Raw genomic sequence first — 117043 nt, 5'->3', positions numbered from 1 at the left:
AAGATAATCTTAACTAAAATTCCTCCATGTTACTCTAATTCCGACTTAAATACTTCTATTCATGAAGCTCTAATCCAGATGTGTTGAATGTGAAAACAGATCCCCTAAGGTTTAGAATGGAGTTTTGATGCACTACCAAAACCCAGGCTGCCTGACTCCCAAATCAGCACTATTAGACATTTTCGTTTAATGACTCTAAGGCACGTTTGGCCTACTTAAAATTCTCTGCAGTTAGATTCTGATCTTTAAAAAAAAAAAAAAAAAAAAAAGCCAAGTGTAAGCATCGTGAAGTTCCCAGAGATAGCAGCTCTTCTGCTGGTTTTCTACCACAGACTCCAAAATTTAATGGATTCCACAGCTGCAGGAGTTCCCCACAGTGGGTGGGGTATACATTTTAAAGGGATTTTTTGGTGTGTTGAGGATACAATTGCTGCATTGTGGGAGATGGGATGGGGGGGTAGAGGTGTGCATGGAATGGACTAGATTAGGGATTCCCAAAGGTCTGTGTATGAACAGGGGCAAGTCTAACAGTTTTCCATAAAGATATTAGAAAAATAAGAGCAGTAGGGCGCCTGGGTGGCTCAGTTGGTTAAGCGACTGCTTTCGGCTCAGGTCATGATCCTGGAGTCCCTGGATCGAGTCTCGCATCGGGCTCCCTGCACAGCAGGGAGTCTGCTTCTCCCTCTGACCCTCCCCCCATCTCATGTGCTTTCTCTCTCATTCTCTCTGTCCCTCAAATAAATAAATAAAATCTTTAAAAAAAAAAAAAGAAAGAAAAATAAGAGCAGTATAATGCATTTTTCTTCATTAATTTCTCTTTTTTTTGAGATTTTATTTATTTATTTGACAGAGAGTACAAGCAGAGGGAGGGGCAGAGGGAGAGGCAGAGAGAGAGGCAGAGAGAGGCAGAAGCAGGCTCCCAGATGAGCAGCGAGCTCGATGTGGGGCTTGATCCCAGGACCCTAGGAACATGGCCTGAGGCGAAGGCAGATGCTTAACAACTGAGCCACCCCCGTGCCCCTTCATTTATTTAATTTCAAATTGTACTTTATTCTGAGATTTTTATCGTCCTACACATGTCATTAAAGTGACCTTTTTTATAAAATGGTGCTGATGGAAGATGGTTGTTTTGTTCTTTTGTTGGTATCCTTATTTGTCAAAGTTAAAAACTGACATTTTTACATTTGCCCTCTTTTGTTGTTGCTGTTTATTTTGAACTTTTATAAGCTTTTGAAATCAAACACGCTGGGACCCACCAGTCTAAATGAGTTTTAGAAGTCCTTCCAACTCTGAGACTTGATGATGATTTTATGTGTATATGTGATGAGCCTCCTCATTTGTTTCCTGCCTGTTGTAGTTACTATTCCAACACTGACAATATCCAGCAAAATGCTCCAAAATGCTGTATGAGGGGGCGCCTGGGTGGCTCAGTCATTAAGCGCCTGCCTTTGGCTCAGGTAATGATCTCAGGGTCCTGGGATGGAACCCCACATCGGGCTCTCTGCTCCGTGAGAAGCCTGCTTCTCCCTCTCCCACTCCCCTGCTTATGTTCCTTCTCTCACTGTGTCTCTCCCTGTCAAATAAATAAAAATCTTTTTTAAAAAAGTGCTGTGTGAGTAGCATACCATGTGATTTCAGTTGCTTCCATCTTAAGATTTAAATTTGTTGGGTACCTGGGTGGCTCAGTTGGTTAAGCAACTGCCTTCAGCTCAGGTCATGATCCTGGAGTCCTGGGATCAAGTCCCGCATTGGGCTCCCTGCTCGGCAAGGAGTCTGCTTCTCCCTCTCACCCTACCCCCTCTTGTGCTCTCTCTCTCTCTCTCTCTCTCTCTCTTTCAAATAAATAAAATAAAATAAAAAAATCTTTAAAAAAATATTTAAATTTGTCAGATTTTAGAAGGGCAAAAGTTAGGGGGTGGTTAACATAGAAAATAAAGTTTTTAGGTGTTGACTATGACTCAGCCTTTTCCTTGACATCATGCATCATTTCTGGTAATTTTCAACTTCAGCAACTGAAGAATTACCTGTTTTTGGTGCTACTATTAAATATCATTCTGTACTTATTGAATCAGCAAGAGCTTTGGTGTAATGGAAGGAGTCTTCTAAAATGTGCCAAAATGCAATTCTTGGATCACATGAATTCCCTAAAAATATAACCAAAAATATAAACTAAAAATTTTAGACCTTGAGGGAAATTTAGAGATCATCTACTTCAATAATCATATTTTTAAATGCTTTGCAATGTACAGAGTGGCTTCACACATATCAGTTGTAGGACACAAGAGGCTTGTCCAAGATCACAGCAGTCTTAGTGGCAAAAAAAGGACTAGAACCCCAACCTCTAACCAAAGGAATTAGAAAAAGGAGCAGAATGAAAATTGGGACAATCATGCCCTAGTGATTACTTCTATGTTCATAGAGAGGTCAAGATGAATTGAAAACATTTTTGTAAAGCCACAGTATTCACCCAAGGAAAGATCAATGGTAACCAGCGTGCATTTTGAGTAAAATGATAAAGACAAGCACAACTATAGACAGATGCTGTAAGGAGGAAAATGAAAACAATGGTGGTCTGCCCATTTCAGAGTTGTTTAGTACAAATAAATAGAAAAAATGGAATGTCTTAGAAGATGTCAAACACTGTCTTACGTGTTGTTCAATTGTTATACTGTCTTGTGCACTATCAGTATCAGATAAGTGAGTTAGTGGAGTAATTGAAAAGAAGACCATCAGAAATGTCCTGTTGGATCAGAGTGATAGCCCATTTAGTGTCTTTTCCAGTCTTTGACAATGACAGCAAATTTTGTGTCCCTTTCTTGTCTCAGTTCTTCTTTTCTCCCTCGGAATTGTTCGTGAGGTTTTGTAAAAGTGGGTTGCTGCACTTATGATAGAATTGTTCATGAGGTTTTGTAAAAGTGGGTTGCTGCACTTATGATACCTATGAAGTAGCTGTCTGTGATAGCTACCTACGATAGCTACTTCAACCACATTTGAGACATTCTGTGAACACTTTTTACTTTTGATGGAGTCATTAGCCATAAATTTATTTCAGTTAATTTCATTCTTTGAACTTATTTATGCTTTTCACCCATGTAGCTTCAAGATCCTGAAGATTGATAAGTTCCATTGTATGCTACCCAATGACTTTTTTTTTTTAAGATTTTTATTTACTGGGGCACCTGGGTGGCTCAGTCATTAAGTGTCTGCCTTCGGCTCAGGTCATGATCCCGGGGTCCTGGGATAGAGCCCTGCATCAGGCTCCCTGCTCCGCGGGAAGCCTGCCTCTCCCTCTCCCACTCCACCTGCTTGTGTTCCCGCTCTCACTGTGTCTCTCTCTGTCAAATAAATAAAAATCTTTTTTTAAAAGATTGTATTTAAAAATATTTTTTTAAAGATTGTATTTAAAAGTCTTTTTTTAAAAGATTGTATTTAAACATCTTTTTTTAAAGATTGTATTTAAACATCTTTTTTTAAAGATTTTATTTAAACATCTTTTTTTTAAGATTTTATTTAAAAATCTTTTTTTTTAAGATTTTATTTATTTATTTGACAGAGACAGACACAGTGAGAACAGGGACACAAGCAGCGGGAGTGGGAAAGGGAGAAGCAGGCTTCCCATGGAGCAGGGAGCCTGATGCAGGGCTCCATCCCAGGACCCGGGATCATGACCTGAGCCGAAGGCAGACACTTAACAACTGAGCCACCCAGTTGCCCCTACCCAATGACCTTTTAATAATCATATATACATATAAAACGTTTACTGTTCTTTTTCTTATAAGTGACGAATGTTTGGGGCATCTGGGTGGCTCAGTTGGTTAAACCTCTGGCTCTCGGTTTCAGGTCAGGTCATGATCTCAGGTTCATAAGATCAGCCCTGCATCAGGCCTACCCCTACATGTGCTCTCTAAATAAATAAATTTTAAAAACTTTATTTTTTAAAAAGATTTTATTTATTTACTTGAGAGAGAGAGAGAGAGAGTGCACAGGCCAGGGGAGGGGCAGAGGGAGAAGCAGGCTCCCTGCTGAGCAGTCCCGATGTGGGACTTGATCCCAAGATCCTGGGATCATGACTGGAGCCAAAGGCAGATGCTTAACTGACTGAGCCACCCAGGCACCCAAAAGAAAACTTTAATAAGTGACAAATATTCATTTGAAACATTTAGAAAATTTAGATAAATCAGAAAAAAAAGAAAACAAAATAATAACCAAATATTAACATTTTGCTTTGTATAAATACCCAGTCCTTTTCTATGCATATTGTATGTGTGTGTTAGATGTATATATATCTATCAAATATGTGTATACATATATTTAATTTTATTCCTTAAAATTTACAAGTAGTCATAATGCACATTCAGTTTTGAGACCTGTTTTTTTTTCCAATTAACGATAATTTGTTGGACACATTTCCATAGGTTAAAAGGAAAACTGCAGGCCCAAAATAGCCTCTCTTGAGTTAAGTCACCAAGTCAGTAGACCAGGGCTTAATACCTAATCTAATTGTAATTTCAACCTCCCTCAGAAATGTAAGTCTTAACCTGTCAGTCAGAAATTTTATGACCAGCACCAAGGAGATAAGCTGTCTCTTGGACCTCCTCTATCTCCCAAAGGACCATGAGGTAATCTGTATAATAAGACCCTTCGCACTACCCTCTAAGGGAAGGTGATACCTCCTGAAACAATCTTTTCTTTTGCTTGTAATTTTCTTGCCCCACCCTCGTTCCTATAAAAGCCTTCTTTTGTGCAACTGCTCAGAGCTGCCCTCTGCTTCGTAGATGAGATGCTGCACAATTCATGAGTCATTTAATAAAGCCAATTAGATCTTCAAATTTACTGGGTTGAATTTTGTTTTTTAACACATATAACTAAATAATCTTCCAAAGAATCATTTTTTAAAATTTATTTATTTATTTATTTATTTATTATTTTTTAAGTAGGCTCCATGCCCAGGGTGGAGTCCAACATAGGGCTTGAACTCACAACCCTGAGATAAAGAATCTGGACACCTAACCCACTGAGCCACCCAGTTTCCCCCCAAAGAATCCTTTTTATTTATTTATTTTTATTTTTTTTATTTAAAGACTTTATTTATTTGACAGAGAAAGACACAGCGAGAAAGGGAACACAAGCAGGGGGAGTGGGAGAGGGAGAAGGAGACTTCCCGCAGAGCAGGGAGCCCGACGTGGGTCTCGATCCCAGGACCCTGGGATCATGACCCCAGCCGAAGGCAGACGCTTAATGCCTGAGCCACCCAGGGGCCCCAAAGAATCATTTTAAATGTAAACCTGTAAGTATGTATTGTTTTGATGGACCAACATTTAACCAATCCCAATTGAGTATTCTGGTTATTTCCAAACTTTTCCCGGTATAAACAATGCTTAATGAATATTTGTGTAGCTAAATCTTTGCTCACAAACAAAATTAATTGGTTACGATATATTTCTAGAAATGCTATGAGTCTTAAAACCCCTTGCATCATAAAATCTTCTGTTTTGGTACAGTTTGTGATGGTTAAACCCATAATCGTGAGCTATCCTCTCATTTCTTATATTTATCTTTACAAATTTAAATCTTTATTTTTTCAGTCTATCCTTGAAAGAGGTTGTTAGGTTTTCTTTTCTGACCACCTGTTGTTGTAAAACCTAATAAATTTAATTAGGAGATACCTTTTCTTTGCAGCTCTCTAATTCTTTCCCCATCCATTTCAAAAATCTCAAGAATTCAAGTCTGTGGGGTACAAGGATGTGTTTATACAATTGAACGTGGCCCTATTATGGACACAGCTAACAAGACACATTTTTTGGCCATTAGTGAAGCAATTCTATTCTACAGATATTTAGATTTAGTTGAAGAGAGGGAAGATTAGTTTCTAGTAAGAGAGAATGAGGTCAAAGGCCTCTCAAAATCAAGACTGCAGTTAACGAAATCGGAAAACCAGAATAATCTCGTATGTTTTCACATCTCCCATATTTTGCGTGAGCTCAAGTATTCCCACAAAAATAAGTGTGCGAGGTTTTAGAGATGGGGAAGAATTCCCCAACACTGCTCTCATCAGTGTTCTAAAACTTAGATTAACCTGGAATTTACTACAGAAATCTTTTAAATGCTTAAATTAGGCATTTCAGTGTACTTGGTTAAATGAGAATGTGTCCTTCTTCACCTGTGTAAATCATTGCCATCTACCTTTAGAGTAGTAGAAGACCTGGAAGTTTCCCTAACTTTAAGCAAAAGCCCATGGAAACAATAACAGAGTAACGGAAAATAATTTTATTCTTAAAAAAATGGGAGAGGAGAAACAAAAGTAGGTTGTTTAAGGACTAGGTTAAATGATATCAGGAAACGTATCCTGACCTATGTAGTCAGAGAAATCTGAATTTTAGTTGTAACTCTACCTTAAATATTTTCCTAGGCTTCAATGTTATAATCTTTTAAAGAAAAGTCAGATTCTAGGGTTCCTTCTAGCTTTAAATATATTGTGCTATTTACTGAAAATGACTCCTATATTTTGAAAGAGAAGGAAATGTGCATGCTCTTTTTCGTTTACAGCTTCTTAAAATTCAGATAATACATAAAATTTGGATGGGTAGGTCCTTACCTGTGCTCCTTAACACTTGTCAGGAAAATCAGATTCTCTAACAGTGAAACAGCAATAGATACATGGTTGGAAATTAGAGGAGGCTCCCAAATCAGAGACTGGGAAATAATCTTCTAAAGTATTTAAGAAAGGCAAGAATTGAATCTTAGTTTTAGGAATAGCGCTCCCTAGTGGTGGGGGAAGGGCCTCAGTGAAATGACCTCTGTTAGGTGTTGGGTTTTGCTTGTTTGGCCTAAAAAAATCCTTATTTCACATTCTCATAGAAGGAAATCATGAAATGATTTTACTCTTCAACACAGTCTTATTCTTGGCAAGGAATGAGATTCAACAGTGAAAATCAAGCAAAGCTTGTTTCCTGTCTTCTTAAAATACTGTTTCCACTGGCACCACCCCTTCCTCCCCTAGTTGCTTTGAAATAATGCCTGAGGCTGTAACTCATTTGTCTGCAAAGAACATTCTGCAGTGTCTTATTTAAATGCCAGGGATATGTCCTGACAGGGAGGAAGTTCAAATCACTGATGTTCCCTGTACTCATTGGAAACCATACTAAGGGCAGGACTTGAAGAGATGAAATGCCTGAGTTTCCCCCAAGTTCCCCATTCCACCCGAGCTATCTCATTCTGGTCCAGTGGGTCTGACCTGGCAATATTTTCGTAATCAAATTAATTTCAAAATTTCTCTTTTAATCACACAAGCCATTAATTCCTGGAAATGTGCTGTCACATTTGGGGATATTTGTGTTGGCTATTTTTATTTGGAAGAATTTTGTGTTTTGGAGTTTCTGCCATTTCTATGTCCCTTCCTTTTCTCAGCCCCTGCTCTCTTCCTCTGCATTGTTCATTGGCAAGGGCATGAAACTGTGCTCCCAGTGACTCATTATTACTCACTATAGTAATCTACTCTCCTTTGTGAGACTAAATGTGGAAGATGCTTGAGTTGCCATTCCTGAGGAGAGTGGGTCCTAAAACACATCCTGTTAACTCTCAACTCTCCATGCTAATGCCAGGAAGTACTGATACTGATCATAGAAAATAGCATAGCTGCTCCATTTGATCCTGGCCCAGCCCAAGGCCACAAAAAGACTTCCTGCAGTGAGCAGAGCCAGAGGCCTGATTGGACAAAAAAAGAACTCTGGATTGTAGGGCAAAGGAAGTCAAATTGTATTTATATAGCCCATTACAGTTTATAAAGTATTTTGTGATGCACTAACTTTTGCTTTTCATGACCTGTATCAGAGCATCTATTGTTACTTTTATCTTGTGTGTGAGGAAGGTGAAGCTCTGGTGATTTACCCAACACCACCAGTCTTTGAGAACTCCCCACAATCAAACCCCTGTTCTATGATGAGTGCCAGTTCACTTTCACAGTTAGCATGTCTGGTCCAAAACCCAGAGCCTGCTCTGCATCTGAATCGGCAGCAATTAGCAATAGGTCTACCTCCGTAGACCCACATTTGGCTGCAATCATCCCTCCAGCAGGTGGGCCCAGCCCATCAGCAGCTCAGTTGACCTCTCAGTGTTGAAGTTCTGCAACTGGGTGCTCTATCAGGGTCTGGTTTCTGACTTTCAGCTGAGCCGGAACTCCCACACTTTTGAAGACTGACACCCATCTCCTCCATGCCCGGTAGTCCCTGGCTCTCTAGCTGGTTCCTTGATCCTGTGGCTACCTGATTTCAGTTATTAACTCCATCCTTCAGTCCCCATCAGCCATCCCTCTTAAACAACAGTTTATTCCTGCCTAATTCCTGTGTGAATTTCTTCTGCCTCTTTCCCTTTCAGATTCTTAAGCCAATTGACTTATTTAAATCTTAGCTATCTACCAGACTTTCCAGCCTCTCCTTAATTCCTGTTGCACCCTGAACCTGATCTGAACTCCCATGACTGTTTCTTTTCTGTGTTCTCTATGCTAGGCGAATGATATACATACATCCTTTCTACTTACCTTTTGGTTCCTTTTAACCTACATGAGATATATAGATATATATAGATATATATCTACATATCTAAATATGTATGTACATATACATATATGTACATATATATATATAGTTTATTTAAGTAATCTCTACATCCAACATGGGGCTTGAACTCACGACCCCAAGAATCAAGTGCCACATGCTCTTTTGACTGAGCCAGCCAGGTGCCCCAGACTCAATTATTTTTATATTTTCTTTTGCTGCCAGGTGCCCCCAGACTCAATTATTTTTATATTTTCTTTTGCCGCTTAAAATTTCAAATCGTATTGACCTTCTTAGCCTATATTCTCTTGTCTCACACTGTATCATTGACTGCCATAGCTTCTGCCCTAGTTGAAATAGGATATGTAGAAGCACTTCGTTTAAGCCATAAACCTCATACAAATATACCCTGCTGCTGTTATTATTAGGTAATTCAAGCCAGAGGTGACTTTTGCTAACCTTCCCGGTGGAAGGAGATAGGCTGTCAGCTGAAACAGGAACGTCACAATTCTTGTCCAAAGCCAAAAATAAGAGAAGTGTAATAACTACGACAGTACCACAACTGATCTCTTTATGTAGATGATTACTTTTGACAAGGTCACGGCAGGCTAAGATGTGTCACAGGAAACAGAAATGAAATATTCGAGGCTAATCTAAAGGCCTCAGAACCTGTCTTTGAATCAACTTGAAGATACTGAGTTTTCAGATGACATCTACCCTGATTGATTTTTCCAATGCTAAGATAATAATTACTTTTAACATTTATATGGCATTTTATATAGTAGTATTCTTACCTATATTATCTTATGTCATAAAAAAGATTTCATGGAGGAAGTAATTTTATTGTTTTATTTTAAAAAAAGATTTATTTATTTGAGGGGGTGGAGGGGCAGAGGGAGAGGGAGAGAGAGAATCTCAAGCAGACTGACTCCCTGTGAGGCATGGAGCCTGATACAAGGCTCAATCACATGACCCTGGAGATCATGACCCTGAGATCAGGACCTGAGCCGATAACAAGAGTCAGACGCTTGACCAACTGAGCCACCTAGGCGCCCCTTCATTGTTTTACATTTTTTTAAAAATAAGCTCTCACCCAGCATGGGGCTTGAACTAAGGACCCCGAGATCAAGAGTCGCATGCTCTACCGACTCTGCCAGTCAGTTGCCCCCAATTGTTCTGAATTTTTAGATAGGGCAGCTGAGGCAGATTTGTAAATCTGAGCTCTCAGTTAACTTGCCCAAGTGCATTAAATAAGCCAGGGGTGCATGTTGCACTTGAACTCAGACTTTTCTGATTCCAAAAAACCCTGCTTTTTTATTTCTCCAGTCCATGCATCTCAGAACTGTAAAACACCCTGGGAAGGAAACTGCTCATTTATTTCAAGATTAAGTGAAGATATAAAAACAGACATTCACTTAATAGATCACAGAATATGCCACAGAAGGGGATGTTCAAGAGCCCATGCTGCGTCATGGTTTTCAATACTTATACAATACTGCCACCTTGTGGACATAGTCATTTTCTATTACTTAGCCGACTTCCGTAGCCTAGCATAATGCATGACCAGAATTACCCAGCGGAATCTGAACAATTAAACGTAAAATGCCCAGGAAAGGGCTGGAATCAGGTAACTTAGAATAACATTTGAGGGGCTAGGCAAGTGTCAAGAGTTTGAGCGAACCTATGGTGTTTTCTGAACAAGATCAAACACTGCATTTTATTAACTTTGGATCCTCTTCTAGAGAGTATGTTTTCATTTTGTACACAAGATAGTTGTGTCCTGTTAGATGGAAGTATGACCTTGTTATTGTGTATTCAGAGACTCAGTATGGTTTAAGGAGATGCAGATGGGTGCCAAGTTGACAAGGGATGGACTTGTGTTGGTTAATTTTAGGTGCCAATTCAGCTGGGCCATGGTGCCCAGAGATTTAGTCAAACGTTGTGTTATTCTGAATATTTCTGTGAAGGTGTTTTTTGGATAAGATTAACATTTAAATGGGTGAACTTTGAGTAAAGCAGAATACCTTCCACAACGTAGGTGGGCCTCATCCAAAGAACCAAAGGCCTTACCAGAACAAAGACTGATCTCCCCCAAGCAAGAAGGAATTCTGCCAGGACAGCCTTCAGTCTCAAACTGCAACTCTTCCCTGGGTCCCCAGCTTGTGACCTGACCTACCCTACAGATTTTAGACTTACTAAGCTTCCACAATCACATAAGTCAATTCCTTAAAATAAATCTCTCTCTCTCTCTCTCCCACTGTCTCCACACACATACACACATCCTTGTTGGTTCTGTTTCTCTGGAGAACTCTAGTACACTCCCATACTTCATTCAGATCACGGCTAAGATGTTCTCTCCTGAGAAACACTCTTCTTGACTAAATTATTTAAAATAACCCCTTACCCACATCTCCTCACCATACCCCGCGACTCTTCAGGTCTATAACCTACTTTATTTTTCTTCATAGCACTTATTAGTGTGTAAATCTATATATTTATTGTTTTACTCTTTTTGACTTAACTTCAGTAGAACATTCATTCCCTGAGACAGGAACTTTTTCTGTCTTGTTCACTAATGAATCCCCAGAATAGTGCCTGACTCAAAAGTATCTGTCGAATGACTAATGGGTTATATATATGCATTATATAGATTTACCTATGTACATGTTAAGCATATGGCTCTGAAACCTGTTTCTTTTTCCAGTTCATATACAACATCTATAACAATATCTGTAACATGGACATCTTTACATACCTGTGCCTATAGATAAACCTTATTCTTTTTCTTGGCTGCATGGTAGTCCACGGTGTAGACACAGTGGAACTTATTTAACTATCTCCTCTGACAATTATTTGGGCTATTTCTAGCTCTTTACTTTGATTTTTTAAAAAGTCACAATAAACAATCTTATGCATGTGTCTTTGTGCACTTGTGTATGGATTTTTTTTTAAGATTCTATTTATTTATTCATGAGAGACAGAGAGAGAGAGAGAGAGGCAGAGGGAGAAGCAGGCTCCCAAGAAGCAGGGAGCCCGATGCGGGACTCAATCCCAGGACCCCGGGATCATGACCCGAGCTGAAGGCAGATGCTTAACCATCTGAGCCACCCAGGCACTCTTCTGTGTGGATTTCTATAAGATAAATGAACAGAAGTGAAGTTGCTGAGTCACAAAGGTTTTATCAACTTACAGTCAGTCTTACAAGTCATTTATACACTTGTGCACACAATCGCAGATCCTTAAATGTACAGCAACAAGCCCTGAGGCTGTGTTCCAGGGCAGGAAATCACATCACAGGAGAAGGACTTTCCCTTTCTCACCAGACTTTTTTTTTCTCATGAAGTTTCCAGGAAAGCATCGCACTGACCAAGGGGACTTCCTACTAGGAACCAATAAATAAAAATCAGATATTAAAATAATTCAAACAGTACCTGAATGAAAGGGTACTAGCCAAATATTTGACCTGCGGTTTGACTTAGTGGGGTGGGGCCAGACTGAAGCACAAGAGTCGAAAGAAGCTGTTCACAAGGAAGTTTAATAAGAGGCCGGCTCACCTCCCCACTCTCACTGCCCCTGCCCCGTCTTTTTGGCCAGCTCCCCTTCCTTTGCCGGCCCCTTGCTTGTGCTCACAAGTCTTTTTCCTTGGCCTTCTTCTCTTCATGTCCCTCCTGTTTTCCCAGGCCAACCTCATTCACTCTTATAGCTTCATGTAAAACAGTTTTGCCAGTGACTTCCAAATCTGGGTTACCCGTCCCAACTTCCCTCTCCCAGAACCTTACTTACATCCGTCTCCCCACCGGACACCTTCATTTGGATCTGCTCCAGGTCTCAGCTAGTTTAAAAGTGCTCTCATTACTTTCCCCCAAACCTTTGCCCCAAACATGTTCCTTCTCTAGAATGCTCTTTCTTTAGTGAAGATCCCACCATGCATCTAGTGGCCCAAGACAAAAACCTCCAAGTTGGCCGAGGCCCTCCATCCCCTTACATCCTGTAGGTCATCAGATATCCCTTCAACATTTTATTCTTATCCTTTCCTCTTCTACTTCGCTATTACTGCATCTTCAACCTGAGGGCTTTTTATCTCTCCCCTGGCTGAATACTACAACTTTCTAACTAGTCTCCGAGCCTTCAGCCTTATATTGTTCTGCAACTTGGTGCTCTATCAGGGTCTGGTTTCTAACTTTCAGCTGAGCCTGAACTCCCACACTTTTGAAGGCTGACACCATTTTAAAAACATTTTAAAATTCAAATAATATCACACGGTCCCCATTCCTCAGTGACTTCCCCATTGCCTACAGAAATAGTTTAAATTCCTTAGCATGGCCTACGTGCCTTTCCAAATGTGGTGCTTGCCAACAGCTGTCACAGCACCGCCCAACATATAGCATTCAATCCGGCTATAATGAAGTGATTGCATTTTCTAAAAACGCAAGGGAGTTGCGTATTGATGTGCATGCTATGCACATGTTATGCAGTCCTTTCTACCTGGCATAACTTTTGATGCCTATCTGCTTGGTAGGGATTCTCTCTTTAAAGACTCAGCAAGAAGGGTCATCTTATCTTTGGCTCCCCATCTTCCCTGTAGATTGCCCACTCCCTCCTGTGGCAGACACTTTTGGCTGCCTAGCCAACAGCATTCCACCTTGTCCTTCCCCTTCCCCAAAAGTCTCCAATTTTGTTCAGGATACATGACTATGTATCCTGAGGGGGGCTGGCCCCGTGTTGGGTCCTGGTCCATCTAAGCCAGTCAGTGACTGGTTTAGGTATGCTTTGGTATGGACATGCTGTTCTACTCAATGAGATAGGAGGAAAGGTCTGCTGGAGAGGTTTTGGAGGGCTTGTTCTCTTGAAGAGACACTTGGGCAGAGATGGTCTTGTCTTCTAATGGACATTATAATTTCTAGATGAATTGTGACTTCTGGCACTGGAACCAAAGGACTACTGACTGATACAAGGAGTGTGGTATAGTAAAAGCAAAACAAATTTCCTGAAACCAGGCTAAAAAATCATGATGGTAATGTGTTAAGGTCAATTTCTAGAACTGAGGCATTTATTTTATGATGGAATTCCAGCAAAGTAGACGAGAGGGTATCTCCTAAACTTCGAAGCTAAGTTTCCACATCTTTCTACAGATTAAGAACAGGACTGTTGCAGAGCTCAGGGCTGCGTCTGTGTGAGAAGGCTGTGGCCTTGTCTGGGGGAAAAGGGAGCTGGGAAACCTGGAAGGGAAGAGAAAATAGTCCTGTCTTAAAGAAGGGTGATGATGCCTGTGACAAGCCAGAAACACAGGTGGGAGCCACTGGAAACCAGGAAGAGAAAGAAACAGAAGAGATGCTAAGTGGTGTTGCTCAGTACAAACGATAGAACTGGCCCAGAGATGGTGTGACATGCTGGACGACGGAAGGAGGCCAGCAGTCCCAGTTCTGCCCCTTCCTTGCAGCAAGGACCGTGGCGAGTTTCTGTCTCTGAAAATCCCAGGTTTCTCATTGACAGAGCATGGTGAACTTATCTTTTAGAGCTAACTAGCATAGTAACTGGCTTATAATATGGGCTCAATAAAGCAGACACTCTTGTTATAAAATTTTTTATACATTAGTAACGAGGTTATTAAACTAGCCTGTTAATGCGATAAAGGTTAATTCTGCTAAAGACACAGCAACTAACAACTTCTTGACTTGTCTTTCTGATGATTTAGTATCTTCGAAGACAAAATAAATAATGACATTCAGACTTAGTAGAATTTTTAAAATAGATTTTGTTTTTTTTTATTTATTTGAGAGAGCGAGTGAGCACAAGTGGGGGGAGGGGCAGAGAGGGAGAAGCAGACTCCCCGCTGAGCAGGGAGCCTGACTGGGGGCTCCACTCAGGGCTCCATCCCAGCACTCTGAGATCATGACCTGAGCTGAAGTGAGACCCTTAACTGACTGGGCCACCAGGTGCCCCAGTAGAACTTTTTTTTGAATGGTGATGAGAAACTTTGGAGAAAGCAACCATGTGAGAGACAGAATGGTATAGTGGTAGACTTGGCTATAGACTTGTGATCTATGAGCCATGTAACCTTGCATGGGTTACTTAATCTCTCTGAGCCTCAGTTTCTGCAACTATAAAATGCAAATAATATCTATCACATGGGGTGATTGTCAGGATTAGAGATCATCTGTGAGAAATTTCTGACATGTATTAGGCATTCAGTAAGGGGCACCTATTTTTATTATTACTGTAGAAATCAGATGGGTAGATTTCATAAAGTTGAATGAAAAAATAGGTATGATCTTAAGACTGACTCTCTAAAAGAGGTAAGTAGTTTTTAAAAAAAACTTATCAGAAAAGCAAATTGGGGGGCTCCTGGGCAGCTCGATTAAGCATCTGACTCTTGATTTTGGCTCAGGTCATGGTCTCAGGGTTGTGAGATGGAGCCTGTGTTGGACTCCACGCCCAGCATGGAGTCTGCTTAAGGTTCTGTCTCTCTCCCTCTGCCCCTCCCCCGCCTCCCTCCCTTAAAAAAAAAAAAAAGAAAGAAAGAAAGAAAGAAAAGAAAGGTAAACCAAATCGCATTTATTAGGCTCATGGCACTGCCGTTATTGTGCTGCTAAGTACAAATATGGCACAAATTTAATTCTTTTCAACCTTTCTTTGCTCAACTGTGCAATTATAAGTGATTCCAGAGAGAAAGAAAAGGAAAGGCTTGGGAAGAAAATACTGGCGCCGTAAAGAAGTTCTCTGAGTAGCTGAAATTTTAAAAGGTTGGGTAAGGGGCGCCTGGCAGGCTTGGTCAGTAGGGTATGCGACTGTTGCTCTCAGGGTTGAAAATTCAAACCCCATGTTGGGCATAGAGCTTAGTCTAAAAAAAATTTTTAAAAATAGAAGGTTGAGTAACAAGTATAATAGCTACCTCTTCTGGTTTTGAGAGTTCAGCTCAGATGCTGTATTATACAGCACTTTATACAGATTCTGCTCTTTAATTCTTTCTGTTTGGGGCCTACAAATGATTAGTAGACAACTACATAGTGGGTAGTTATCATTTTCCTGATTGCTCAGCCTCTAAATTGCCTTTATAAGTTTGGAATACAGTCCACTGTGTGAGGCGGGCCTGCATCTCACTCATGGAAGCCAAAAGGCACATGTATCAGTTTTCCCTGATCACTGACTACTTGGAACTCAGTCAATCCCACCTGGATCGTGATTCAGGAGATAGGAGCCCAGAGAAGCAGGCAACGTGCAAAACTTACCCCGGGATCGGAAGCACGCGGCATGTGGTGGCAGCTGGTGCAACTAGGACCCCCATCCTCCATGTGTTGCCAGTGTCCGCCAGCAGTGTTCTTCCTGCGGTGTGTTTCCTCTGTGGGTCCGGCCCCCCAGCCTCCCTTCACGCCTGCCTGTATTCCCAGCCTGCTTCTCCAGCCTGTCTATTGATTCTTTGAGCTCAATACTGTTTTGATAAATTCCTTTTTTTGCTTCAGTCAACCAGAATTAGTTTTTATTGCTTACAACCAAAAGACTCAGGCTGGTACATAATCTTTTTTTGGGGGGGGGAGCACATAGTCTTTAAGTAATGCTTAACTCAAGAGTCTGATGCTGCTGCTTTTTTATTCTTTTAAGATTTTTTGTTTTCAGTTTTTATTTATTGACATAATCTCTATACCCAACATGGAGCTCGAACTCACGAACCCAAAGATCAAGAGTCGCAAGCTCTTCCAACAGAGCCAGTCAGGTGCCCCTGATGTCACTGCTTTTAGTGCAGATCTTTGGATAAAGTCATGGTCAAATTTGCAACTGGCCTGGGAGTTCTATCTGGGCTCCCTTGAAGTCCATGCATCTCAGGCACAATGTCTCCTGTCCCATCTTAAGCCAACTTCTTCCTCTGTCTCTCACAACTTCTTAATTCACACTCATTCATCCACCCAGTCAATAAAAACTTATTCAGCACCTACTGTATACAAGGCAAATGCCAGGCACTGAGAGGAGCCCAAAGATCAATAAGCTGTAGACCTTACAGTATACTTTAGGATTCTGAACCAGGTAAATGTATTTTCTTTTCAAAAAAGAAATTTAAAAATTGATCACTCTGTGGAGGGTAGAAGTGAAGAGGAACTCTATCTTTGAGTTGTGTCACTGGGGGCAAAGGTGATGTCCACTTCTTTGTAAATGTTCTAGAAACCAATCCCCCCCAAAATAATTGGTTCCTTTGTTAGAGTTTTCCAGTTGAAAACAAACAAGTCGTTCTCTGGAGCACTGAGAAAAGAATGACTTTTCTGAAGTTGGCCATTAGATTGTCACCCATTAAAGTATCTGTGACTAGGATAAGAGTTGGGGCACTACTGTTAGTACTTTAGGAATTTAATTCAGGATAACCCGGAGTTCTCAAATAGAATCTAAGAAACATCTGTTTCAAGTGAAAATACTAGACAGCTTGTCTCCTTTTCCTTAAGTTACCAAATAAATACTTCTTGGGGACGTGGAACTCTGCTACCTCTGGAACTCCAGTAACATAGCAATTGCCCAGGGAGTATTGGCACTTGTGCCTGAAATCACAGAACACTCAACACAAGCAAGGAAGAAGGGCACACATTAATAATGTAAAGTGAAACAGGCAGAGCAGATGATTCCATACTCCCAAGAAAAGACTGATCCCACCCCCCCCCCCCGACACACACACACACACTTTACAGGAGCAGAACCGAGGTGCTGAGCACTCAAGATCCTTCCCACAAACAGGAAGTCCATTTAGAAGTCAGCCTTGCTTTGGGGTCAGGTCTTCACTCCCTAGGGGGCTTTGGATAGGTCACATAACCACTCTAGGATTCCATTTCCCTCTGGAATCCCTACAGAATGGGAAGGAAACCTAGAGATCCTTAAACCAGTCTTTTATGGGACTCTTCTTTGAAGTATTCCTTTTTTTTTAAGATTTTATGTATTTATTTGAGAGAGAGAGCGCGAGTGTGAGCATGAGTGGGGGGGGGCAGGAGGAGAAGCAGACTCCCTGCTGAGCAGGGAGCCGCTGTGGGACCCTGAGATCGTGACTGGAGCTGAAGGCAGATGCTTAACCAACTGAGCCACCCAGGCGCCCTCATGTGTTCATTTGATGAGGGTCTACCACACACCTCTGGTATCCCTCTTTGAAGCATTCCTGATAAGCCTCTCTGCTTGAATGCTGACTTAAAAAAAATTTTTTTAAGATTATTTATTTATTTGTCAGAGAGAGAGAGAGAGAGGGAGCACAAGCTGGGGGAGGAGCAGGCACATGGGTAAGCAGGCTCCCCGCTGAGCAAGTTGCTTAACCCACTGAGCCACCCAGGCATCCCTTGAATGCAGACTTTAAAAAAAACTTTTTTATGATTATTGTATAGTTGACATGCAATGTTATATTTTGGGTCTTGGTGTTGTTGTTGTTTTAAAGTTTATTTATTTTTTGGTAATCTCTACACCCAGCGTGGGGCTCAAACTCACAACCCCACAAGGTCAAGAGTCACATGCTCTTCCAACAGAGCCAGCCAGGCACCCTGCAGTGTTATATTTTGAATGTCGACCTTTAGAGGTAAGATGCTCGCTCTCTCCAGGCACTGATGTCACTTTTGAAATGTTCTGTTAGAGAAGTTCTTCCTTACATGTTGCAATGTGTGCCTTCTAGATTTCCTCATGCTAGTGACTTCTCAGGTCATACGCATGAAGTCTGTTCCATGGATCAGAAAGCTCTCAACTTCCTTTGCTTTTCTTGTCTACCGACTAAACCAATGCTCTCCCCTTCTATTGTTTTCATCCATCACATTCAAGACACAGCCCATTTTGGTCTTCATATTTTTTGGTTTTGGGGGGTTTTTTAAAAAGATTTTTTTTTATTTATGAGAGAGAGCACACACATGAGAGATCACAAGCGGTAGGGAGGGGCAGAGGGAGAAGCAGACTCCCCACTCTGAGCAGGGAGCTGGAGTGTGGGGCTTGATCCCAGGACCCTGAGATCATGACTTGACCCCAAGGCAGAGGCTTAACAGACTGAGCCACCCAGGCGTCCCTGGTCTTCATGTTTTTATGGGTGTAGACTAGTGGTTAAGCAAGGGAGGAGACAGAGGCCTCCAACTGTCTGAATTTGAATAGTGGTCCCATCGCTTAGTAGCTACTTAAGAGTGGGCAAGTTACTTTCATTTTTCTGGCCTCAGTTTTTCTAAAATGAGGATAATGGTAACAGTAATGCTAAGAAACATGCCTATTTTATAGAGAAGTTGTGAATGAGATAAATGAGAAAACACAAAATGTTTAGTATAGTCCTGGCACTTGGGAAGTAATATTACTATTGCTATCACTAATAATAATAAATATTAAGCCCTAATAATGAGAATAAGAATTAGAACTGAGAAGATTTAGGGAAGTTAATCTAGTCGATTCCTGACACCACAAACAAGGTTTGCGTTCCCTGATACAAAACTTTTTCATAGCAATTTTCACTTTTCAATGTCAATGTTCAATGTCTGACCACCCTCACCCCCCCCACACCCCCCCCAAGGGGGCGGGGACCTTGTCTGCCATGGTACTTAGGGCCTAGAACATTGTCCCATTTCACAGCAGGGGGAGAGTGGGCGAATATTTTATATCACAGGAAAGGAGACTGAGGTGCAGGGAGACTGGCAGATTTGTCTTAAGACTGTGCTCGTGGGAGAGCTGGGTAAGAACCCGTAAGTCCTAGGCAGCGGACCCTGGGAATGAAATCGAGGTCCCGCCCTAAAATCTGGTGCTTCGAGCCGGGTCACGTATATACAGATTTTCAGTGACCCAGAGGTCAACACTCCCACCGGGTGGCCTAAGCACTGGCCGGTGTTTTGGGGGTGCCGAGCCCAAGCGAGAAGGCGGCTGAACGAGAAGGCACGGGTAGGTGCCCCCCGCCCTCCCCGGCTGCGCGGCGCTCAGAGCCGCCGCCGCTCTCGGCGCTGGCGGCGGGCCAGGGCCACCCCCGGCCGGGCCCGGGCCGGGGAGCAGCGAGTGGAAAACAACCTGGCCGCAGACAATTGACAAAGGCGGGCGAGCGGGCCGCCCCTTCGCGGCGCACGCACGCACGCAGCGTGGGCAGAACCGCGCCCGCCCGCGTCCGCCGTGGGACCCGCGGCGCCGAGGCCCAGGTGCGGCGCTTGTCGGGAGCGGGGCGCCCCTCCCGCCCCGGCGGCGGGTCCCGGGCGCCCGAGCTCCGCGCGGGGAGTGTGCCCGGCGATAGGGGCGGGATCGACCGGCAGGGCGCCGAGGGGCGCGGGGAAGCCGCCGCCGCCCCCGGGCCGAGCGGGGAGGTGGGGTGGGGGGTCGCGGGGGCCGCAACGCCCCGGTCCCAGGAGGCGCGGTCGAGCTTTGTGTCCTGGGCCTGAGGGAAATGCGAGCAACCTGATCCACGTGACCTTTTACAGGTGGGGAGCTAAGGCCCAGAGAGGTAAGGTGGTCTAGAAAAAACTATTATTTCTTGCGTCGGTTTGTTTATCCCTGCCCGCTGCGGCGTAGGATTTGGGGTGACTTTTAATAAGAATTCATAGGTTAAAACAATGGGAAAATAAATACAAACAATATTAAAGAATCCTTGCCAAGGAAAATATAATTATGACTACAGGCCAGGGGGAAAGAGAAAGGAAATTTGCAGTCCCTATGTTGAGCCGCCTTGGCCAAGGACCCCCGGGCAAAGTAGTGTCAAAGCTGGGACCAGAAGCCTGACTGTCGGGCTCCCCCGGGGGTACAGTGAGCTTGTATCCCCTCCCCCAGAACTTGGAGGGGGATAGAGAAACAGCAGCCTGCCCACGGGCTTCACCTTCTTGGGATCCTGGACCCCTTAGAAATCTGGGACCCTCCCCACAGAGGGGTTCACACATAGCCTTGCACACAGTTTCAGATTTGACGTGAAGCATTCTGCTGTAAGAAATGACGGAAGGCTGGCACTCGGGCTGTGCTGTTTAGAGCAATTTTTTGCTCTTTTAAAGGAAGGCAGGCGGGAAAGAAGCGAGTACCAGCTGTCAGTCCAGACAGTATCCTGACCCCGCTAGCTGTGTGATCTTGGACACATCGTTTAACCTCTCCAAGACCCAGTTTTTTGTTTTTTGGGGTTTTTTTCTTTCAAGATTTTATTTAAATTCAAGTTAGTTCACTTATATAGTGTAGTATTCATTTCAGTCCAAGGCCTGGTTTCATCTGTAAAATAGAGATAAGATTGTTTGCTTCATCCTTCAAGTTATTTATTTTTTTTAAAGATCTTATTTATTTGACAGAGAGAGGCACAGCGAGAGAGGGAACACAAGCAGGGGGAGTGGGAGAGGGAGAAGCAGGCTTCCCACGGAGCAGAGAGCCAGATCCCAGGACCCTGGGATCATGACCTGAGCCAAAGGCAGATGCTTGAGACTGAGCCACCCAGGCGCTCCCATCCTTCAGGTTATTGTCAGACTTAGGAATGAATGCTGAGCCCAGTGTCTGGCACGTAGGGAGTGCTCAGTGAACGTGCTGGTGCACAGAACCCAGGGGCTCACAGTTGTGCCAGTTAGGAAAGATGATGACCCGGAAGAAATTGGTCTGTCTCTGAAATAAAACACAAAATTTTAAAGATTACAAACATGAAACTATAAAGTGAACCCTATAATGCCTTACAGGCGACGGCACAGATGTTGGTGATGATCATCTAAATAAAAGTGCAACAGTGCACCACGTCAGTATTTGGCCTAAGGTGAAATGCTGACAGTAGAAGCGACCAAACATTCTAACAGGACTGTTTATTGGGCCTTGCTTGCCTCTTTTGAATGGAACCAGCACCTGTATAGCTTGTTTTTAAATAAAAGGAAAGAGGAGGGCGTATGTGGGGACCTGGGCAACACCCAGTCTTGCCAGGTGATGGGGGCTCAGCTGACTTTCTGCCAGGGTACAGGAGTTGATAGCAGTTGGCTCTCATCCCTCGGGGATCAGCAGCTTGTCGTGGTAAACAGAGCCTTGGTTGATTGTGTTCTAGATCAAATAAATGGCTTTTTATTTAACCGATGGGGGTGTGTGTGTGTGTGTTTGTGTGAGTGCTATAACTGAAGCAAAATGGCATTTGTTGAGCTTGATTGTTCAAAGCCTATTCCTTGTTTATTGACAAGCTTAGGAGGTTTTGTGTTTGTTTTTTTAAGATTTTATTTGATTTATGTATAGAGAGAGAGAGAGCGAGCGCACAAGGGGGGGAGGGGCAGAGGGAGAGGGAGAAGCAGACTCCCCACTGAGTGTGGAGCCCTCGCTGGGTCCCAGGACCCTGGGACCACAACCCGAGCCCAAGGCAGACACTTAACCGACTGAGCCACCCAGGCGCCCCAGGCTTAAGAGTTTTAAAATCTGCTGATCCAAAATTGTGAGGACAGGGCCTGGGCAGGCCTACTTGCCTATAAAAAGAACTGCTCTTACAAAATACCGTGTTGTTTCCTTTCTCTGCCATTTTAGGCCTTGCAAATAGAGTCAGGGAAATATGGCTTAGGGCAAACAGCTGCTATTTAATTTGGGTTAAGACACACATTACCTGTCTGGTGGGTTATATTCCTCTCCAGGTGTTTATAAAGGAGTTTTTCCTCAGAAACAGAGAATGTGTATGTGTGTGATGTCTCTTGCCCCCTCTTTGCCTCCCCTTGACCCAGTCATTTCTCAACCCAGAGAAGTCCTTTTTCTGCAAGCCCAGTGACTTTGGCAAGTTCCTTCCCTTTCCTGGCTCTGTGGCCTGATTTTGTTTCACAGTAACTCTATTAGAAAGTTGTGGGGTTTTTTTGTTGGTTTTGTTTGTTTGTTTGTTTTTTTAAGTAGGCTCCATGCCCAATGTGGAGCCCAACATGGGCTTGAACTCACGATCCTGAGATCAGACCTGAGCTAAGATCAAGAGTCAGTCACTTAACTGACTGAGCCACCCAGGCATCCCTGTTTTGTTTTTTATTTATTTATTCTTAAAATTTTTAATAAAGATTTTATTTATTTGAGAAAGAGAGAGCACAGAAGGAGAGTGTGAGGGAGAAGCAGACTCCCCGCCAAGCAGAGCACCCAATGTGGGGCTTGATCCCAGGACCCTGAGAGCATGACCTGAGCCGAAGTCAGACACCCAACCAACTGAGCCACCCAGGTGCCCCTGTTTTGTTTTTTTAAAGTAAGCTCTATACCCATCATGGGGCTTAAACTCAGGACCCCAAGATTAAGAGTCGCATGCTCTACCAACTGAGCCAGCCAGGTATTCCTAAAAAGTTTTCTCTAATTTGACCTTTAGATTCTAAACATTTGGTGCTCCATAGGATGACATAGAGCAAACATACTCTCTTAGGCCAAGGCTCTTCCTTATTTGAATGCAGCCCATGGACGCCTTTCATGTTTGTCCCTCCAGACTCGCTGCCTTCATTCCTTCAACATTTCTTAGTAGGATGAGATTAAAAGCAGAATTTCCCAAGAAATGATCTACAGACTACTTGCATCAGAATCACCTAGTGACAGGGGTGCCTGGGTGGTTTGGTCGGTTGAGCGTTTGCCTTCGGCTCAGGTCATGATCCCAGCGTCCTGGGATCGAGTCCTACATCAGGCTCCCTGCTCGGTGGGGAGTCTGCTTCTCCCTTCCCTGTGCTGCTCCCCCCTGCTTGTGCTCACTCTCTTTCTCTCTCTTTGTCCAATAAATAAATAAATAAATAAATAAATAAAATCTTAAAAAAGAATCACCTAGGGGCTTGTGGAAATATGCCCCATCCCTGACCACCTGAATCAGAATCTTCAAATGTGGAGGCAAGAATTTGCATGCCTGACAAGTGCTCCCAGTGATTCTTATGCACCTTTGGTTATCTGTGTGGGTGTTGGGGGTGGGGATTGGTAGTGGGGGACTATATACTCCTTATAAATTCCTTATTGTTTGTCTAAATTATGTAATGAGTGAGAGCCTCTTTTGTAACTGAAACAAGCCATGATGTCCAGGGAAAACATATGGGTGCAAGTAAGCACTTGAAAAGATGCTCGAGATGGGAAATGCACATCAAAACCACATTGAGATGTCACTTCCTACCTATGAGGACGGCTAAAATTAGAAAGACTGACTATAGCAAGCGTTGATAAGGATGTGGAGGAACTAGAACTTGTATGCACTATTGGTGGAAATGTAAAATGGTACAACCACTTCTTTAAAGTTTGACATCTTAAAAAGTTAAGTATACACCTGTCATGTGATCCAGACATTTCATCCCTAGGTCTGGCTTTATTGAATTAGAGAAGTAGAAAACAACCAATTGTTTATCCAGTGCATAGGTAAACAAACTGTGCTATGTCCCTGCAATTGAATATTGCTCAGCATTAAAAAATAATGAACTGCTACAACATGGATAGATCTCAAAATAATCTTGCTGAAAAGAAAAGGAGAAGAAGCCAGACCAAAAAGAGTACATACTCTATAATTCCACTTATTTAAAATTCAAGGGGAGTTGCTATCTCTCCCCGATCTTAAACTTTTTGGTGGCTCTTAAGAGTTGTGTATGATTGTATTAGTCCACCTCCTCTTGTTACAGTGTCATTGGCAGTTTGATCTGCCAGTGTTTATCCATGTCATTCATTCAATTAATTGAGCACCTACCATGTGCTTGATCTAGAGTAGACACTAGGTAATGTGTTGGTGAATAAAGTAGACATGATCCAGAGGGACACCTGGGTGGCTCAGTCAGTTAAGCGTCTGGCTTTGGCTCGGGTCATGATCCCCGGGGTCCTGGGATTGAGTCCCGCATCGGGCTCCCTGCTTCTTGGGAGCCTGCTTCTCCCTCTGCCTCTCTCTCTCTCTCTGTCTCTCATGAATAAATAAATAGAATCTTAAAAAAAAAATCCATACACAAGTGCACAAAGACACATGCATAAGATTGTTTATTGTGACTTTTTAAAAAATCAAAGTAAAGGGTGCCTGGGTGGCTCAGTTGGTTAAGCGACTGCCTTCGGCTCAGGTCATGATCCTGGAGTCCCAGGATCGAGTCCCGCATGGGGCTCCCTGCTCAGCAGGGAGTCTGCTTCTCCCTCTGACCCTCTTCCCTCTCGTGCTCTCTCTCTCTCTCTATCTCATTCTCTCTCTCAAATAAATAAAAAAAAAAATGTTAAAAAAAAATAAAAAAAATAAATAAAAAATCAAAGTAAAGAGCTAGAAATAGCCCAAATAATTGTCAGAGGAGATAGTTAAATAAGTTCCACTGTGTCTACACTGTGGACTACCATGCAGCCAAGAAAAAGAATAAGGTTTATCTATAGGCACAGGTATGTAAAGATGTCCATGTTACAGATATTGTTATAGATGTTGTATATGAACTGGAAAAAGAAACAGGTTTCAGAGCCATATGCTTAACATGTACATAGGTAAATCTATATAATGCATCCATCTCCATCACCCAAGTCTTGCTCCTTAGAGAGACTCCTTAGAAAGACCTCAGCACCTGGTTGCTGAGCCAGTTACACTAGCATACAGCATTCTTTTGATCTACTGGCCTAGTTGCCTTTCAGTAAGGGAATGAGGATAGTCTGGTATACGACCTGTTACTCTGTTTTTGTTTTTTGCTAACCTATGCTGACTCCCAATGATGTCTCTTTCCCTTTCTAAAGGCTGAGGGACCATCTGTTTTACTCAAATGGCAGAAACCCAGCTCAGAATGGCTAAGGCCAAAGAGGGGTGGGGAAACACAATGTATTAGCTCCTAAAAAAATCCAAAGGCAGGGACGCCTGGGTGGCTCAGTCGGTTAAGTGTCTGACTCTTGATTTTGGCTCAGGTCGTGATCACAGGGTTGTGAGATTGAGCCCTGTGTCAGAGTCAGCTTAAGAGTCTCTCTCTCCCTCTCCCCCCACTCTAAAAAATCCAAAGACAGTCAGTCTCCATCATGGCTGGACTGAGTAATGTCATCAGGACTCAGTCTCATGGCTCCACCCTTAGCTCCATTTCTTTGGTGTTAGCTGCATTCTGAGTCAGGCTCTGGTGTGTCATTCCTATTACTTATTATTATCATCATGATCAGCTGTTCTCACCATCTGCTTGAATATGATCAGCCATGTGTCCTTAGACAATTTCTTGATCCATTGGATCCATGGTAATGCTATCCTTTACAGTTTAATAGTAGTAGTAACAAAAGCAACTGCTACAATTACTGAGAACTTATCTTGTACCAGGTACTCTGTTAGATATTTTACATGGATTATCTTATAAAATTTTATAACCACCCTGTAAAGAAGGTTAATAATTATCCCAGGAAAGCCAGCCAATTGATTGTAGAATGAGAATTTGAAATCAGGTTTTCTGGCTCTGGGGTATGGACTCCAAGACTTCACAATGCCTCTTGAAGTCCCTGTGTAGGGCTAAGAAGAGGAAAGCAAAGCCATCAAATAGTAAATAGTTCTTACTTTTTCTGAACATCAATCTTAAAATATACATGGCAATCATAGTCGGGGCAGAGCTTTGGAAGCTATTCTTATAATTTTGTCAATCTCAGATCCTTCTGGGTTTTTAGAGTTTTGGAAGCTCTTTGTTTGGGACCCTTCTCCTTGACTATTGTATATGGCTTTATAAACCAGGCACATCAGGCAGGACCCCAGTGTGGCCACTCTTCTTTCTTTTTTTCCTTTAATTTTTTATTGTTATGTTAATCACCATACATTACATCATTAGTTCTTGATGTAGTGTTCCATGATTCATTGTTTGTGCATAAGACCCAGTGCTCCGTGCCCTCTTTAATGCCCATCACCAAGCTAACCCATCCCCCATCCCCCTCCCCTCTAGAAACCTCAGTTTGTTTTTCAGAGTCCATCGTCTCCCATGGTTCGTCTCCCCCTCCGATTTCCCCCTCTTCATTCCTCCCCTCCTGCTATCTTCTTCTTCTTTTTTTTTCTTACCATATATTGCAGTATTTGTTTCTGAGGTACAGATCTGTGATTCAACAGTCTTGCACAATTCACAGCACTCACCATAGCACATACCCTCCCCAATGTCTATCACCCAGCCACCCCGTCCCTCCCACCCACTACCACTCCAGCAACCCTCAGTTTGTTTCCTGAGATTAAGAATTTCTCATATCAGTGAGGTCATATGATACATGTCTTTCTCTGATTGACTTATTTCACTCAGCATAACACCCTCCAGTTCCATCCACATTGTTGCAAATGGCAAGATCTCATACCTTTCGATGGCTGCATAATATTCCATTGTGTATATATACCACATCTTCTTTATCCATTCATCTGTCGATGGACATCTTGGCTCTTCCCATAGTTTGGCGATTGTGGACATTGCTGCTATAAACATTGGGGTGCACGTACCCCTTCGGATCCCTACATTTGTATCTTTGTGGTAAATACCCAGTAGTGCAATTGCTGGATCGTAGGGTAGCTCTATTTTCAACTGTTTGAGGAACCTCCATACTGTTTTCCAGAGTGGTTGCACCAGCTTGCATTCCCACCAACAGTGTAGGAGGGTTCCCCTTTCTCCGCATCCCCGCCAACATCTGTCGTTTCCTGACTTGTTCATTTTAGCCATTCTGACTGGTGTGAGGTGGTATCTCATTGAGGTTTTGATTTGGATTTCCCTGATGCCGAGCAATGTTGAGCACTTTTTCATGTGTCTGTTGGCCATTTGGATGTCTTCTTTGGAAAAATATCTGTTCATGTCTTCTGCCCATTTCTAGAGTGGATCATTTGTTCCTTGGGTGTTGAGTTTGATAACTTTTTGGAGATTTTGGATACTAGCCCTTTATCTGATATGTCATTTGGAAATCTCTTCTGCCATTCTGTCAGTTGTCTTTTGGTTTTGTGGACTGTTTCTTTTGCTGTGCAAAAGCTTTTTATCTTGATGAAATCCCAATAGTTCATTTTTGCCCTTGCTTCCCTTGCCTTTGGCGATGTTTCTAGGAAGAAGTTGCTGCGGCTGAGGTCGAAGAGGTTGCTGCTTGTGTTCTCCTTTAGGATTTTGATGGACTCCTGTCTCACATTTATGTCTTTCAACCATTTGGAGTCTATTTTTGTGTGTGGTGTAAGGAAATGGTCCAGTTTCATTCTTCTGCATGTGGCTGTCCAATTTTCCCAACACCATTTGTTGAAGAGACTGTCTTTTTGCCATTGGACATTCTTTCCTGCTTTGTCAAAGATAAGTTGACCTTAGAGTTGAGGGTCCATTTATGGGCTTTCTCTTCTGTTCCATTGATCTATGTGTCTGTTTTTGTGCCAGTACCACACTGTCTTGATGATGACAGCTTTGTAATAGAGCTGGAAGTCCCGAATTGTGATGCCGCCAGCTTTGCTTTTCTTTTTCAACATTCCTCTGGCTATTCAGGGTCTCTTCTGGTTCCATACAAATTTTAGGATTATTTGTTCCATTTCTTTGAAAAAAGTGGATGGTATTTTGATGGGGATTGCATTGAATGTGTAGATTGCTCTAGGTAGCATTGACATCTTCACAATGTTTGTTCTTCCAATCCATGAGCATGGAACATTTTTCCATTTCTTTGTGTCTTCCTCAATTTCTTTCACTAGTATTCTATAGTTTTCTGAGTACAGATCCTTTGCCTCTTTGGTTAGATTTATTCCTAGGTATCTTATGGTTTTGGGTGCAATTGTAAATGGGATCGACTCCTTAATTTGTTTCTCTTCTGTCTTGTTGTTGGTGTATAGGAATGCCACTGATTTCTGTGCATTGATTTTATATCCTGCCACTTTACTGAGTTCCTGTATGAGTTCTAGCAGTTTTGGGGTGGAGTCTTTTGGGTTTTCCACATAAAGTATCATATCATCTGCAAAGAGTGAGAGTTTGACTTCCTCTTTGCCGATTTGGATGCCTTTGATTTCTTTTTGTTGTCTGATTGCTGTGGCTAGGACTTCTAATACTATGTTGAATAGCAGTGGTGATAGTGGACATCCCTGCCGCGTTCCTGACCTTAGGGGGAAAGCTCTCAGCTTTTCCCCATTAAGAATGATATTCGCTGTAGGTTTTTCATAGATGGCTTTTATGATATTGAGGTATGTACTCTCTATCCCTATACTCTGAAGAGTTTTGATCAAGAAAGGATGTTGTATTTTGTCAAATGCTTTTTCTGCATCTATTGAGAGGATCATATGATTCTTGTTCTTTCTTTTGTTAATATATTGTATCACATTGATTGATTTGCGGATGTAGAACCAAACTTGCAGCCCAGGGATAAATCCCACTTGGTGATGGTGAATAATCCTTTTAATGTACTGTTGGATCCCATTGGCTAGTATTTTGGTGAGAATTTTTGCATCCATGCTCATCAAGGATATTGGTCTGTAATTCTCCTTTTTGATGGGGTTTTTGTCTGGTTTGGGGATCAAGGTAATGGTGGCCTCATAAAATGACTTTGGAAGTTTTCCTTCCATTTCTATTTTTTGGAACAGTTTCAGGAGAATAGGTATTAATTCTTCTTGAAATGTTTGGTAGAATTCCCCTGGGAAGCCATCTGGCCCTGGGCTTTTGTTTGTTGGGAGATTTTTGATGACTGCTTCAATTTCCTTAGTGGTTATAGGTCTGTTTAGGTTTTCTATTGCTTCCTGGTTCAATTTTGGTAGTTGATACATCTCTAGGAATGCATCCATTTCTTCTGGGTTATCTAATTTGCTGGCATATAGTTGCTCATAATCACTTCTTTCTATAGGCATTTCCTCCCTTTGTTTTTCTTTTCTTCTTCTTTTTTTTTTTTTTAAATATTCCTTTGTTTTTATTTGAGAGGGGGGCCGAGGGAGAGGGAAGGAAGAGAATCCCAAGCAGACTCCATACCACACGGCTTGATTCCACCACCCTGAGATCATGACCTGAGCCAAAATCAAGAGCTGGACACTTAGCCAACTGAGCCACCCAGGTGCCCCTAGTTTTGTGTCTTAATTGAGGTGGTGATTACACAAATCTAAAATGTGATAAAATGGCATAAAGCAATCATTCACAAAAGTATACTGATGCCAATTTCCTGGTTTTGTTATTGTGCTATATTTAAATAATAGGTAACCATTAGAGGACCCTGGTAAAGGGTGCACAGAAATTCTGGTACTGTCCTTGATACTTCCTATTGAATAAGTCTATAAGTCTTATACCTGTCTGTAAGTATTTCAAAATAAAAAGTTAAAATATCACATAGCTTAACTTATCCACTATCTTTGCAGCTCCCTCTGGACAAGTACCGCTCAAAAGCCTGGGAGAGCAGTCTGGGTGTCCCTGTTCCATTTCCTGGTCTGGCCTGATAAGGAGGCTTGTCTCAGAGGACAAGCTTGGGAAGTGTGGCTTTCCTTGTAGTCCAGTCATGCGCAGTCCTGGGATCTCTTTCATGTCCCATGATGGGCAATTTATTTATTTATTTTAAAAATTTTATTTATTTGTCAGAGACAGCACAAGCAGGGGGAGTGGCAAGCAGAGGAAGAAGCAGGCTCCCTGCTGAGCAGGGAGCCTGATGCGGGACTCGATCCCAGGACCCTGGGATCATGACCTAAGCAGAAGGCAGACACTTAACTGACTGAGGCACCCAGGCGTCCCCATGATAGGAAATTTAGAACTAAAATCAGTTTAGCCCTCCACTCTCTCTTGCTCTCTCTCAAATAAATAAAATCTTAAAAAAAAAAAAAAGACACAGGACTATTTCATGACCACAAAGTTCTCCCTGGTGTTCTTTCTTTCTTTCTTTTTTTTTTTAAGATTTTATTTATTTATTTGACAGAGAGAGACACAGCAAGAGAGGAAACACAAGCAGGGGGTGTGGGAGAGGGAGAAGCATGCTTCTCACAGAGCAGGGAGCCTGATGCGGGGCTCGCTCCCAGGACCCCGAGATCACAACCTGAGCTGAAGGCAGATGCTTAACGACTGAGCCACCCAGGCAACCCTCCCTGGTGTTCTTTCTTTATAGTCACACGACCTGCTCTTCCCCCTCATCCCTAATTAGGTGACCACTAATCTGTTCCCTGTCTCTATAATTTTGTACAGGACATAAATGGAATCACAGTGCGTGACCTTTGAGATTAGTTTTTTTTCAGGCAGTATAATACCCTCAAGAGCCATCCAGGTTATTGCAGTTTATCAATAGTTCATTCCCTGTTCTTTCTGGGTATTCAGTTGTATTGGATCTACCAGTTGTTGTTGTTTTTTTTTTTAATATTTGCCTGTTTTTAATTTTTTTTTTTAAGTAGGCTCCACACCTAACATGGGGCTTGAACTCATGGCCCTGAGGTTAAGAGTCATATGCTCTACTGAATAAGCCAGCCGGTGCCCCTAAAACATTCACCTGTTAAACTCACCTATTAAAACAACATTTGATTGTTTCCAGTTTGGCTATTACAAATAAAGCTTCTGTGAGCATTTGTGGACAGGTTTTCATATGGACATAAGTTTTCTTTCTCTGGAATAGATGCCCTTGAAGTATGATTGCTGGTAAGTGTATGTTTCTTTTTTAAAGAAACTGACAAACTGTTTTCCGGAGTGGCTGTACCACTTTGCATTCCTACCAGTAATGTATGAGCAATCTAGTTTCTCCTGCATCCTTGCCAGCAGTTAATGCTATATAATATTTTCCTGGTTAATGGCTTTATTGAGCTATAATTCATATCATATACTTCACCTGCTGAAAGTAGACGAATCAGTGGTTTTAGTATATTCACTCAGTTGTGCAAGCATCACCACAATAAATTTAGAACATTCTTGTCACCCCCAAAAGAAACCTGTACCCAGTAGCCACCACACTCCATACCCTATCCCTTCAGCCTAGGAAACCAGTGATCTACTTTTCTACAGATTTGCCTGTTCTGGACATTTAATGTGAATCAAATCATAAAACATGTGGTCCTTTGTGACTGACTGCTTTGACCTAGCATAATGTTCTCAAGATTCATCCACATTGGAGCACATATCCATAGTACTTCATTCCTTTTCATTGCCAAATAATGTATAGTGTTTTTAAAGAAATAAAAGTGTGTTTATTTCCATTATACAGACTATAAACTAAGATAACAAAATGCTGTTACAGAGAGGTTTTGCCGGGCCTGCTTGGAGGTCTAGCTTGCAATTAACCTAAGGGCAAATTAATGCTATTTTAAATATTTAGCAGTTCTCTATAAAGTATGCTTTTTGTTTATTTAGCAACAGTTCTGAGTAGCTCTCCTGAAAGCCTACTGGGATCTTTCTAGAGAACCTATGCACAGGGTGGTGAGTGTCAGCGACTCAGGCCAGGGACAGGTCAGCAGGCCACAGTGTTCGAGAGCTGGAATAGAGCGGTGCACCAGACAGATGCATTCCGGGATCTTTCTAGGCCCTTTGCTCTCCCTGCTCAGTTTATAGATCATCTGATCCACAGTGCTTATGGCCCAGGACAGAAACTTCTGCTGCTACTAGTCCTTCCCAAAGGACCGTTGATATATGCAAGTATCATCAGTATTGTGAGGAATAGTGAAGGAACCAGGTGAATGGGTGGTCATCTTGTCTCTAAGCGCTTAGTGTCTGGCAAGGAATCTGAGGCCTGGTCCTAAATTACCCTAAATAACCAAGTACACATTTGAACAGGATGTGTGCCACTTTAAATATTAGGAAATATTTTACCCATCCAGAAAAGAACAAAGAACAATGAAACAAATACCATGTTCTTACCACCTATCTTTGTTTAATTTTAACATTTTTGCCCTATGTGCTTCATTATTTTTAAGCAAATAAAACCTCTCCTATATTCAGCAATAAAAAGGAAGGAACTATTGATACATGCAACAATTTACAGCAATCTCCAGGGCATTATGCTGATTGAATAAAGTCAGTCCTCAAAAGGTTACACACTGTAATGATTCCGTTCACATACATTCTTGAAATGACCAGATTATAGAAATGGAGAACAGATTCCTGGTGGCCAGGGGTTAGGGATGGGGTGGGGATGGAGGGAAGTGGGTGAAAAGGCAACATGAGGGATCCTTGTGATGGAAATGATCCCTATCTTGCTTGTATCAGTGCCAGTATCCTGGCTGTGAGATTGTGTTAGAGTTTTGCAAGATGTTACCATTGAGGAAATTGGGTAAAGGGTACATGGAACCAGTGTATTATTTATTATAACTGCATGTGACTCTCTATCTCAAAATTAAAAATGTAACTCAAAACAAAACAAAACACCTTCAGATGCCATTAAATCCCTTTTTAAAAAAAGATTTTATTTATTTATTTGAGGGAGAGAGAGAGAGAGCGAGAGAGAGCACATGAGGGGGGAGGGTCAGAGGGAGAAGCAGACTTCCTGCTGAGCAAGGAGCCCGATATGGGACTCGATTCTGGGACTCCAGGATCATGACCTGAGCCGAAGGCAGTTGCTTAACCAACTGAGCCACCCAGGCGCCCTAAATCCCTTTTGATATGTCCTCAATTCCATTTCTCTGCTTCCCTTTCCAGAGGTTGCTACCATCCTGAATTTATTGTTAATCACGTCCACAAAATTTTTAATACTGGTGCTCCATATGTATGTATCTCAATACTACCTAGCATTGTTTTACATATTTTAAATTAAAAAAAATAGTATTCTACTCTATCTACCTTTCTGGAACTTCCCTTTTTTCTCTTTACAGTGTTTGTGAGGCTACCCATGTTGATATATGATTTTGTAGTTTGTTCATTTTCACTGTTGTTGAGAATTCCATGGTATGGATATATTACAAGTTAATGACCCACTCTCCTGTCATGGACATCTAACTTGTTTCTAATTTCCTGTCGTTATCAGCAGTGCTACAGTGAACATTCTTGTTTCCATTCCTCGTGTATAGGTGAAGTTTCTTAAAGGTAGGATACATCTAGGAGTAGAACTGATTGGCTTGACACTGTGAGCATTTTTAACTTTTCTAGTTACTGCCAAATTGTTCTTTGGAGTGGTTGCAACAGGTTACATTACATGAGACTTCCTGTTCGTTACAGTCTCAGCAACATTTTTATATTTTGTCAATTTGATGGGCATGAAATGGCATCTCACTGTGGTTTTTTTGTTTTTGGTTTTTTAAAAAGATTTATTTGAGAGAGAGCGCACGCGCGAATGCAGGGTAGAGGGGAAGAGAGAGGAGAGAGAGTCCCGAGCAGACTCCATGCTGAGCATGGAGCCCAATGCTGGGCTTGATCCCATAATCCTGAGATCACAACTTGAGCCGAAACCAAGAGTCCGACTCTTAACCAAGTGAGCCACCCAGGTGCCCCCATTGTGGTTTTACTTATTCACATTTGCCTAGTTACTAGTGAACTAAGCGTCTTTTCATTTGTGTATTAGCCATTTAAATTTCTTCCTTTGTCAATTACCTGTATCAGCTAGAGTTTAGTTGGAGAGAACACAAGTCATTCTGTTTTAACCAGAGTTGGAGGCTCAGCTGACAGCACCATGCAGGTGTCCCTCCATGTCTTTAAAGAGCATGCAGGTACCATTGTTTGTTGAGCTTTTGGTTTAGGTATTGTTCTTTGACTTTCTACTGTGGAAGATGAGGATTTAGTGGGTTTTTTACTCCCTCTCTACCACACATATATGCCCCTCCCATTACCCTGTTCTCCCAGTGTAGTTATACATAATACTGTTTAGATCACTTGCATTATAATGTATGTAAATCGTATTTATAACTGAACCAGGCAGTAATATACAATTACTTTTATTTTTTCTACACAATTTTTTAACAATTGTTTTGTGTTTGTTCGATGGTTTGTCTCTTAGTTTTGTGTGTATGATCTGTGTGATTATCTCTAAAGATGTACCATATTCTTTACCAATTCAATAAATCTGTTCTCAAGACATTCTAGCACCTTCTGAAATACTGTAGACTGTTTGCCATCTGCCTGTAGCCAACGATCAATCCTAGGATTTTCCTTCCCCTGTCTGGGGATTTCCTTGGCCCCTCTCACATTAAATCACCAGTCCCCGGTACCCTATGTCTTCCTCTTTCCTATTTCTTTATTTTGGTGGAGCACATTCTCCCATAGTTTCCTGAGAAGAGGAACATACAAAGATAAATTCTCTAGGCCTTCAAGGTTCTGCAATTTCTCCTCAATGTGTCTAGGTGTGGATTTTTAAAAAACTTATCCTGCTAAGGACTTGTACTTCCTGGATCTAAGAATGCATATTTGTTATAAATTCTGGACAATTCTTACTCTTATCTCTTTGAATATTGCCTCTCCTCACTTTCTTTATTCTTGCCTTCTAGAACTCAGATTTGATGCATGAACCTTCTTGTTTCAATATCCAGATCCCTTAAACTCTCTTTCATATTTTCCATGCTTTTCTCTCTGTTTAGCAGTCTGGATAATTTCTTCAGATCTGTATGCCCTTTTGCTATTTCTCTTTTCTAGATGTCTGTTTAATCTGCCTATTCAGTGTTTAATTTCAAAGGCTTAATTTTTAATTTCTGTAAGTTCTGTTTTGTGCTTTAAAAAATCAAAATCATACAGGTCTTTATTTTTTTTTATAATATGGTTTTTTTTTTCCCCCGCTTATTTTAGTTTTTACCTGATAGTTTGACTCTCTGATGTTCTTGGGGTCTAATCCTGCTCATTGCTGTGGAGTTCTTGTAATTTTGGAGTGCAGACTCATCTTCAGGACAGGGTTAGCTGCTGGAGACATTTTATTTCTATGAGCACTCAGAGTAGCATTAGTCCAGAGCTGTTCTTGTTGATTTCTCAGCTTTGGGTTACCTGGGCCACATGTATAGTTACCAGTTTGAACCTAAAACCCAGCGAAGGCCGGCCTGTTTTTATGAATTTTCAGAGGGTACTTTTTGTCCTCATGTAGGACCCAAGCCAAGAGGACTTCATCTTCTGTGTGAGTGGGGGACATTTTTTTTTGATTCACCATTTCACTGGAGTCTTTGGGGGTCCCAGTTCTGTAAAGAAGCTTGTCTCCTGTTCCTGCCTGAACACCTGCACCCAAGTCCCTGGTTGCCTGAACTTGGCGATGCCCTTGTCCCTGCCCACCCCTCTGCTTAGGGCCCCAGGCACATCTGCTCAGCTGCTCCTGCTCTGCTTTCCAGTTCTCTCTGTTTGGGGACCCTGCTGTTTCCTTTCCTCTCTTGCAAGCCCTGCCGGGCCATGAAGAAGAAGTTGGTTATACCTGACCCAGCATGTCTAGGATGTTTTGTAGCAGGGAGGGTTTTCAGGCCATGTTGTCCACAGTACTGTCACTTGTACTTTTAGGCCTAGAGATAAAGAGGTTGTGGGAGTTTCAGGGACAGAAAGTCCATCTGGCTGGAAGTATCAGGAAAAGGAAGGGAAGATGAATATCCAAGGGTAGAGACATGGGAGGGGGCCCAGCAGGTGCAAAAGCACAGAGGCAAGAAATGACCATGCAGGCCTGGAGGAAAACATGTAGCTCTCTTTGACTGGAGGATGGTCTGTGAAGGGAAAATGAGCTTGGAGCCAGACCACAGAGCAGCAGGGAGCCGTTCAAGCCTCACAGCACGGAATGCCAAGATCAAAAGCTTTATTTCAGGGGGGGCCTGGGTGTCTCAGTCTGTTGAGTGTCTGCCTTCGGCTCAGGTCATGATCCCAAGGTCCTGGGGCCAAGCCCCACATCGGGCTCCCTGCTCAGCGGAGAGCCTGCTTCTCCCTCTCCCTCTGCCAGCCGCTCTGCCTATCTGTGCTCTCTCTCTATCTCTCTGTCAAATAAATAAATAAAATCTAAAAAAAAAAAAAAAGCTTTATTTCAGGAAGTTTAAGCTGGAAGCACCTCCAGGATGCATGGGTGTGGGTGGCAGCAAAAGGGAGAGGGCTTTAGACTTGGAAAGGTGCTCCTGGAGGCTGTGGAAAGAGCCCAGGGGGGTCGTGAGGCCTGAGTGGGGTAGTGGGGGTAGAGAGGAGGGAACCCCTGGGAGAGAGGGTGGGAGAGACTTGGCTGAACCAAATAAATCTGGGTCAAGAGCTGGGGGAAAAATAGAAGAAAAGCTAGGCAAGCACATTATCTGAATCCTGGAAAATGTCAACAATTATGAGCCATGTTCTACCTTTTAAGATTGTTCAGATAATGCCCACAAATGCTAATACACGGTTCATTTTTGCAGTGTGCAAGCTAGAGATGTTTTTAGGCCGCTTGATGAATAGTTGTCTTTGGATTAGAGACAGCGTGTTCCAGTAGAGCTCCCGGAAGTGAATTGGCATGTGTTTGCCTTTCCTAGAACCTGCTGACATGGCTGACCATGAGACTGATGAGCCATCCTCCAGAACAGGGAGTCCCGATGGAGAAGGCCGGGTCTCTGGGGAGAGACTGTTGCTGCATCAGAGGCTGGCTGTCAGGGAGCTCATTGACACTGAGCTCTCCTACCTGCACATGCTCCGCCTCTGTGCTTCCGACATCAGGAGCTGCCTGCAGCAGGTACTGGGGCTGCACATAGCCTCCCGTAATAGGGGCAGACACGGGTGCTGGCTTCTGAGACCCCACACCTCTTCCAGGGGCAGGCTTGATAGAGGGGAAGGTGTGGTGGCTGTGAAGTCACCTGGATGTAAGCTGGGGTATTTCCATTTATTGGCCATGCAGCCTTCAGCAGGGCCTTTAACACATCGGCGCCTTAGTGTATTCACCTGGTAAATGGAGAGAGGAATAGTCACCTCAGAGAATTAAGTGAGCTAATGGATAAAATAGCCCTTTATCAAATTTAGAACAGATTGCTTAAACTGACCTATATTCTAATTGTCTCCTTTAGGAGATGGCAACAGGAAGAAGTTATCACTATGATGGGTTTTTACATCTTTTTTTTTCCTCCTGATTTCAGAAATAATACAGGCTCTCTCTATAAAATGTAAAGTATCCCTTAGCATGTAAGCACCATTAGGGCAAAGACTGTTTAGTTCAATATAACCCCAGTTCTGGACGCATAAATCAGAGACTTCCATTAGTGTTTCTTGAATGAATGAAGGAAATACTAAAGTAAGAAATGTGGAAGGTGAAAGTCCTCTCATATTTTACCCTCCAGAAATTAGGATTTTTCTCTCTAGGCATTAAACAAACAACTACAGATTGTTACGTATTCTAATAAAAATAAGAGCATACTCTAGAGATTTTTCTAGTTAGGTTTTCCTACTTGATTGTGCATCCAGGATAATCACACACACACACAGACACACACGATCTCCTGTACACACCCATGCACATATATAGATGTCCTGCAGTGGTATTGCCAGTGTATAGTAGCTGGGGTTCAGAATACATCTCAAGGTAATGGTGGTGGGTGCCAAGTATGTCAGAGCTGGAAGGAAGTCCAGCTTTACACCCTAATATGACAGATAGGGAAACTGAGGCAAGAAACATGATGGCTACCAGCAGATCTAGGCTAAAACCTCAATTCAGCTTTCATTCCATGCTGAGCCCTCCGTCTCTTCCTCTCTTCTTGTAGAGTAATGAGAACACCTAATTTATACCTAATTTATAAGGTTTATCAAAGCCTTGCAAACATTCCACTGGAGCAATCTTCCCAGGAGTAATAGGACCCTGAAGGTGTGAATGTTCTGGACGGATCTCCAAAGCTTGCAAATAAAGTCACTCTTCTCAATTTCCAGAGACTCCTATGGTTTCTTTGTTCCTTCTAGCTGCCCCAGGGAGATTTGGATGTCCTGTTCTCAAACATCGATGATGTCATCAAGGTGAACAGCAGATTTCTTCATGATCTGCAAGAGACAGCATCCAGGAAGGAGGAACAAGTGCACTTGATTGGTGAGCAAAGACAAGGCCATCGTCAGCCCTAGATTCCTGTGGAATTGTCCTCAGCATGTGGGCATTGCAGAACTGTCTCCAGAGTTCCAGGGAAATGCAGCTCAATGGGAGTTTCTTTTGGGGAATCCCTGAAACACAGCATGTCAGAGCCGGTAGGACCCTCAAATAATATCCAGCCCCATCCCATCACTTTACAGAAGAGGAGACCGGGGTCCAGAGACAAGGAGGGACTAACTGGTCAGTGACCCAGCTGAACCTTTACTTATTTACTAAGCTTAGTTATATACTGAGCATTGCCAGTCACTATGCTGTGTGCTGGGGTCACAGCATCAACAAGTGAGTCCAAGTTCCCATTCTTAAGGCTTGACAAGTTAGTGAGAGACAATAAACAGATAAACAAGAGAATTTTAGGTAATAATTTAGAATTTGAAGAAAAGAAACAAATGTAGTAACCTTTGGGCATGAGAGTAGTCCTCCTAAGAAGGGGACATTTGAATTGAGACCTGAATATTAGGAAGGAGACAGCTATAAGATGTGGAGGGAGAGCAGAGAGAATGGCTGTGCAAAGGCCCTGAGGCAGGGATAAGCCTAGAATGTTTGAAGGACAGACAGAAAGAAGTCTAGCGTCACTCCAGGGGAGTTTGTGAGGGGATTGTGTTAGGAGATAAGATGGAAGAGGCAGAGAAGGACCAGATCATGTAGGGCCTTCTAGGCCATGGTAAGGAGTTCAGATTTTATGCAGAATGTGATGAAAAACTATTGGATGGTTTTGAGCAGGAAAGCGATATGGTCCCATTTATGTTTTTGATGACCTCTTTGGCTGTTGTGGACAGTGGGTTGTGATGGAATGGCAAGCGTGGAAGCATGAGACCTGCAGGGGCCTCACTGTCACCCTGGTGAGTGATGGTGGGAGTGTCCTCATTCTGGAATGGTCAGGAGGACCCTCTAGAGCATAAAGGAGGAGGGACGCGTCGGTATAAACCTCACACCTGTGTCCCTCAGTCTCTTCTCACTTGTTGCCCTGGGTCACATGACAGAACCTCAGGGTCAGGGGTTTTTGAGTGGAGTCAGGCAGGTAAGGTGTAGGGGTGCCGGGTAGAGAAGAGCTGTGAAGCTCTGTACAAATATGAGAATTATGAATATTATTGCCGTAAATATCACTACACTTTATTAAGACTCCCAGGGCAGCAGCCCGAGCTCTGCATCATTCTGTCCCATAATTCTTACGGCAGCCTTTTGAAATGAGATGAAAACATGGAAACTCAGGAAGAAGAGGTAACTTGCCCAGAGTGACAGAACTGGTTAGGCCTATCAGTCTCCCTCCCAAGCTGAGGATTTAGCTGTCTCACTCACCACTTCCATTTCCCAAGTGAGGGGACATGCAGATATGCCTTTGAGGGCTCCTTGTTGCTTTTGCACCATCAGGTAACTTATTCCTGGAATGCCATGAGGAGTTGGAGCGAGTCTACAAGGTGTACTGCGCTAGCTATGACCAGGCCTTGCTGCTGCTTGACACCTACCGGAGGGAGCCAGAGCTGCAGCGAGAGATTCAGAGCATCATTGAGGCTGTGGTGTGAGTAGCAGACCAGTGAGCATGCCCCTCTGCTGCCATTAACCCTGGAGTCAGGAGCTGTCCAGGTCTCACCCCTCCTTGGTGAGGCTCATGCTGCTGCAGGAGGGTCTCAGTCAGGTCAGGCTTCAGAGACACACAATTCCTGACTTTCGGTGGCTTCCAGTAACAGGGTTTATACCTTCCTATGCTCCACTGCAGGTGACCTGAGGCTCTTCTCTGTGCCATCCTCACTCCAGAGAGCAGCCACTCTCTGGATTATTGCCAGTAACGGTGGTGAAGGGCAAGAGAACTCTTGGGGTGGGGAGGGGCGGCCCTGGGTGGCTCAGTCGGTTAGGCGACTGCCTTCAGCTCAGGTCATGATCCCGGAGTCCCTGGATCAAGTCCCACATTGGGCTCCCTGCTCAATGGGGAGTCTGCTTCTCCCTCTGACCCTCTCTCCTCTCATGCTCTCTCTCACTCTCTCTCAAATAATAAATAAAACCTTTTAAAAAAGAGAGAGCTCTGGGAGGTCTGATGCTGGTAATCAAGTGCTCCAGACCAGAAAGGATGTTCATCACTTCTCATAATTCAGAGGCCAGAACAAATCCCATGACTTTGTCCAGGTGTGCCACCCTGCCTGGGTGTCCAGAGGTGGAAAAGCAGAAACATCCGGTGGACAGCACTCATGTCTCCCATGGGAAGGGTGGTGAGCTGTGGGGGAACCACGTGCTGTAGGCAGCAGTGGCATGAAGCAGGTTCGGATCACCTCGGAAGGCCTCTCCACAGAGAGCTGAAAACTGCCCCATGAAACGGGAACAAAGCTGCCCTGGCTGACCTCACCACCCAGAGCTAGCACCAGTGGGTGGAAACTCTAGATAGAGATATGTAGAGAACAGATATTTTTTAAATTAAAATTTTGAATGGAGAAGAGTTACGTGGTTCAGAAGCTTTAAAACATCCAAATTTATGCAGCACAATTCTGTCCTGTCTAATCCTGTCCCTTCCTCTACCCAAATACTACCCCCAGCCCCAAAGTCAAGCCAACCACTTGTAAATTGCTTGTGAATCTTTGCAGACTTCCTTTATGCATATAGAAGGAAATACAAATACATGCTCTCATTTTACTGCCTTTTTGAAGAAAGTTTGTATCTTTTTTCACTTACCATATATCTTGGACGTCTTCCTATTTCAATACATACATGTATGAGCCTTTGAACAGCACGTTCTTCTACCACATGGCTGCTCCCCAGTTTATTTAACTGGTCTCTATTAACGGACATTGATTTGCTTCTTTTCTTTGGAGATTACAGATAGTGTTGAGTGATTATTCATGAGCATATGTCATTTTACTCAAGTGCAAGTATTTTTTTAAGGTTTTATTTATTTAGAGAGAGTGTGCATGAGTGGGGGGAGTGTGCACAAAGGGAGAGGGAGAGAGAATCTCAAGCAGACTCTGTGCTTACTGTGGTGCTCAATGCACGGCTTGATCTCATGACCCTGAGACCATGACCTGAGCCAAAATCAAGAGCTGGATGCTCAACAAACTGAGCCACCCAGGTTCCCCACAGATGCAAGTGTTTTTGTAAGGTGAATGTCCAGTCATGGACTTGCTAGGTCAAAGAAAGTATGTATGGATAATTTTGCTAATATAGCAAAATTTCCTTCTATAAAAGCTATACCATGAGCAAGGTGTGCGTGTCTGTTTCCTCATAGCCTCACCAGAGTGTGTCATTAAACTTTAGAATATTTGCAACTGAAAGAGGTGACAAATGGTGTCTCAGCGTGGTTTCATTTCGCATTTACTTCTCATGATTAAAGTTGGTCATTTCTTTGTATATTTAAGAGTCGTTTATATTTCCTTGCCTGGGATTGTTCTGCTGCTTTTCTGTTTCAAAAAGGCTTCTATCTTCCCCAGGACTAGCTCCCCAAATGGAGATAGATGAAGGTCATTTTCTGGAAATCAGAATAGTGTAGGAGGATGAGAGGCTACTATTATTTGATCTTATTTAGACATTCCCTTTACACCCAAGAGAAAGACTGTGTAGATTTCGATCTTTGAAGATGATGTTATCGCCTGTGGGAGCTCCTGCTGTCTCCCCTCCCCTTCTCCCTTGCCTATCCCCTCAACCCCTTAAAGCCTCCTTTTCAGTTACCCATGTCCTTGCCCCTTCTACCCCACAAAAAACTACATTCACTTCCCCCTTTGATTCATCCTTCCAAGAGTCTTACAAATTTAGGCTTTTGCAAGGGTCACTAAATACATTTCAATATGAGAGAGGCAGGTAACGAAAATGAGGGAAGCAGGGTGGCAGGTATGGTGCAAAAGGGAGCAGGGGAGACTATGGCCAACCAGAGCCAACAGACCCCATGTAGAGGGCAGCTGCAGCCCTGCTTCTGCTGATGTTTGCTCTATCGAGTAGCTTTCGTTATATAACAGACTGCCCCAAAACAGAACGGCTTAAGACAGACATCTGTTTGGCTCACTCTGCTGCACATTAGCAATATAGCCGGGCTCAGTAAAAGATTCTTCTAGCCCTGGCTGAGCACCTTCACATGCCTGTGATCAGTTGTAGGTCAGCTTTGCTGATCTTGGCTGGGCTCTCTCATGTATCTGAGATGCGTGAGCTGACTCAGCTCTGGCCATACAGCCTCTCATCATCTGGCAGGTGGCCCAGGCTTGCTCACATGGCGGTCACAGGGTTGAGACAGGGAGAGGGCAGGAGGGAGGGAAAAGGGAGGTGGAGGGCAGGGGAAGGCCTTTGGAGGTCTTGGCATTCTGTGACAGACCGAAGGGGTGGAAAAATAGACCCTACTTCTCAAGCGGAGGGGCTCTGGGGTCCTATTCAAAGTGGATACAGCAGCCATCACAACAAAGGGTGTGCATACTGTGAGTAGAGTAATTACAGCCTATTTTACAAACCATCCGCCTCAGTTGCCATGTAGGAATATGAGTCCACTGTGGCCAGATCCTCTGATATTTGAAAAGAAGTCAGAAACTTTGATATAACATCTCCCAGGTACCAAATACTGGCATCTAGCTCAGACATGTTAGAAGCACTGTTGGGGGGCCCTAGCTGGCACAGAGGCTGCGGTTTGTCATGCCTTCCACACACTGGTCTTTCCCAGCCAGACCAGTCTGGACTCTATGGCACCTGGTGCCACACTGCCCAGTGGCAGATCTGGCTCTGCCCCTAACTTACCTTAGCAGAGCCGTTTCATGTCTCAGAACCTGGTTTCCTTATGTGTAAAGGGGGAGTGATAACTATACCTCATGGGGGTTTGGACTCATTTGTACCCAAGTGACACTCTGTAAACCCCAGCTATGATCCTTGTCTTGACTAGGCAGGGATTGTATTTCTCTGAAACCACACTGTGGCTCTCAGCTCTGGTGGTTTCAATGCTCCTTTTTTTCCTTTTTTTTTTTCTTTTTTAAGAATTTATTTATTTGAAAGAGAGAGAGCACAAGCAGGGGGAGCAGCAGAGGGAGAGGCAGGCTCCCCGCTGAGCAGGGAGCCCAATCCCAGGACTCCAGGATCATGACCTGAGCCAAAGGCAGACGTTTAACTGACTGAGCCACCCAGGCACCCCCACCCCTTGTTTTTTAAGAGAGGGGGAGAGGGACAGAATGAGAGGGAGAGAGAAAATCTTAAGGAGGCTCCACGCCCATCACGGAGTCCGATGCAGGGCTCAATCTCATGACCTGAGATCCATGACCTGAGCCAAAATCAAGAGCCTGCCATTCAACCGAGCCACCCAGGTGCTCCTTAATGCTCCTTTTTTATAACAAACATTAAATTATTATCCTGACATATATTCTCGAAATACATATAAATATTCTACCTGTATACGGAACTGGAAAGAAAATTTAATGGCTTAACTGTAATAAAAAGGAGAAGTAAAAGGAAAATAATGTCTAATAAAGTAATACGTATTTCAGTGTGCCGATGGTTGGGCACCACTACCCTAGAAAATCTAATGAAGGAATCAGATGGTGGCACCTACATACAATAAATAATAAATGAGTTTGGATTCAAGGAAAGAAAAGTCAGAAGCCATTCCATGTAAGACATATCGAAAAAGGAAAGAGCAGAGAATGTGTGTGCCCTAGAATGACAAGTAGCAATGAGAGCAAATTTGACCTACTTGTGTATGATAAGAAGCAAACCTCAACATAAATGACATAGGGATAACATTACGCTCTGAGGGGCAGAGGAGGTAGGACGTATGATGTTCTAGCAGATGATCTGCTTGGGTCTTGTTTATGAAAGGTAGCATCATAATAATTTGCATTGCTATGGTAAGTGACCGGATGGAGTCGAAGTGTCACAAAAACATCTCTGCTCTTGAAATTGCGGCACATTTTGAGGCATTCATTCAGCCTGTGCACGTCCAGAGGGATCTAGGAGACTTCTCACTCTTCACAGAGCAGGGTTGTCCTTGCAGATGGCCGCTGCCCTGGTCCCTGCCCACCAAGTGCCTGGAGCAGCCCTGTGCCTGCAAGTTTCCACCGTGCCCTCGATGAGAGCCCCTGGTCTAATGTTGCCCCAGGAATGTCATTCTTCCTGCCAGCATTGCTTTCCATCTCCTCTCTCTTGAAACAGTAATCCTGGCCTTCTTGTGCTTATGATCATGGGACTGTTTCTGGAGCTTAGCCGACTAGAATCACCAGACCAACCAGTAGTAAGTGGTTCTCGTAAGTGGTTCTTCTTATCCAGTTAGGATGGATGAGACTAATCAGGTTCTTTGTGATTCCAAAATGCATGCTGCCTGCTACCCTTTTATTTGGGTGGGTGAGTGGGTAGAGTGTTCAGTTTATCCTGTCTCTTAATTCAGCTCCCACCTGAGGCCCAAGGGGATCAAAGGCTTGCTCTTGCAGTAGGCAGGAAGCTCTGCAGCTATCAGCAGGGAAGAGGCTGCCCCGCAGAGGCCAATCGGTCCAGCACAAAGCACCCACTATCTCAGAATGACGGCTGAGGCAGTGTTTGGGGAAGGCAAATAATCTTTGTTTTCCTTTATTGGCAATCTTCGTTCATTTTATTTTTTTTTTAAGTTTTCTAAAAGTTTATTTGAGGGGGGACACAAGCAGGGGAGAAGGGCAGAGGAAGGAGAAGCAGACTCCCCACTGAGCAGGAGCCTGACGGGCTCGATCCCAGGACCCTGAGATCATGACCTGAGCTGAAGTCAAGAGTCGGACGCTTAACTGACTGAGCCACCCAGGTGCCCCAGCAACTTTTTCACTTAACTATGGCTATGAATATCTTTTCACAACACTAGGAATAGTTCTACCATGTTCTTGTTAATGGCTGCACAGAGTTCCTTTCCAAGGCAGCTCACAGACTATGGTGGTTTAACCAACCCTCTGCTGATGGGTATCTGGCTTGTTTGTAGCTTTTCACTGTGATAAGTAGAGTTGCTGGTAACTTCTGCCTTTATCTTTGCTCGCTTGAGTTGACATTTCTGGAGTGGGACTGATGGAACAAAGGATTTGTACGTTTCACAAATTGCCAAACAGCTCTTTAAAAAGATCTTACCAATCACGGCTCCCACTGAGAAAATGTAAGGGGGCCTGTCTCCCCATATCCACCCAGCTCTGGGGATTATCTGTCTTTGCTTTGGTCTTTCATCTCCTCCCCTCTGCTCCCCTCCCCTCTCCTCTCCTTTTTTTGTGTGTGGGGGGATTATCTTTCAATTTTTGTTGCCTGTTTGAAAGGCCACTTAAAAAATTTTCTCCAGGGGTGCCTACGTGGCTCGGTCAGTTAAGCATCTGACTCTTGATCTCAGCTCAGGTCTTGAATTCAGGGTTGTGAGTTCTAGCCCCCTGTTGGGCCTACTTTAAAAAAAAATATATATATATATATTTTTTTCCTTCAGATTACCTTAGAAAAGCTGTAATCGTAAAAAGCTGCTGTAATTCTATCATGACTCCTTGATAATTGTGGAGAAGAGCTGTGATCCTCTCTTTGAAGACGCGCTGTGCTCTTATTTGTGGACAGATGTCCCCATGAGGCAGTTGGCCCTCTCCCGTGGAAAGTAAGCCCAGAGGACAGAGTTTTGCAAATATCTGGTGACTTTTTCCATCTCCCCTGCCTGTGGTCAGCCAAGTGCTAGGAAACCCGTGGTGAGAGCAGATGGTCAACGTAGGCATGTCCTGACAGGTAATCCTGCCTTTGCCTCCCCCACAGCCCCCTGCAGCTAATGAGGGCACACCCACCTGCTCTACCTATTCTTAGCCTCATGACTGATCTTTCCTGGACATTTGGTCTGGAAATATTTCCTTAGGAGGAAGAGCAAGAGGCAAGGGTACCATGGAGAGGGGGCCAGAGAAGGGCTGTGAGCAGCATCTATGAGTCTTCTTGGATGAGGCATGCTTAGACACAGGTTTGAAACCCTCGTGGGCCTCTTGAAAGGCAGGTCTGAGGGCTTCTGGTGTTGATCAAGGGAAAACTGTGGGAGCCTCTTCCTAGATGCCATTGATTTGGGTAGTTTTTCTGCAAATCCCTGATATCAGCAAGAAAGGGACTAGAAAAAGTCATCCATTCATCGAATAGTGCATCTGGAGGGGATCTTGACACTACTCCTTCTTGTGTTTTGTTTTATTTTTTATTTTTTTTAGTGAAAATTTTCACACCTGTAGAAAAATAGAATGTAACAAACATATACCACTACCTAAAATTAACCAGTATTAATATTTTGCCTCATCTATTTTTATGCTGAACTGTTTAAAGACAAATAATAGACATCATGACTTTTTACCATTAACTGAGTTTTTAAAAAAATACTTTTTTTTTAAAGATTTTATTTATTTGAGAGAGAGATTGAGAGAACAAGTGGGAGGAGGAGCAGAGGGAAAGCAAACTCCCTGGAGAGCAGGGAGCCTGACACAGGACTTGATCCCAGGACCCTGGGATCATGACCTGAGCCGAAGGCCGATGCTTAACCGACTGAGCCACCCAGGCACCCTACCCTTAAATAATTTAAATGCATCTCTATAAACATATAAAGTTCCTGTGATTATTTTTTTTAAACTTTCAACTTTTAAAGCCACAGAACCATTTTACTGAATGAAATCTCAAATGGATGTCCAGCATACAGAGTTGTGCTTGGGACATAGCCAGGTGGACATGTCATGCAGGCAGTTGACTGTGTGAGTCTGGAGCTCGGGACAGAAGCTGGGAACAGAGGTCTGGGTTGGGGCTGTGTTTAAAGCCATCAGACTAAATGAAGTCAGTAAGAGAGTGAGTGGAGGGGAGGGAAGGCCCCAGGGCGCTCTGGCATTGGAGCGAGGCCAGCAGAGGAGACGAAGAGAATGGCCCATGGAGCAGGAAAAGCAGGATGAAGGGCATCTCTGGGGCCAAAAGAAGAAAGTGTTTCAAGAGCAGGGACTGGTCAGCTCTGTCTGCTGCTGAGAGGCCAAGGAAGCAGAGGACAGAGAACTGACCGTTGCATTTAGTACAGATGGGAAACCAGGGCCCAGAAAAGGATACAGTGAGAACTAGCTGTGCCTGTCTAGCATCTAGACCTCATGCATTACAGATGAGGAAACTGAGAACCACGTAAGGAGGGTGACTTAGGCCTGAGAGCACACAGCAAGTTAAAAGGCAGAGCTGGGCCTAGAGCCCTGGACTCCTGTTGCCCAAAATGGTGGGCTTTCCCTACCTAACGCCAGCCTTCTCCCTCAGGCCACAAGCTGGGCCCTCTGGCCTCAGTTTCTTACTGGTAATCCCTCTGCAGAGGATTACCAAGTACCCATTGCTGCTGCAGAAAATCCTGGAGAACACCGTCCCTGATGCCAGTGCCTACCCTGTGCTTCAGAGGGCTGTCTCTGCCCTCCAGGACGTGAACACCAACATCAATGAATACAAGAGGCGCAAGGAAGTGGGTAAGGACTTGGGGAATTTAGGGGCTATGTCAGTGAGAATGCTTCCAGCTACAAAAACACTCATTTCAAACTATCTTCATTAATAAAGGAAATGTAGTGGCTCATGTAACCACAAGTCCAGAGGTCATATGGACTTTAGGTAGAGTTTGATCAGGGTGATGGCTCCATTTCCCAATAATTCTCTTATCTCTGCTCTTTACTGTGTGTCAGCTTCATCTTCAGGCTTACTTCCCTCATAGTAGTAAATGGCTATTGCCATTCCAAGATTCACATCTGCATACCATACCCTCTAGGATAAGACAGGGCCTTTCTCCCCTTAGTCATAAATTAGATTGGTGCATCATTCTGAAAGGACCCATTTGGGTTATGTGCTCACCCTGAACCAGTTACCATGGTTAGGGGAATGCCATGAGCTAATTGGCTTGGGCCTGGCTTATGTATCGATCACTGTGGCCAGGGGTTTAGGACTCTATGAATTTGCTTATCTCAGCTAGCACCCACCTTTTGAACCAAAGTGAGATCAGTCCCATGCAAACCACATGGCTGCTATACTGTGGAGGAGAAATGAATATGGAGGAGGCCAAGTATATATAAATATACCTTGGGAAGGACAGCTAGTGGGTGGGGAACTCTCAGGTTGTTAAAACAGGAAGGTTTGGAAAATGAAGCAGCGTCCCAAGTAGAGAGCAAAGTCAACTGCACGATCCAGATGGTATAATAGTGATAATTTAGTTCCTGTGACACATCTTTCATTCATTATCTGGTTTGATCCTTACAGTCACACTCAGAGGCTGGCCCCGGTAGCGCCATCTCACAGTCAGGTCAAATGAAAGCTTAAATCGTTTGCTGTAGATCCCAGAGCTGGTGAGAGGCAGAGCTGGCTTTCAGACTCAGGTCCGGGGTGACAGATCAGTGGAAAGCCCTGCACCCGAGTGGGGAGTGTGGTTCCCAGCCTGGCCTGGCTGACACTGGCCCAGGAGCCTCACGCAACTCACCTCTCACTGAGTTCTTTAGAAAGTACATTCAGACTCACTATCTTATGTGATCCTCCCAGCAACCATATAAGGTGGCTGGTCTCACTTATGAATGAGGAAACAGGCCCAACAAGTGGCACCTTGCCAAAGTTGGGCAGGCGGGCAGCTGTGTAGCCAGGGCTCACACCTTGCAGCAAGGCCTGGGCTCTCCCTCTTGCGAGTGGCCGTTCGAACAGGCGTACTGCTGATGTTTGAGAAAAGGGTCCAAGTGGGCTCCTAGCCAGGTGTGTCCGGGATGCCTGCTTTCCTGGGTCAGCTTTGGTTCCTGTGCCTTCCCTCTCCTCTGTTGGTGCAGCCTCCAAGTACACCAAAGTGGAGCAGCTGACCCTCCGGGAGCGGCTGGCCCGCCTCAACACGCACACCCTCTCCAAGAAGACCACCCGGCTGAGCCAGCTGCTGAAGCAGGAGGCGGGGCTCGTGCCCAGGGTGAGCGCAGGCGGAGGACGGGTGGCATCCTAGCCGTTCCACGGGGCAGGTGGCATAGAGTCCTCTCAGAGATGAGGAGGCGGGGGCCAAGGGACCGAAGTGACCTCTTAGCACTGCGTTGCCAGGAGGAGGCCAAGTTGGCACCCTCACATGATTCTGAAGGGCCAGGTAGGGCTCTCTCCACTGCATCCCGTGTGCTCTTTCTCTGAGTATCCTTGTATGCAGATAGGAGAGCTAATCTCTGGGTCTGAGCGAAGAACCAGCTTGGAATAGCCACTAGGAGCAGCTCAGGTTGATAGAGTACTTACTCTGAACCAGGCATTATTTGATCGACACAATAAAGTAGGTGTTTTTATTACCCCATCTGCACCTGAAAAAACAGGCTCAGGGAGGGTAAAACACTTGCCCAAGGTCACACAGCTAGGGAGCCAGAACTCGGATGCTTGTGTATCTGATTCCGTGATCTGAGTACAAAACCATTAAGCAGCACTCACTGCCTCTAACCGTCCCACTCAGCTTTGGGGATGAAGAACTGGCTCTGATGGGCAGGGCTGTGGTAAAGGTGGTCCCCAGTGAGAGCGTGGGACGAGGATGTTGGCGTACACTAGTCCCCTCTCTCCCTGGGCATGGATATTCTCAGCTCTCACAAACGTCACTCTCCTCTCAGACAGAAGATAAGGAATTTGATGATTTAGAAGAGAGGTTCCACTGGGTGTCGCTGTGTGTGACCGAGATGAAGAACAATGTGGCTGTTTACCTGGATAATCTGGAGGTGAGGATCCTGCCCGTAATAATCGTTGGGCTGGGCTGGGTCCCCCAGGCAGGAGGCATGTGGGGCCCATCCGACAAGCTGGCAAACGCATCAGCTGCAGGAACCCAAAGGGAAGAGGTCACCGGGTCACTGGCTGCGGGTCAGAAGAAGGGCCACAGGCAAGCACTCCCCAGACCACAGCCTCTGAGCCCACTGAGCTCTCAGGGGGTGAGGTTCCCACTGAGAGGGGTTAAAATTCACTGGGGTCCGAGCCCTCCAGAGGGACCGTGCCAGTCTGGCACCCGGAGCAGGTGACACACTCAGGTGCCTGAGAAAGTCAAGCAGGTAATATTACTGAGTGAAATGTGCAAGTGTCGGAGGCTTAATGCCTAACAGGCTGTTCATGAAACTTTTCGGTAGAGTTAAATACATACTGATATTTAGAATTTGACTGAATGCATGGATGAATAAAATCTAAAGGGGCAGCTGTTACTTGGCTTGGAAAAGCTGTTGCTGTTTGGAAATGTGGACCCAGCATAGCCAGTTCTGATTTTAGGGGGGGGGGAACCTTTCAGATGAAATCTCGTGGTATGTCCACGTGAGCAACAAATTTAATGAAAACCTAAATGCTATGCAGGCCCAAGAAAATACATTTCTACAGGCTGAATTCAGCCCACAGGAACACCAGTTTGCATGCCATCCGGCACATCGTTTTCCTTATGCCGATACCCTTCACTGTTTCATCGATGCTGACTCATTCCATCCACTCCGTCCCTTTTCTGTGGTTTTGTCCTCCGTCATGTCCATTTGTGCAAAGCAGCTTGGTCAGATGATAACAGGCTCTTTGGATAATGGGATTTGGGGTGGCCTTAGGGGAATTGTGGAAAACGCAGGAGGCTGTAGTTGCAGACCCCTCTGTGTGGGGCAGATGCCCCTGCTTGTTCTGGCTCCTTCCTGCTCCCCCCCCCCCCCCCCCCGGCAGAAGGCAGCAGGATCCTGTCACAGTGCAGCGAGATGGAAGGGGCAGCTCCCTGAGCCCGCGCGAGAGAGGATGGAGAAGCCATGAGAGAGAAAGCAGAGGCACGTGGAAGCCCCATCTGGCTTTGTGGGGTAGGACAGATATTTGGAAGCATTAGGTTATGTTCCCCCAGATGCAGGCTTTCATGACAACACAGTTGTTGACATGGAATCCCACAGCAAGCACGTGACTCCCTCTTTTAATCCTCTGAGTGCAGGAGAAGCTGCTTTTGCTGGTATGTCTTTAACACAGGCAGAGCAAGTCTTGGGCTGGGCGCCTTCTGCAGGCAGGGATGTCCGGACAGAACTTAATGACATTGTTTGTTTTTATCACAGTTATTCTTGCATGGCTATGTGTGGCAGTTATTGCTGGTTTTCCCATTATGGTAGTGTCATAAGGTGATTTTTAAAAATACATTGATATAAATAGGAATGGTTTGTTGATTTCAAGTATTAATAGAATATGTGGAATATAGACATGGCAGTAAAATCACAGAGGTGCTATGCAAACACGAAGTTTGAGCAGCACTGGAATAGGGAGAAAAATGTTGGTTTAGTCTAAGGAAGAACTTTTTAATCACCCAAGTTGTGCAAGGATGGAATAGGCTGTGTGCTTCCCTGTCATGGTGGGTGTGCAGAGAACCCGGACAGCCTCTTCGGGGGGGCGGGGGAGGGACGGGCGTGAGAGGGCTATGATGGGTCCTGATTGGCTGTCTCTCCTTTGCTCTGGGTCCAGGCTTTCCTCCGCTTCAGGCCCCAGGAGTACGATCTGGACATCCCTGGGGGGCCTGTGGTACAGCACTGCAGCCTGATGAGAGACCTCCAGCTCCAGGCCTTCCCACACTTTGTGAGTGGAGCTTTTCCTTTCTCCTTTCTTTGTGAGGCAGGTGGCAGAGCCTGGGAAGAATAATATTTAGGAGAAAAAAAGAGTAATATTTAGGGGCCTCCTGGCTGGCTCAGTCAGTAGAGCATGCAATTCTTGATCTCAGTGTGAGTTCGAGCCCCACTATGGGTGTAGAGATTACTTAAAAATAAAATCTTAAAAAAAAAAAGGAATAATATTTAGAAGCCAGGCCCTTTATATGATTGTCATATCCATAACTGCCCAGAGTAGCCAGCAGAGCAGAGATTATTATTAATGCATTTTACTGATTAAAAATAGCCCCAGCTGATGTTTGCTGTGCCTCACTATCTGCCAGGCAGATAAGCTGCTCAGCCCTTTACATTCTTCATCTCCATTAATCCTCACAACCAGCTTATGGGGTAGATGCTGTTAAGAGTCCCATTCTGCAGGTGAGAGGTGGAGGCTCAGAGAGGGTGACTTCCCAGGTAATTCAGATGGTCGGTGGCAAGATGGGATCTGAGCCCCAAAGACTGTGTTTGTGGTCACTCCTCTCTACAAAATCTTTTAAGAGCTGTGCACAGATGTTAGGAAGTGCCAGGCCCTCTGCTAAGCTCATACATGCACTGTCCCCATTGTTCAGATGGGCACATTGAGGCCCAGAAAGTTTAGATAACATGCAAGAAGTCACAGCGAGTCGGTGGGGGTGGGACTACAGCCCGGTCCTAGCTCCCTCCAAAACCCCTTCTCCTGGTGCCTGGCCTCTGCCGCTTCCTTCCCCAACCCCAAGCTCCCCTCTCCCCGCAGAAGCAGAGGCTGAAAGGCCTGGTGTGGCAGCCGTTGTGCAGCCTGGCTAAAGCCCTGGCTGGCCCTCAGAACCTGATCAAGAAGCGTCTGGACAAACTACTGGACTTCGAGAGGGTGGAAGAGAAGCTGTTGGAGGTGGGCAGCGTGACGTACGAGGAGCAGGAGGCCCGACACACGTACCAGGCCCTCAACTCCCTGCTAGTGGCCGAGCTCCCACAGCTGAACCAGCTGGCCACGCGCTGGCTGGGCCAGATCCTGCGCACATTCATGGGCCTCCAGAGGGAGCTTGCTCAACAAGTTCTGCAGAGGGCAGAGGGCAGCTTGGCCCAGGTAAGGCCTCTGGGACCCAGGGTGCCTCTGCGGAACAGCCAGGCGGGGCCTCAGGGCGCCTGCAGCTAGCTGTTCGCGGGGGGTTGAGATGGAGGGACATTAGGCCATCAGGTGTGCAGCAGGCGGCCCCGGGCACCTTCTGGACCTCTCTTGTGCTTGTCCCTCCAGTAATGGGACCCGATCATGCAAACAAGGATAGAACTGGGACTCCAGGCAATTCCTGGGCTCTGGGACTCAGAAGCCGAAGAGGCTTTGCTGGGAAAATAGCAGACCTTGGGGCCCCTCCTTGGAATGTATGAGAAGTCGGTGACAGAGGCCAGGCCCCTTCTGCGCGGTCGGGAGTCAGTGTCTCCAGTTGGCGTTCCCGCTGCTGTTACTACTTCTAGCCGCTGCGTCCTCATGAGCGCGTACGGTGTACTTCCTTGTGTTATCCCAGTTTTCCTCGCACTGACCCTACAGAGTAGTTATCATCGGCAAGCTCACTGCAAAAGGAAGCCGAACCCAGAGGGGTTAGACAGCGTGCCCAAGGCCACACAGCCGACAGCAGGATTTGAACCCTGGCAGTTCAAGTCCCGCAGCCTGGGCTCTGAAGAGTGCTTGGCAGCCTATTAGAAGAGCTATCTGCTGAAAGCAGAAATAGATTGCAAAGAAGTTTGGACAAACTTCCAAGTGCAAACTTTGAATTCAGAGCTTTGAAGACGGGGGTTGACACAGGGAAAAAGACCGGGGTTGATGCGGGGAAGAAGACCAAGCTGCTTTCAGATCTGTCTCTGATGTCAGCGTCAGAGCTGAGGGGCTTGTGCGCCTGGCCCCCAGGGCAGGCCAGCACTCCTCATACCACACGCTGTCTCCTGGGCTTCATGGTCCCCAGCGCAGCCACGCCTGTGCAGTGTGTTGCATGAAACTTCCTCTGAAATGCACATGCCCCACTGCCCTGGTGGCTCCTGGTCCCGGTCCGCCCTGTGCTCCCACTTGCAGCACACTGCTTCTGAGTGGGACCACGTCCTTTTGCACAGACTGCTTCTTTGGCCTGAAATACCCCCCAGCCCAGTGCCCTCCCCATGCCTTTCACAGTGCCTGGTGCATGGTAGGAACTCCCCAAATATGTGACAGATGAATGAATCTCTCCGTGAAGCTCTCAGAAGCCCCCTCCTTGCAGCTGGGAGAGCCCGTCTCCCCATCGTGTGTACTCCAACAGCCTTTAGGAGGTGCTGTGCTAAGCACTTCGCAGAGCCTGCCTTCAGCTGGGGTGCTGGATGAAGCTGTTTCTCCTTATTCAGGAGGGCTGGAACTATAGGCTTTTATTCTTTTTGGCCTTCAAAGCATTTAGTACAGAGTTCTGTCTCAGACACGCTTTTTGAATTTAATTAAGCCTGAACCATCTGCAAAAAGAAGCATTTCTCTTTCCTGAAGGCAGAGGGTCAATCTGATTAGATGATCTTGTCATTCTCTTCCCGCCCTCTAGTTCTGTCTCCAGGGCTGCCAGGCCCCTTGTGTTCAGACTGGGATGCGCGGGCTGCGGAGTGTTGCAGGATGCCAGTAGCAGGAAGATCAACTTTATAAAAGCAGAAAGAGGGCCTTTCCTGGTTGGGCCTGTCATTTAGAATGCTAGAGCCTGCCGGTGATTGGTGCCAGCTTCCTTGTCTGTGTCCCATGGCCCATCCCCCTGGACCAGTCCTGTGGACCCCGGGAAAGGCCTGCATGGTAGAACCTCAATCTGTCTGCATCCTGGGGGCAGGGGGAAAGGCTCTAAGTCAGACCCAAGAGCAGCGAGCTTGGTGACAAGCAGAGAGGACATGTCTCTCTTAGCTGTGGGTCTTACTCATTCCTAGGTTGTGTGGGAAGAATGCAGGAGATGGCTAACAGGGCCAGGGTCTCAGGATGGAACATTACTCAGAACTTCTTGGATTCCAAACCAGCTGAGGCATAAAGAAGGACGTCTTGACTTGCATAACTGGGAGGCCCAGGAGGGGATCGAGCCCCGGGCAGGGTGCATTCAGTACAAACAATGTTGTCAGGGCTCCGGCTTTCGCTCCACCTCCTAGCTCTGTTTCCCTGTCTGGGCTGGCTTCATTGTCAGGCCAACCTTTTTCTGCACAGTGGGAGAGACTGATTTTATGCCTCAGCATCTAAAGGAAAAGTTTTCCTCTCATTCTCAGCCTTCATATACTAACTCTGACGGGAGGCTTGTGCTTGGCCTTGCTTAGGTTCATTGTCTAGTCTGTGGGCTGCTCGCAGTGGATGGGAGAAGGGAGGCCGTGCCTGCCAGCCCTGGGGCTGGTGCCCCACGGCGGGCAATACTCCTCGACCCCCACGGAGGGATGCTTTTTTGAAGGACACCAAGTGGGGCAGTCAGCAGACAAAAACTACAGCTGACAAAGACGTAAAGACCCATCTTCACACATCTGGGGCTAGGATGTAGGCTGCTAGAGTCTTTCTGTCCCCTTTCTCCTGGAGATGGCTCTGACGACAGTGTCTGTCCCACCCAGCTGCCCCACTACCACCTCTCGGAGCCAGCCTTCAGGAAGCTGGTGGAGGACGCACTGGGCCAGACTGGTCACCAGCTTCGCTCCTTTCAAGAGAACTTTGAGAAAGTGCTGCCACCTCCCACCATGCAAGTAAGTCTCCTTACCCCGCAGACTGAAATATACTCCCGGGGGGAGGCCAAAGAACGCAGACTGTCCAGTCCTTCACCTGCCAGTAGGGTCAGGCCCAATCCTGTTTCCGTTTCCTTTTCCTTTTCCTCCCCCAGGGTTCCCTGTACCCTTTCCCTCTCTTCTTTCTGTCTGTAAGCTGGAGGGGGTGTTGGGATTCACACCACCTACACACATGCTCTTCATGGCCAATAAGCATAAGAGCAGAACAGTAGAATATTAAGTGAAATTAGACATAATCACAGACAAGTGGCATTAGCATCCCCAAACCTGGAACTTCACATTCTTTTAATCAAAGCCCCTGTTTCCTCACCATCTGACTGAACTGGCTTCAGATACCAGCATTCAGGATGAATAAAAAGTTGGAATAACAAATCATTTAAATTTTCTTTTTGCTATGGAATTTTTAATTGCAAAAGACAGTATTTCAGCTGCGTTATGGTTTACAGACTTTGACTGGCCAAATGCTTTTTTGGGGTAAAGTATTTTTCCCTAAAATAGAAGGAAAGGGTATCTTTCAGTGCACTTGAAGGATGTCCCCAGGGAGTATATTTCAGAAGTGGAACTGAAGTAGCTGAAGGGAGGAGGGTGCTCCACATGGGGACAGACCTGGATGAGAGGATCCTGAAACTGTGTGTTCAGTCACATGTGAAATGTGAAGTGAAGGACCGGGAGACAGCCAGGATTCCCCAGAAGGGAGAAGGGGGCTCCAGAAACCCAGAGAGACAAGGAAAGGAGCCCAGCGGAGCTGGCCCATAGAGGTGGCCTGCACACCTGACTGGAATGCAGAGAAGGCCAAAGGCCATCAGGGATGCAGGAGGAGAGTGGACTCTTCCTTGGGCCACAGCCACCGCCTTTCCTCCCCCACACCGAGGCTGTCCCAGCCAGAAGTCCCATGGGGGGGGGGCATGGGCCCTGCAGCGTGGGGCGAGGATGGGACAGAAAGTAAAGAGCACTCATTCACTCTTTCTCTCAAATAAATAAAATCTTAAAAAAAAATTAAAAAAAAAAAGAAAGTAAAGAGCAGAGCAGCTGCTGGGATGAGTCCTGGGAAGCTCCTCTCTCTTGCTACTTGAGACACAATAACATTTGTCTTATTGGAAAAGCATTCCATGCTGATTGTAGAAAAAAGAGAAGACACAGAGAAACAAAAAAGAGAAACAAATGGGAACAGCATAATCCCAATGTGTGTTGCAAATTGGTAGGAAGAGAAGAGATGCCCCCTCCTTTCCACCTTTGTTTCCGCCCCACCCCCCCACACCCCTCTTATAAATTCCTGACTTCTTTGGCTAAGGGTTCAGAACCCACAGAAGTGAGGTGGTCACCTAGACAGAAGCAGTCCTCCTGATATTTTCCCATGTCTCCCCTTGGTCCCTCCAGGGAATACTGCTGTTCTCTGCGGGGGCCTCTCAGACTTGAGAAAGAAGGCAAATGTTTCTACACTGCTGGCTTTCATACTCAGGGTAACACCTCTATTCTGAAAAAAAGCTACGCTGTCTCCACTTCCACCTAAGGGCCCGTTTAGAAACATCAGGTTCTCCTAGTTCTTGATCCTGACTAGTGAACCCCACTAGAGTAGGCAGAGTCTGTGCCGAGACGTCCCTGAAGGGCACTTCTGTCTGCTTTTCCTACACCAAGCACCACCTCCCCACAGAAATAACCACATAGAATATGATTTCTATACACACATACACACGCACACACACACACACACACATATAGTCAAGAGTATATAGTGAATCTATATGCAACATTTTTAGTTTGTTTTACAAAAAGGGACAGTCACCGCTGAGTCTCTTCTTGGTGATACTTTTGCTGGAAGCAATGAACAAGAAAACAAAGGCAATGCCAGATTTTTGGATGCATGGACAGCGCCACTGAGGCATTCGTCCCAGCTAGATGGCAGTTTCCATCAGGGCAAAGCTGTCTTCTGTGTTTCTTTTTTTTTTTTTTTAAAGATTTTATTATTTATTTGACAGAGAGAGACACAGCGAGAGAGGGAACACAAGCAGGGGGAGTGGGAGAGGGAGAAGCAGGCTTCCCACCGAGCAGGGAGCCCAATGTGGGGCTCGATCCCGGGACCCTGGGATCATGACCTGAGCCGAAGGCAGACGCTTAACGACTGAGCCACCCAGGCGCCCCTTCTGTGTTTCTTTTACCCCATTCACAAGGCTTACTGTGCCTTGTAAACAGTAGGTGCTCAATAAATTACTTGTGGAATAAAAGCTAGCACTCCCTTCACATGTGAGGGAGGGTCTGCACGCGTTACCCTCTGCCGGCCGTCAAAGCAGCCACACGCCTGCTGCCCGCGTGACGCTCATGGTCCTGCTCATTCAGGCCAAAAGACCTGTGCCAGGCTTTTTCCTGTGGGATAATTTAGCTTGATGCTGTGGCCAGAATTTAGGGCCCCATCCTAGAGTTCTGTAACTGAGAACTTTCGGAACCTGAATTAGGATTTTAGAAAATCCAGGAAGTTTAGACCTAGGAGGGATGTTAGAGGTCAAATGAGAGAGTGTTTTGTGTGGGTTTTTTTGTTTGTTTGTTTGTTTTTTGAGATCCCTTTGGATCCTAAGAGTGTGTTCTTCCTCTAACCCAGCCATCTGTTAGCGAGGAGACTGTTGCCCACTGGCAGCAGAGGTAGGATCGGCATGGGACTCCTGGTTGTCAGCACGTGGGCATACGCTGGCGCCAGCTCTGACATGCCAGCTCAGGCACCTGTGTCTCTCTTTGTCCCTCCCCTCCTCCCAGCCACTCCTTCCAGGGGCTGAACGCCAGGTGCAGGCTCTCCTGAGCAGGTATGGCCCCGAAAAGCTGTACCAGGTGACAAGCGGCGTCAGTGGGGCTGGGACTCTGGACCTGACACTGCCACGGGGCCAAATCGTGGCTCTCCTTCAAAACAAGGACACCAGAGGCAACAGCAGTCGCTGGCTGGTGGACACCGGGGGTACGTGGGGCTTCATGGGCTCTTCCCCTCCCTCTGGGAAACCCCCCAACAGGAACCAGTGGGGAGATCCAGGTGTGGGCAGGGGTCTGGCTGTGCAAATCCAGGATGGGAACTGACATAGGTGAAAGTGCAGGGCTTGGGGCACAGCCAGCTTAGTGTGGCCTGTGACATGCCACTAAGAGGAAGTGAGTCTTACATTGCTACATCTGTTATTCAGCACCTACTGTGTGCCTTGGGGACCTCACAGACCGTTGGGGTAGACAGAAATGTACAGAGAGATCTCCAGCATCACCCCAAAAGATGTAGATATGCGGAGAGGGCACGCTTGGATCCCAGCTGCAGGGAAACATCTGGCGTCCAGAACGAGGACGTGTGGTCCTGTCTCCCGTGCACTGGTCCCACCCTTGGATGTGCCACTCAGGTCTGGGTGCCCCAGTGTAACTGGGCAGGAGGCAGGTGGCACCTTGAACCCAAGAGGAGATGGCCCAGCCATGTCTTCCATAAAGGGGCCTGTGACCCACAAGATGAGGGTCACACAGGATTATTGGGAGGGGACCCACAGACAGTTTTCCCCCTTCAGTTTATCATAATTGTTACTGAAATATTTTTCTGCATATGAGAGAAACTATAGCTAGTACATAAACCTGTGATTTTATTCATATTATTAATAGAACAAGTCTAAGTTTTAAAAAGTGAGTCTATCAAAAAATTAAGTGGGTGACTCTTGATCTTGCTTCAGGTCTTGATCTCAGGGTCATGAGTTCAAGCCCATGTTGGGCTCCACGCTAGGCATGGAGCCTATTTTTAAAAGAAATTAAGAAAACAGTACAAATCCAGCAGAAACCGTGAAAGGGCAGTCTCGTGACTCAAGTTGACAAACAGCTGAACGGGGATTCAGGCTGGCCGCTGTAGTCAAGAAGACTGGGTTTGGATTCCAAATCAGCCACTTTACTAACTCTGTGATCTCAGAGAAGTTACAGAGCCTCTATGAGCTGCAGTGGCTCAGCCATCAAATGGAAACAACAGTACTGACCTGGAGGGTTGATGTGAAGACTGGATAATCGAATGCCAGTTTGGCACCTAGCAAACTCTCAGGAGGTGTTGGCCATGTGCAGTGATAGCGACCAGGACAGCACTGGAGTAGCTGTTCATGAGCAGAAACGGAGGGTACTCAGTGAAGAGAGAGGCAGTTGCTGCCTCCTGGAAAAGGCCATCCTGGGTGAGGAAACAGCCCTGCTCTAGGCCTCTGCTCAAGGGGAAAGGGATCAGTGGGCCCAGCACCAGGAAGGCTGTGTTTATACCAGCCCAAGGAAGAACTTCTTATGTCTGTCAAAGCTGTTCAAAACAGAGTGGGCTGCCTCAGTAGGGAATAAGCACCCTGTCATTGGGGGTGTGCAAGTAGAAGCTGGAAAGAGTGAGTGTGGGTTGGTTAGGGGTGGGTGTGGGAGGTGCCTGGATGACTTTTTCTGGTCCCTTTTAGTGCTGGGAAGCTGTGCTGGAGGCATTCACATCCCTGAATGGGGCTGATTCCTCTGTCACTAAAAGGGATGGGAAGGGTGGTCTGCAGCCAGATAACGTTCTGCATGTCCTGTAGGACATCGAGGGTATGTGCCAGCTGGGAAACTGGAGCTATACCGCGTCATCCCCAGGCAGGAGGAGGTCAAAGAGCAGGAGTGGCCTCACAAGGACTCCCGTCACCTAACGCCAGAGCCCACTCCAGCGCCCGTTCCCTCTGTCCCAGTGGTGACCCAGGTGAGTGTGGGAGAGGGGTGGGGTTTGCCTCCCCATGGCCACCTGGAGTGGGGCTTTGATTTCCCTCCTGTTGGAAGAGGCTACCATCCTGTGAGGCCAGGGCCTTGGTCAGTGGCCACACCAGTGTCCTGGTCAGGAGTGAACCTGGAAAAAGGAGCCTCCCATCCCTGCCACATCAACAAACCCTTGCTCCCTATCAGCAGGGCAAGTAGGATTCATTCATTCATTCATTCATTCATTCATTCAGTATTTGCCAGGCAATGTGCCGATGAGAGATGGAATAATGAGCAAAAGTAAATCTTGGTCCTTGCCTTCCTCAGATTTATAATCTGGGGGTGGGGAAAACAGCAATTAATAAAATAATCATGTGAATCATTGTAAAGTTAGAGCAGTGATAAATGCCAGAGCCTTAGGTGGGAGAGGTTCAGGAAAAGCTTTTCTAAGAATGATGCTTTTTCTCAGATTTGAAGGGTGAGCAGGGATTAATTGGATAAAGGGACTGTGCCAGGCTGTGGGTATGAAGAGCTCCCCAGAAAGCGTGCCTAGTGAACGCAAAGGGGCCGGTGTGTGTGTGTGTGTGTGTGTGTGTGTGTGTGTGTGTGTGTGTGTACACAAAGGAGGGGTGCGTGAGGAACTGAATGAAGGGGGTGTGGCCGGGGAAGAGAGGGTAGGGGTGAGGTACTGCTAGAGAGGTAGGCAGGGCCTTGTGGCCTTGGCAAGGGTGTCAGCCTTCGCTTCAGAGCAGCGGGGAACCTACATGCATGTTCACAACAGCATTATTCATAATTGCCAGAAAGTGGAAACAACTGAAATGTCCATCAGCAGATGGATGGATAAGCAAAATGTGGCATATCCATACAATAGCATATTACTCGGCCATAAAAAAGAAGGAAGGGCCAGTACGTGCTGTCACATGCAACTGCGTACAAAAGGCCACGTGTTGTATGACTCTGTTTATATGAAATGCCCAGACCAGGCAAATGCATAGAGATGGGAAGTAGAGTAGTGGTTGGCTGCGCCGGGGCAGGGGCAGGGGGGAGGTTGGGGGTTGGGAAAGGACTGCTATCTTGTATGGGGTTTCTTTTTGAGGGGATGAAAATGTTCTGGAATTAGTAATGATGGTTGTACAGCCTTTGAACCTATTAAAAACTACTGAATTGTACACTTTGAAAAAATGACTGTTACGGTATTTGAATTCTATCTCAAAACAAACAAAAAGTGATGGGAAGCCATGAAAGGGTTTGGCTTTGCTGGGATGGAGTCCTCGAGGGAGGAGAAGCTCCGTGGGGTCACTGTGAGGGCTGGATGAGATAGGAAGGCCAGGCCGGGGCAAAGTGAGCCTCAGTAAACGGCAGCCACGCTCCCAGCTAGAAAAGGGCTTCACCGGTGACAGGTGAGCAGCAGAAAGGGCAGGAGCAGCGACAGGGAGCAGCAGCGGGAACCCAGAGGCTGGTAGTGAATAGCCCAGGGAGCCCTCAGGCCAGGGAGGAGCCTCAGGTGGGCGGTGTGGGGCTGCAGAGAAGCCTGTGGAATCTGAGGTGTGCGGCTTATGGCACATCCCTGGGAAGGCTCTGAGGGCCAGTGCCTGGAGCATTAGCTAGGAGTGGTGCATCGGGGCTGCCTCCTACTGGGCATTCCTGCCTTTCAGCAAAGGACCCACAAGGAGCTCCCCAGAGGGCCTGGCCACCCCGCTCGGCCCCAGCTCCACCCAGTGTGGGCAGCGTCTCTAGGAACCCTGCTGTGGGTGAGCCCAGCTGTCCATCTTCTCAGACACATCAGCTGCTTCCTCTGTTCACGGGTCCACACTTGTGGGGTCATCCCAGTCCTCCCCAGCTTCTGACAACAGGAATGGTAAACAGAATCAGAGCAGCCTGCATTTACTGAGCCCTGAGCATGTACCAGGCACAGGCGTACATCATTTGTTGAATTCCCACAATTACCTGGAGGGGAGGATATTATTACTTCTGTTTTGCAGATGATGAAACTGAGGCCAGGGAAATGAAATATTAGCCTAATAAATGCCTTCCCCTCTAGTTTTTTGTCCAGTTCAATGCCTTTCCCTAAAAATTAACCAAGTCCCCCAACCGCTAGTCTCTACTCCAAGTTGGGAAGCAGGCCTGGGCGGGTGACACCATCAGATCTGGGCAAGGTGTTGGGGGAGAGGGTGCCATGTCCTCTGCTCAGTGGGGTGGCAGCAGTGGACCGAGGGCACCCATTCTGACAGGCCTGGCTTCGTTGCCATGTGATTTTGAATAAGCTCTTTGACTTCTCTGAGTCTCTTTTTCCTTATCTGAAAAACGGGGCAAATAGAATTATAGAACGGTGAAAGTCAAGGCCAGGTAGCGCTTGGAACAGAGCCTGGCACACAGTAGGTGTTGCTGGCGGAAGACGAAGCAGCAGCCTTCATCTTTAGCATGAGGATGTCCTTGGGAGGCGGTGACTGCCCAGCCTTGGGGACTGAGTCGGGTCGGGGCGGGGGGTGAGCAGGATGAACAGTGTCTCTGCGCTGGGTTTGTCTGTCTCCCCGCTCTGGCTGTTTCTATGTCGCTCCCATGTATTTCAGGTGGTGGCAGTGTACCCCTTTGTGGCCAGAAGCAGCCATGAAGTGAGTCTGCAGGCGGGCCAGCTGGTGACTGTCCTGGAGGCCCAGGACAAGAAGGGGAACCCGGAATGGAGCCTCGTGGAAGTGAACGAGCAGCGGGGCTATGTGCCTTCCAGCTTCCTGGCCAGGGCCGCGAGCCCAGCTCCATGGGGCTGGAGTGTGCCCTCCTAGGGTGCCCGCCACGGAGCCCATGCTGCCAAGGGATGGGGAGGCTTAGATGCTAGGACCCTGCGGGGGCGGAAGGGAAGATCAGGCCGAGGTAGGGTGAAGGGCAACCAGAGAGGTGGGTGGGCCTTGCAGGAGTGCCTGGCATGGGTGAGCAAGAAAGGCTCCAGCCAGAACCGCTCGTCAGGTCTGCAGAAAAGGTGGTTCCCATCTGAAGTCACAACAGCCTGGATGGCAGGTCAAGGCGATGAGAACTTGCTGTGGCTTATGGCCTAGCTTACCTGTGCTCTCATCTAGCCCTGCCCACCAGAGTGGGTCACCCAGGTGAATGTTACCTGTGTGCGATGGGGTTGCGGGGAGGGGGGGCACTGGACAAGTCCAGAGCTGCCTGGCCTGATGGTGCACTCCCTCCGTGTGGCATCAGGAGACACCGCAGCCGACCCACACTGGTAGCTGAGTTATCTTGGGCAGTGAACCCCCTCGGAACCCTCTCTAGCTGAGGAGAACGGGCTTGTGAGGGCAACGGAAAGGTTCCCAGGAGATTCTTGGCTGAGTCTCAGAGCGGGTGTGGCCAGGTCACAGTTCTGGAATGTGTTTAGGCAAATCCAGAGAGTGTTCCAGGGAACTGGAGATTTTGAGGGTGTGTTACGTGGGGCGTATGAGGCTGTTGTGTTCTCTGGACTAGGGAACAAAGGACATGCAAATTGCTTAGGCAACTCTGTGCAGCAGGTGATCAACAGCCTGGTGGGTGGGGGAGCTTGGGTGTTGGTTTGCTTTCCTCTTTATGGAAGTCGGGAGCCAGGGGGATCCCCGGGTGGTTTCAGGGCCTGGAGGCGGCAGGTGAATGTGATGTCAGTTGGCTGTAGGGCCTTAGACAAAGGACACAACCTCAGTTTTCCCATCCACAAAGACCTAACTCAGAGGTTTGTGGTGAGAATGGCCTGAGGGAAGCTCCTTGTAAATTGTGAAGTGTGATATAAATGTAAATTGCCACTGGTAGCAGGATGCACCCGGAAGTGGTCTCAGGATGGCTCCAGCCTCCACCGGCCCAGCTGCAGACAAGCATGCGTGCTGCTGCTGGCCCTGCCCAGGCCACGGCAGACACTGGGAATCAGTGTGGTGACCTTTCCCCTCAGCCCAGGGGCACCTCAGGACCCTTCTCCATGCTGCGTTCTAGGTAGCCAGTCTCTTGAACTTGGTGAGATCAAACCCATTGTCATCCCTTTCTAGGACCTGGAAATGGAAAAACAGTTCCTGTTGAAGGCAGACTGACCCAATGGGGCCATTTTGGGTGCAGCCACTGTTGAATCATCCTCTCCAGGTTGTCAGTTTAGCTAAGATACATCTCAAGATTCACAGAAGTGGGAAATGGTGGTCCAGTCTGATCTGTAATACAAATTGTATATTTGGGGACCGACCCAAGTTGGAGAGTGTGGGGGAAAATCCAATGGTAGTTTAGACTTATTTCCAAGAACATCTCCATGGTATTATAACTGTAGTGCCTAACGCTGTTAGCTCTGGCTTTTGGAGGGCTTTGAAGAAATATATACATGCCTGTGTGAGATCTTCACCCGACTCCTCGGCTTGTGCAAGTGGGAAGATGCATCATGCAGGAGATACTCAGTCCCCACCGGCCCTGTCCCAGCACCAAATCCACTCTATGAGATGCTCTTGACTCATTTTCCTTTCTTTTTTCTACTCAGATTTCTAATACAAATAGGAGACATAGGGGAGCAGATAATAATATAGGAAATCCATTTGTGGGTTCCTCAGTGCTTACTGAGAATTTCCTGTGGACTAGAACCCCCGCTCAGGCTTCTCAGCCTGGCTGCTTGCCAGTTCCCCGCCCCCCGCCCCCACAAAGATTGTAATAGAGTTGGTCTGGGGTGTGGCCAGGCCCTCAGGAGCTCAAAAAGCTCCCCAGGTGCTTCTGGTGTGTCACCAGGACTGGGGACCTCGACCCTAGACACGCAGTAGTGTACGAGACAGGCCTGCGGTCAGAAGTGGCCACCAGCTGTAAGCTAGGTAGGATGTGCCCCTTCTGAGTTCTGTCCTGGCTCAGATGTTTTGAACAGGCAGTTTTAAAGGTGCTTTGAAAGAGGACAGCCTGTTCTGTCGGTCCCAGAATGTATATTTATTAAGTGCCATTAAGAGGGACCTGAACAAAACTGGATGTTCTTAAAGGCAGAAGGGAGAAACCTGGAATATACTTGGAACCACATCTATCTCACGAGGGGAAAATGAAAATGTCTTCAGTAGCACACGGGTTGTGGTTTCTTGTAGACCAGGGAAGGAAGTCCAGAGTCACCGACGGCTAAGAAAATGCATGTTGAGAGTGAATGGCCTGGATTTTCTCCAGGGTTCTCTATGTAATGTGCCTACCCCCACCCCCCACCCCCACCCCGATGCCTGGAGCCGTTGCACTGTCTTAAGTATTGCACTTTGGGGCTGCCACATACTGAACTTGCTAAGGTATTTGCCTGGGAACCAAACAAGGCTGATCACCAGGGTGGCCCTTGCTCCCTGCCACAGGGTGCGACCTCTTTAACCTTTTGGGCCCAAGCCCAGGTTTGAACATGAGGACAAGGTTACAATATGGAGGAAAGATGAATGAAAGTCTGCTTACTGTGAGGAGCTCTAGCTTGGTGAATCAGTGACGTGAACCATGGAGAATAAAGGACTTCAAAGATGAAAATGTCTCTGGAGTTTGCGGAACTCTAACCATTGGATAGTCAGATGCCCCAGTGTGACAGGGGCTCACTGGACACCTACTGTTCATAAAAATGGGACCTCATTTGTTCATGCGTTCATTTTTTTCTTTTTTAAAAGATTTTACTTATTTGAGAGAGAGCTCGCGTGCACACAAGCGGAGGGGTGGGTGGGGAGAGGCAGAGGGAGAAGCAAACTCCCCACTGAGCAGGGAGCACAACTCAGGGCTCAATCCCAGGACCCAGAGATAATGACCCGAGCCAAAGGCAGATGCTTAACCGAGTGAGCCACCCAGGCGCCCCTCATGTGTTCATTTGATGAGGGTCTACCACACACCTCTGACGCCTCTAGGAGTTGGCCTCAGCTGCTGGGATACAGTGAGAAGTCAGAGAAGTCAGATGGGGGCCTTGTCCTCCCAAAGCTCACAGTCTGGGGAGGGAGACGGACAAGTCAGTAATCTGTTACATGCAGTGTTGGTGTTAGAATAGGGCAATGACAGGTACCACTGGAGCCCAGTGGAGGAGTCAGCCCCTAACTGACACTGGGCAGCTAAGGAAGGCTTCCTGAAAGAAATAATATGCGAGCTGAGGCTTAACGGGTAACTTGAGTAGGGTGAAGGTGGGAGGGAGGGCACATGCAAAGGTCCAGAGGTAGGCATAAGCATGTTTCATCAGGGAACCAAAATGCTGTAGAGCTAAAACACAAGGTGTGTGGAGGAGTGCTAGATGTGGTAAGAGATGGCTTAGAGAGCTCTGCATGGGAAGGAGCTCTGAGTTGTATTCTGAGGGCAGTGGAAAGCCACCAAAAGGACTGAAGTGAGAGGAGTGACATGCCCAGGGTCGTATTTTAGGATGCAAGCTCCAGTTCATTCTGGAATTTCCCCAAGCTTCTGTCACATGGCTCAGGGAATAGATTTTCAACGCACATTGCTTATATGAACATCCCAGAGGGGATGGGAAGCCCTGCCTCGAAGAAATCTCCCCACCAGCTGGAGAGGCAAGACACACGGGCATCAGGCAGTTACCTGGTACCACAGGGCAGGATGCTGTCAGCCCCAGAGTGGTACTATGGACCAGGCTTTTAGGTGGTCAGGTAAGGGGGAGTTTTGGGGGCTGAGGTGATCAGGGAGGCTTCCTGGCGGAGGCAGGGCAGGTGCTGGGCTCTTTGGGATAATTGGGATTGGGAAAAGCAAAAGGGAAAGAGAGGCCTTCTCGGGCCTAGGGAGGCAGCATGGTGGTGGCCCCATCCTTGGCCTTAGAAATCCTGAGCTCAAGGCCTACTTAACCAGAGACAGGTAGCAAATGCACGTATTATGGTTTCTGCATGTGAAGAAGTATGATGAGCGTCCCCAGCCTGCCTTGTCCTCTAAAAGTCCTCCTTGTAGAGTCCTGGCTTGTCCCAGCGAGCCACTGGCTCCCTCACCGGGACCTCCCTTCCAGCGTGGAAGTCATTGTAGGGCCTGTTGTGGCAGGACAGAGCCTCAAGTACCCGGTGCCGGGGTTATGGAAAGAGCAGGATTCCATTCCCATTCCTGGCAATATCAGGAAGAACAGGTAACCTGAACAATCCATTCAATTAACCTTGCTCATCTGTTTTGTCATCGGTAATTTCTGAACTTACCTTTTCTGTTTTCTCATCTGTAAGATGGGTACAATTCCTGTTCTCACATGGTGGGTGAGAGGATTAAATGGAACAGTCAGTGTGGGTGGTCATGGATGACACGGCAGGTCAGGAGCCTCACTGCCACGCCATGATGGAAAGTGTGAGCTCTGGCCACCAGGTGGCAGCGGGGCACTACCAGTCTGCTGAGGGTCTGCCTGAAGTGCCCGTGGGGCTGGGCAGGGGGCGCAGTTGAGCTGAAGGACCAGGTGAAAGACATTAGGGAGTGGTGGGGACTGCGTTGGCCCAGAGCACTCGCCCACGGTCCGAAGGAGCTAGTAGCTTCCTGGCTCCAACCATTCCACATCAGAATGAGGGCCCAGTGGTGCCAGACATTCTGATTTTTCAAGAGAAGCCAGAAACCAGGGTTTTGTCTGTATTTATTTATTTATTTAAAGATTTTATTTACTTGTTAGGGAAAGAGAAAGTACAAGCACGGGAGGCGTACAGGGAGAGGGAGAAGTAGACTCCCCACTGAGCAGGGAACCCGATGTGGGGCTCGATCCCAGGACCCATGATCCCAGGCAGATGCTCAACTGACTGAGCCACCCAGGTGCCCCTGTTTTTATTTTTTGATGTGAAATCTGTGTAGGGATTGTGTGGGCCATGACAGGCTTCCCTTTGTATCTTCTGGCCGAGTGTGGGTGGACTGTTGTGGGTGGAGAATCTCCTCTGAAGAATTCGTTTCAAATCTTTCTATTTCCTGTGAAATGCCTTCATGTTTCTCCACTTTACTCAGACACGAATCCCCCTTCCTTGGGCCTCTGGGAGTGCTGCTTCCTTTTATGCTCATGTTCCTATTGCCATCTTCAAACTTTTATTAGATTGTGGGCCATATGTGGGCCATATTTTCTGACCCACCCATGAAGATCTCCATGGTACCTATCCCACAAAGTTCTTTTAAGGATAAATGAGAAATATATAAAATCATTTACCGCGGCACGGGGCACATTAGTGCTCAGTAAACACAGTTATCATTCTGATGGGGACCTTAGATGGCATGACATTTGGAGGAAGGTTCCTAGGGCCTTTTTCCCTGTATGTGGGAGGGTGACAAGACCTGGTACTCCCCTACGAAGAGGAAGACCCCTGAACCTGGCTCCTGAGGGCCTGGCTGCGGTTGGGCATAGCCCTTCCCTTGGAAGCTGCTGTCACACCCCAAAGGCACTGCTGGAACTTTCCATGCTCTGCCATCTGTGGCGCTGCCAGGCTGGGTCAGAGTGCACGTGTTTCCCATCCAGGGCAATGTTCACGGGCATGTGCAGCCTGGATTCTCCTGCCTCTCTCCCACAAACAGGGCTTTCTGCTGTCCACTGCACCCAGACTAGTCAGACGGGCCCTCCCTTGTGGTCCGCAGTCCCCCTGGACAGGCCTGGCTATGCAGCCAGGTCCTGTCAGGTAGCTTCTGATACTGGACACTCGTAACACTGTGTCTCCCCTGTGTCTCTCCAGCCTGAGGACTGGAGCATCTGTTTGCTGTTGCAAATCTCTGGGGTGCTTCTTGGGTCTGCTTGCACCTGTGTAGCCTCCTCCCTATATTAAATTTTTCTGTTCAAAATGCAGAGTGGTTCTCCTTCTGACCAGCTAGTGACTGATAGGTTGCTCAGTAGCTAGGGGTGCAGGCAGGGACAGGGCAGTGGAAATACTGGGCTCCCAGGTGCCCCTGCCCCTCAGGGAGGATGGGGCCCATCACCAGGCCTGCCGCACCTTCCCCGGCTCAGGAGGCTATCCGGCCCTCCTCCTTGGAGCTCTTGGAAGTGTCCTCAGCAGCAGACAGCAGCTGAGTGGGCGATGCACAGGGTCAGTAGCTGTAAGAATCTGCTGGGCCGCCCCTGGTCCTGGCCCGCTGAGGGTGTTCCTGCAGGGCCCCAGGCAGACAGAGACCCAAAGGCAGCTAGCTGTATGAGAGCAAAGCCAGGCTACGGGCAGGAGAGGGTCACCTCCCTCCAGCCACAGTGCCTGGAGTCCGGTCCTGGCTCAAGAGGGGCAGTGAGCCCCAAGTCAGGGAGATAGGAAGTGGAGGTGGGGCTCCTGGCCAGGGAAGAGGCTGCTTATCTTGATTCTGGGGTCTCAAGGCTTCTGAGTATATCAGCAGAGCCTCTGGCCTGGGGAAGGACCAGGGCATGAATAGTAATCTGCGCAGTGTCTATTCACGACTCACAGGGCTGCTAGAGGGTTCCATGAGGGAATCGATTTGACATGATTAATTCAGTGCCTGGCACATAGCAAGCTCTCAAGTGCTGCAGGCTAAAAACATACAAACAAACAAACAAACAAACACAAATCTCACCAGCAGCCAGCACTGAAGAACTCATTCTGTAGGCATTTCGTAAGACATACTGGTGTCCTAGTTAGGATTGAGCCCCGAGCTCCTCTCCTGGGACAGAGCCAGGGCTGGAGCACAGATCCAGCTGCCAGGCCAAGAAAGAGGGTTGAATTGGGTGAAGGAGTTGTGAGGGTGGGAGGGCACACTCCATGGGGGATGTGGGTGAGGCCTCAGGTGTGCAGCAGGCGCTGAGAGCCTCCATGGGGGCACTTGAGGACAGCGATCTCCTAGCGCCCAGGCAGGAAAGAGATCAAGGTCAGGTCAGAGATGGGGGTAGTAGGGGCCTAGTCTTTGGGTTGAGGTTCAAGTCCCAGGCTGTGGGAACTCAGTGATCAGGCCAGATAAGGATACAGAGATCCCGGCAGGAGACAGGACTAAGAGCTGGGCTCAAGGTCCGAAGATTGCAGCACCTGGGACTTGATGTTGAACCCTGGGGTCTGGACTAGAGCTGCTTGAAACCCCCCTATCTGAGGGCAGAATCGGACCTAGCGAGCACAGTGGACTGGACCAAGGAGAAAGAGGTGGTGGCGGTCAGGGGCCCAGGCTTCCTGTTGCAAAATGCCCGAGTTCAAATCCCAGCTCAAACAGCTGTGTGACCTCCACGAACAAGTTACTCCATCCCTCTAAAACCTCACTTTCCTCTTTGTGGGCAAATAAGGAAATGGTCCTACCTCAAAGGGATGTTGGGATGTTGACATGGAAGCATCTGGCACTGTATCTGATGATGCGCTGTCTTGAGTGCTGAATAAGTGATGGATCCCTGAGCACACCAGCCACCCCCTCCATGGGATCCCTCCCAAACTTGGCAGGCAGTGACCTTGCGCCCAAGTTTTCTTTTCTCTGGGCTCACACTCCCTGTGCCTTCACCTTTCCTCTAATGTCTGTCTTCCTGACCCTTCACCACCTCCAACTCTGAAAAATATCTCCTCATAGTGTGAGCACTTTCAAAACTGAAAACAAGTGGATGCCTTAAGAGGCCAAAGGTTGTTCCCCAGGGAAGGTAATTGGGACCACATCCTCAGATACTCTCTGGTGATTGGAGTCAGCCATCTTGAATTCCTTCATGCTGTGGGGAGGCTTCCCCAGCAGCCGGTGGGAGCCGTGGCAGATAGCCTTGCTGATACAGATAAAGCCAGCGCTGGCGAGTATGCCTGCCCCTTTTTTTTCAAATTCCTAAATGTTTTTACCTCACATTCTTTTTCACACTCCTCCCCTCACCCCCCAAAAAAGCTACGGGACAGACCAGCAAGCATAAAATAAAAATACAAGTACAGTGACACACACACACACACACACACACACACACACTTGGGAAAAAGCTCTCAACATCTGTCTTCTCCTTTATTTCACACCCCTGGCCACCTCCCAGGACAGAGATTCCAAGCAATGACACACCCCTTGGGAGTCCTGTGGTCCCACCCCCACCTGGAGAGTCACAGCCACCAGCCAAAAAACTCTTGGTGCACATTTCCTTTCTGCAGTCGTAATGCAATGATAATGTGCTTTTTGTTAATGTACCACCATATGTGGGTATCACGTTATTTTTCATAAAATTGAATATGGAATTTGAATTATATCACTTCCTCCCCAAGAGACTGTCATACTTCTTTGCCTCCTTATGAAGTACAGCAGCAACAAGTACCTAGCCTGCAACCACCACCCCAAAGGCCACAGCCTTCTGCTCCCGGGAAATGGCACCCCTGGCCGTTCGGTTGTTCGCGCCCAGTAGCGGGTATGCCCTCTGCTTCCTCTTCCTCTCAGCCCCTCACGTTCCACCCCTCAGCGAGGCCAGGCAACCTTCCTGCAGTCGCTCCTCTTCCAGTCTCCACCGCCTGCTCTCCCGGTGACGCCGGGAGCTGGACCCCTGCAGGAGCCTCCTGATGGCCACTCCGTTGCCACCCTTGTCCTTTGCCCTCGGCCCACTCTCCACGGAGCAGTCAGAGTGAGTCTTCAAAACAGTAAATTAGAGAATGGCATGCCCCTGCTTAAAACTGAACAAAGTCCCAACTCCTTACTCTGACCTAAAAGGCCCGGGTGATGGGCCCCTGCCCCCTTCCCACCGCATCACGGACCTCCCTGCCCTTTGGTCACTGCACAAGGCCGCGCTTGCTTTCCTTCTTTCTATCCCTCGGTTACTCTAAGCTCGTTCCTGACTCAGGGCCTCTGCACTGGCCCTTCCCTCCTCTGGCCGCTCTTCCCCCAGATCTGCCCCAGGCTTAACTTCTTGCCAGGAAGGGCAGCTCCTCAGTGATACCTTTGCTGACCACTCCTTCTGGGGGGCCTCCAGCGCTCCCCACCCCGACCCCATCCCTCACTCCTGCATCACCGCATCTTACCATCATGACAGACTCTATCACTCCCTCTTATTTTCTGGTTTATTTGTTTGTTTGTTGTCTGATTCCCCCCATTAAAAAGTAAGTTCCTTGGGATGCCTAGCTGTCTCAGTCTGTAGAGCACATGGCTCTTGATCTCAAGATTGTAAATTCGAGCCCCGTGTAGAGATTACTTAAAAATTAAAAAAAAAAAAATCTTTTTTCCCATATATTTACTTTTTATTGAATTTGTTAATGTTACAGAGTTCTTGCACTGCCAAACCATGCCTGAGAATTCAAAGAAAGAAATGGTACAATGGACAGCCTCACCCACCCATCATACAGTATATTAAAACTTGATTCATGTGCATTTTTATAACTTCACAATCTTTTAAAAAGTTATAACAAGAGTTGGAATTTTAAATCTCCTGCAGGTCTTCAGATTTCTAGTATAGTATGCCATTAAATAAAAGTTCCACATATTCATCTCAGTTCATTCCTCAATAACATAACCCCCAACGCAATTTTGCTGGAAAAAAAATGCATACTTTTCAGGGGATAAAAAAAAAAAAAATCTTAAAAAAAGAAAGTTCCTCAAAGGTAGGGATTTTATTGGTCTTATTCAATCCTAAATCAAAGTATGTGTTAGTATGTCCCAAATGGGATATTCTTACACTAAAAAGTTATTCATGTTTATATGCAAATCAAATTTAACTAGACGCCCTGTGTTTTAGCTGGTAACCCTACTTGAGGCCCATGGTCCCACATCTTGGGAACATGATTCCATGAGAATGAAGCTCGTGAAGGGAAGAGAGGAAAAGTACAGGGATTTGCTGAGGGCCACATAGGTGTTAAGAACAGAGCAGGTTCTATACCTAGCTTCATCTGACTCCCAGTCCCGTCTCTGTTCCCTGAACTCACCCTCTGACCTACCGAGAATCCCCATAGAGTATGCATCTCCCAAAATCACCCACTTTTCACCAGCCCCACTGCCACTGAACACTGCCCCTGGGGGGCCCCCCACGTGCTCACTTGCCATCTTGTAACAGCCTCTGACTGTGGCTCCTGCCTCCACTTCCTCCTGCCTTCCCTCTCTTCTTCACAAGGCTGCTGCCGGGGCCAGCTTTCAGAAACACAGACCTGAAGCCGAGCTTTGGAAGGGCCTTCCCGGGTAGGTTCCCGACCATGGCTTCATGGTGTGGCCCCTGTTTATCCCTCCCCCTCCCTGACCTCTGCACTCTCCCTGAACTGGATCCGTTGCCCTCTCTGGCTTCCTTTGCACTCGCTCTTTCATCTGGGTGATACACCCTTCCCCAACCCCTTCACCCTGCTAAGTCCTTCTTCAAGTCTCAGGGACACGTTCTTCCTCCATGAAGCCTTCCTTGCTCGGTTCAGGTGCTTCTCCCATATGTACCTCTAACTGGGGTCCTTCCCCCTCCCTGTTGAAATTGCCTCTTTACTTGAGGGTCTCCCCCCCTGGGTCAGCTCCACAAGGGCAGAGGCCATGTCCGCCTATTCGCACCGCACCCCTGGAGCCTGGCAAAGGGTCGTACAGGGTTGGTGCTCAGTGAAAAGCACGGGAATGAATGAGGCTTCCCTGAGGACGTTACGGTTGATTACACTAAGCGCCAAGCTCAGTTTGCCGGCACATAGTAGGCTCCCTCTACACATCGTTGAAAGGATGCCAGATGAATAAATGAAGTAATAAACGACATGACTCAACTCCTCTCCCCTTCTCCACCGCCCCCCCCCGCCCGCCCCTGCACCCAACACACACTGTATTTGTTCACCTCTCCTGCTTTGCATTCTCTGGCAAAGTAAGAGGGATCTCGACTCCTGGTTTGAATACTGTGGGGGTTTTGAGTAGAAAAAAAAAATTGTGCTCCTTCAACAAGAAGCGTTTCAGGCCATCCAGGCCTTTCTTCTTGGCGAAGGGAGGAGGCAGAGAAGAGGCCTCAGCCCCGTTTCCGGATGGCCTTAATTGGCCCCGAACTGACTAATAAAGTGTGAAATTGGCTTCATCCTCCACCACGTCTCCCCAGCCAGTGTGTCCCCGTGGCATCTCGGTCGGCTGCAATGGGTGCGGCACGGTCTGCAGCCCCTCTGTCCCCGGCAGGCAGGCGGGCCACACGCCCACGCAGCCCCAGGGCCCAGTGCTCTGCAGAGCCCAGGAGGCTGTTTGGCCTCGGGCCAGGAGAGGCTTTCAAAGCCAGAAGCATCCGATGTGGCATGTCTGACGCACCTTCTGAGCCAGCCCCTGGCCTCTCCTGTCCTGATTTGCTCCTCGGGCATTGGCTTCTAACACAGGTGCAGGGGCTGGAGGTGGGGACTCTGCATTAGGTGAGCTCTTTGAGACTCTCCCCTAACCCGTCCCCCCATTGCATCAAATGCAGGGCTGGAGAATCAGAGCCAAAGGGACCTCAGAGAGCAAAGAAATGAGGGCGCTTAGGGGAGCCCCTGGAGTGCCTTAGGGGCTGCTTGGGGAATAACCGGAGGCTTCTAAACCCCTCCTTCCGCTAGGACAGGGCCGTTTTTGGGTCAACCTTGTTTATTGGCTCCTGTTTAAGAGTTCCGAGGAAGAAAGGGATTCCGTGACTCTAATAAGGCCTAAAACCAGCAATCTATCCAGCAGTCATTAGCAAACCTGCCCGTGAATCCAAACCGATTGGGTGATTTGGTCAGAAATACAGATTCTGACCCTTGTCGCATGTTTGCCCACTCAGCACCCATTCTCTCTTTCCACAAGGAGAGCTCCAATGTCACCTTAGAGAGCCATCCCTACCCCACATGCAACCCTGTGTGGTTTGGGTGGAGACTCCCCTGGGTCTCCAGGGGTGAGCATATTCCCTAGCCAATACAGACAGTGGTCAGCCCAGGTCAAAGCATGGCTGCTCTGGCAGCCCCAGGATTTTGGCTGAGCCATAGGGCAAGAGATGTTCTCTTTTCTCGGAGGCCCTAGGCTGTAGCTGTCAGCTTGGAACTGCTGGCTAAGAATAAAGCCAACACAGAGGCAGACCATGATGACAAAGGACCAGAGAGAGACAGACAAACATTCCTAGTGGCATGTTATGAGCACCTGGATCCAGCCATGTCTGAAGTTTATCCCCCTGGGCTATTCATATACATGAGCCAGTAAATTGCTTTTTTTTTTTTTTTTTTTTTTTTTTTGCTTTAGCCAGTTTGAGTTGGGTTTTCTGCTACTTGCAATGGAGAGTCCTGACTACTACACAGACCCCCATCTCAGATCTACTGAATCATGAGCTCCCTGGATGGATTCCAGGAATCCAGATTTTTCAAAAGGCTTGTAAAGGAATTCTGATAAAGTGTCACCACCTTATAAGTCATTGTTTGGACATCATTGAGATCCTGGTCCAGTGATGCACAGGTAAAAGTGATTCTTCCATAAATAGCCATTGTAATTGTATGTCAGAATGGTATATGTGGTCTCAATCCTCACCACACCTCAGTGACAAATGAATGTGTCGTTCTTCCCATTTTACAGATGAAAACACTGAGGCTGAGAGAGGTGAGTGTAAGTGTTCAAGGGCACGCAGCTGAGGCTTATCCTCTCTCCAGGATTCCACACTTCCCCAGAATAGTTATTCAGCTTGCCTAGAGCCTCAACAGCTGGTGTTGAAAATGTCCTCTCTCTTCATTATAAGCAAAGCCTATTTGAGTCACTTAGTGTATGGCTACAATAGGAGGGGACTCCAATGTGACTGACCTAAACAGTAAGGGAAATTTATTACACTGCATTTGTTTTTAAGATTTCATTTAGTTATTGGAGAGAGAGAGCATGAGAGAGAGAGAGCGCGCGCGCACGAGGCGGGGGGAGGGGCAGAGGGAGAGGGAGAAGAAAACTCCCCGTTGAGCGGAGAGCCTGATGCGCGGCTCGATCCCAGGGTCCTGGGATCATGACCTGAGCTGAAGGCAGACGCTTAACTGACCGAGCCACTCAGGCAACACTCTAAGATGCCCCAAAGTAGGATGGATCCAGGTTAATTTGGTGACTCGGTGTCATACTCAAGAATTCGGGTTCTTTGCATTTTTCTGCTCTGTTCTCTTCAGTGTCGACTGTCCTTCAAGCTGGCTTTCTTCTTGTTTACAAGATAGTTGCTACACTTCAAGACATGACAATGCCGGGGGTGCCTGGGTGGCTCAGTTGGTTAAGTCGCCACCTTCAGCCCAGGTCATGTTCACAGGGTCCTGGGATCGAGCCCCAGGTTGGGCTCCCTGTTCACCCGGGAGTCTGCTTCTCCCTCTGCCCCTCCGCCCCCCACCCCCGTGCTCTTTCTCTCTCTCTCAAATAAATAAATAAAATGTTCAAAAAAGAAAAAACAAAAAACATGACAATGACCAGCACAGGTGGATGGTCTGTCTCTTCTGTGGGTCCTTTCATCAGTGAAAAAAAATGGTTCCCCCAAAACCCCTCCTATCATTGGTCAGAATTGCGTCACATGTTTATACCTAGTCCATTGGTTGGCAGGAGGGGTGGGAGCATCACAATGGGCGTGGACCAATCACGAGTCACCCTGAAGCTGGGCTGAGCAGACACCTGAACATTACAGGGCTCTTCCAGAAGGAAAGAAGGAGACAAAGGGTGTTGAGCAGTGTTTGCCACACAATTCCTCTCCCGCTCGCTGGGTCTCCCTTCCTGATTCTAAGCCCAGAATGCTCCAGAAGCATCTGTCTTTTCATTAGGCATGATCCTTACAGGAACAATTTTCAAAGTTCAAAATCCTCCACATGGCTTCCCCGTCCATTCTTCCTGTCCTCCCCCACAGCCAATAAGACGTCCTGAGGAAACACAGGACTTTCCCTCCAATACCCAGAGCTGCTCTGCCTGGCTTTACTTCCCTGGCTTTCTGCTGGACTGACACCAGTTGGCTGGGTTGCCGGGAGGATGGATAGGGCATGTGTACTGGTGGGCAAGTGCTATTGCCCGTCCCCCGTTTCCCCTGCTTCTAATTACAGAATGCACATTGTTCCTTAGGGACCCACCCCCTCCCACTCCCAAGCTATGTGGTGTAAGCCATGCTGATCCTTGCGCTAACTCCAGCTCTTAGGACGCCTCTTCCCCTGCATCCTGGGGCAGGAGACTCAGGCCTGTCCAAATCACTGTATTCAATGCCTCTTGCCACAGGACTTGATTTAGGATGGACAATAACCCCAGTCTGCTCCATGAAAGTCAATTCCCGGGCCTTGGGCTCTAACCCTTGAGGCAAGAGAAATTTTATTTCTACCAGAGTTGTTGAGCCGCAAGCTTTCAGCAACCATTTTGCAACTTCCTAGGGGAAAGCTGCCTGAGGATGAAACGAACACAAGGCCAAGAGATGGAAACCAAGAGACCCTAAGCTGCTGGATCCAACTGGGCCTGGTGCCAGACAACCATGTACATCTCCCTTTCCTTTCTTGGTCAACCTGGTCTCAATGGGCATTCTGCCCCTTGTAATAAAAAAAAAAAAAAAAAAAACAGCTAATACAGCGTGTGTTTTTGAAAAGCTGAACTGTGCTTGCCTTTGGCTGAGTCATATGTGTGTCAAGGGGAGTAATGGGAGATGAAGTTGGGAAATTTGGCCAGAGACACCATCGCATGGGGCTTGAAGACATTGAGACCGGCCACCCAGTCTCTGCGACCACTGGGGGATGCAGGATCTCCCGAGGCCAGGTGATCCCAGGAGTTGCCAAACAGGCTAAGCTTTGCCCTCGGGAACAGGTTGATGTTTTTGCAGCTTCTGATAAAGCAGGATTCTTGACCTATACAGGACTCATCCTCCAGGCACACTCTCACCAGGGGACAGTTGGGAGAGTTCTGCATAATTGAAAATGCTTGGAAGAAAGGAACTGTTGAGGATTAGCAGCAGCTTCTAGGGGCCAGGGATGATGAGGGTGAGGAGAAACCCAGTACAGCTGATGAGAAGGTCTGGGGATGTCACCGATTGTGTCTACATCCCTGTTAAATTGCCTGGAATAGGACATGGGCTGGCCAGAGTAGAGCAAAGGACTTCTCCTCCCTCTTTCCACAAGACCTACTTCTATTAATGCAGCCTGAAATTGTACTCATTTCGGTGACAGCACATTATATTTCACATTTAAATGGATATCATATGCTGCCACTATATTATATTCCCCCAGTCCCCTCAAGTCCTCCAAACCGTCTCCCACCTGGGGAGAACTCCTCCACCCTCAACTCCTTTTCCAGAGTCCATGAATCAAAAATCTTGCCCTACTTCTGAGGTGGGGTGTCAGGGCTCTACTACCATCGGCAGGAGCCTGGAAACACAGTCAACAGAACTATAGGCCCAGCCCCAGATGCAGTCCCTACTCCCTAACAAGACCACTTTCTTGATCAAGGTGCATTCCATTTGGCTGGTCCTGCTGGTGTTTCTCAAGGGGACTGGGGAAGGGAAAAGACATCTCTCACACACCTATGGCCGCTCCAGGACACAAAGACCTGGACATCCAGTGTTGCAGCTATTTATTTATGCACAGATACTCAAACGCAACTGATTTAGTTTCCCAGGTATGCCAACAGTGCTCTAGGGTAGCCGGGTTGGAGCCAGTTTCCAGGCTCAGCTACAAACTGTGCCTAGAAATAGCAGCTCCAGGCTCTTGCCCTCTCTAGGCTCACCAGAGGGTAGCTCTTGGTTTGTAGCTGAGCCTGGAGACTGGGAAACCCTTTCCCACGCTGGTTTCATTAAGGGAGGTTGTCTCTCCCTGGCTGTCTTGGGCAGGGGCATTCTTGGCTCCATTCTCCTACCATTTCCTCCTCCAGTTAAAGTCAAAGGGATTCACTCACCTGGGTGAATCAGTGGGGAACATACCATCTAAAATGCTCTTTCTCTGGACTTTGGCTCCGACAAGGGCAAGGGAATAGTTTACTTGGGCCGAGGCAGTGCTGGGGTCACCGAAAACATCCATGCCCCTGTCCCGATGAAAGGCAATGGCTGCTTTTCCTACTTCCTGCTTCTTGGCCCTCCGAGTTCCCTTAATTCCCGCTAACCCAAACCTGCTCTTCTAGTCTTTCATCTGTTGTATAAGCTTCCAGCGGCCTTCCCCCCAAAAGCTCCTATTCTCTAAATTCTGGTGCTTGCTCCAGCAGCCCTGTCTGACACAACCCCCAAGGATGGACTTTCTCTTCCAAGACTCACCCCCATTCCTTCCTCAGAGGGTAGTTTGGGTCCCCCAGGACAGGTCCCCGCCTTGCCTCATAGAAATCCTCATAGAAAAAGCAAACAAACAGAAAAGAATATGCTCCCCAAATGTTGTCGCCGGTAGTGCGGGGTGGTGATTACCGGAGGCTTCATTTTCCGCTTTCAGCTCATCTTTGTCTCCTGAAAAATCGTTTCCTACGTCCATACACTCCATTTATGGTTTTTATCATGACAACAACACTCATGCGTGTGTTTGTTCGATTGCAGAGAAACCGAGACCCTGAGCAAAGGGCAAAGAAGCCCTTTCTGGTGCTGAAGGAGCGAACCCTGTCCTGGTGTGGGTGCCCTTGAGCAGGGGACTCGGTCAGCATCTTGGCACTGCTGGCTGTTATCATCCCACTGGTATGAGTGGATTTATTGACAGAGCCAAGGGCTGATATCCCGTTGGCTTGTTGTAAGCATGACTCAGGACCAGTCCTCGCCCGTCTTGGCCCCCAGGTCACCCCACATCAACAAGCAGAAGATGGGAACTAAATGACGAACTCTGCTGTTCAGTTCTGGAGCGTTTTTGAAGGTCATTGCCTGATGGAAGCAGCACCCAGGAAAGAACGCTGGAATCCCACTCTGGGTAAGAAGGCTCTTTAGATGTCCCATGTTTTGGCACTTCTTGAGCTGCATGTGGCAAACCCCCCACCTCCAACTAGCTTAAGTGAAAAAGAATTGATTGGTTCCTGTAGCTGAAACACTTAGGTCTAGAGTTGGGCTTGGCTGGATTCAGGGGGTACGAGGGTGTCATGGCACCTGGACTCTATTGATCTCTTCTTTTTTTTTTTAAGATTTTTTAAATTTATTTGAGAGAGAGACTCGTGTGGGAGCAGGGGGAAGGGCAGAAAGAGAGGGTGAGGGATAGAGGGGGAGGGAAAGAGAATCTGAAGCAGAACCCGCCAAGCGTGGAGCCAAACATGGGGCTCGATCCCAGGACCCTGAGATCATGAACAGAGCCAAAGGCAGACACTCTACCAACTGAGCCACCCAGGTGCCCCTCTACTGGTCTCTTCTGTTCTCCGTGGCCTGCTTCACCATCAGACAGACTCTTCCTCTGCAAAGGTGAGATGCAGCAGCCCCAGGCTTACAGCTTGCCCGCTTAGTGCCTCTTCCCAAGCATTCCAGCAAAAGTCACAGGGCTGACTCTATTAAGTGACATGCCCATCGCTGAACCACTGACTCACTGGAGCCAGGGTATAGATTCTGCTGATTGGCTAGATTTGGTCATGTTCCTGCTCCTAATGTTGAGAGGCAAAGTGAATACCACTCACACCTATGGCCTAAGAGGCAAAGAGGGGTAGGGTAGTTCACTAAAGACTCTAGCTGTTGCTAGAGTGGGAAAGAATGCTGGGAAGGAAAGGACCTCCAGAAGCCCACTCAGGTTCATCTAGATCAGCTGTTATCAAAGTGTGCTTCCCCCCCCACTCCAAGATTGGCAGCATGGACATCACATGGAAATCTGTTAGAGACCCAGATTCACAGGCCCCACCCCAGACCTATGAGATGGACAGCACCCAGCCCTCCAGGGGATTTGGAGGCATGGTGAAGTTTGAAGACCACTCATGCAGACCAGTGGATCTTGCACCTCACTTCGATTAGAATCACCTAGGGAGTTTTAAGCTGCCTGGACCCCATCCCAAGCAATGTGATCAGGATAAGGGAGGGGATGGGGTCCAGTCCTTGGGGTTTTTAAAATGTTCCCCCAAGTGATTCTAATGATAGCCGAGATTGAAAGAACCTCCGAGCTCAAAGGAACTCTTGTTCTCAGCTCCTTCTAATTTCCGTAGCAGCGATAAATGAGGATGTGGACAGTCCCTCTGCTGTGAGCGGCAGTTTATTAAAGCAGTGACTCAGGAGGTGACAACTCAAGCCAAGCCAAGTGAAACAATAGTGTGCGGGAGACATGTGATCCAGCCAACTGCATGGAGTCTGAACCGGGAATCCCCTGCCTGTGATAAATTAATCTTTACCACACCTCCACCCCGCACCCCAGCCTGCCTGATTCATCCAAGAGGCAGAGAACTGGAGGGAAAAAAATGGCAGGCATGGTTTACTGAGTGCTTGCTGTATGCCGGGCAATGTGCTTGCCTCACTGAAATCTGACATAACCCTGTGAGGTAGGCCACATGAAATAGGACTATAATCCTGGGAGGTAGGTAATATTAACTGTCAGAGAAGAGCCCAAGGGTCAAAGGGTAGAGTAAATAGACCTTGGGGGCTGAGTCGGGATTTGAATCCAGGACTATCTGGTTTGACAACCAGGCCCTAACTCTGACTCTATGCTGCCTTCTGGGAGAAGCCATGGTGTCCAGTTAGGTGTAGAGGAGCTTGGGACAGGATTTGGAGGGGAATCCTCGGAGTCCATGTGTTTTCAAGAAAGACCACTGACCTCGAATCAGAACCTGAGCTACACTCACAGTTCCACTCCTAGTTAGCCGCGTGACCTGGAGCAAGTCACCTCCCTAGCTGGAGCCTCCGTCTCCCGGTCTGTGCAATGGGATGGCTTTAGCTGACCCCTAGGGATTGTTTGTTTGTTTTTTTTAAAGATTTTATTTTATTTATTTATTTGAGAGAGGGAGAGAGCGCGCGTGCACGGGCATGCGCGCGCGCTGAACAGGGGGAGGGGCAGAGGGAGAAGCAGACTCCCCGCTGAGCAGGGAGCCTGATGTGGGACTTGATCCCAGCCCCAGGATCATGACCTGAGCCTAAGACAGACACTTAAGCTTAACCGACTGAGCCACCCAGGTGCCCCAGGGTTTTTTGGGGGTTTTTTTTGCTTTTTGTTTTGTTGTTGTTGTTCCATTTGGATGATGGTATCAGAAAGTTTCCAGCCGAAGAACCTGCTTCCCAGGATCCTAGGACCTGTTTTGAAACACATGCCAGTGTTCCAATCTGACCAGGTGTTCAAGTCATTCTGCTGGTTACTAAAGAATTTCTCCCTAGACCAGTTGAAGACTTTTGATTTCTTTAAGGCTTAGAAGACAACACAGCTCAGACAGAAGCTTTAACATTCACAATGAAATCTTGGAGAACTGAGACACTATAGAATTTTGTAGGGTCTCAGAACACACTTTAGAGATGCCTGGGTGGCTCAGTCGGTTAAGCGGCTGCCTTCAGCTCAGGTCATGATGCCAGGGTTCTGGGATCGAGCCCCGCGTCGGGCTCCCTGCTCAGTGGGGAGCCTGCTTCTCCCTCTCCTCCCTGCTCATGTTCTCTCTCGCTCTCTGTCGCTATCTCTGTCTCTCTCAAGTAAATAAATACAATCTTAAAACACACACACACACACACACACACGGGGCGCCTGGGTGGCTCGGTTAAGCGACTGCCTTTGGCTCAGGTCATGATCCTAGAGTCCTGAGATCGAGTCCCGCATCGGGCTCCCTGCTCAGCAGGGAGTCTGCTTCTCCCTCTGACCCTCCCCCCTCTCATGTGCTCTCTCTCTCTCTCTCTCTCTCATTCTCTCTCTCAAATAAATAAAATCTTTAAAACACACACACACACACACACACACACACACTTTAGTCATGTAAGACTGCAAAAATCACAGTGCCTCACTCACATTTATCAGCAGCTGCTGCTCTCAGCTCTGGAGGACACAGAGACGAAAAGGGCAGCCCCCTAGCACCAAAAAGGAGGACAGCCATGTGCTGGGATGTGGCTCCCAGTCAACCCGATCCTGGATGAAGGAAATGCAAATGGGAGGAAAAGGCTTTTGGCACCAATGAAAAGGTTAATATCCAGGCCTGGCATGCGGTAGTGAAATGAATACTGGAGTATAAATTGGTGGAGCTTTTGCAGAGGGTAATTCATAAGATCTTCAAGAATTTTTAAAATGTGCATACTCCTTAATCTGGAAATTCCACTTTTTTTTTTTTAAAAGATTTTATTTATTTATTTGAGAGAGAGAGAGCATGAGCAGGGGGAGGGGCAGAGGAAGAAGCAGACTCTCTGCTGAGCGGGGAGCCCAACATGGGGCTCGATCCCAGGGTGCAAGACCCTGGGATCATGACCTGAGCCGAAGGCAGACACTCAACCGACTAAGCCACCCAGGTGCCCCCCAGCAATTCCACTTCTAAGACTATGTGTGCTCTGTGCACTAGGAGGCACAACAAGAATGTTCATTGCTTTGTTGTTTGTACTGGTAAAAAGTTGGAAACAAAACCTAGCTAGCCATCAGAAGGATCTGCTGGACCGGCCTCCAGCTGTGCTTGGCATACGCAGCATTTAACAAGCATAAAGATCTACATGTAATCACATGGGGGAAAGTCCAAGCTCTAGAAATGAATTTTTTAAATCCCAGAACAATATATTTGGCTAAAAACACAGGTGCCCCACAATGAGATCCTGCTATACACCCATAATGGAAAAAAAAAAAAAAAAACCCCAGATAATGACAAAGTTTGGCAAGGCTGTGGAGAAATTAGAACCCTCATACATTGCCTCTGGGACTATAAAACGGTGTAGCCACTTTGGAAAACATACTGACAGTACCTCAAATGGTTAAACATAGAGTTACCATATGACCCAGAGATTCCACTCCTAGATGTATAACCAAGAGTGATGGAACCATATGTTCACACAACAGCCCGTGCACGGATGTTCATAGCAGCATTATTCACAATAGCCAAAAAGCGGAAACCACCCAAATGTCCATGAGCCGATGGATACATGACATGTTGGTACAGTCATACAGCAGAGTATCACCGTGCAGGAAGAAGGGATGACACCTTCTATGGCGTGACGCCTGCTGACACCTGCTAGGGCAGGGATGAACTTTGAAAACCTCATGCTAACTGAAACAGGCCTGTCACAAAGACTGCAGATTGTGTGATTCTACGGAAATATCCAAAATAGGCAGAGGGACAGAGACTAGATTAGTAGTTGCCTACGGCTGGGGGGAGCGATGAGGGGTGGGGCTGATCGCTAAGGAGTGTGGGTTTACTGTGAGGTAATGACAGTGCCCTGAAATTGATTACACTGCCATGTCACAGCTCTGCGGACACACTAAAGGCTATTTAATTGTACACTTAAAATGGATAAATTGTATGGTTTGTGAATTAGGTCTCAATAAAGCTCAAAACACAGACACACACACAGACGAGTGACTGGCTAAGGAAACTGTGATAAATGTACTAGCATGGAATGAAATGTGATAGTGTGCCAAAGGCAAAAATGGAGAAGTTCTGTATGGAATGAAAATGAAGGCATAGAACAATGTGTGTCGTGTGCTGTCCTCATGTAAAGAAGAGGGGAAAGAATGTTCAGGCGTATTTGTTTTTTATGTGTGTAGCCCAGGGTTGGCAAACTTCAGTCCAAGGGCCAAATCCAGCCTGCTGCCTGTCTTTGTGTAGCCATCGAGCTAAAACTGGTGTTTAGATTCTTATTAAATGTTTGAAAAGCAATCAAAAGAAGAATAAGAATATTTCATTACATGTGAAAATGATATAAAATTCACAATTCCGGGGACCAGGGTGACTCAGTTAAGCGTCTGCCTTCGGCTCGGGTCATGATCCCAGGGTCCTGGGATCGAGCCCCACATCGGGCTCCCTGCTTGGTGGGGAGTCTGCTTCTCCCTCTACCCTTCCCCCCTAAAAATAAAAAAAATAAAATTCACAATTCCATGTCCTTAAGTAAAGTTTTATTGGCACACAGCCATGCTCATTCATTTATGTATTGTCTATGGCTGCATTCTCAGTACAGTGGCAGAGTTGATTCATTGTGACAGAGACCATAAGCCCACAGAGCCTAAAATATTTATGATCCGGCCCTTTACCGACAAGGCTTGCTGACTTCTGTCCTAGCTTATCTGGAAGAAAGCACTGGAAACCTGTGACCCTGGAGGCTGTTCTGGGAGGGTATTGAGCAGCTGGGGGATGGAATAAGAAGGAGTCTTCACTGTGTACTCTTTTGGATTTCGTTTTAGATGTCAACAAAGCAAAAGCTATACATTTCTGCATGTGCACATATTAGGATGTACATATGCAGAAAATACTTCACAGCTATGCGCCACATGAACAACTGAGGGTACTTTCAGGGGGGACCTGGCTGGGAACATCAAGTGGTCTCAGTAGCAAATACAATGTTGGAACATTTTACAAAGAGAATCACTTCGTGCATAACTTGTACAATTAAAAATAAAGAACTCACACTTTTTAGATCGGCGCATCCTGCGAGGTTGTAGGAGATGCCTGCCCGGGGATCCACTGTAGCTCATGGCAGGGGGTGTGGCCTATTGTGGGCGCTAGTCTAGTTACTGAGTGAATACAAAGGCCCGAGACATGTGTATCTGGAGCGAAGGAGTACACTCAGAGGAGGAACGCCTAGTTCCGAAGGTGGACCTAGAAGGAGGGAGGGGGAAGGGCAAGAGTGGCTGAGCAGGGATGCCGCCCTAGCCCAAGGCCTCAGCTTCCCATCATCTTCAGCACGCGGGTTGAGGAGTCCTAGCCTTCAGGAGAGCTGGGGGCATTTTAGCATCTCTCACCCCCCCCATAAGGTTGCCCCTACTTTTTGTCCTTTACAACCTCTCTTGAAGGACACTAGAGAAATCCAGCTGGGGGCTTGTGCGAGCCAGCTGCGCCTGCTGCTCCCTAGAAGTGCCTTTTCAGCAGCGAGCACCATCGGCGAAAGGAGAGACTCCTCCTGCCTGCCGTCCAGGGACCAAGCCTGTGGTGGCTTCGGCTCAATGGCATGGAGGCTCAGGTGCCCAGATACATGGCTCCAGGGACAGCTGGCCACAGGGATGTCTTGCACGGGCAGACTGAGGACATTTCTTGTACCTGGCCTCATGCCTTCTTCCAGGAGCGAGCCCCCTACCCCACTCAGGGAACTCCTTCCGCGCGGCCCAGCCGTTTGGAAACCAGAGGGGACACGTGACACGGGCCTGGCCAATCAGAACATCGCATTTCCCTGGGCCCGCTGATTGGTTCATTGGTGGGCGCGTGATCCGGGCCTGGCCTCGGGGTGCCACAGGCGAGAACTCTCTTTCTCTCTTCCTCCCTCCCCCCACCCCCTCTAGAGTCGCTGCCTGCCCAGCTGTACTGGGAGCTGAGCTGCTGGGTGACTTTTCTCCACAACAAGAGCAAGCGTGCTTGAGAACAAAGCTAAGACAGAAGAAGGTCGAGCGGGGAACCGGAGACAGGTTGATGACATTATTGAAACTGGATTCATCCACCTTCCAGCCTTTTCAATTACATGAAGCACAAATTCCTTTTTTCGCCACGGCTGGTTTGTGGTGGTGAGAATCGCGACTGCTACCCAGAGTTGGCAGAGCCAAGATGCCTGTCAGATTCTCCGCGCTCACCTGGCCCACTGGCTCAGTCTCCTCTCAGGGTCACATGTCAGCGCCCCGAGACCTCTTCCCTTTCCCTGGCACCAGCGCACTCCTCTGGGTGTGCGTGATGCTAGATCCCAGCCCCCAATTACCCAGGCCTTCTGCCCTTAACCCCCATGCCCATTCATGACTGAAATGGGATCCAGGATGTGACTGTTTTTGTTCTTTAGATTTTTCTGAGCACTTCCTGCATGCCAGACTCGTGCCAAGTACCTTGCATGCATAACCTCAGCTACTCCTCTCAATAACCCTCACGGGTAGGTTTTTTATTTTCTTTAGTCATCTCTACACCCAATGGGGGGTTCGAACTCACGACCCCAAGATCAGGCGCCCCTACTATTCTCCTTTTTCAAAAGAGGAAGCAGTGGCTTAGGGAGATGAAGGAACTGACCTAAGGTCAAACAGCTGAACCACATGCGGGTGAGGCAGGCCTGGGACTGAATGGTGGAAGGAGCTGACCCTAGAGCCTGCGCTCTTGACCATTGCACCTGTACTTCCAGCCTGAGTGAAAGCAGGGTCGCCTGGGACACTGGTGCCCGTTCCAGGTCCACCCTACTCTGAATGAGGACAGCGAAGGCCTGGGATGGGGTCTGGAGAATGCCTCTTTAACAAATGCCCCGGAGGATGCTGAGGCACGAGGAACCCAGGACTTCACCCTGAGAGTAGCTCCCATCTCCCCATCGAGGACTTTGGCCCTAGAAAGAAGTTTGGCATTGCCAGACCTCTTCTTGCCAGAGCTAAAGCTCTGCCCTAGCTTAGGAATGCTTACAATGCAAGACAAACATTGCTGACAGAAGGAAAAGAGAGATCAAGGGCATGTGGGATGAGCCACTTATGCCCAGGAGGAAAACAAAAAACTACAGAAGTCTATGGACTTTCTTAATTTTTCTCCAAAAAGAAACGGCTCTCACGGCTCTTAGGGGTGACATTCAAAGTTCTTAACAAAGCTTAAAGCCTAGTATGAGCTGGTTGTGTACTCTTGACACCCAGCCTTTAGGCACGCTGTTCCCTCCACCTGGAAGGCTGTCTCTTCCCTTCCTCTCTTTTGCTTAACAAGCTTCTACTCATCCTTCAGGTCTCAAAATTGGTTGCACTTCCTCTGGGAAGTCTTCTCTGACCACCAAATCTAGCCTTAGGTGTCCCCTTGACATTGCTCTGTTGGCTCCCTATGGTATGTCATGATCCTACCCTCGTATTGTATTTTATGTGTCATCCCCTCCACTAGATTATGAGGTTCCTGAAGAAAAGGCTATATCTATATTTTTTTCTATCATATTCTCAGCATCAGACACACAACAATGCATTAAATGAATAAATAAGTGAATGAAGGTGTGGGGTGCCTGGCTGGCTGGGTCGGTAGAGCATGCGATTCTTGGTCTCAGGGCTGTGAGTTCAAGCCCTACATTGGGTGTAGAGATACTTAAAAAAATAAATAAATAAATCTTAAAAAAAAAAAAAAACCTTAAAAAAATGAAGGCGTAATGAAATCAACAGAAAAAGCTCAGGCAGTTATTGCAGTAATCATTTTGACCACTAGATGGCATGCCACCATGACATCTCCATTGAGCTGGGCTGGAAGTGGGGGTCAAATTGAAGGGTGAGCAAGTTGATGGGGTGAGGCCCCACCTCCCAGCGGTGCCTCCAGTCTCCCGCAGACTAACAGCTGGAGACCTTTTCAAGCCCTAACTTTGTACGTATGGTGATTTTTGCTCAGGTATTTGCATCATTCCCCATTTCCATTAAGGGTTACAACTACACTTCAAATGCTTTTTTCGGATTCTCTAGGTTTCTTCTCTTGCTTACCAAAGAGTTGTTTTTTGTTGTTGTCATTGTGGTTGCTGGTGATTTCTTGAAGTGGTTTTATGAATTGTTTTTTAAAGTTACCATTTAAAGAAAAAGGTGAACTTTGCCACTTTTAGGATCTGAGCCCCCCCTGGATCCAATCTTCCACTCTGCAGTTTATCCACAATTTCTCTTTCCTGGCTTAAGGACCAACATGAACTTACACTTCTCTTCCTCTTCCCTTCTATCACCAACACAAGTTGGCTTATTTTTCAAGGAACCATATATTTTTAAAATATTTTATTTATTTATTTGATATAGAGAGAGAGTGAGAGAGAGAGCACACAAGTGGGGAGGAGGGGCAGAGGGAGAGGGAGAAGCAGACTCCGCACTGAGCAGGGAGCCCATCCTGGGGCTGATCCCAGGACCCTGAGATCATGACCTGAGCCGAAGGCAGACACTTAACTGACTGAGCCATCTAGGCGCCCAAGGAAACATATTTTATAGAAGTCAAAGATTTCTTTGTTGTTGTTGTTGTTGTTGTTGTTTTGGGGGGTGTTTTTTACATTACCTCCTGAGAATTTTAGGATACCTGATAAGTGACAACAACAAAGTAATGTTGAAACGTAGCCGCTGGGCAGCAGGCTGGACTGACTTACTGGCTGCTAATATTTCCAGTACACCAGGCTCCCGGTGCTGCGATTTAAATTTGGGCTCAGCAAAATGCCACACCTGTACTTGCCAAGAGCATTCTGATTCACTCAAATAATTAAAACCAAAAATTTAAACTGAACGATGTCAAGAATCCCGAGTACCAAGCTGATGAGTACCTGGTCTGACCATAAGCCCCAACAGTCCCATAATGGTGGCATTATGTGGAGAACTGTTTTCTTCTGGAAGGTATGAAAACCTCAGTTTGGCAGGAATTAGGTATTGGCCTAATGGGGTTAATTCTTGACTAACCTATTGATGTTCACATGACTATATTGACCTCTCTGTCTTTGCTTCCTTATCTCTCCAGTGGAGGCAGCAAGACGGCCAGGCCTGCCCCGTGAGGTGGGGTTCGAGCCTCCTCTTTGTACGTGTATTTGACTTGGAGCTGGTTCCAGACCTATAGCTGCAGTAAACAGTTACAAAGGCCTCTGGCAATCTTGCTTTGCCCGGCTCCCCGGCCGTTGCCAGTCTCTGCCCATTACAACCTTCATATCTGAACACTTTGGGAATTATTTAGAAACGGCCTCATTTGTACTTTCTACAATCCAGCTAGAATGACAGCCATAAAGATTGCTTTGTGGTTCCTTAAGTTGTTGATTGAAGGGTGTGGGAAACAAAAGCTGAGTTAGTCAAGGGCTTTTCCCCAAGGTTGCTTCAAGCAACACACTGGTAGTGGGGGCCAGATTAGGGCCCAGGACTCCTGGCAGCCCAGAGAGTGCCTTTGCCCTTCCCTAGCTGTTTCCAAGTGGGATGTGTGTGTGTGTGTGTGTGTGTGTGTGTGTGTGTGCGCGCGCGCGCGTGCATGTAAGTGTGTTGGAGGTAGATATGAATTATTCAGTCATAATCCTCTCTCAGTGATGATGTCATGAGCTGCCCCCAAAATGGATTCAGTGCTGAGCTCACTGTTACTGGCAGGGGAGTGGGGGATGGAACAGAATGAATGAGAGCCAGTCCCTGGCCTCAGACAGCCTATAGTCAAGGATGCAGAGTGTTAATAAACAAGAAAGATAATATAAAGCAAGTTTCCTCGTAATTCTAATATTAGCTGAGGTCATATGTCCTTTGAGGTTAAATAAAATTAGCTAGAGTCCTAGCCCTCCTCTATGGGAAGTATGATGCCCTCTCTGGGTCTCCACAGGTTCCCAGGGGCCTCTGTCCTCCCTGTGTCCCCAGGCCCTGGGTTCCTGCTTTTTTTTTTTTTTTAAGATTTTACTTATTTATCTGACACACACACACACACACACACACACAGAGACAGAGAACAAGCACAAGCAGGGGGAACGGCAGGCAGGGGAGAAGCAGGCTCCCCGCTGAGCAAGAAGCCCACTGCGGAACCTGATCCCAGGACCCCGGGATCATGACCTGAGCTGAAGGCAGTTGCTTAACCGACTGAGCCACCCAGGCACCCGGTTCCTGCTCTTTCTGAGGCTGCTTTGATTCCAGGTAATTAAAGCTATCTTTCCTTGTTTGCCCCCAAAACTCTCCCTCCAGGGGTTGGGTGCAGCCAACTCTACCGATGCCTTGGTGTGGTCAGTAAGGCAAAGCAACAGTAATGCAGATCCTGGCTGGCTCTGGGCCTAGAGGCCCTTAGCCACCCAGCCTAAGATCTCCTCTCTGGACACCGCCTTCATGGACCTTGGAACTCCATTTGAGTGCTTGGCCCCTTTGCTCTTAGAGTCCACTTTTCTACCCCCGGGGGCTCCCCCAGGAATACAGTTTCCCTCACTGTTTCATTTGGAGCGATGGATTCTCCACTCTCACTCATATCTACCTCCTTGCACATTCAAAGTTTCATTAATGTGGTGTGCCAAGGACACATACCATCTGCCTTTTGGATTTTATACCACGTGTAGCTAATATCTGTTCCCTCCAAACTAAGTACTTTATTGAAAGAGGCCTTCTTCTTTGGATCTCACCTTTACTGCAAAGAAGAAAACAGAAGAAAAGCTGTGTGATTTCAGCCTGTTGTCTCTTCTCCCACCAGCCTCTCCAAAGAAGTAAACAGTTTAAAGATTTATTTTTCCACTGATAGGAATTAATTAGACTTTCCTTCTTAGAAAAACAGAAGTCACAACAGTGAGCTTGAGCTTTGAATGACATTGTTTTCTCACTCAGTTCCATTTATAATATGTGCCATTCGTTCATTCAACAATGACACAGATGTTGTAGGGGTTCAAAGGAAGGGAGTTCTGTCTGGCTAGAGCGATCAGGGAGGACTTCCTGGAAGAGGTGGGAACTGACCTAGAACATCAAGGCTGGGAGAAGCCGAATTTAGCTAGATGAAGACAGGGCAGAGCAGGTGGAAAGTGGAAACGAGGATTGCTACATGCAGGGAATCAATAACCCTCCATTCAATCAACAAGTGTTTGTGCAGCTCTGCGCAGTTCCAGTCCTATGCTAGGCCCTGCACCGCAATGGCAAACGGACACGGATAATTCCAACCGAGTGTGAGGAATGGGAGAAACATAGGGCCATCAGGGCCTGGGGTCGGGGTGGGGGGCAGGGTGCTGCCTCAAGGGAGACTAGGAGAGAACGCCCAGAGAGAGTGACATTTACGCAGAGACAGGAAGAACGTGTGGGTGATGGTGAGAAGCACTGCTTCAAGCAGAGGGAACATTGTTTATGAAATTGCAAAGCCAAGGAGAGCCGGGTAAGGAAATGAAGCAGTCCAACATGGCAAGACCCTAGGGCTGGAGCTGGCAGCAGTGAGGAGGGAGGCTGGGAGATGTGGGAGCAGGCAGGGCTGTGGGGGGCCCTGGAGGGAGGAGGGCCAGGATCCTGAGGGCTGTGCGGGACAGGGAGGGGTTTACAGCTCTGAAGCGGCAGGATGGGATCTGGGCTTTAGAAGGCACCTGGGTGTGGAGGATAGATTGAGGGGGGCCAAATGGGAAGCAGAGGGAGCACTCAGGAGGGGCTGCAGTGATAACGTGGAGCTCGGGGTATGGGGGTTACCTGGCTAAGGCAGCAGGGGGGTGAGAGGAGTGACCTCGTGCTAGGGTATGAGTGGGCAGTGACGGAGGATGGGACCTCACCCTAAGGAGGCAGAGACCGGGGGCCCTGCAAAGGATGACCTCTGAGACAGATGGGGGTGGCCGCGGGGTGGTGCTTGGGGGAACTGACCTGAGGGTGGCCAAGGGTAAAGGCTCTGCTCTGCACACACATCTCCCCAAGAGCAAAATAAGCCCCACTGGGGGGCTGCTGCCTCCAAGAGAGGTGGGGTGCATCACTTTCTCAGTCCTGCTTCAGTCCTTCAAGGAGAAAGCCTCAGTTGGGAGCTAGCCTGTCTTTCACACCTCTTTTTACAGAGAGACCAGGCCTCGGGCTCAGAGCCTTCAGCAGGTGACAGTGTCTAGCTGGGGTTTGATAGCGTTTCCTTGCCTTTATTTTTATGGCTGCCTTCCATTTATGGTAAGTGAAACCAGATCTCTAATTAGGGCAGTGAAATCAAGTTTTGTTTTTAAGCCGAGGCATTTAAGCTTAGGGGGGAAAGATGGGCCACCTTTAAAAGCATATTACTGATGGGGGCGCCTGGGTGGCTCAGTTGGTTGAGTGACTGCCTTTGGCTCAAGTCATGATCCTGGAGTCCCGGGATCGAGTCCCGTATTGGGCTCCCTGCTCGGCGGGGAGTCTTCTTCTCCCTGTGGCCCTCCCTGCTCTCATGCTCTCTCTCTCATTCTCTCTCTCTCTCTCAACTAAATAAATAAAATCTAAAAAAAAAAAAAAGTATACTACTGATGGTTTGGGTGGCATAGGGATCTGGCAGAAGTCAGACGGAGGACTTGAAAGATGGGGTGTGGGAAACCCTGTGATGGCAAAGGGAGCCCTAGGTTTGCAGTCACGCAGTTATGTCTAAGTCCCGCTCAGCAAATGACCCGCTCTGCCTCTCAAAGTGGAGGTGACAACCTCTGCCTTCTTCCCGGCTGCCGTGAGGACTGGTTGACATCGTGGCCGGGAAGCCAGCTTTGGGACTCTACGGTACAGCCAGCGAGGGATGGCTCTTGGGACAGTCCTGGCGTCAGGCTCACAGGAGGAAGTGGTCCCTGCCCAGATCCCGCTACTCCGAGGAGCCTCCTGCTAGGGGTGGCTGTGCAGGTGCAGGTGGGAGTAGAGGCCTGTGGCGGTGGAGACGAGTGGCATTTTATTCCAGGCACTTAGACTCCTCGAAGAAATGTTGCTCCTGAAAAACAAATCTCCCCGAAGATCCAATATTCAAGATAAGTTGCCCCAGAACTCCCAGGTAGATTTTGCACTCCCAAAGTCATGTCAAAAATCAAGCCAAGCTACAGGGAAGCTCTGAACGTCAAGCTCAGTGCAGTTCCCAGGCACCGAGGGCAGGCTGACCTGGGCATGGGGCAGCAAGGGGAAGCGGCCCCTCTGCGGCTGGGGAATCGCCACGGTTGCAAGATTCAGCACTCCGTGCCCCTGGCCTGGGGGCTTCCTCTTACGGACTTTCAGTCTTGGTGATCCTGGGCGTGCTCCTGCCCACTCCCTGAGCCCCAGTGGCGAGCAGCTGGACGGGCCGCTGGCCTTTCCAGACCAGAAAGTGGGCTTTCCCTCCGAACACTTACCCAGTCCCCATAATTGAATTCTTCTCTGCGTTTCCTGGGTCATTCTTGTCACCCACTGGGAGGTGAGCGGAAGGAGGACAGAGCCTTGTTCTCCCCGAGTGCCTGGCCCCTTTCAGGGTCTAGCACTCCATGAGTCAGTGTCAAAGTAAATGGGAGGGGTCAGAAACGTGATCTTTTGCTGCTTCTTCACAAGATCCCACACAGACTAGTTAGAGCATCCCGAGAAATACAGAGCTGGGAAGGGATTAGGACTTGGTCGTTTCTTACCCCAGTGACATCATCTATAAAAGGGATTGAAAAAAAGAATTCTTTTAAAATGAAAATTTAGGGGCACCTGGCTGACTCGGTAGAGCATGCAATTCTTGCGTTTGAGCCCCACCATGAGTGTAGAGATTACTAAAAATACATAAATAAACTTTTAAAAAATCAAAATAAATAAAATGAAAATTTAAAGAGTTTACAGTTGCTCTGGGTTCAGAATCTAAAGCAATGTTTTAGGAGCATTGGTGTGCTTTTATCAACCACCCAAGTCACAAAAGTGTTCGGGTTGTGGCGGGATCTGGGAAGAAGCGAGTTCTGAGTGGTTCCATGGGATGATGGGGCTGGAGAGGGGGAGTTTGCCCTGTTTCACCTGGAGAAGGCAACTTGACTAAATGCGGGCTGTCTCGAGCCTAATTTTCATAACGAACCGCTTTGCTCTCAAGCTACATTCAAATCCTGGTTCTGCCACTTGGTGGCCATGGGACCTTACTTAGACAAGTCACCCTGCTTCCTTAAACTTTGGTTTTCTCATCTGTGAAATGGGGATAATAATGATACCTATAACATGGAGCTGTTATTGGGATTAAATGAATGAGTGTGAAGCCATGAGAACAGTGACTAGCTCCCATATAGTAGATGCTCAATACATGTCAGCTTTAATAATCAGTTCCCCAGTTTTCCCTTTCTGGGATAGAGTGAGCCCAGTTCCAAGAACCCAAAAGCACTGTAAATTATTCTGAGGAAAAGAAAAAAACATGATTTACATTCACTAGAAAATAAAACCTACACTTACAATGATGAACTAAGTTTCAAGGGACAAATGTTGTCATCAGTGAGTCGGAGTTTTTCCTCCTACACAGTCTTGGCAACTTTCTTAAAAGATGTGTGGTGTCTCTTTATAAACCCCAAGCTCCCACAACATTCAAGGCTTTCTGGAAGTCAAGTGCGGGTGACTTCTGCTTCTGCTCAGCAGACGAGCTAAAGAGATTCCCGGGAACTTAGCAGCTATAGCTCCATTTTTTTTAAAAATCCCAATGAATTAAAAGTAAATCACAGATTTATAATTATTGCCTGACAACAAGGATTATACTTTGAAATGCAATATGCTGATTGTGATTACTTGTGGTGAAATCAGCTTATACATAATACATTTTTATGTCCCTAAATTAACAAAATGATTTTTGACCTAAAAAGGGATGGTACGTATTTTGGTTTCCCCTTTCATTTTCGTCCATCCCACCCCATCTCTTCCAAATGCAGCAGAATGTTTTCCCCATGGTGTCAATAGTAGAGGAAATTGTAATTTCTACACCGGAAGACTTCCCACTTCCTCTGGGATTTCTTTCCCACGACTACCCCCACACGCAGGCCTGTCTCCTCTCTAAAATTCAGCTTCCAGCTGGGCAAACCAGGAGAAACCAAAGTCCCAGGATGTGAGGATATTGAGGATCTGGTCTGGGATCTTCTAAGAATGAGCTCTACCCATGCCCCTGTTAGAGGTACTTCCTAGTTATTCTCCAGAAACGACTAGCTGGTCTCTCCTCTCAGAAAAGGGGAAAAGGCTTGGTACACATGCCTCCCTCCCTTTCTGCCTGTTCGGAAGACCCAGCCTTACTGTGAAAATGAATTCTAGAATTTGAATTTCCTGTGTATAGGCTACAACATCAATCCCCACTCTACAGGTGAGGAACCAGTAAGTGGCATCCTGCATAGGATTACACTGTCTAGGCCATTCCTTCAAAAGTGTTTTGCTTTGCTTTGTTTTGTTTTGTTTTGTTTTTAAAGATTTTATTTATTTATTTGACAGAGAGAGATAGTGAGAGCAGGAACACAAGCAGGGGGAGTGGCAGAGGGAGAAGCAGGCTCTCCGCGGAGCAGGGAGCCCGATGTGGGACTTGATCCCAGGACCCTGGGATCATGACCTGAGCTGAAGGCAGACGCTTAACGACTGAGCCACCCAGGTGCCCTGCTTTGTTTTGTTTTGAGTACCTGCGCAGTGCCAGGCCCTGTGTCAGGCGCTGACACACAATGGCAAACAAGACCCATCTGTGTTTTTCTGGAGCATGAGTATCCTTATCTGTATAATGGGAATAATAATCATCTAATAATGACTTGGCCCTTCTAAGGGGGTTGTGTGGGGGTCAGATGAGCTAATGGATGTGAAAGTGCTTTATAAAATATTAAAGCATCCTATCAATATAAGAATGATCAGGTATAGCATGAAAGAAGATGTTAGAAAAGAAGGCTTGGTTTTCCACACCATTTCTTTAATGATAATAAAACAACAATTATTAAGCACCTACTATGTGCCAGCCGTTTGACTTCCAGACCGGCAAGTCATGCCAACAAGCCCACTGACGGCTGGACAACCTCTTACAGGGTGCAGAGCACTTGCCCTGGGTCCCAGGCAAGTATGTGGTGGGACCAGGTTGGAGCCAGCTCAGCCAGATGGTTTCCCTTTTGCCAGACTTTCTGTGGGGCAGGGCCTGGGTATCTGGGAAAGAAAGGTCAAGGGAAGCCTGAAGGTAGAATCAAAAAAGAAGGGGTGGGTGCCTTTCCCCTGATCACAGAGGCAAAGTTGAGGCCCAGAGATACCAGGGAACTTCTCAGAAAAGAGACAGGAAGTAGCAACCCGGGACAATGACTTAAGGGTTTTGTAAGTTTCTAAACCACTATAACTTCCCCTTTTCTTAGTTCTTACATTATTCAGGCCTCTTGCCTATGGGAAAGAGCAGTGAGAGCTATCCTTCCGTCTGTACGTATTTACTAAGCACCTACTCTGTGCCAGGCAGGCCCAGGAGAGGAGCCTGAGGCAGCTCCTTAGAGGCAGGAAGAAGGGGAGGATGTTGATGAGTCCTGTTCCACACCCACGGTGGTTGTGAGGACCCCAAAGGACCAAGAGTGTGGGGGCGGCTAGAAAAACAGAGGGTCTCTAGGGTCCTCAGGAAAGAAGAAAAGGGGAACACAGGGACATGGGGCCAAGCTGGTCCTGAGATGTGCTGGCCCAAGAGAGGAGAGGACTTGGCCCTGTCCCTATAGGAGGCTGTCACAGGGCTGGGTTAAGGGCCTGGGCTGGGCTGTGTCCTCCCTGGCCCTCCAGGCCCTGAAGTTCCTCTCCCTCCTCCTTCCTCCCTCCCCCTGCTTCAGAGAGGCCCACCCGCATTCTTGGGGAAATCATAGGCTAAAAATAAACAGTTGCCACCGGACTCTGGGCCCAGGGAATAGGTTCAACAGGAGTCCTGTGGACAGTGGGTTGGGGCTGGGCCAGGGGCTGGAAGGGATGACAGCTAAAGGTCCTAAGACCCCCATCTGATGATGCCAATAATCCCGCCCACCCCCAGGCTGGCCCTTTGAGAGCCAGGCCTTCTAGCCTTCAGCTCCATGACCTTCTATGGCTGGGGCTATTTGATCCCAAGCAATGTCCCTGTGCCTGCCGGAGAGATAGAACATGTGGCAAAAAATAGCTTCACCCCCTTGCAATATTCCTACCCATAACTGGACAGGGCGAGTCTTTATCAGTCCAAAGGCATACTCCCACTGAAGCAAAGGTGCTTTTCTGGGAAGGCAAAACCCGTGACTCCTCAGCCCAGAGAGGACTTTGTGGGGTTCTCATTACTGACGGCATGGTTGGAATCCTTTGGATGGGAGTCCTGCTTTGGGGCAGGACGCAGGGAGGGGAGTGGGCTGAGGTCAACCAGCAGCAGCACCGATCTGTCATCTAAGGAACCTCGATGGGTCTTAGCTGTCCTCTACCCTCCAGCCTGTGTCACTGACAAATCTAAGTCCACTCCCCAAACGAGCTTGATGTATTCAAGGAATGTCATTCCAACAGAGTCATTGCCTGGATTTTTGCCCACAGGACTCCTGAGGCTGGAAGACCCTCCCTGGATCCATGGGAACTCCATATTTAGCTATAGAGAGACTGCACCTCCAGGGTCAGGCACCCTGGTGCCTCTAATAATATTAACAACACAAGCTACCGTGAGCCAACACCGCTGAAGTGCCATGCATTGTGATCATGGCTTTGTGTGCATTACCTCATAAAACCCTCATGTGTTGTCATTTCATACCCATTCGACAGGTGGGAAAAAGTGAGACACAGAGAGACTAAGCTGTGGCCCATTTTCACACACATAGTGAGCTGATAGGAGCGCGGGTCTGGTGGGTTTCCATCCCCTGCCCTGAGCCTTCCAGGGAGTCTTCTGTTTCCCATGCAGGGAGAGGGGAAAGGAGGCCACGAAGCCAGTGGCGAAAGCCCCCAAAACATTTCCTTGGAGACCGGTCATCATGTCTTGTCCACTGCTGTGACCCCAGCACCGCCAATCCCCGCAATACACATGAGCCATCCTGAACTTTGCAGACGCCATTCCCTCTGCCTCGCATGCGCTTCCCTCCCCGCTGAACCTGGCCGAGTCCTGCTCACCTGCAGGTCACGGCTTCATCCCCTTCTTCAGGGAGGCTGGCCTGGTCAGCTGTGTTCTCACCACACCATGTACTTCTGTAGACTAGCCTTCAGCACAGATGCTGTTGAATACGTGACAGAATCATTTTGCGGTGAGTTGCTCTCTCTCTGATGAGAATGGAAGCTCTGGGAGGGCAGGAACTCCGTGGGTCTTGTTCACCAAGGTATTTCCACAACTTAGCACAGTGCCTGGCACAGGTGAGGTGCTCAGTAAGTACTTTTGAATAAGGAAGCAAGGAACAGACCAATGAATCATTTATTTATTTTAAAATATTTTATTCATTTATTTGAGAGAGAGAGAGAGAGAGAGAGAGAGAGCACATGAGACGGGGGAGGGTCAGAGGGAGAAGCAGACTCCCTGCTCAGCAGGGAGCCCGATGCGGGACTCGATCCTGGGACTCCAGGATCATGACCTGAGCCGAAGGCAGTCGCTTAACCAACTGAGCCACCCAGGCGCCCCCAATGAATCATTTATTGAGTGTTGACTAAATGATCCCAAACAGTGATTGCAAATGGAGCCAGCTGGGCGGGAAGTGGCAGCACTGGGTGGGAGGGCGGGCTGTGGGGAAGAGGCCGCCATTGGGGGTGGTGTCATAGAGGAAAAGGGAGGACCTGGAGGGCCTTTAATGAACCAGGTCACTCCGTCCAGCTGTGAAATGCTTTGACTTGATGTGAGGATGGGCTGGCGTCCCGGATGTTACCCTTTCAAGGTCATTCTCCCCAGGGCCATCCTTGCTTTCCTTGAACAATCAATCAGAGTAAATCCCACCATATGGGTTCTGAACCTTGCGAAGAAACAACTGTATGAAATTGCTTTGAAATGGTTCTGGTGGAAGCTTCTGTCAGTGGTTAATTCTGGAAGGTGGGATTCCTGAGGGCTTTCCCTTCTGCACACATTTCTGTAATGATTGAATTCTTCCTCCCTCCCTCCCTCCCTTCCTTCCTTTCCAACAGAAATGTGTTCCCTTTGTGTGCAGAGTAACAAAGCCAGGTTATTAAGGATGCCTTCAAGTATTTACCTGGTGGAAGGTGCCTCCTCTTTAAGAAGTTTCTGGTTGCAGGGCACCTGGCGGCTCAGACGGTTAAGCGTCTGCCTTCGGCTCAGGTCATGATCCCAGGGTCCCTGGATCCAGCCCTGAGTCCGGCTCCTGGCTCAGCGGGGAGCCTGCTTCTCCCTCTCCCTCTGCCTCTCCCCCTGCTCATGCTCTCTCTCTCTCTCTCTGTATCTCTGTGTCTCAAATGAATAAATAAAATCTTTAAAAAAAAGTTTCTGGTTGCAGAGAATGAAGAAAAAGGAGGAGGCACTGGAAGTGAGTGGCTGAGTTAGAATGACTATCATGGATCACTATTTTTTGTTTTTTTGTTTTCAAATTCATATGAAGTAAAATTGACTTTTAGGGTACATTTCTATGCATTTTAACATATGTGTAGATTGGTGTAACCACCATGGCAATCGGGATACAAATCAGTTCCGTGAGCCCCAAACCCACCTGTGGTTGCCCCTCTGCAGACCTACTCTCCCCGCCCCCTGCAACCACTGATCTGCTCTTCATTGCTCTGGCTTTGTCTTTTCAAGAACGGCATGGACGTGGGATCATGTAATACGGGACCTGTTGAGATGGGCTTATTTCCCATTCATGCAGTTGGTGCGTGTATCAATCGTTTGCATTTTTTTCTTTTCTTCTTTTGAATAGCTTTCTAATAGAATGGACTTACCATACTTTGTTTACCTGTTCACCCCTTGAAGGACATCTGGATTGCTTCTAATTTGGGGCGATTATAAATAGGGCTGCTACACACATGTGTGCAGGTTTCATATGAACAGTTTTCATTTCTCTAGGGCAATCACCTGGGAATGGGGTTGCTGAGTCATATATTAAGTGTAGGCTCAGCTTTTTTTTTTTTTTTCTTTTAGGCTTAGCTTTATAAGAAACTGCCAGACTGTTTTCCAGAGTGCCTGTACCACTTTGCCTTCCCGCCAGCAATGTGTGAGGATCGCAGTTTCCCTGAATCTTGCTAACACTTGGTTTTGTCAGGTTTTTTTTAAGCCATTCTAATAAGTGTGTGGTTGTATCTCAGCGTGGTTTTATTTTACATTTCTCTGATAGCTAATGCTGGTGAATATCTTCTCACGTGCTTATTTGCCATCATGTATTCTCTTGGTGAAGTATCTGCTCAAGTCTTTGGTCCATTTCTTAACTGGGTTGTTTGTACTGTTGAGTTTTGAGAGTTCTTTTTGTATTCTGAATATAAGCCTTCTGTCAGATATGCGATTTGCAAATGTTTTCTCCCAGACTGTAACTTGTCTGTTCATTCTCTTGACAGTGTCTTTCGCGGAGCAAACTTTTCCAATTAAAAAAAAAAAACAAGATTCTTGAAGTATGGTTGACATATGGTGCTGTATTAATTTCAGGTGTACAACATAGCGATTCGACAACTCTACACGATACTCAGTGCTCGCCGAAGCCACCGTACGGCATTATTACAATATTTTTGGCTATATTCCCTATGCTGTACTTTTTATCCTCGTGGCTTATTTATTTTATAACTAGAAGTTTATACCTCTTAATTTCCTTTCTAATTTTGATGAAAATTTTTATCAATTTTTTTCTTTTATCAATTTTATGTTCAACTTTTCACCTAGGGACTCTTTGCCTAACATTATCATATTTTCTTAACATTCTCATTTTTTTGGATCACTTTTTTTTAAAGATTTTATTTATTTATTTGAGAGAGAATGAGAGAGAGAGAGAGAGAGAGAGAGCACATGAGAGAGGGGAGGGTCAGAGGGAGAAGCAGACTCCCTGCCAAGCAGGGAACCTGATGCGGGACTCGATTCCGGTACTCCAGGATCATGACCTGAGCCGAAGGCAGTCGCTCAACCAACTGCGCCACCCAGGCGCCCCTGGATCACTTTCTTTGTGCCAGCCTGGGAAACCCACATTGCCTAGCCCACTTAATCCTCACTGTGATCCTATGAGGTTGGCAGTATTTTTATATAAACTCATATTACAGATGAAGAAACTGAGGCAACAGAGGGCTTAAATAATTTGCCCAAGGCTCACCCAGCAGAACTGGGATTCCAACCCACATCTCCAGGACTACAGAACCCACCCTGTTCACTGCTTGGATCAGGTTGAAATTCTGCCTGTGGAATCTCTCATTGGACCATCATCAGAGCAAGGAAACCAGGAACATTTGCTCCTACTTGTCATTCAGTTCTTAGCTTAAATGTCACCTCCTGAGGGAGATCTTCCTTGGCCACTCCACCTAAAATAGGCTCTCTCCCCACGTCCCCTCTTCTTCCCACCTCTCCTCCCTCACCCCCTCTCTTAACTGAGAATGAGGATCTTCAAGGCACGTCCCAGTATCTCAAATGTGTTTGTTTTCTTCAATTATGTATTTTCTTCTACATAATTTGTTTCTTCCCCACTAGAAGGTCAGCTAGGTGAGAGCAAGGACATTATCTTTTCTCTGCTTTATCTCCAGCTTCTCGCCTAGTGCCTGGCACAGAGTGAGTGCTCACCAGATACTTTTTAGAGGATGTTAGTGGATGGATGGATGGATGGATGGATGGATGGATGGATGGATGGATGGACTGCCTCTGTTGGGGAATTTTGGTTTCTCAAGGAGAGAAATGCAACCTTGGAACTAAGCAGGTTCTGACTAGAAGAAATCAAAAGGCATTTTCCATATGAACACACTTGTTTGTGTGTATAGACATTCTGGAGAGCATTTGCTTTAAAAAAAATAGAATATATATATGTATATGCTAGTATATGCCTACAATATCTCTGGAAAGATACACAAGAAACTGGCATAGAGCTGGGTGGTCAGGATATCAGAGACAGAATGAGGCTCACTTCTCACTAGTATATTCTTTTGTGCATTTTGATTTTTTACCATGTGCATGTATTGCGTATCCAGAACATATATTTCATTTTAGAATAATCATGCTATGGGATTTCTTCCCCCTGGAAGGTCGGGCAGCAAAGCAAGTCAAGAGATTAATCAGTTGTTCTGAAGACAATTAATGCCTTTTCTGTAACCAGCAGCTTATTTGTAGGTGCTGAAGCAAGGTAAGTGTTAAAGCAGAAAAGGTTTCACAAGAGTAGACAGGCAGGCCACATTTATTGAGTCATTATCAATGAGCAAGGCTTATTAATTAATTAATTTTCAATAAAATACATGTTCATTGCAGGGTGTCTGAGTGGCTGGGTCAGTTAAGTGTCTGCCTTTTGATCTCAGCTCAGGTCTTGATCTCAGGGTTGTGAGTTCGAGCCGCGCTGGGCATGGAGCCGACCTAAAAGAAAAAAAATGTATGCTCATTGCAACAACTCAAAGACATATCTGAAGCAAAACTAACAACCTCCAGTCCAACTCCTTTGACACATTGTAATTAGAAATTTGATTTTCCTACTTTTTCTATGCTTAAGCAAGTGTTCAGGGTGATTTGGATATGCTTATTCTGGTTTCCATGAGGTTAGACATTATTCTTTCACATCCTTTTTTTGCTTCATACGGTGTAGAGAGATTTATAATTTGGCATAGGTGAATCTACCTCATTGGTTTAAATAGCTACGTAATATGCAACTGTATTGATACAATCAGGGTGTTTCTAAGTTCTTGTTATTACAAAAAGGTTGTGCTGTCTATTCTTGTGTCTATTTCACTATGCATTATTGTTTTCATTTCTGAAAATTGTCACTTTTTTTTTTTAAGTAGGCTCCTTGCCCATCACGGGGCTTGAACTCACCCCAACTGTTGCACACTCTACCAACTGAGCCAGCCGGGCACCCCACACACTTATTTTTTGTCATAAAATTTTTGAAAGTTTTTCCTAAAAGGCTGTAATTTTTTTACAATGAGTGTAGTAGTGTTGGTTTTCTTCTGCCTTCAACAGCCATGAATGTTACCAGGATTTTTCATGTTTGCCAATAGGAGGAGATATGTGAGGGCTCCTTATTTAGTTTTCATTTCCTTGATTATACATATGTGTGCTGACCATTTTTATTTCTTCTTCTGTACACTTTATATTCTTTACCCATTTTCCCATTGGGTCATTTGTATTTTTCCACTTTATTTGCGGGAGCATGTTCACGCCGGGGATAGTAAGCCTTTGTTATATGAAGCTTAAATATTTTCTCCCACACTCTCATTTATCTTTTGACCTCATTTGTGATGTCTTTTGTTATACAGAAGTTAACATTTTTTCCTGTAATCAGATCTTTCTATTTTTTCCTTCAGTTATTAATAACCACAGATGTTTCCATAATCCAGTGGTTTTCATACCGTACACCTGACCTTTGGGTTCCGTGGGGATGAATGGATGTTAGGGTGTGGGGTGAGCGGGGCTGCTGGCCGTGAGGGGCTCGCCACTGCTCCTTCCCCTGTTGTCACTGATGGTTCACATGCTACCTCCAATACTGTAGTGGAGGAAGGCCGAGGATCTGGAGCCAGAGGTATTGGGCAAAATAGTGAACCTCTGTGGACTTGAGTTTAATATCCTGAGGATTTAGAATCGTGCCTGCCCCAGGGATTGTGCTGAGACTCCAGTGAGCTGATCCGTGGAAAGCTGCGGCTTCATTAGCACTCACCACGTGCCCCCCAGTATGCTGGGCAATGGACACACATATGTTGTTAGCCTGTCCCTACAAGCCGTCTAAGAGGCCAGCAGGATTATCCCTGTCTCACAAAGGAGGAAACTGAGGCCCAGACAATTTAGGTTACTTGCCTAAAACACAAGAGTAGCAAGTCATGGAGCCAAGATTTGCACCTTGGTTTCTGGGTGACTTCAAGGTCCTGGTTCTTCTCTCATCTACTCTCTACACCACATGGACATTGATTGAGCACCTACTCAGTTCCTGCCTGGTGCTGGGCATTGGGGAGTCCAGCAGTGAACATGACAGTGTCAGTCTCTAGTTGCTGACAGTCTACTGGGTGAGGTAGTCATGAACAACTAGACAACTTCAAATTGTGGGTCTGTGCCATTATGAGCATTGTGGTGAGATACAATATGGTGATGGCTCTTTTTGACTGAGGGATCAGGAGAGACCTTTCTGAGAAAATTCTATCTGCCCTGAGACATAAAGAATGAGTAAGAGCTGACCAGTTGGAAACTGCACCATATAGAGTGGGTGGGCTCCTTGGCAGGCTCCAAGCATGGAATAGAAGGCCAGTATGATGGGAAGGCAGTCTGTGCCAGGTCTGAGGTGGAGAGGGAGAGGTCGGGGGATGCCAGAGCACGCGAGGCTTATGTGGGTTGAGAGGAAAAGTTCAGATTTTATTCTAAAGACATTGGGAAGCTATGGAAGGTCTGAGCAAGGAAATGCTACAGTGTGACTGTGCCTTAAAAAGACCGCTCAGCAGACGTGTGTGCACTCTGTGATGAAGCAATTCTACTCCTAGGTGGTACCCAACAGAAGTGCACGCTTATATGCACTGAAGACAAAAATGTATGGCAAGTGCACTCTGTCATAGCTGCAAATTATAAACCACTAAAATGCCTCCTGGTACTTGACTGAATAAAAATTGGTATAGTCAGACACTGGAATACTATACAACAACAAAAAGGAGCACATTAGAACGATATGGGTTGCTGTGGATGGGTCTGACAAAAGCAGTGATGTGTGAATTGAAGCAGATATGAAATAGTACATAAGGTATTAACCCAGAAGCAGGCAAAACTAATCTGTGTTGCTAGAAGTCAGGGGAGTAGTTATCCTGGAGGAGAAATGGGGGTGATTGGGAAGGGGCATACGGGGGCTTCTAGGATGTTGGTAGTGTTCTGCTTTTGAGCTGGGTACTGGTTACACAGGTGTGTTCGGTTCATCAAGCTGAACACTTATGATCTGCACATGACTCTGCACGTATGGTCCACTCCGGCCGGTATGTGAGCATTGAACTTGGAAAGGGGCAGGTACAGTCCGGGGAAGATGAGGTAGGGCTATTACAGCAGGATCCAAGTGAGTGATGGTTGGTCGGCAGAGGTGGCGGCGGCGATGGAGGCCTGAGGACGGGTTGGAAACATGCACTGGAGAGGAAGCCACGGGACTGGTGATAGTGGGGGAGAGTGGTGGCCCAGGACCACATGGGGTTGGGGGTACATCAAGGCTGACTCTCCAGCTCTTAGCACGAGCACCTGGGAGGGAAGAGGTGTCAGACTCAGATGGAGAAGGTGGGGAAGGAGCAGATTTGCAGGGGACTACAGACTCTCGGGCTTAGTTCTGGACGCGTGAAATCTGAGATGTTCTCATGGGAGCAGATGGATATATGGATTTCATTTGGAAAAAGAAAAGGCCTTCTGCTGCTTAAGAGAATGTCCTTTTACCAAGCACGTTCAGTTTCCTTACCTCATTCCACTTAACTTCATGACAAAAATTCTTTAAAAAATTTTGTTTTATTTGAGTATAGTTGACACATAAATGTTACATTAGTTTCAGATGTACAACATAGTGATTTAACATCTCTATATGTTACGCTATGCTCACCACAAGTGTAGCTGCCATGTGTCCCCATACAAGGCTGCTATAATACCATTGACTATATTTCCCCATGCTGTGCCTTTTACCGCCCCCCCCCCCCAAAGTCTTATCTGTATGTGAGCCATGGTGGGGTTGGGCGGGGGAATGTTTCTTTATGCAGAAAGCAGAGATATATTCATGTGCATGCTGCCACATGAACGTGCTATATTTATCTGTTTTGCTGTTGGGCCCTGGACTAGGAGCCTGGGCTGGCCCGCAGAGGGCATCAGCCATGATGGAATGGCTGCTTGAGATTTGGCTCTCCCTGCAGGGGGACTGAGCGAAGAGGTCTAAGACCCAAGTGTCCAGCAGAGAAAAGCTTTCAGAGAGCCTTGGGCCCCTGAGACAGGCCACCGTGCTGGAGACATGGGCCCTGTTACCTTTCGATTCAATTTGTCCCTGCCTCTCCCTGAAGAACATGGGTCACACCTTTCCCCTCTTGTACCTTCCGAAGCTCCCCCATGGCCCTCAGGCTAGAGGTCTGGGGCTAGCCAGGAAGAGGCCTTACCATTCCTGCAGCCTTGTCTTTCACTCTTTTTATCAGATTCTCCACATTCCAGACCCGAGGGACTTTCTTTCCTCCTGCCGAACCCTCTACATTCTCTCCTGTTTCCAGGCTTTGGTATCATCTGTTTCCTCTGCCGGGGAAACTTGGCCCCTCTCGTTCACTCTTCATCAGGCTGAGCGCTAAACATCCTTCAAGTCTCAGCTTCATTGATTTTTTTTCAGGAAGGCTTCCCCATTGTCCGAACAGGATGAGCCCCTGACCTGGACCTTCCTGGCAGCAGGTGTCAGACCTGTCCTCACAGCCATGTTCTTCCCTTGCCCTTCTGGGATAAACCCTCAAGACCCAGCCGATGACTGTGAAGCTGGGCATCCTCCATTTATACCCCCAGACCCAGTGTTCACTGTGCACTCAGGGACTTGTCCTTGTGTTTACAAAATCCTCTGAAAGTGCTCATGACCATGACTGACCCACACCTACTTTTTTCAACAGAAAAGTTGGACATAGTTTAGAAGCAGACTGGAGCCCAAGCCTCGACCCAACCCCTTGCAAGAACCACTGAAGGTCAGACTCATCGGGGCCAGCTCAATCTGAAGTAATGTAAAACCATGAAGGCATCCGACAACCAGTTGGATAATGACACTGGAAGAGGCAATGGTCACAGAGCACGAAGGCAGTAAAACACTGCGTCACAAAGCCTTAAGAATACGAATACCCTTTGCTGTAGCAATTGCACCTCTAGGAGTTCATTATAATAAACTGCTGCATGGAACAGAGATGAATTTATGAGGATGTCTACTACAGTGTTGCTCACACAGTGAAAAAATGGAAATAATCTAGATAGCCAACAACAGGAGATTCGTTGCAAGTAAAAATTCAGACATTTCCCTGCCACCATTAAAAATGATGTTGTACATGTGCGTTACTGGCATGGAGTCACACTTGGTGTGTGTCAAGAACTGTTCAGTGACAAGTGACAGAAATCCATCTCAAAATGGAAAAAGCAAAGGGAGGATTTATTGGTTTATGGAATCCAAAGGAGAGTTGGACAACCGAGGTTCAGGAAGGACCATGGTGTGACCAAACTTTAAAAACAACTGGAATGTGGGACTCAGACAGCTCAAGGATTCCCTCTCCGTCTGCTGTGTTTGCCTCTCCCCACACCCAGACTTTCTCACTGCAGACCAGATAGGGGGAAACAAGTTTCGGCCACAAGGAAGAGTCTACCTGAAGTCTCCAGCCCCAAATCCAAAAAATCTTAAGCAAGGAATATATTGGCCACCTTAGGTCGAGGATCCAAACCAGAGCAGTCCACTGTGGTCAGGGTATGTTGGCACTGTGGTTGACCCAACTGGGGTAAAGACCTGCCTCTGGACCAATCCACTAAGACCAGGGGAGGGGACTCTTGACCTAACAGGAGAGCTGCAGAATTAAGCAAGGAATAAGGGCGGTTCCTAGGAAAGGGAAGTGGCCGGTAATCTCAGTTACCCTCTCCCTAGCGTTCAAGGAAACGATTAACAAGACAGGAAGCACAGTGAGGCCCCATTTCTGTGAAAATGATGGGGGCTGGACAATAGGAGAAAGAAGTCTGGAAAGGTATTCTAGTGTTGAAAGTGATTTTCTTGCAGCTGCGCTGTGTTTTCTACAAGGAATGCCAATGATTTGTGAGATTAATTTTTTTTATTTAAATTCAATTAGATTTAAAAAAATTTAAGAGAGAAAAGCCATACTGACTCCATGAGTATTGAGAATGTTGACTCGGCCTTCCCTGCCTCTCCCTTTCAGCCAGCCCATGCTGGATTTGAAACAAACAATTCTGTGACCTGCACGCCTCACATGTGTCTCCAGTCACCCATCCATCAACTACTGGGTATTGACAGGGGCCCAGTAAGTGCCAGGCAGCAATGTGTACTGGAGATGCTGTGACCAGTAAGGGCCAGACCCTGCCCTCCAGGAGCTCCCAGTCTGGAGGAAGAAACAAGAATGCATATCAGTTATGTTTTAAGAAGCTCAAAACAGGGGCGCCTGGGTGGCTCAGTCGTTAAGCGTCTGCCTTCGGCTCAGGTCATGATCCCGGGGTCCTGGAGTCGAGCCCCGCCTCGGGCTCCCTGCTCAGGGGGAAGCCTGCTTCTCCCTCTGCCTGCCCACTTGTGCCCTCTCTTGCTGTCTCTCTCGCTATCTCTGTCAATATCTCTGTCTTTCTCTCTCAAATAAATAAAAAAAGAAGCTCAAAACAGAAGTGTGAGCAGTGTGCCCCGAAAATATAGACCAAAGAGCAACACCTTCTGTTTATGTTTATGGGTATCTTGAAAGGTGGTTTGAGGCACTTGAGGTCTCGGGCGTACGCAAAGGTACAGGGTTCACCAGCAGTTGGCAGGTAGCTGGGTGTGGCAGGAAGTCTGAGGGGCAGGCAGTGAACTCCATTTACTAAGCATTTAGTGAGCATCTATCCTGTGTCGGGCTTTTGCCTAGGGGCTTGCTGATGAGATAGGGAAAGCATTTGGGATTCAATTCCAGAGGACCTGGAATGCCCTTCTATCTCTTTTCCAATAAAACAAAATTGAAATTGGGGCGCCTGGGTGGCTCAGTGGGTTAAGCATCTGATTTCAGCTCAGGTCATGATTCTGGGGGTCCTGGGATGGAGCCCTGTGTCCTGTGGGGCTCGCGCTCAGCGAGGAGTCTGCTTGTTCTTCTTCCTCTCCTTCTGTCCTCTGGCCCTCCCCCGGCTTGTGTGCACGCTCGCTCCCCCTGCCCCTGTCTCAAATAAATAAATAAAAATCTTTAAAATGTGGGCCTGTCTCTTCTCCCCCAGGAGGGATAAAGATCCCACCCAGCCTGGGCCCTCTGGAGTATCTTTAGCTTGTGTACCCCCACATTTGGGGAAGAACTGGGCGTGGGGGTGGGTGGTAGTGAGGGCTTCCGAACACCCTGCTTCCTGGATCTGTAATGACGTCCAAGTGCCGGGGGTATGGGGACACACTATTTGGGGAATCCTCCCAGAAAATGTTACGGAAGTTGAGCTGTGTTCAGAAAGTCCTCACTGGGCTTTGCAGTAGAGGTCCGGAGTCATCATCATGGCACTACGGTCCGAGCTTTGGGTCCCTGGAGGGGCTCTGGGGAAGGGGGATCACTGTCTCTGAAGTGTCTTTCATGCCCTAAGCCAAATGACCTTGGCCTGAATCGCTGAGGGTTATGTAAGATTAGGTGGCCACTTAGTCAAAAATAGCTCTCATGCTGACTCCAGCCTACAGAATAGCATCCAAGTGAAGGGGGCACAGATGGGCCAGAGCTGGGCATGCATAAGGAAAGTCCCTTCCTGGTCCTCACCACTGGAAAGTCGTTTGAGGGTGTCAGATGGAACTTCAGAGCTGCCGACAGGTGATGTCGCATGCTTGTCTGTTAGGTAGCAGCAATGTGGCCGTTTTGCTGAAGCCCAGAAACGAAGGGACCACAAAGACAGAAATTCAGCACAAACATTAGAATAATTTGAGTAAGAGAGGACATCAGGCAGAAAGAGCACTGAACTAGGAGTCTTCAGATCGGCTACTACCACCGACTCTCTAGAGCCCGGCTCTTTGATTTATTCACTCAATGAATACGGGGCAGTCACTATGTGCCAGAGATGGTACCTGGGTACCTGCCCTGGAGACACAGCATCAATGACAGATGCCGTCTCTACTCTCATGGAGCTCCAGCTTGTGGTTCAACTGTCTTGTCCCCCATCCTACTGAGAACTAACATGCTCTGAGATCTTCTCTGTGCCAGGTGCTTTACAAGACATTGCCATTCCTGTGAACACAATCCCTGGCTGCACGTGGCTTAGAGTCTAGAGGAAGAAACAGACAAATAACAGACAAAACGGCAACAAAACTCAAAGTATCCTCATAATGACAATTCCGAGAAAGTTTTGCCAAGGGCCCTTCCAGATCTAAGAGGAGGACCTCTCTATTGAATGAATGGGACCGATTGTTCCCATCTTCTTCAAGGGTTCTGGCCGGTGAAGGCACACGCGAGGGCCCTTGTACTCTCCCTCTGGAAGTGACCCTGGGGAGAAATCACTGGGACCGTGCTTGAGGTAGAGGCACCTGGTCCACTGCTGTTCAGAGTGGGTGTTGCTCTGAAACTTTGGGAGGACAATTTGGCAACAGTCATCACAGGTTTAGAAGTATGGCTCTCCTTGCACCTCATAAGTCCACTCCTGGGAACTGATCCAAAGGAAATAATTGGATAAGCGCACAAAGATGTACATTATAATGAAGCTCACTGCATCCTTATTTATGGTAGTTAAAAACTTGAAATAACTATGATAGCCAATATTAAGGGATTGTTGGAATGAATTGCAGGATAGCCATAAAATGTGGTAAAATAATTAGGTGGCCCTTTATGCCACAGACATGGCAACATGGCCATATGTGAAGTTTAAAAAAGTTGTGTGCAGAGAAATTAGACCCTGTACACTGTTGGTGGGAATAGAAAATGGTATAGCCCCTGTGGAAGACAGTATGGCAGGTCCCTAAAAAATTGAAATAGAATTGCCATGTGATCCAGCAATCTCACTTCTAGGTGTATACCCAAAAGAACTGTCAGCAAGTTCTCAAAGAGATATTTGTACAGTCTTGTTTAGAGCAGCCTTATTTATTTATTTTTTTAAAGATTTTATTTATCTATTTATGTGACAGGGAGAGATAGCACAAGCAGGCAGAGCGGCAGGCAGAGGGAGAGGGAGAAGCAGGCTCCCCACTGAGCAGGGAGCCCGATGCAGGGCTCGATCCCAGGACCCTGGGATCATGACCTGAGCCGAAGGCAGACGCTTAACCGACTGAGCCACCCGGGCGCCCCAAGAGCAGCATTATTTGTAATAGACAAAACATGGAAACAACGTGTCCGTTGAGAAGTGAATGGATAAAAGTAAACGTGGTCCATAGACACAATGGAACGTTATCTCGCCTTCAAAAGGGAGGAAATTGTGGCATGTGTTACGACGTGGACGAAACTTGAGGACATTACACTCAATGAAATAAGTCAGTTACAAAAAGACAAATACTGTGTGATTCCACCTATGCGAGTCACTCAGAGTAGTCAAATCATAAAGACAGAAAGTAGAGTGGTGGTTGCCCGGGGCTGTGGGAGGGGAGAATGAGGAGTTAGTGTTATGGGCCTAGAGCTCCAGCTGAACAAGATGAAAAGAGTTCTGGAGATAAAATGGCGGTGGTGCTCACACATGATGAATGGATTTAATGTCACAGAACTGTATAGTTAAAAATGGCTAAAATGGTGAATTTTACAGCTATGTGTATTTTACCATAATAAAATAATTAGAAAAAAATGGGGACAATAGCACTGAAAAAGAATAAAATACTTAGGAATAAATTTAACCACCGAGATGCAATATACTAAAACTACAAAACGTTACTGAAAGAAATTAAAGAAGATCTAAATAAGTGGACATCCATGTTCATGGGCTTAGGACTTAATATTTATGAGGTGAGGGGCGCCTGGGTGTCTCAGTCAGTTAAGTGTATGACTCTTGATGTTGGCTCAGGTCATGATCTCAGGGTTGTGAGATCGAGCCCCTGGTCTCAGGGTGGGCTCCAAACTCAGCTCAGAGTCTGCTTGAGAGTCTCTCTCCCTCTCCCTCATGCCCCTCCCCCAGTTCGTGTGCACATGCTCTCTCTCTCTCTAAAATAAATAAATAAAATTAAATTAAAAAAAATATTGTTAAGGTGACAATAATTCCCAAAGCCATTACAGATTTAATGCAATCCCTATGAAAATCTCAAAACCTCACAAATTCCACTTTTCAGAAGTGGGAAAGCCAATTCTGAAATTCATGTGGAATTGCAAGAAATCCCAAACAGCCAAAACAATCTTGAAAAAGAAAACTAAATGTGAAGACTCACACTTGCTGATTTCAAAGCTTGCTACACAGCTACAGTAATCAAAATAGCGTGGTATTGCATAAGGATAGTCTTACATATAGATCAGTGGAATGGAGTCGAGGGCCCAGAAACAAACCTACATATCTTTGACAATGGGATTTCAATAAGAATGCTAAAACCATTCAATGGGAAAGGAATAATCTCTTTAATAAATGGTGCTGAGACAACTGGATATCTTACAAGCAAAGAATGAAGTTGGGCCCTTACCTCACACCATATGAAAAAATAAACTCAAAATATATAAAAGTCCTGAATATAAGAACTAAAACTACAAGAAGAAAACGTAGGAGTAAGTCTTTATGACCATGAGCACAAGCTACAAGAGAAAAACAACACAGATAAATTGGACTTCATCAGAATAAAAATCTTTTATGCATCAAGGGCTACAACCAAGGGACTCCTGGGTGGCTCAGTCGTTGGGCGTCTGCCTTCGGCTCGGGTCATGATCCCGGGGTCCTGGGATCGAGCCCCACATCGGGCTCCCTGCTCAGCGGGAAGCCTACTTCTCCCTCTCCCGCTCCCCCTGCTTGTGTTCCCTCTCTTGCTGTGTCTCTCTCTGTCAAATAAATAAAGTAAATCTTTAAAAGGAAAAAAAAGGATACAACCAAGAAAGTGAAAAGAAACCCACAAAATGGAAGAAGACATTTACAAATCATATATGTGATAAGGGTCTTGTATCCAGGATATATAAAGAAGTTGCCCTAGTAAACAACAGAAAGGCAAACAACCCAGTTTTTTAAATGGGCAAAGGACTTGAATAGATATTTCTCCAAAGAATATATGCAAATAGCCAACAAATACATGAAAAGATGCTCAATGTCATTAGTCATTAAGGAAATGTAAATCAAAACCACAATGAGATGCCACTTCATATCCCCTAGGATGGCTATAAAACAAACAAGCAAACAAACAAACAAGTGGAAAATAATGTTGGGAAAGATGTGGAGAAATTGGAATTTTCATACATTGCTGGTAGGAATACAAAACAATGCAGCCACTGTAGAAAATAGTTTGGTATTTTCTCAAGAAGTTAAACATAGAATGACGATTCAACCCAGCAATTCTACTTTTAAGTATATACCCCCCCAAAAAATCAAGAATAGATATTCAAACAAAAACTTACACACATGTGTTCATAGCAGCACTATTCACAGTAGCCAAAAGGAAGATTTAACCTAAATGTTCCTCAAGTGGTGAGTGGATAAACAAATATGGTATATCCATTCAATGGAATATTATTTGGCCATAAAAGGAAATGAAGATCCTGATAGAAGCTTCAACATGGATGAACCTTGGAAATATTATGCTAAGTGAAAGAATCCGGACACAAAAGACCATCTATTATATGATTATATATTAAATGACCATTTATTTATTTAAAAAAATTTTTTTAATATTAGATTGAGACTTCCAGTATCTTTTTTTTTTTTCAAGATTTTATTTATTTGTTCGACAGAGAGAGACACAGCGAGAGAGGGAACACAAGCAGGGGGAGTGGGAGAGGGAAAAGCAGGCTTCCCGTAGTGCAGGGAGCCCGATGTGGGGCTAGATCCCAGGACCCTGGGATCACGACCTGAGCCGAAGGCAGACGCCCAACGACTGAGCCACCCAGGCGTCCCTAAATGACCATTCATTTATATGAAATACCTAGAATAGGCAAATCCATAGAGACAGAAAGCAGATTAACGGTTACTAGGGGCTGGGAGAGGGGAATAGGGGGTGACTCCTTGATGGAGGGATACAGGGTTTCCTTTCGGGGAAATGAAAATGTTCTGAAACCAGGTAGTGGTCATGGTTGTACAATGCTGTGAATGTACTAAGTGCCACTGAATTATACACTTGAAAATGGTTAAAAATGGAAAAAACAGGGGCGCCTGGGTGGCTCAGTCGTTAAGCATCTGCCTTCAACTCAGGTCATAATCCCGGGGTCCTAGGATCGAGCCCCACATCGGGCTCCCTGCTCCGCAGGAAGCCTGCTTCTCCCTCTCCCACTCCCCCCTGCTTGTGTTTCCTCTCTGGCTGTGTCTCTCTCTGTCAAATAAATAAATAAAATCTTAAAAAAAAAAAAGTGGAAAAAACATGGTGTGCATGCCTGAAAAATAACTGGAAGAACAGACACTAAAATGTTCACAGTGATGATTTCTGGGTAACGGTGAGTAACTTTTCACTCTCCTTTTTTTTTTTTAATACTTTCTGATCATTTTACAATTAAGCATGTTTTGTTTTAGCAATCAGAGTAAGTAAGAGCCACAGTGAACTGTTTCATTTTAGAAAGCAAGAAGAAAAGGAAGGAAAGAAGCCGGGGTGGGGGGAGGGGTTGAGGAGGAGAAGGAAGGAAAGAAGGAAGGAAGGAAGGGAGGGAGGGAGAGAGGGAGGGAGAGAGGGAGGGGGAAGGGAAAGAGGAAGGGAGGAAGAGAGGGTGGAGGGGGTAGGGAAAGAAGGCAAGAGCCCTTGAACCACCCCCTCCTTGTCTCTCCCATCTCCTTGGGACTGCAGGCCTTGCTAGAGGGGCTGAGAGTTGTCAGGGTTTCTGGTTAGACACCAAGAAGGACACTTTAGGTCAATAGGGGTGAGGAGACAGCTAACAGAACTCTCTACATGTGCTATAGAAAGATCCCCAAGATGTATTGTCTAAGAAGCAAGATTTAGAACATAGTACTTCAATTACTATAAACATACACACAATCACTAAAGAATGTAAACACATTTGCAAATGCAAAGATACTCTCTGCCAAGATGAATAAAAAAAAAAACAGTAAACAGTTTTCCTTAGAGAGGGGAACTGTTTGGGGCACCTGGGTTGCTCAGTTGCTTAAGCAGCTGACTCTTGACTTGATCTCTGAGTGGTGAGATGGAGCCCTGCGTTGAGCTCTGTGCTCAGTGGGGACTCTGCTTGAATTTTCTCCCTCTGCCTCCCCCCCACCCCGCCTTGCACAAGCTCTCTCTAAAAATAAATAAAATATTAAAAAAAGGGGGGGGGCGCCTGGGTGGCTCAGTCGTTAAGTGTCTGCCTTCGGCTCAGGTCATGATCTCAGGGTCCTGGGATCGAGCCCCGCATCGTGCTCCTTGCTCTGCAGGGAAGACTGCTTCTCCCTCTGCCACTCCGCCTGCTTGTGTTCCCTCTCTCACTCTGTCTCTCTCTGTTAAATAAATAAATAAAATATTTTAAAAAAATAAAAAAAATAAAAAAAGAGAGAGGGGAACTGAGTGGCTAGGAGTGGGGAGGGAAGGGGTCTGACTTTTCACTATGTGTACATTTTCATCTCCATACCTTTTGAATTTGGTAGCATGTACTTCCAAAGACACACTTATTTCTTGAATACTAATTTTGCATCATAAAAACAAAGTTTTGGGGGCACCTGGGTGGCACAGTTGGTTAAGCCCCAGACTTGGTTCAGGTAGTGATCTCAGGGTCATGAGATCGAGTCCCGTGTCTGGCTCTGCACTCAGTGTGGAGTCTGCTGAAGATTCTCTCTCCCTCTCCCTCTCCCTCTGCCCCTCACCCCTACTCATTCTCTCCCTCTCTAAAAAATAAATAAATCTTTGACAAAAACAAAACAAAACAAGTTTCTAACACATACGATAAAAGATATTCAGGTTAAAAAAAAAAGTTTGTTTGTTTCTGCCCTATTTTGTGTTTACGAGATTAACAGCAGATTTACTTAACATAAATAAGGCAGATATTCCTTAAACATTCAAGCAATCAGGAATGTTTAAAGTAAACAGAACACTCCTAGCTTACTTTCAAAGAGAAAGTATATTTAATGATAAAATGTGTTTTAAAATAAAGGTATTAGAAAAATGGTCATTTTTTTTACTTTTTCTTTTTGTATGAATTTTTTCTTTTTTTTTTTGTCTGAATTTTCTATAGTGATATCTATTATTTTTATTTTGGAACAGGTCTGTAATTGACCAAATTCCTAAACAATAAAGCCACTGGCTTTAGGCAACTGGTAAAGCAGTGTTGGCCTGACCTTGACCTCCCAGCAGCCTCAGACCCTTCCATTTGGCCCTGCTCTCTGTAGCCTCCATGGCCCAAACCCTGGGCCCTGTCTCCCCTGCTGCCCTCAAATGGCCTGGCCGACCGGCCAAGCCCTTCAGTCTGTCCCCACCTTAGGCTTCCTAGCCCTCAGGACTCCCTGGTGGAACCAGGACGTGGCAGAAGGCAGGTTGCTTCCGGATTCCTCTCTAGGAGGGGCATGGGGCTGATTTGAAGGTGTTTGTCCAACAAGCACAACATTTTCATTTTGATAGTATGTTATAGACAAAGTTTCCAAAAGAATTTTTTATTCCTCCTTTAAGTTAGGTTGAGCAAAAATTGTCCAGTTTTTAGAAGTGGGTGTGCATATGTTAGGGGAGAACTGATGGAGATGGAGAAGTGGGCTCCAGCGGGGACCACCGTCCCCCGTCCTCTGGTGTAGCCACGATGGGGAGAGCTTGATGTCCGCCTGCTCAGCCCCACCCTGCAGAAGACAGAGGGAAGCAAAAATACCTCCAGGCTCCTTGTCCCCAGACATGTTATTGAAAAATCTTCCTGGGCTGCCCCTATGGTCTGGGACCAAAGGTTTGAAAGTTTTCTCCTGAGACTTGTTTTCTGAGCCTTACCCCTGCTTGGCTTCTCCGCTCTACTCCTCCCCGCATGCTTCTGAGGTAATGCTAGGTCAGACCAAAGTGGGCCGGTCAGAAACTTCCAGCCTTCTCTGGTGACTTCTCTGGCAAGGTCCTTTTTACCCCAGATAACTCCTCCATTGCCTAAAATCCTTCCATTTGAGAACCATCCTCTTGCATTCTCAATTCTAAATACCTATGTAAGAACA

The 117043-nt window shown here is 46.7% G+C and overlaps 1 protein-coding gene and 1 long non-coding RNA gene across 8 annotated transcripts; one reads left to right on the top strand and one right to left on the bottom strand.

Annotated features, from left to right (window-relative positions):
- The first annotated feature begins 19129 nt into the window (after positions 1–19129).
- ARHGEF37 (Rho guanine nucleotide exchange factor 37) lies at positions 19130–107219 on the top strand. 7 transcript variants are annotated; one of them, XR_004820077.1, is made up of 15 exons: positions 19678–19959; positions 36652–36848; positions 38060–38183; positions 39609–39756; positions 47415–47614; positions 48944–49074; positions 49742–49846; positions 51579–51689; positions 52491–52820; positions 55310–55438; positions 58223–58418; positions 60013–60170; positions 75119–75328; positions 79365–79725; positions 106780–107219. XR_004820077.1 is itself a non-coding variant. In XM_027605004.2 (13 exons), the coding sequence occupies exons 2-13, from the start codon at positions 36663–36665 to the stop codon at positions 62941–62943; spliced, it is 2028 nt and encodes a 675-aa protein (XP_027460805.1). In that variant the 5' UTR covers positions 19130–19412; positions 36652–36662; the 3' UTR covers positions 62944–65822. The 7 variants fall into 7 exon arrangements, 3 of the variants coding, with proteins under 3 accessions (XP_027460805.1, XP_027460804.1, XP_027460803.1); XR_004820074.1 differs by lacking the exon at positions 106780–107219 and adding an exon at positions 86158–86535; XR_004820075.1 differs by lacking the exons at positions 79365–79725; positions 106780–107219 and adding an exon at positions 77236–77384.
- On the bottom strand, positions 84909–85987 carry LOC113928843. The gene is made up of 3 exons (XR_003521980.1): positions 85919–85987; positions 85290–85480; positions 84909–85008 (listed from the first exon to the last, which is right to left on the bottom strand). It is a non-coding gene; the product is annotated as an uncharacterized LOC113928843 (long non-coding RNA).
- Positions 107220–117043: the final 9824 nt, after the last annotated feature.

This window comes from Zalophus californianus, chromosome 5, assembly GCF_009762305.2.
Source record: "Zalophus californianus isolate mZalCal1 chromosome 5, mZalCal1.pri.v2, whole genome shotgun sequence".
Lineage (NCBI taxonomy): Eukaryota > Metazoa > Chordata > Mammalia > Carnivora > Otariidae > Zalophus > Zalophus californianus.
This window is presented reverse-complemented; position numbering and strand designations above follow the sequence as displayed.

Bases quoted from the DNA above. Each gene is read 5' to 3' on its own strand.
- ARHGEF37 (XM_027605004.2), top strand. From the start codon at position 36,663: ATGGCTGACCATGAGACTGATGAGCCATCCTCCAGAACAGGGAGTCCC. The intron at 52,821-55,309 runs GTAAGGCCTCTG...TGTCCCACCCAG, and splicing joins CAGAGGGCAGCTTGGCCCAG to CTGCCCCACTACCACCTCTC. The intron at 60,171-62,733 runs GTGAGTGTGGGA...CATGTATTTCAG, and splicing joins CTGTCCCAGTGGTGACCCAG to GTGGTGGCAGTGTACCCCTT.